The 130,785-nt window shown below is 40.6% G+C and overlaps 1 protein-coding gene and 1 long non-coding RNA gene across 9 annotated transcripts; one reads left to right on the top strand and one right to left on the bottom strand.

Annotated features, from left to right (window-relative positions):
• Positions 1 to 38,354: 38,354 nt before the first annotated feature.
• LOC140524853 (golgin subfamily A member 3-like) lies at positions 38,355 to 103,605 on the bottom strand. 8 transcript variants are annotated; one of them, XM_072639694.1, is made up of 13 exons: positions 103,309 to 103,605; positions 86,158 to 86,284; positions 80,200 to 80,398; positions 79,628 to 79,824; positions 76,531 to 76,649; positions 75,143 to 75,236; positions 48,745 to 48,945; positions 48,212 to 48,409; positions 45,076 to 45,192; positions 44,647 to 44,786; positions 43,664 to 43,757; positions 42,670 to 42,830; positions 38,355 to 38,717 (listed from the first exon to the last, which is right to left on the bottom strand). In XM_072639694.1, the coding sequence occupies exons 5-13, from the start codon at positions 76,551 to 76,553 to the stop codon at positions 38,621 to 38,623; spliced, it is 1,125 nt and encodes a 374-aa protein (XP_072495795.1). In that variant the 5' UTR covers positions 76,554 to 76,649; positions 79,628 to 79,824; positions 80,200 to 80,398; positions 86,158 to 86,284; positions 103,309 to 103,605; the 3' UTR covers positions 38,355 to 38,620. The 8 variants fall into 8 exon arrangements, with proteins under 8 accessions (XP_072495795.1, XP_072495794.1, XP_072495792.1 ...); XM_072639693.1 differs by lacking the exon at positions 86,158 to 86,284 and adding an exon at positions 84,852 to 85,095; XM_072639691.1 differs by lacking the exon at positions 86,158 to 86,284.
• A 152-nt stretch (positions 103,606 to 103,757) lies between these two features.
• On the top strand, positions 103,758 to 106,146 carry LOC140524863 (uncharacterized). Its single transcript, XR_011973858.1, has 2 exons — positions 103,758 to 103,970; positions 104,834 to 106,146. It is a non-coding gene; the product is annotated as an uncharacterized lncRNA (long non-coding RNA).
• Positions 106,147 to 130,785: the final 24,639 nt, after the last annotated feature.

The following is a 130,785-nucleotide window of genomic DNA, read 5'->3' as shown; positions in this document are numbered from 1 at the left end:
ACACTGACTTTGTGCCACTTTGACAAAGAAGACCCTCCATCTGTCGTCTCTGAGCACTCACTCTGGCTGAACCCCATGCCTGAAAAGCTCTTGCTCCTCTACCCTGACAAGTGACCTCCCTGGCTAAAATCTCACCCTCCACAGGAATCTTTCCACAGCCACTAGACTGTAGTACCTCCCCTCTCTCAACTGTCTTGTATATATCTTGCTTTGCAAATATTATTTTATATTTTCTTCTTCACTATAATAATTCACTTAATAAAGATTTCTTAAGTGTGTCTACATGCTGGTGACTGTGCAGTCAATCTCGCAGTAAAAGAGATCTTTCATTCTTTTCTGTTAAAACTACTTTTCTATTAACTGGGGGCAACTATGTGGCAGGTGGTCTGGAGTCAAGACTATGTAAGTTCAAACCGGCACTTTTCTGCTGTGTGCTGATCAAGACAGAGTAAAATGAAAGTAATAATACCAATCTCCTACAATTGTTGTGAGGATCAAAGGAAATATTAGTTAAGAGATTAGCACAGTGTCTAGCACATAGTGGTGCTTAACTCAAAGTGTGGGGAAATAAAATTGATGATTTTTCAGACACATACACACACACAAACATCTGTATTAGAAATAATTAGAAGTAGATAAATTCGTTGCCAAGTACTGAACCAATGAATTCCATATGTGTGTATGTATGCATACATATATTTAAATACTTTCTTATTTTTTTGTTCTAGTCAGAAAAACCTTGTATTAGAATAAGGTATACATATATATATACATATATATATATACATAAATATATATATATATGAATACATACAAATATATGTCACTCATTATTTGGGTATTTATTATTTGGGTCCTCAAAGTTATGAGGTTGCATTTTGTTTGAATCTGGATTTGTTTCATGGTAGCTGATTAGGGGACTCCCAGTGAGAAAACTTTTACCAGTCCACAGATCAGCAGTTATCTTGCAATTTGTGGTCATAGAATATTGCGGAGAGAATTGAAAGGTGAAGGTAACAATCTAGTGCATTTTACTGGCAGACTCTGAGCACAAATTTTCTTGCTACAGAGATCTGTTATACTGCCTCCTCTGGAAGTTACTGGGGCAAACCAAAATTGTAACATGAATATATTTTCACGAATTGACCACTTATACAATTAGATGCCACCATTCATACTTAAGACTGATGTATTTCCAAGACCATCCTATTTTGTCTTTGTCTGGTCCTTTTCTTCCTGATTGTCAGTAGATAGTTCAGAAAAGAATGATATGAATATAAGAGGATCTTGGGCAAATTGATGAAACCCTTATTTTTTGGTAACATTTGATCTTTGCTCATTCTAAGAATTACTTCAGGGTTGCAGTCATCACCAGTATTGTGTTAAACATAAAACAAAATAAATTTCTTTTCATAGTATTTAGATTCAGTTTTTAGGATTGTAAGTGTAGAATTGGAAGAGACCTTAAAAAATCACTTAGTGTCCTCTGAATTTTAGTTATTTAGTCCTCATTTTAAGATGAGGAAATGGAGGGTAAAAGTTAATTAATGCTGAAAGTCACCTAAGTAGCAAATGTCGGAGGTCTGATTTGGAGTGAAATGATGTGACTCCAGAGCCAGTGTCCTAATATAATAAAATGTATAGTATAGGGTCCCAAACGAAAATTTTCCCACTATTTCAATGAAACATACTGGTCTCTATTGTCCGTTGATTTGCTTGAAGTGGCCTTTTCCAGGTACCAATCATGTTCACCCAGGGATGACTGCCTGCATATAACTACCCTAACCCTAAATATATATGTATATACAGATATATAGATATAGATATAGATAGATAGATAGATATAGATATAGATAGATATGCATATACACATATATTTGTATATAGTTATATAGTGATTGTTATAGTTACATAGATCTATTTCTTTATACAGTCATTTTTATTAAATTAATTGGTAGTTTATAAATTACCAACTTTGAATTTCTAAGATTGATTTAGTCTCAGATGAGTTCAAAGTTAAAGTGCTGATCTGAAGAATCCTCATTTACCCTAATCAGAAGCAAGTTAGGCAAGGAAACCTAAGAGCAGGACAATGAGAATTTTTGTTTTGAAAACTATATGAGAGGAAAGAGGATCAGTGGAGGTAGGTATAAAGACAGGTCTTCCAGATGGATGAGACAATGACTGGCAAGAGGTCTGTGTCTGAAGTGTTTCTGTAATGTTTATTTTGTTTCTGTTTTCTCTGGCGAGGAATATGACTTGGATTAGAAAAAGCAGAACAAAAATTGCTACTAGGAATATGAAGTCTAAGATAATAAGGTCACTATTTTATCTTCAATCAATCCAAATATTGATTCACATACATCCTCAGATACTAGAGGAAATTGATTGCTTGATCACTCTCAGGGATCATTGAAAAATTATGAAGACTGGAATCACAAGAGTGCAGAGTAGAAAACATTCCCAATTTTTTGAAGGGAAAAGCAAGGAGTCTTCCATTTCATATATTCCAACACAAACCAGTTACATTGATTGCAGTGAGTAGAAAACGTACAAAACATTATTTAAAGAGATAGCTGTGAACCCCTAAAATGGAAGAGATGATCACAAAGACAAAGCATAGCTTCATCAACATTTTTCAGGCTTCTACTCTATGCCACAATACTAGGCACAATCCTAGCTTTTGGAGATACAGAGTATGCTTCCTACCTTCAAAACTCTACTCCAGGAGTTTATATGAGGGGAGACACTAAGTACACATATGAGTATATAAAAATTTTTCAAAAGAAATAGAAGGTAGGTGGAATGGTGCTAGCAGTTGGAATTGTAAAATGCTTTGTTTTGAAAATATTTGCCTTGCATCTTTAAGGAAGAGGAATTTTCTGAAGTAAAAGTTAAGAGAGAGTGGAATAGCAGCTAAAATAAAGGTTGGAGATGCAATTCTGTGTGGGGATTTAGCTAGACTATCATGTGATGGAAGAAAGCTGCAGTGAAGCAAATAGTCAGGCTGTAAAGGACTTTAAAGTCAAAGAGATGAGTTTGTATTTTATCCTAGAAGCAATAGGGAGTCACTGGAATTGATTGAGTAATGGGATAGACTGTGATGGAGCATTCAACAACCTTTTGTTAAGTGCCTATTATGTACTCAATATAGTAGTTAGTATATGAAATACTAGGCATCCAAAGGCAAAACAAAACAAAGTACTCCCTGCTCTCAAGGAGATCACAATCTAATGGAGGACACATGAACAAAATACACAGAGTGCAGGACAAATTGGAGATAATTGATGGAAAGTACTCACATTGAGAAAGATGGAAAGTACTCACATTAAAAGAGATCTGGAAAATTTTCTTATACAGGGTGGGATTTTAGCAGAGACCTTAGGGGGTCCAGGAGACAGAGGAGAAGGGAATAATTCTAGGAATGGGAGCCCGCCAGTGAAAATGTCTGGAGAGCAGAGCAACGAGTACAGACCAGCGCTGAGCAGCAGGGTCAGGACCCAGAACAGGATTAAGGTGCCACTGGAAGCAGCTCCCACATTGCTCAACCCACTAATACCACAGACAGCTTCAAAGGTCAGTGGGAAAGCTCCTTCACCCAGAAGAGGGGAGTGCCATCTGGACCTTCAGCAGCAGGCATGGCAGCTGCCACTTTCTGAGCCCTTCACCCAGAGCCCTTGGGGAATTAAAGGGTTGATCTAATCTCAGCCCTGAGTGGCTGCCCTGGGAGACCTCTGCCTAAAGCCCATGAGGGATTTGAGCCTCTGATTTGATTCTTAGACCTGAGCTCCACCCAGGGGTGAGGAGGAGCAGTGGTGTGGAGCTAGTGAAGGATACGGAGAGGGATTTCAATTGCATATGCTGGGCAGAAAAGTTTTTGGTTGCTCCCAGACCAGAAAACAGCTCAGGAAAGAAGTAAATACCTCCTCCTTGTTTGTATACCACCTTGGAGGATGTGAGAAAATACAAGTCACCAGAATAGACCCTCCTCTCAACAAAGGAATCAAAAGTCAAGTAACTGCCTGGGAAAATGCCCAAAAAGGAGAAAAAATAAGACTTTAGAAGGTTATTTTCTTGGTGAACAGGTATTTTGTTCCATCCTTCCAGATGAGTAAGAACAAAGCGTAATCTCAGAGGAAGTCAAGACTTCTTCATCCAAAACTATCAACATAAATATGCCATGGGCTCAGGCCATGGAAGAATTCAAAAAGGATTCTGAAAATCAAGCAAGAGAGTTGGAGGAAAATTTGGGAAGATAAGTGAGAGCAATGGAAGGAAATCATGAAAAGGAAGTCAACAGCTTACTAAAGGAGACCTAAAGAAGTACTGAAGGAAATAACCCTTTTAAAAATTGACTAACCCAAATGGCAAAGAGGTCCAAAAAGGCAATGAGGAGAAGAATGCTTTAGAGAACAGAATTAGTCAAATGGAAAAGGAGGTTCAAAAGCTCACTGAAGAAAATAGTTCTTTAAAAATGAGAATGGAACAGATGGAAGCTAATGACTTTATGAGAAACCAAGAAATTACAAAGCAAAACCAAAGGAAAGAAAACAATAGAAGATAATGTGAACTATCTCATTGTAAAAACAATTGACCTGGAACGTAAATCCAGGAGAGACAATTTAGAAATAATAGGACTACAAGAAAACCATGATCAAAGAAAGAGCCTAGACATCATCTTTCATGAAATTATCAAGGAAAACTGCCCTGATATTCTAGAATCGGGGGGGGGGGATAAATATTTAAAGAATCCACAGATCACCTCCTGAAAGGATGTGAAAAGAGATACTCCTAGCAATATTGTAGACAAATTACTGAGTTCCCAGGTCAAAGAGAAAATATTGAAAGCAGTTTGAATATGGTGGAAATCAAATCAGGATAAAACAGGGCCTGGCAGCTTCTAAATTAAGGCATCCAAGGTCTTGGAATATGATATTTCAGAAGTCAAAGAAACCGGGATTAAAACCAAGAATCACCTACCCAGCAAAACTGTGTACAATACTTCAGGGAAATAAAATGGTCATTGAATGATATAGAGGGCTTTCAAGCGTTCTTGATGAAAAGACCAGAACTGAGTAGAAAATGTGACTTTCAAACACAGGAATCATGAGAAGCATGGAACGGTAAACAGGAAAGAGTGAACATAAAGGACTTTGTAAAGTGGAACTGTTTACATTCCTACATGAAAAGGTAATATTTGTAACTCCTGTGACTTTGGGTAGTGGGTACTTGGAGGGATTGCACACACACAACACACACAGACGCAAACATACACGCATATGTGCGTGTGTGTGTGTGTGGACAGAAAACACAGGGGGAGTTAAATAAGAAGGGATGATAGTTAAAAAAATTAAATAAATTTGGGGTGTGAGTGAGGAATATATTGGGAGGAGAAAGGGAGAAATGGAATGAGGTCAATTTATTACGCATCAATGAGGCAGGAAAAATCTTCAGTGGAGGAAAAAAGGGAAGCCTACTCTCTTCACATTTGGCTTGAGGAAATGACATGCTCACTCAGTTTGATATGAAAGTATATCTTGCACTACAGAGGGCAGGGGAGAAGAGGATAAATGGGGTGAGGGGGATGATAGAAGGGAGGAGAAATGGGAGCAGGGAGAATTAGAAGTAAATACTTTTGGGGAGGGACAAGGTCAAAAGAGAGAATACAATACTTTGGGGGGCAGGATAGGATGGGGAGAAATATAGCTCGTCTCCAACAACATGACTATTAGGGAAGTCTTTTGCAAAACTACACTTATACAGCCTATATTGAATTGCCTGCCTTCTCGGTGGGGATGGTTGGGAAGGGAGGAAGGGAGAGAAATTGGAATTCAAAGTATTAAGAACCAATGCTGAGAACTGTTTTTGCATACAACTGGGAAATAAGAAATACAAGTAACGGAATATAGAAATTTATCATGCCATACAAGAAAACAGAGAAAAAGGGGATAAGGGAAGGAATGGATGTGATAGAATGGAGAACTTATTGAGGGAAGGGATAATCAGAATGCAAGATTTTATTGGGTGCGTGTAGGGGAGAGATGGGGAGAAAGTTTGAAAGTTAAATTTTTTTGGAAATGAATTTTGAAAACTAAAAATAAATGAACAATAAAAAAGAAAAAAAATGTTGGAGTTTCGAGATGTACTATGTAAGCAACAGCAAAGAGACTGATGTCACTGGATCATGGAACATAAGGTGGGAAGTAAGGTGTAAAGACTGGAAAGGGAGTATGAAGGAAGGTTATGAAGATATTCGCATGTCAAAAAATTTATATTTGTTCAGGAGGTGATGTGTCAGAAGATTTTGACCAAGGGTTGACATGGTCAGACTTGTACTTTAGGAAAACCATTTGACAGTTGAGTGGGAAGAGACTAGAAAAAAGGAGACCTATGAGGAGGTCATTGAAGTAGTGTAGACTAAGTGATGAAGGCTTAATATGATGACTAGGTAACTAGAGACAAGTGTTCAAATATGAGATATGTTGCACAGATGAAAAGGGTAACATTTGGCACTTGATTTGTTATGTGAGATGAACAGAGTTGGGGGGGGGCATAATTATAGTTTTATGAGCCTGTAAGAGTGGAACAACAAGCGTGAATTAATGGTGATGCTTATAATAGGGAAGTTGGATAAGTGGGATTTGGAGGAAAGATGATAATTCTGTCTTGGCCATGTTGGTTTTGAAATGCCTTTAAGACATCCTGTTTGAAATGTCTACTAGGCAATTGGTGATGTCAGAGTAAAACTCATGAGAGCAAGGGAGGAAGGGAAGGGGAGAGAGAGAGAGAGGACAGACTGGGTCTGAGTATATAGATTTGGGATTAATATTAAAAGAAATGATAATTAAGTCAGCTCCTATTGCAGTTGAATGTTTACCACAAGAGAAAATGTAGGGAAAGAATTCCCAGGACAGCATCTTATGAAAGACCCACAGTTAGAAGGCATGATATCGATAATTAAAAAGAGACCTAAAAGGATTGGTCAAACAGGAAAACCAAAAGAAAGAGAATTGACGAGGAAAGGATGGTGAAGATTATAAAATGCAGCAGAGAGGTCAAAATGTATGAGGACTTAAAAATAAAAAGACTATCAAATTTGTCAATTAAGAGACCATTGGTCATTTTGGAGAGAGCAGTTTCATTTTGTAATAAATTCAGAAGCCAGATTGAAACACTTGAGGAATGAGAGGAAATTAATGTAATTAGCTTTAATTAATAACATTTTTGGCAGTTATTAAACTAGTACAACACAGAAATAGTATTTTTGTTGTAACCTTTGGTGCAAAAGAGCTCATTGATTGGGTTGCTCAGTGTCAGAAGTTGGGCAGAGTTGGTGAAAGTGAGAGAGAAGAGAAATTCGTAATCTTTAAACTTCCAGTTTTGAGAGAGAATGTGACATTCTAAACATTTTTCAGGTTGATGAAGGGAGGAAAAAGACTGGGAAGAAGCTGATATTGTGAAGCAGTTGTCAATCTCTTTCATGTCCTTATCCCCAGTTTGACACATTAGAGACTTCAGGAATTTTTCTTTAGGTGAGATCTGAGACTCTCTCTCTTGGTTGAGCTGAGTTATTTTAATCCCAATGGGAGGAATCATCTATTCTCTATATGGCTTGCCATATATTCTACATATTTTTCCCTGATTTGCAATTTGTTAACTTGGATAAATGGATTTATTTGCTATGCTATATCTGTCCATTGTGAAATATGCATTTGGTCAGAATGGGATAAGTCTTGGAGATATGTATATGTGTGTATGCACACATAGATGTACATGTGTGCATATACACATATGAACGTGTATGTATGTGGAGATATATCTAAGTGTATCTTCATATACATGCATTTGTGAATGCACACATCTGCACGTTGTGTGTGTGTGTATGCGTGTGTGTGTGTGAGAGAGAGAGACAGACAGACAGACAGACAGACAGACACACACACACACACAGAGTGCTTAGGACCCTCCTTCCCATTAAGGGATAGTTATCAAAAGTGGAGCTGGGACGGGGGAACCAAGATGATGGAGTAAAAGGAGCATTCCTGCTGAAAACTTTCTTAACATTCCACACCAAAAAACTTCAAAATAATCCCTCAAATTAAATTTTGGAGTAGCATAGCTAACAAAAACTCAGGGTGAGATATTTTTTCCAGAACAGGACAGCTTACTTAAGAGGTATGAAAAAAGGTCTATGACACTGGTGTGGGTGGCATGCAGGAGTGTAGTGGTGTTGCCACTGAAGGCTGTAGCATTGACTGCATCTTTCTGCATTCCACCATCTTGGAAACCTTAAATATAGAGACTCAAAGAATCATCTATGAAAACAGCAGATTGAAAAAAAATGAGCTAGGGACAGCTCTACTACTTCCCAACTTTAATATAAAGCATTCAAAGTCAAGAAAAAAAGCTGGTAAAATGAGCAAAGAGCAAATGAAGACCCTGACCTTAAGAAGCTGCTATGGCAATGGTTAAGATCAAGAAAAAACTCAGAAGCCATTGACATAAAAAGATTTGGAAGCAAAGCCTCAAAGAAAAAATGCAAATTAGACACAAGCTCATAAATAATTTCTGAGCGAACTAAAGAAAGAGAAAAAGAAAAATTATGTTAAAAATCAAGTAAGAAGTGTAGAAGAAAAATAGGGAAAGAAATGAGAGCGATGCAAGAAAATTATGAAAAGATGAGCAGAAAATATGAAGTTGGGGGGGGTGATATACCTTAAAAAACTTAACTGACCAAATAGTAAAAGAGGTACAAAACTAGGTTGATGAAAAAAATTTAAGAAGCAGAATTGCCCAAATGGAAAAAGAGCCTTAAAACCTCACTGAAGAAAATCATTCATTAAAAATTATTATTAAGGAGCAGCTAGATGGTAAGGTGGATAGAATATTTACTTGCCTTGGAGTCTGGAGGACCTGAATTCAAATTCAGACTGAGACTCTTACTACTTCCGTGCCCCAGGATTATTCACTTAACTCTAATTGTCTCAAAAAAAAAATAGAATTGGGCAAATAGAAGCTAATGGCTCCATGACACATCAAGAAACAGAATAAAGCCAAATGATTGAAAATGTATGAAAAAGTGAATATTTCACTGGATAAACAACTGAACTGAAAAGTAGATCAATGGGAGGTAATTTTAAAAGCCACAAAAAGAGCCTAGACACATTTCAAGAAATTTTAAGGAAAATCTATCCTGATATACTGGAAACAAAAGGACAAATAGAAAATGAAAAAAATACACAAATCATCTCCCGAAAGAAATATGAAGATGGAAACTCCCAGGAATATTACAGTCAAATTCCAGAACTCCCAATTCAAGGAAAAAATAACGCCAAGGAAACTACAGCAATATATCACAAAGATCATAACACTGTAATCAGGTGGAATTTATACCAGGAATGCAGAACTGGTTCTATATTACTAGAACTGTAAGTGTAGTTGACTTCTCAATAACAAAAACAACCAAAACCATATGGTTATATCAATGAATGCAGAAAAAGCTTTTAACAAAATACATCCATTCCTATTAAAGATATCAGAAAGCATAGGAATAAATGAAGCGTTTCTTAAAATGGTAAGTAATATCTGTCTAAAACCAAGAGCATACATTTGTAATGGAGATAAAGTAGAAGCCTTTCCAAGAAGATCAAGTGTGAAGTAAAGATGCCCATTATCACCACCACTATTCATTATTATACTGGACACTGTAGCTATAATAACAAAAGAAAAAGAAATTGCAGGAATAAAACTGGGCAGTGGGGAAACAAAACTAGCATTCTTTGTGGATAATGAAGAACTAGACAATCAATTAAAAAACTAATTGAAACAATTAAAACTTCCAGCAAATTTTCAGGAAATAATATTAACCCCAAATAAATCATCACCATTTCTAAATATTACCAACAAAATCGAGGAGAAAGAGGAAGGAGAAATTCCATTAAAAAGAACTACAGACAGTATAAAATACTTGGAGTCTACCTGAAAAGACACACTTACAAAATTATATGAATACAATTTTAGAACACTTTTCACATAAAAAGATCTAAATAACCTGGGAACTATTCATTCCTTAAAGGCAGGCTAAATCAATATAATTCAAATGATAATTCTACTGAAATCAATTTATTTATTCAGTGCCATACCAATCAAATTACCATGTTATTTTATAGAGTTGGATGAAATAGTAACAAAAGTTATGTAGAACAACAAAAGGTGAAGAATATCAAGGAAATCAATAGAAAATACATGCAGAAGGTAGCATAGCCATACCTTATTTAAACTATATTACAAAGTGACAATCATCAAAACAATCTGGCATTGGGTAAGTCAGTAGTAGAACAGCATTAAAGATTAGATACACAATATAGGGAGGCAAATGCCCATTGTCATCTAGAATTTGATAAACTCAAAATTTCAAACCTTGGGGACAAAAAGTCATTATTTGACCAAAAAACAATTCTGAGAAAACTGGAAAGCAATTTGGCAGAAATCAGTCATAGACCAATATCTCACACCGTGTACTAAGAAAAGCTTGAAAGAGAAGAGTGATATCATATGCAAATTAGGGGAACATGGGAAAAAGTTGCCTGGCAGATAAGGAAAATTTTATGACCAAACAAGCAATAGGTAGCATGGGAAGTAAAATGGCTAATTTTGATTGCATATAATAAAATTTTAAATGAACAAAACTAATGTAGCCCAAATTAGAGTGAAAGCAGGAAACTGGGGAAAATATTTGACAGCAAGTTGCTTCAGATAAAAGTTTTATTTCTCAAATATTTGGGGAACTGATCCAAATCTATAGAAATAGAAACCATTATGCAGTTGATATGGACAAGTTTTCAGAAGAATAAATCAAACCTATCAAGGTCATATAAAATGCTCTAAATCACCAATAATCTGAGAAATGCAAGTCAGAACAAGTCTGAGATGCTTACCAGATTGGCTAATATGAGAGAAAGCAAAAATAATAGACGTTAGAGGGGATGTGGAAGAAGAGTTACACTAAGGCACTGCTGGTGGAGTTATGAAATTATCCAACCTTTCTGGAAAGCAATTTGGAATTATGACCAAAGAGCTATCATCCTGTACATATTCTTTGACCCAGAAGTACAAGTACTTGCTCTATAACCCCAAGAGATCAAAGGAAAGGGAAAATGATTTATATATACAAAAATATTTGTAGGTGCTCTAAAGGTGGCAAAAAATTGAAAATTGAGAAGCTGCTCATCAACTGGGGAATGACTGAACAAGTTGTAGTATATGACTGTGATAGAATATTATTGTGCTATTAGAAATGATGAGCTACATGGTTTTAGAAAAATCTTGGAGCTGATGAAAATGAAGTGAGAAGAACTACACAGTACTGCATACAGAAATAGCATTATCATAACATTAATTAACTGTGAAAGACTTGGCTACTCTAAGTAATATAGTGATCCATGGTAATTCCAAAAGTCCCATGGTGAGAAATGGTACTTACCTCTAGAATGAGAACTGATTAATTCTGAATGAAAATTGAAGCATATATCTTTTCACTTCATTTTTCTTGCTTTTTTGCAACATAGCGCATGTGAAAACATTTTATGTGATTTCACATGTAAAATGGGTATCATATTATCTTCTCAGTTAATGGGGGAGGGGATTGAAGAGAGGGAGAAAACTTCGAAATTGAAAATAAATTTTTTAATTTATTTAATTAATTTTACAACATTGATTTCCACAAAATTTTGGGTTCCAAATTTTCTCCCCATTTGTCCCCTCCCCCCACCCCAAAACACCGAGCATTCTGATTGCCCCTATCACCAGTCTCCCCTCTCTTCTATCATCCCTCCCTTCTCTTATCCCCATCTTCTCTTTTGTCCTCTAGGGCAAGATAACTTTCTATACCCCTTTACCTGTATTTCTTATTTCTTAGCTGCAAGAATAATACTCAACAGTTGTTCCTAAAACTTTGAGTTCCAACTTCTCTTCATCCCTCTCTCCTCACCCATTCCCTTTGGGAAGGCAAGCAATTCAATATAGGCCATATCTGTGCAATTTTGCAAATGACTTCCATAATAGCCGTGTTGTGTAAGACTAACTATATTTCCCTCCATCTTATCCTGCCCCCCATTGCTTCTATTCTCTCTTTTGATTCTGTTTCTCCCCAAGAGTGTTGACATCAATTTGCTCCCTCCTCGCACTGCCCTCCCTTCCATCATCCCCCCCGCCCTGCTTATCCCGTTCTCCCCCACTTTCCTGTATTGTAAGACAGGTTTTCATACTAAAATGAGTGTTCATTTTATTCCTTCCTTGAGTCGAACGCGATGAGAGTAAGCTTCATGTTTTTTCTCTCACCTCCCATCTTTTTCCCTCCACTGAAAAGTCTTTTACTTGCCTGTTTCGTAAGAGATAGTTTTCCCCATTCCATTTCTCTCTTTTTCCTCCCAATATATTTCGCTCTCACCACTTAATTTCATTTTTTAACATATGATCCCATCCTATTCAATTCACCCTGTGGTCTTTGTCTCTGCGTGTATTTGTGTGTGTGCGTGCGTGTAATTCCACCAACTACACAGATACTGAAAAAAGTTCCAAGAATTACAAATATTGTCTTTCCATGTTAGGAATGTAACTCGTTCAACTTTAGTAAGTCCCTTATGATTTCTCTTTGCTGTTTATCTCTCCATGCTTCTCTTGATTCTTGTGTTGGAAGGTCAAATTTTCTTTTCAGCTCTAGTCTTTTCATCAAGAATGCTTGAAAGTCCTCTATTTCATTGAAAGACCATTTTTCCCCTGAAGTATTATACTCAGTTTTGTTGGGTAGGTGATTCTTGGCTTTAGTCCTAGTTCCTTTGATTTCTGGAATATGATATTCCACGCCCTTCCATCCCTTAATGTAGAAGCTGCTAGATCTTGTGTTTTCGTGATTGTATTTCCACAATACTTGAATTGTTTCTTTCTAATTGCTTGCAATATTTTCTCCTTGACCAGGGAACTCTGGAATTTGGCCACATTGTTCCTAGGACTTTCTCTTTTTGGTTCTCTTTCAGGAGGTGCTTGGTGGATTCTTTCAATATTTGTTTTGTTCCCTGGTCCTAGAATCTCAGGGCAGTTTTCCTTGATAATTTCATGAAAGATGATGTCTAGCCTCTTTTTCTGATCATGGCTTTCAGGTAGTACCATAATTTTTACATTCTCTCTCCTGGATCAATTTTCCAGGTCAGTTGTTTTTCCAATGAGATATTTCACATTATCTCCCATTTTTTCATCCTTTTGGTTTTCTTTTGTAATTTCTTGGTTTCTCATAAAGTTCTTAGCCTCCATCTGTTCCATTCTCTTTTTTAAGGAGTTATTTTCTTTAGAGAGCTTTTGAACCTCCTTTGCCATTTCACTAATTCTGCTTTTTAAAGCATTCTTCTCCTCATTGGCTTTTTCAACCACTTTTACCAATTTAGTTAGACTATTTTTCAAGGTGTTATTTTCTTCAGCATTTTTGGGGTCTCCTTTAGCAAGGTGTGGACCTGCTTTTCATGGTTTTTTTGCATCTCTCTCATTTCTCTTCCCAGTTTTTCCTCCATGTCTCTTACTTGATTTTCAAAATCCTTTTTGAGCTCTTCCAAGGACTGAGACCATAGAGTATTTATTTTGGATATTTGGGATGCAGAAGCCTAGACTTTTAAGTCTTTCCCTGATGGTAATCGTTGTTCTTCCTCATCCAAAGAATGAGAGAAGACTATGGCCTTATTTTTCTCCCTTTTTTGCACATTTTTGCTACCAGTTACTTGACTTTTGGGTCCTTTGTCAGGAGTACGTTATACTCTGGGAATCCTTAAAATCTCAGTTCCTCCAAGGTGGCACAATCAAGCGTGTACTGGTCTGGGCGCAGAAAGGGATTTTTGTGCCCAGAATCTTCACAGAGTTTCTTCTCCCCAGCCACCTGGCCTCCAGTTCAGCCAAGCCAGCACTGGGAGGGGCGGGGGGGGTGGGATTCAGTCAAGCTGTGGGGGCAGAGCCACCATTCAGTGCGAGACAAAGACCAGTTCCCCCAGGGCCTCTATACAGGGCTGAGGTAAGACTCAGCTCCTCAGTGTCCCCAGGGGTTTTGCAATCCAACAATGGTCGCAGACTGCTGTAGGGGCTGCTGGGCGTCTGCAGTTGCTGCCTGAGGCTGGAGCTATGGGAAGGCCCTTCTCCCTTCTTGACCAGCTGAAAAAACGCCATCACTGACCTTTGTCGCCTGTGGGTTGAGGGATCTGAAAACCTGCTGCTACTGGGACTGGGGATTCTGGGACTGGAGATTCTGCCCCCGAGTGCTGTTCACAACCGGGCAGCCAAGACTAGGCTCCACTCCGTGTCCAGTGTAACAGACAATAGACGGTTCCCGTGGGCCTTTCAGGTCACTCTTGGCTGGAAATCTCCTCCACTCTGTTGTTCTCCACTTCTGCTGCTCCAAAATTTGTTGAGAGTCCCTCTCTATAGGTATTGTGTGGGCTGTTTGGGGAGAGCCTGCATTTTTGTGTCATTCTACTCCACCATGTTGGCTACACCCCCTAAATTTTTTTTAAATCAGTAGCTTAAACTTAAAAACTATTTCCCCAGATTTACTGTTTTTAAGGGAGAAGCTATAAATCTTAACCCTTTCCAAGAAGGGCAGAGTGGCCAGCTACTACCTCCAATCTCCTGCTTTCCTTCCTGGCAAGAATCAGACTCCTTGGAGAAGGGTGGGAGGAAGAGATTCTAGAAATATCTGCTTTTGCCTCCGTGAAAGTCACATCTAGACAGACCCATATAGGCACTCATAACGTACATGGGTCAACAAAAAAGAACCCATACCCTCTTACACTAGATTTTGGTGAAGAGTTTGATAAACTATCTCATGCTGTTCTTATGGAGACGATCGAGTGCATAGTACAATCAGATGGCATAGATAAGTTTAGAAGTGACATTGGATGACTTTGGAACTGGTTGAATGGCATCCCTCAAAGAATATTTATTAACGAGCTGATGTCAACCAGGAAAGAATTCTCTATTAGCATATCCCATACATCTTTGCTCAGTTTGTTTAATACTTTTGTCAATGACTCCAAGACATACATGGATATGACTACTTTTTAGGTTATTCAAACTGTGCGGTATAGCTAACATACTGTAAGATAAAATATTCATCCAAAATAGACCTTAACACAATGGAATATAGGGATTGAATGTTTTTTTAGACAAAATTGGATACAAATTTAATAAATTGGTAACCATTTATACTTTGCATCAAAAAACAACTCTACAAGTACAAGTTAAGTAGGCCTGGGTAGTAATTATTTGGGGGAAAAAAGGTTTTAACAGAGTTTAAGTTCAAACTGAGTCAACTCTGATGTGGCAATCAAAAAAGGGAATGTGATTGAGCTTCATTAAGGGAATTGTAACTTTTAGTAATGAGATGTCCCAATGCACTCTGCCCTTCTTAGATGACATCTGGAGCATTGGGTTCCATTCTGAGTCCTACTTTTTTGAAAGGCCATAAATAACTTAGACAGCACCTAAAGAAGGGCAAACCAGATTGTAAATGATAGTGATTCCATCATATGAACGAATGGCAGTTTAACTGGAGATATTTAACTTGTAGAAGACAAAACTGGAACGCAGTGTCTTTAAGCATTTAAAACCGTGTCACATGGGAAAGGATTTAGATTTTTCCATATGGCTCCAGAGGGCAGAATCAAAAGAAGTGGGTAGAAATCTCAACGGCAAATTTGGACTTGAAGTCCGAAAAAAAGTAATTGTTAGAACTCTTCAAAAGTGAAATGATCTGCCTTGAGTAAAGTAGTGGTTTTCCAAAGGCCACCTGATGTCCCATGGACTGTATCATAGTGGGGACTCTTTCAGGCATAGGTCTGACTAGATAAAAACTGGGTTCCTTCTGAACATGTGGCCTCCCCAATTAGAATCCGAAGTCCTTGAGAATGAGATCTATTTCTTGCCTTTTTTTGTATCATAAGAACTTAGCATATATAAAATGTGCTTGTTCAGTTAACTTTTCTAAAATCTCTACCCAATGAAAGAGCACCAGAATGGGGGTTAGAAGAAACACTTGCTAACTTCAGACAGTTTCTTCTCTGGGCCCCAGTTTCCCCATCTCTAAAAGAGGCAAATTGAAATGTTTCTCTACAGATCAATTTCTAGTTTTTAAGCTATGATTTTCCCCACCCCTGAAGCAGGAGCCTTCCCTCTCCCTTTTCTTCCCCTTACTCTCCCTCATCCTTTCTCTTCTCTCCCCACTCAAACCATCAATTTCTAAATTATGTCATACTCATCTGAAGGTAAGTGACGAGCAACAGGCAAAGAACTATGAGCAAACAAAATATAATCAAGTTAAGTATTAGATAAGGAACGAAGGAAGTCACTAACATGTAGCAATATTGAGGATGGCTTCTTGTAGAACATGGGATTTAGTTGGGACTCAGAGAAAGACGGGGAGGCCTGGCAATAGAATGGAAGAATGTGCATTGGAGCTTGCACAGAATAACCAAGGTGTTTGTTCCAAAATACCTAAGTGTAGCTTCCAAAAAAGTATTTATTTAAAGGACTGATATTGCATCACCTAAATCTAGGGAATATTGAATTCCGAATGACTTACCTCCAGCTGGAAATGTGTTTAAGCAGGACACAGTTTTGGTAAAATTAGGCAACAAATGAAGTGGATTGTATGAAAATTGCACCTTATTCTGGTCCACTCCTTCTAATCAATATAGTCAGTAAATTTATAGGTAACTGCTATAAAGGGACAATAGCAGGAAATGAGATTGCAAAGAGGAGCCTGAAAGTCATGTACAAACTGTCTTAAAGGTCAAAGGAGCATGATTTGCAAATTGTATCATATATTAATGGCAACTCATATCTAGGTAACATGTGCTAGATCAGGGGAAACCATCTAGGTGGTGATGTCAAGGTTTTGATCCTGGGAAATGTGAATTCCAGACAAAATCCAGCCTCTGCAGTTTCAGATCAGCAGAATATCCAAGGGTGCTGATGATTTGAGATGATGTGGATATGCCAACGAACTATCTCCAAACTGTCATAGATAATTGGTCTGTCTCCACAAAAAATAAACTCTTGCTTCTTCCTCACCCCCAGTACCCTTCCGTCTGAGTCAGGTCCATGCTGGCCAACTCTAGCCCATAGTTACATGCAGGATATTCTCTGCCTCTCCTCTTCCCTATCCTTTACTCCACACCACCTGCCTTTCTTCCACTCCATCCGTTTCCATGAGATCTGCCTCTGTTTCACTCTTCATCATTTGTCTCTTCTTTTACAGGATTTTTTACCCCCATACTCAATTTAATTAAAGTGTTATTGCCACCTCTTTTCTCACTGTCAACTTATGGTGTTTTCTGGCAAGTACCCGAAACACTGGATATGTTTGCCCCAATTTCCTAATTTCATAAATTATCAATTCATAGATATTCAGCCCCCCAAGCCTCCACTGTTCTTTCCAGCATTGGTCCTCCTCTGATCACTTTCAGATGCCTAAAAAGCTCATGCTGTATACACATTCCTTCCATATCTTTCAAAACCTATTCTCTGGAAAGAATATGTTTCCATTAAATATGCAGGACCAATATTTAAAAGTCTTTATCTTTTAGGAGGTAATGGGGGTGAGGAGTTTTTCTAACTTAACAGACTGACAAAGCATTTATATAAAGAAATGGAATTCTAGATAGAACGTGAATCCTGCACTTCTGGAGGTGGGGGAGGTATTTTGGGGGCTTCCAAATGACAGCAGAGTAAAATGATAGTGTTGAGAATGGAAGAAAAATGGTTTCCTTAGAGTGCCTTGTGCTGGAAGTTATTTAATGTTACACTTCATGGCATGCCTTGGCTCAGAATGCAAAATTAATGGGATCGCTGAAGGTGAAGGTGCAGGTTTTGCTCAAGATAAGACTTTCCCAACACAGGGTCCAAAAAGATTGCCTTAAGAAGTAACAAGGACTCCATCATGAAGAATGTTGGACCAGATTTTGGATGAACACCAAATATATAAAAACTCGTGAATAAAATAAGGGTGGCACCGACCACATGAACTCTGAAGTTCCTTCTAATTCTAATCATTGTATTTTCAGATTGTATATGTTTTTTCCCACTCCAAGGTATAAGAATGTAAGAGCTTTAAAATTTTCCTAGCTAAAGTTTGTAGGCTTTAAGTTGTAAAACAGAAGCATAGAGTTCATAATTACACAAAACCTCTGAAAGCCTGCATCCTCTCAAAAACAAGCCTAGTCAGATATACTGCAATATCTTTTCATAGTGTTGAGAACGTACTTTATTGTTAAAGAAGTATCTTTTTTTTCACTGACTAAACTGTGCTCCTCAAAGACAACCCCATAAAAGAAAGCTCTTGATGCAGGTGGTGAATCTTACTCAAATTGAGTAGAATTGTACTCGTATGTTGTTAGAGCTAGTAAAGCGTCCAATTTCCTCAATGGAGGAACAGGGAGGGAAAGCAATTTGCTCAGTGACTGCACCATGAGGTATGTCTTCTGTCTCCCAGCTCGGTTCTTCTCAGTGCACCACATTACATTTCTACCTCTAGGACTGGGAAATGACTAGTTACTCAGTCACGTGTGTACTTCTATATAAGTGGGGGTTTTTGTTGTTCAATTGTTTTTCAGGTGTGTCTGATTCTTCGTGACCCTGTTTAGAGTTTTCTTGGCAAAGATGTGGGAATGATGTGCCATTTCCTTCTCCAGTTCATTTTACCCATGAGGAAGGAAACTGAGGCAAACAGGGTTAAGTGGCTTACCCAGGGTCACACAATAAGTATCTAAGGCCAGATTTGAACTCAGAAAGATGATTTCCTGACTTCAGACCCAGCACTGTATCCACTGTGCTACCTAGTTGCCTGAAAGTAAGTGGTATGACTTAAGTAAAACTTCCTTTACGTAAACGGCTAACTTCAGGTTTATCATTGGTTCAACTTTGCCAGGAATAGCATTCAAAGACTAAGTGTTCTGGTAGTGATCTTCTCAGTCCCTCTCCCATATATGCCCCCAAGAGCACTTGTGCATCGTCATCTAAAGTGAAGTTCTAAAAACACAATTAATTTGAATTTTTCTTTATTTCCCATGATACAATACATGCAGTACAAATCACACAAAGTGGTACATCCAGAGCCCTCTTCTCTTGCATTCTAAGAAGTCTGGCAATAATAATGTTTCACGTGTATGTGTGTAGGACTTCTAACTTTCAGAGCACTTTCTTTATTTTCTCAATCAATCTTTCCAACATGCCTGTGGGGGGAAAATGTAGCAGAGTCATTATTATGATGATTCAGCAGGTGAGGCATCCAAGGCTTCAGAAAGCTTAAATTTGAAATAATATAGATCTAGATGACCTACTTTTGATGTTTTTCACTAAAGAAGGAAACTGAAATACTTGTCCATGGGCTGGCGTGGAACCAGCATTGTCAAATGAGTTTCCCAGAAATCTTTTCTTTCTTCTGAAACCCCCTGTGAGAGAAGCAACGACTCTTCACTGCTGTTTTCATCAAAGCTTAAGCTCCTGGTCACTAAACCAGTGGGAGGCAAAGGCCATTCAGAGTTATTGTCTTCACACATTGCTCCATTCTCCTGGCACCTGGATATACTCCAGTACCTGTGACTTTCATTGAATGTTGCAGCAGCCATACATTTGGCAGCAGTCTGATCACAGGAGCACAGAAGCTTCTCACACAGACTCTGTCCTCTACCTAAAGAAGTAAAAGCAAAACAATGAACAATTCAAAATATTATGTCCTTCTCACCAAGAATAACTCATGGGTGTATAGTGAAACTTTACCTTTTACCAAGGCTTTCCTTGTAACAGCCTTGAGACACAGGTAGTTTGATATTATCACCCCCATTATAAAGATAAGGAAATTAAGACTCAGAGAGTGACATGACTTGCCTGTTCTTACAAAAAAACTGACAGTATCTGGATTCAGACTCAGATCTTCTCAAATTTGAAGTTGAGCACTCTTTCTACCTCATTACCTTTTACAGAGAAATTTGTTAACTACAATGCCTCTTCAAGTACAATTTCGTATTATATAATGTGGTGAAATGGAATCCCCTGCTAGATTATAAAGTACCTGAGGAGTTGGGAGGGACTTTGGAGATAGTCTTGTCTAGCGTCTACCTAAAGCAAAGCTACCACCTATAGCAACTATGGTGACCAGATAGCCTCTGCTTGAACATTCCCAACCTATTTAAGCATGACCCTCATATTTAGGAAATTTTTATGTTTTTTCAACCTATTCTTCCCTATAAATTGTACTCATTAGTCCTAGTTTTGCCTTCTAGAGTCAAGTAAAACAAACCTTTGATTTCTCTTCTGAATGATAGCCCTTGATAGATTTGAAGATCCCTGTATCTTCCTCTAATCTGGTCTTCTTTAGTGCAGTCTAAACATCTCCAATTCCTTTAGCCAGTCATATAGTAGGGATTTCAGTTCCCTTACCATCCTAGTCACATTTCACTGGACATACCCCAACTCAACTGAGCTCTTTGTGTTATGTGATGCAGAGAACTAGACACAGTACACCAGCTGTATTATGACTGGTGTGGAGGAAGAGAGAATGATCACCTCCCTTACTCAGCATATTTGTATTTCAGAATTCATATCTGCCCTAGAATCAGGTATAGTAATCGTTACGCAACAGGCACTGAATAAATTGTTAATTTATTGAATTTATTGAATTTCAAGGTCTCATAGGAATGACAATTGCTCTATTCGAACATAGTCATTTCTCAAGGCATATATATATGTGTGTGTGTGTGTGTGTGTGTGTGTGTGTGTGTGTATGTATGTATGTATATGTATATCACACGGAGATTCACAGAGTTGTTACTAGGCTCAGATGAGAAAAGCAAGTGCGAAGGCACCTTGTAATTATAAAGTCTCTCCCCTACACCAGGATGTACATCCCCCTCCTCCACTTCCCAGCACTGCGTTTATGTGTTGTCTTCACACATTAGAATGTAAGCCTCTTGAAGGCAGAGGCCTTCTCTTTTATTGTATTTGTATCACTACAACTTGGCACAGTACCTGGCACATACTGAGTGATTGGTAAATGCTTTCTCTCTCTTATCGATCCACCTATCTATCATTTATGTATGTATGCATGTATGTATGTATGTATGTATCATTTATTTCTGTCTATCTGATTGTCCTCTCTTTAAAGAGTTACCAGAATGAAAACTATTATTATTAATCATATTATTATTATTTCACCTGGCAGCCTAACCTGCCCTTGATCTCCCAGTTCTTTGACCTGATCCTGATTTTCAGTATTTCTAAATCACCCATTCCAGGCTATTTTCTCTCTTACATATAGCCCTTAATTTAGCCATGTTTATTCACTGATCGTCCCCTTGTACTTTCTCAACTCTGCATCTTCTTCGCTTGCAAATCATGCTATTGCAGTGCCTCAAAATCTTTCCATTTGTAAATCCTGTCCATTTTTCAAAAGTCAACTCAGATCCCATCTCATGCATGAAGATTTTCCCCTACGAAACTTTTTAAGTCTGATCCTTACTTTTCACCTTTTGCTACCTGGCTTCTAGCCTTGTCATTTAATTGAAACTAAGATAATTTTTTTAATACCAGGTTCAACTCCAATTTTACTTCTTCCATGAAGACTTCCCAGATGATGTCAGCTGCTCTCTCCTTTCTTTGATCACGTGAATACAGTTCTACAAGGCTTCAGTAAGTGCCTACTCTGCTGGAAACCCTGTTTTGGCCACTCGTTTGACCCTTATTATATGATGCTTTGTATTGTTAATTCTTCTTCTTTGTGTATGTATGCTCCTTGATGAAAGGACTCATTCTATTTTTACCTTTTTGTGCTCAGAGTTGAGCACTGTGTAAAGTGCATGACAGGTACTGAACGAATGTTTATTGGTTGACTATCTCTTCTGCTAGATAACCAATGACTTAGGCACAGTGGCTCTGCCTTCTTGGAAGAATAGACTCTTACAGTTGGAAGACATCACAGAGGTAGCCTACACCCTTGTATCCCTGAACAGTCTATCCTATTGCCTCTATAGATTCCTCAGTAAGTGGTCATCCAATTTTGACTTAAATGCTTCCATTGATAGGGACTTTATTATATCGCAAGAAGTTGACTCATTCCACCTAAAGTACTAGTAAATTTTCCCTCATATTATTCCTCAATTTGCCTCTTTGCAATTTTTTAATTGTTTTTAGTTCTATCTTCTTAGGTGAAGCAATATATAGCATAGAAGTATTACCCTTCAATATTACAATCCTTGGTGTAATTGATAATAGCTCCACTGAAGCCTCCTCTGCTCCACTTTAGACTTTCCTCCCTCCCTTCAATTGTCTTCATCTAATATCACCTCCTTCCATTGTATACTTGTTGATAGGCCTCAGAGTGCCTAAAAGACAAAATAGATGTTCAGTGAATATTCTTTGGTTGATACACTGAGAAATGGTGCTTCCAGTAGGAGCTAATGCCATTGAAAATAACAATTGCATGGAATTAGGGAAGTTTAGAGTCATCTTCTCTGGTGTCTAAGTGAAGCATAAATATCATCACCATAAGATGATGGTGAGCATCCAGCCTCCATTTGAAGATCAAAATTCAGAGCCAAATAAATAGAATGGGGGGGGAATAACATATGCAATGATTACCATAACCTAGATAAGGTAGTCAGGCTCAGATCAGTCACAGTCATCAGTCTTCGGAGAGTACATAATGAAACACATCTGACAAAAAACTAAGAGACTATGGAGGCAGAATATACGTATATTATTGGACCACTGTTTTGTCCATGGAAATGAATTAATTTCGTTATTTGTATGGAGGATTGGGGTGGGTGGGGAAAAATTGTGCAAAAAACAAAGGCATCGGTAAAAAACTTTTAAAAATTCAGCATAGTTACATTTGAATTATTTAGAGTTTTGTTAGGGCTCTTGTATTTACTTTTCCCATATTAATTTTTCTTAAGTTTCTCTTATTGCATAATTACTTTATAAAATACTTGATATTTATTTCCTCTGTATTTACACATACATTTATACATACGAACACAAATATATTTACACATTTTTGTGTACTTATTTTTTCTTTTCTTTATTTCCTGTCTCTAACCAGATTATTCAACCATTTGGAGGGAAGGGCCATGAGAACATGCAGCTTGTACTCAATGATTCCCTGCTAGCCTGACCTGAGCAACAGCCTCCGTGGTATCACTTACATTGTATTTTGTGATTCTCACATGTCACTTTGAATTTTGGACTCCTCTATAACTCACGGTGAAATTTCTTCCCTCGTTCCAATCACCAATGATGTGAAAAGCAACACCTGCAACAAAGCAAAAGGTTTCTTGTTCAAAGGTATCAAGTGCCCAGGCACAACTTTGTTTTCTCTTTAAAAACAAACTCCTATGGCTCCTTCTTTATGGAAAAAGCAGTATATTAACAGTGCTCTCTTGGAAACCAGGCATATCAAAATAGCATCCCTAAAACTATATTCTATGAATCCCTGGGGTAGGGGAAACAGCCAAGGAATTCTTTGTGGAAACAAAGTTAGAATGGTCGCCAAAAAAAACAAAACAAAACAAAGCACAAAAACTGTCATCATTTTCTTCTGTACTGCTCTCTGGGCCAGGAGTGCACAACTTGTGTAATAAGCTGATGCAGATATTGATTGAAAATTTATTGGTGTCCCCACAATTGTTGAATACTTTTAAACAGAATGTGATGCAACCAACAACCTGATTGTTCGGTTAGTTCAGGAGAGTTCAAGTAGGATAATGTGTCCATCTGTACTCACACCGGCAACATTTCTGACAATTAGTATTGCCAAGCTCTATGCTAAGTTACAAGGGTGCAAAGTAAGGTAAAAAACAGCCCCTTCTATAAAGAAACTTAAATTCTAATGAGAGCAATGTCAGAAAACAGGTGCACACAGGTTACATATGGAACAAAAAACACTTAATCTCAATGGAGAAAGCACTAACAGCTGGAGTGCCCAGGAAAGGTGTCTTGCAGAAGCATGCATTGGATATGAGACATGAAAGAAGTCATGGAAACTCAAAGCTGGAGGTGAGGAGGGGGAGCATTCTAATCATGGAAAGTAGTACATGCCAAGGTAGGTGGAATGCCAAATGTGGGAAGCAGCCAGTAGATGAGTGTGGCTGGATTTAGAGCATGTCAAAGGGAGAAAACTGTATTAATGTTGGGAAGGTAGGTTGAGGCCAGGTAGTGAAGACTTTCAGTTTCAGATGGCCGTGGAATGACTTTCATTACCTGTGTGATTTTGAACCAATTTGTTCAGTTAACCCTGAAGATACTTAACCCTGTTTGCTTCAGTTTCTTCATCTTATAGTGATCTAGGAAAGGAAATGACCAACTGTTTCAGTATCTTTGTCAAGAAAACCCTAAATATGATCAAGAAGCATCAGACATGACTGAAAATGACTGAACAACAACTTTGTATTCTCAATAAGTTCAAAATAAGCTTGTTTTGTTCTCTTTGTTGGGCCTTTTTTATCCAGTAGAAACAGGAGTAGTCTGACATCGACAAGGAAGCAACACAGGAACAGTAAAGACTTGTGATAAAAGGAAAGGCAAAAACATAGTCATTACTATCCAGGTACTCACATTCAAATGGGAGACATAAGCAGTGAATTATTATGTACGTACAAGTCACATGTAGTCTAAATGGAAGATAATCTTGAAAACAAAGAAGCAGGACAGAGGAGGGGCAGACATAATTTGGGGAAGGGACAAAAGGACTTGGACATGATGGATTTGGTCACTTCTCACATTATTTTCTTCACAAACTTTGCAACTATCTAGTTCTATATAAACGGAGATCGTTTAGAACATGAATATTCCTTTGCCCACATTTGTAAAGAAGTCTAGCAGGTATCCTAGTACTTCATGATGGGCTTTGCTGATAAGAGAAGCTTAGGATCACTCATAGCAGAGGATTTTAACAAAGATTATATAAATCCCCAAGACAGCTATGAATAGATTTCAGGGGGTCTGTGGACTTGGATAGGAAATATATATATATATATATATATATATATATATATATATATATATATATATATATATATATATATATATATATATATATATATATATATATATAATTCAATATAATTTGCTTTCCTTGTAGCACTTTGTAATTTATTTCATGTATTCAAAACCATTATTCTGAGAAGGGGTGCATAGGTGTCACCAGACTTCCACAGAACCCATCTCTCTCTCTCTCTCTCTCTCTCTCTCTCTCTCTCTCTGTCTCTCTCTCTCTCTCTCTCTCTCTCTTACACACACACACACACACACACACGCACACACACACACACACACACACAAACAACGTGCAGATGTGTGCATTCACAAATGCATGTATATGAAGATACACTTAGATATATCTCCACATACATACACGTTCATATGTGTATATGCACACATGTACATCTATGTGTGCATACACATATACATATCTCCAAGACTTACCCCATTCTGACCAAATGCATATTTCACAATGGACAGATATAGCATAGCAAATAAATCCATTTATCCAAGTTAACAAATTGCAAATCAGGGAAAAATATGTAGAATATATGGCAAGCCATATAGAGAATAGATGATTCCTCCCATTGGGATTAAAATAACTCAGCTCAACCAAGAGAGAGAGTCTCAGATCTCACCTAAAGAAAAATTCCTGAAGTCTCTAATGTGTCAAACTGGGGATAAGGACATGAAAGAGATTGACAACTCCTTCACAATATCAGCTTCTTCCCAGTCTTTTTCCTCCCTTCATCAACCTGAAAAATGTTTAGAATGTCACATTCTCTCTCAAAACTGGAAGTTTAAAGATTACGAATTTCTCTTCTCTCTCACTTTCACCAACTCTGCCCAACTTCTGACACTGAGCAACCCAATCAATGAGCTCTTTTGCACCAAAGGTTACAACAAAAATACTATTTCTGTGTTGTACTAGTTTAATAACTGCCAAAAATGTTATTAATTAAAGCTCATTACATTAATTTCCTCTCATTCCTCAAGTGTTTCAATCTGGCTTCTGAATTTATTACAAAATGAAACTGCTCTCTCCAAAATGACCAATGGTCTCTTAATTGACAAATTTGATAGTCTTTTTATTTTTAAGTCCTCATACATTTTGACCTCTCTGCTGCATTTTATAATCTTCACCATCCTTTCCTCGTCAATTCTCTTTCTTTTGGTTTTCCTGTTTGACCAATCCTTTTAGGTCTCTTTTTAATTATCGATATCATGCCTTCTAACTGTGGGTCTTTCATAAGATGCTGTCCTGGGAATTCTTTCCCTACATTTTCTCTTGTGGTAAACATTCAACTGCAATAGGAGCTGACTTAATTATCATTTCTTTTAATATTAATCCCAAATCTATATACTCAGACCCAGTCTGTCCTCTCTCTCTCTCTCCCCTTCCCTTCCTCCCTTGCTCTCATGAGTTTTACTCTGACATCACCAATTGCCTAGTAGACATTTCAAACAGGATGTCTTAAAGGCATTTCAAAACCAACATGGCCAAGACAGAATTATCATCTTTCCTCCAAATCCCACTTATCCAACTTCCCTATTATAAGCATCACCATTAATTCACGCTTGTTGTTCCACTCTTACAGGCTCATAAAACTATAATTGTGCCCCCCCCCAACTCTGTTCATCTCACATAACAAATCAAGTGCCAAATGTTACCCTTTTCATCTGTGCAACATATCTCATATTTGAACACTTGTCTCTAGTTACCTAGTCACCATATTAAGCCTTCATCACTTAGTCTACACTACTTCAATGACCTCCTCATAGGTCTCCTTTTTTCTAGTCTCTTCCCACTCAACTGTCAAATGGTTTTCCTAAAGTACAAGTCTGACCATGTCAACCCTTGGTCAAAATCTTCTGACTCATCACCTCCTGAACAAATATAAATTTTTTGACATGCAAATATCTTCATAACCTTCCTTCATACTCCCTTTCCAGTCTTTACACCTTACTTCCCACCTTATGTTCCATGATCCAGTGACATCAGTCTCTTTGCTGTTGCTTACATAGTACATCTCGAAACTCCAACATTTTTTTTCTTTTTTATTGTTCATTTATTTTTAGTTTTCAAAATTCATTTCCAAAAAAATTTAACTTTCAAACTTTCTCCCCATCTCTCCCCTACACGCACCCAATAAAATCTTGCATTCTGATTATCCCTTCCCTCAATAAGTTCTCCATTCTATCACACCCATTCCTTCCCTTATCCCCTTTTTCTCTGTTTTCTTGTAGGGCATGATAAGTTTCTATACTCCGTTACTTGTATTTCTTATTTCCCAGTTGTATGCAAAAACAGTTCTCAGCATTGGTTCTTAATACTTTGAATTCCAATTTCTCTCCCTTCCTCCCTTCCCAACCATCCCCACCGAGAAGGCAGGCAATTCAATATAGGCTGTATAAGTGTAGTTTTGCAAAAGACTTCCCTAATAGTCATGTTGTTGGAGACGAGCTATATTTCTCTCCATCCTATCCTGCCCCCCAAAGTATTGTATTCTCTCTTTTGACCTTGTTCCTCCCCAAAAGTATTTACTTCTAATTCTCCCTGCTCCCATTTCTCCTCCCTTCTATCATCCCCCTCACCCCATTTATCCTCTTCTCCCCTGCCCTCTGTAGTGCAAGATATACTTTCATATCAAACTGAGTGAGCATGTCATTTCCTCAAGCCAAATGTGAAGAGAGTAGGCTTCCCTTTTTTCCTCCACTGAAGATTTTTCCTGCCTCATTGATGCGTAATAAATTGACCTCATTCCATTTCTCCCTTTCTCCTCCCAATATATTCCTCACTCACACCCCAAATTTATTTAATTTTTTTAACTATCATCCCTTCTTATTTAACTCCCCCTGTGTTTTCTGTCCACACACACACACACGCACATATGCGTGTATGTTTGCGTCTGTGTGTGTTGTGTGTGTGCCATCCCTCCAAGTACCCACTACCCAAAGTCACAGGAGTTACAAATATTACCTTTTCATGTAGGAATGTAAACAGTTCCACTTTACAAAGTCCTTTATGTTCACTCTTTCCTGTTTACCGTTCCATGCTTCTCATGATTCCTGTGTTTGAAAGTCACATTTTCTACTCAGTTCTGGTCTTTTCATCAAGAACGCTTGAAAGTCCTCTATATCATTCAATGACCATTTTATTTCCCTGAAGTATTGTACACAGTTTTGCTGGGTAGGTGATTCTTGGTTTTAATCCCGGTTTCTTTGACTTCTGAAATATCATATTCCAAGCCCTTGGATGCCTTAATTTAGAAGCTGCCAGGTCCTGTTTTATCCTGATTTGATTTCCACCATATTCAAACTGCTTTCAATATTTTCTCTTTGACCTGGGAACTCAGTAATTTGTCTACAATATTGCTAGGAGTTTCTCTTTTCAGATCCTTTCAGGAGGTGATCTGTGGATTCTTTAAATATTTATCCCCCCCCCCCCCCGATTCTAGAATATCAGGGCAGTTTTCCTTGATAATTTCATGAAAGATGATGTCTAGGCTCTTTCTTTGATCATGGTTTTCTTGTAGTCCTATTATTTCTAAATTGTCTCTCCTGGATTTACGTTCCAGGTCAATTGTTTTTACAATGAGATAGTTCACATTATCTTCTATTGTTTTCTTTCCTTTGGTTTTGCTTTGTAATTTCTTGGTTTCTCATAAAGTCATTAGCTTCCATCTGTTCCATTCTCATTTTTAAAGAACTATTTTCTTCAGTGAGCTTTTGAACCTCCTTTTTCATTTGACTAATTCTGTTCTCTAAAGCATTCTTCTCCTCATTGCCTTTTTGGACCTCTTTGCCATTTGGGTTAGTCAATTTTTAAAAGGGTTATTTCCTTCAGTACTTCTTTAGGTCTCCTTTAGTAAGCTGTTGACTTCCTTTTCATGATTTCCTTCCATTGCTCTCACTTATCTTCCCAAATTTTCCTCCAACTCTCTTGCTTGATTTTCAGAATCCTTTTTGAATTCTTCCATGGCCTGAGCCCATGGCATATTTATGTTGATAGTTTTGGATGAAGAAGTCTTGACTTCCTCTGAGAGTACGCTTTGTTCTTACTCATCTGGAAGGATGGAACAAAATACCTGTTCACCAAGAAAATAACCTTCTAAAGTCTTATTTTTTCTCCTTTTTGGGCATTTTCCCAGGCAGTTACTTGACTTTTGATTCCTTTGTTGAGAGGAGGGTCTATTCTGGTGACTTGTATTTTCTCACATCCTCCAAGGTGGTATACAAACAAGGAGGAGGTATTTACTTCTTTCCTGAGCTGTTTTCTGGTCTGGGAGCAACCAAAAACTTTTCTGCCCAGCATATGCAATTGAAATCCCTCTCCGTATCCTTCACTAGCTCCACACCACTGCTCCTCCTCACCCCTGGGTGGAGCTCAGGTCTAAGAATCAAATCAGAGGCTCAAATCCCTCATGGGCTTTAGGCAGAGGTCTCCCAGGGCAGCCACTCAGGGCTGAGATTAGATCAACCCTTTAATTCCCCAAGGGCTCTGGGTGAAGGGCTCAGAAAGTGGCAGCTGCCATGCCTGCTGCTGAAGGTCCAGATGGCACTCCCCTCTTCTGGGTGAAGGAGCTTTCCCACTGACCTTTGAAGCTGTCTGTGGTATTAGTGGGTTGAGCAATGTGGGAGCTGCTTCCAGTGGCACCTTAATCCTGTTCTGGGTCCTGACCCTGCTGCTCAGCGCTGGTCTGTACTCGTTGCTCTGCTCTCCAGACATTTTCACTGGCGGGCTCCCATTCCTAGAATTATTCCCTTCTCCTCTGTCTCCTGGACCCCCTAAGGTCTCTGCTAAAATCCCACCCTGTATAAGAAAATTTTCCAGATCTCTTTTAATGTGAGTACTTTCCATCTTTCTCAATGTGAGTACTTTCCATCAATTATCTCCAATTTGTCCTGCACTCTGTGTATTTTGTTCATGTGTCCTCCATTAGATTGTGATCTCCTTGAGAGCAGGGAGTACTTTGTTTTGTTTTGCCTTTGGATGCCTAGTATTTCATATACTAACTACTATATTGAGTACATAATAGGCACTTAACAAAAGGTTGTTGAATGCTCCATCACAGTCTATCCCATTACTCAATCAATTCCAGTGACTCCCTATTGCTTCTAGGATAAAATACAAACTCATCTCTTTGACTTTAAAGTCCTTTACAGCCTGACTATTTGCTTCACTGCAGCTTTCTTCCATCACATGATAGTCTAGCTAAATCCCCACACAGAATTGCATCTCCAACCTTTATTTTAGCTGCTATTCCACTCTCTCTTAACTTTTACTTCAGAAAATTCCTCTTCCTTAAAGATGCAAGGCAAATATTTTCAAAACAAAGCATTTTACAATTCCAACTGCTAGCACCATTCCACCTACCTTCTATTTCTTTTGAAAAATTTTTATATACTCATATGTGTACTTAGTGTCTCCCCTCATATAAACTCCTGGAGTAGAGTTTTGAAGGTAGGAAGCATACTCTGTATCTCCAAAAGCTAGGATTGTGCCTAGTATTGTGGCATAGAGTAGAAGCCTGAAAAATGTTGATGAAGCTATGCTTTGTCTTTGTGATCATCTCTTCCATTTTAGGGGTTCACAGCTATCTCTTTAAATAATGTTTTGTACGTTTTCTACTCACTGCAATCAATGTAACTGGTTTGTGTTGGAATATATGAAATGGAAGACTCCTTGCTTTTCCCTTCAAAAAATTGGGAATGTTTTCTACTCTGCACTCTTGTGATTCCAGTCTTCATAATTTTTCAATGATCCCTGAGAGTGATCAAGCAATCAATTTCCTCTAGTATCTGAGGATGTATGTGAATCAAGATTTGGATTGATTAAAGATAAAATAGTGACCTTATTATCTTAGACTTCATGTTCCTAGTAGCAATTTTTGTTCTGCTTTTTCTAATCCAAGTCATATTCCTCGCCAGAGAAAACAGAAACAAAATAAACATTACAGAAACACTTCAGACACAGACCTCTTGCCAGTCATTGTCTCATCCATCTGGAAGACCTGTCTTTATACCTACCTCCACTGATCCTCTTTCCTCTCATATAGTTTTCAAAACAAAAATTCTCATTGTCCTGCTCTTAGCTTTCCTTGCCTAACTTGCTTCTGATTAGGGTAAATGAGGATTCTTCAGATGAGCACTTTAACTTTGAACTCATCTGAGACTAAATCAATCTTAGAAATTCAAAGTTGGTAATTTATAAACTACCAATTAATTTAATAAAAATGACTGTATAAAGAAATAGATCTATGTAACTATAACAATCACTATATAACTATATACAAATATATGTGTATATGCATATCTATCTATATCTATATCTATCTATCTATCTATATCTATATCTATATATCTGTATATACATATATATTTAGGGTTAGGGTAGTTATATGCAGGCAGTCATCCCTGGGTGAACATGATTGGTACCTGGAAAAGGCCACTTCAAGCAAATCAACGGACAATAGAGACCAGTATGTTTCATTGAAATAGTGGGAAAATTTTCGTTTGGGACCCTATACTATACATTTTATTATATTAGGACACTGGCTCTGGAGTCACATCATTTCACTCCAAATCAGACCTCCGACATTTGCTACTTAGGTGACTTTCAGCATTAATTAACTTTTACCCTCCATTTCCTCATCTTAAAATGAGGACTAAATAACTAAAATTCAGAGGACACTAAGTGATTTTTTAAGGTCTCTTCCAATTCTACACTTACAATCCTAAAAACTGAATCTAAATATTATGAAAAGAAATTTATTTTGTTTTATGTTTAACACAATACTGGTGATGACTGCAACCCTGAAGTAATTCTTAGAATGAGCAAAGATCAAATGTTACCAAAAAATAAGGGTTTCATCAATTTCCCCAAGATCCTCTTATATTCATATCATTCTTTTCTGAACTATCCACTGACAATCAGGAAGAAAAGGACCAGACAAAGACAAAATAGGATGGTCTTAGAAATACATCAGTCTTAAGTATGAATGGTGGCATCTAATTGTATAAGTGGTCAATTCGTGAAAATATATTCATGTTACAATTTTGGTTTGCCCCAGTAACTTCCAGAGGAGGCAGTATAACAGATCTCTGTAGCAAGAAAATTTGTGCTCAGAGTCTGCCAGTAAAATGCACTAGATTGTTACCTTCACCTTTCAATTCTCTCCGCAATATTCTATGACCACAAATTGCAAGATAACTGCTGATCTGTGGACTGGTAAAAGTTTTCTCACTGGAAGTCCCCTAATCAGCTACCATGAAACAAATCCAGATTCAAACAAAATGCAACCTCATAACTTTGAGGACCCAAATAATAAATACCCAAATAATGAGTGACATATATTTGTATGTATTCATATATATATATATATATATATGTATGTATGTATATATATATTTATGTATATATATATGTATATATATATGTATACCTTATTCTAATACAAGGTTTTTCTGACTAGAACAAAAAAATAAGAAAGTATTTAAATATATGTATGCATACATACACACATATGGAATTCATTGGTTCAGTACTTGGCAACGAATTTATCTACTTCTAATTATTTCTAATACAGATGTTTGTGTGTGTGTATGTGTCTGAAAAATCATCAATTTTATTTCCCCACACTTTGAGTTAAGCACCACTATGTGCTAGACACTGTGCTAATCTCTTAACTAATATTTCCTTTGATCCTCACAACAATTGTAGGAGATTGGTATTATTACTTTCATTTTACTCTGTCTTGATCAGCACACAGCAGAAAAGTGCCGGTTTGAACTTACATAGTCTTGACTCCAGACCACCTGCCACATAGTTGCCCCCAGTTAATAGAAAAGTAGTTTTAACAGAAAAGAATGAAAGATCTCTTTTACTGCGAGATTGACTGCACAGTCACCAGCATGTAGACACACTTAAGAAATCTTTATTAAGTGAATTATTATAGTGAAGAAGAAAATATAAAATAATATTTGCAAAGCAAGATATATACAAGACAGTTGAGAGAGGGGAGGTACTACAGTCTAGTGGCTGTGGAAAGATTCCTGTGGAGGGTGAGATTTTAGCCAGGGAGGTCACTTGTCAGGGTAGAGGAGCAAGAGCTTTTCAGGCATGGGGTTCAGCCAGAGTGAGTGCTCAGAGACGACAGATGGAGGGTCTTCTTTGTCAAAGTGGCACAAAGTCAGTGTCACCCGTTGGAAGAATACTTGCTGGGGAGTAAGGTGGGAGAAACCTGGAAAAGGTGAAGGGATCCAGGTTATGAAGGGCTTTGAATGCCTAATGAGGCATTTTGTATTGGATTCTGGCAGCAATAGGAAACTCCTGGGCTTTATTGAGTATTGACAGGGGTGATATGATCAGACTTAAGCTTTAGAAAATCACTTTCGTGGCTGAACAGAGCATGGATTGAGGCAGATAGGAATGTCCTCCTCTCCCCTTCTCCCCTCCCCCCCCCCCCCCGCAGAAGGTTATTTTTATAGTCCTGGGTGTGAAAGTCTGTAACAGGGGGTGTCAGTGTCACAGGAGAGAAGTGCAGACATGGGAGAGATGATGTGAGGGTGTAATTGACAGGCCTTGCCAATAGCTTGTTGCCAAGGGGGTGAGACATAGTGAGGAATCCAGGCTGACTCCTAGGTCATGATCCTGAGGGATTTGGAGGGTGGAATTGCTCTCTGCACTCTTGGGGGAGGTATGTGATGGGAAGGGTCTAGGGGGAAAGATAATGAGTTCATCTCTCTGCATTTTTAGTTCCATATGTTTAGTGGACATCCAGTCTGAGATGTCTGAAAGGCCCTTAGAGATAAAAGACTGGAGATTGGCAGAAATATTGGGACAGCAAAGGGCCATTTGGGAATCAGCATAGAGAAAATCGTTAAATCTATGGGAGCTGATGAGATCACCAAATGACGTGGTGTGGAGGGAGAAGAGAAGGGCCCAGGACAGAACCCTGAGGGAGACCTATGTTTAGAATAGTATCCAACAAAGGAAGGGGAGTAGGAGAAGTCAGAGAGGTGGGAGGAGAACCTCAAAAATCTAGAGAAGAGGGTATCAAGGAAGAGAGAATGATTATTGGTGGCAGAAGCTGCAAAGACCTCAAGGAGACTGAGGTTTGTAAAAAGGCCATTGGGAGTCTGGCAGAGTTGGGAGAGAGAGAAGCACAGGGCCTGAGTAAGCAGCAGCAGATGCAGCAGCAACAGCTACTTCTGGGCCTGTCAGCTCACAGACTGAATATTTGAAAGTTCCCTACTTGAACTTCCAGAATCCAGGAGGGTAGAGTACATTGTAAATACTGTCACCATGCTTTGTTGATCTTGAAAAATCCACAGAATATTTTCCCAGGATATACCCAGGAGAAGTGGAACCAGCAGAAGTGATACAACGGTCTTTTAGAGATTGACAGGAAGGACCCTTCTTGCTGTGTCTGAAGGGGACCAGTGTAGGACATGAGACAATCCCGGAAACTTCACTTCATCATATCTTATAGCACAATAGAATTCCATTATGTTCATATACTGCAACTTGTTCAGCCATTCCTCATTTGATGGGTGTCCCCTCGATTTCCGGTTCTGGGCCACCACAAAGAGAGACGCTATAAATAATGTTTTATATGTGGGACCTTTTCCTATTTGTATGGTCTCTTTAGGATAGAGTCCTAGAAAAGATATTGCTGGGTCATAGAATAAGATCATTTTTGAAGCCCTTTGGTGATAGTACCAAATTGCCCTCCAGAATGCTTGGATCAGCTCACAGCTCCACCCACAATGAATTAGTGTTCCAACTCTCCATATCGTCTTCAAAATTTATCAACTTCCTGTTGTGTCATGGTACCAATCTGGATACCTCAGAGTTGTTTCCATTTGAATATCTCTAAGCAATAGGGATTTAGAACACTTTTTGTTATGAATACAGACAGCTTTCATTTCTTCCTCTGAAAACTGTCTGTTTGACCATTTGTCAATTGGAGAATGACTTGTACTCTTGGATATTTGATTCCGTTCTCTATATATTTTAGAAATCAGGCCTTTATCACAGACAGTAGTTACAAAAATTCTTTCCCATTTTTCTGCTTCCCTCTTACTTTTGGTTTGTATGTGTAAAAGCTTTTCAATTTAATGTAATCAAAATTTTCCATTTTGCCTTTTAAAACTCAGGACCAATAGATGGAAATAGAACTTCCATTGAAATTATACAATATTTGGGTGCTTACCTGCCAAAATAAACCTAAGGGCTATGGGAACACAATCAGAGAACCCATTTCCCACAAGTATAATGAGATCTACATCAATGGAAAAACATCAGATGCTCGAGGATAGCCTGAGCTAATGCAATCAAAATGATAATTCAACCTAAATTAATTTGCTTGCTCAGTGCCATCAACAACCAGTATTGTTTTGAAGAGATAGAAAAAAATATCAAAATTCATCTGGAAATTTAAAAGGTCCAGAACATCAAGCTATGAAACGAAAAGAAATATTCCCAAGCTGGTGTACCATACCAGACCTTACATTGTATTATAAAGCAACAATCATCAAAATGACTTGGTCCTGTTCTATGAAATAAAACAGTAAATCAGTGGAGTAGGTTAGCTTCACAAGACACAGTAGTCAATGGGTACAGTCATCAACTGTTTGATAAACCCAAAGACGACATCTTCTGTGATAAGAACTCACTGTTTCACAAAAGCTGCTAGAAAAACTGGAAAATAACAAGGAAAATTTGGACATAGGACAATGTGTGACACCATATACCAAAAAAAAAAAAAAGTCCAAGTGGTTATCTGATTTATGTATAAAGACTGATTGAGAGTATAAACAAATGAGGGGAACAAGAAGTAGTTTATCTGTCAGATTTATGGAGAATGCAGGACTTTATGACCAGACAAGAGATAGAGAACATTACAAAATGAAAGATGCATGATTTCGTTTCCATTAACTTGCAAAGTTTATGTGCAAACCTAAGTCATCAATGATGAGGAGGAAGTAGAAACCTGGAAATAATTTTGACAAGTAGTGTCTGTAATAAAGGACTCATTTCTAAGATAAATACAGAGCTGAGTCAAATTAAGGAGAATCCAACTCATTCCCCAGTTGATAACTGGTCAAAGATATGAATAGGCAATTTTCAGAGGAAGAAATTAAAGCTATCTATATTCCTAAGAAAAATGCTCTAAATCTCTTTTGTATAAAATGAGGCAAATAAAAACAACTGTGAGGTATTCCATCATGCCTATGAGATTGGCTAACATGAAAAGAGGAAAATGATCAGTATTGGAATAGATGTGAGGAATTTGGAAGACTGATTCGTTGTTGGTGGAAGTATGAGCTGATCTTACCATGCTGGAAAGCAATTTGGAACTTTGACCAAAGATCTACAAAAATGTGCATAACCATTGACCCAGCAATAATACTCCTAGGGCTGTATGCCAAAGAAATTATAAAATGGGAAAAGAACCACACATATAAAAACATTTTTCACACCTCTTTTTCTGATGTCCAAGAACTGGAAATTCATGGGATGGCCATCAGTTGGGTTGTTGCTGAACAACTTGTGGCATATAAATATAATCAAATGCTATTTAGATATAAGAAATGACAAACAGGCAGAATTTTTAAAATCCTTCAAAGATTTCAATGAACTGATGCTGATTGAAGTGAATAGAAACAGGAGATCATTGTTCACAGAAACAGCCTCAGTGTATGATGACTGATTTTCATAGACTTAGCCCTTGTCAGCAACGCAAGGAGGTTAAATATTTCAAAGGACTTATGATGGTAAATGCTATCCACATTCAGAGAAAACAACTAAAGAGTCATAATGGAGAGCAAAGAAGACCATTTTCTTTTTTATTTTGTTTTGTTTTGTTTTCTTTCTCATGATTTCTGCCATTCGTTATAATTCTGACATGCAATCTGACTGATATGAACATGTTTTGCATAGGAATGTATGTGTAAAGCCTATATCAGATTGCATGCAGCCTTGGGAAGGGAGGGGGAGAAAATTTAAAACGTATAGAAGTGAACTTTGAAAATTAAAAATAAAAAAGAGAACACCATGAATGGCTTAAAAATACAGTACTGTTTACTCCATGAGAGCAATTATGCTTCTGTCACATACAGAGTACACATGAACATGTCTGGAATGATCAGGACCCCTGCATTACATCATTTGCAGGCCAGTTATTATGCAGAATAGTCATCTGAAGTCCCCATTCAGGGATTACTCCCTCTCATCCCTAAAGATTACAAACACAGAAATCTCCAACTCTTTACTGCAACTGTATTTCTACGGTTTTTTAAAAAATAAAACTCAACCAAATCCAAATTTCGCAAACTGCTAGCCTTCTGACGTAGCCATCTGATGATATTTAGTTTTGGTGGAGTAGTGGGAGGAGCTGAAGTGTGGCCTATCCAGGGATGCTTATTTGTAAATGAATGAATGTATTCTATGTTTCCAGAGCACCATGCAAAGACAGAGCAAGCAGAAGTCTAAACTGATGTGGTGTCTTAATTTTTTCCATTCCTGTGCATCAGAAACAATGACTCCTGAGCAGGAAAGTGACAGAAATGGAAGTTTTCCCTTTTTTTTTTTTTTTTTGTAAAACTGCCTACCATGCTCATAAAGTCCAGTCTCCTGGGATTGTACTTTTCTCCATGGTTTCACTGGTTTCATTTGGCTGGGGCGACTCTCACCTGCTGTCAGTTTCAGGTATAAACCTCAGGTTTTCACAACTGATGGAGAGAAGAGAGATCCTTGTTGTTATCCTGTCTTTGACCACTCTGCCAAGGTAAGATGGATCCAGGAATACAAGCCAAGAGCTAGCCAAACTATAGTGCCCTCCACTAACTATTGCCAATCTTTGTCCATATCCCCCTTTCCTTTCCCTCCCTCCCTCTTATGCACTCCCTCATCCTCCCACTTACCATCTTTTTTCTCTGCTTGTGTGGGACAAAAGGTCCTTCATGGACCTTCTGGTGACAGGTACCCCAACTGCTACTTAGGAACTTTGGTGCGTCAGCTAGAGAGAGGAAGGTTTGTCCCACTGAAAGAGAAGCAATGTTCCTTTGCAAATAGTTGAGAAAGAAAGGTGATGGAAACAAAATAAAACCCTGTCATGCAGGCACTTTTGTGTTGGAAAGGTATACTAAAAAAAACCAATCATTTTTCTAAAAACCTTACCAGTACATGTCAACTTCCCTAAATCTCTTTATACCAGATATTCTAGCAGCAAACTTAAACATGACAATGAGCCAAAAGAAAAAGAAAGACAATCCAAGAATTCTGAAATTGCAAAAGGGGATTTTGCAACAATTAAATCGTTATAATTTTACTGTTTTTACACAACCAACTATATACAATGTATGTATTTGAACAATAAAGTAAAATGTCCCAAAGAAATGTTCTCTTCTCTGGAGGAAAATAAAGCTTATTCAGATATAGGGTCGTTGCTTCACTGCTGGCTGGGTGTTGACAGGGTGGTTCAGGCAAAGATGAAATTTACGAGTTTCCTAGAAGCAGCAGATGGGAAGGTAATGGAGAGGTCCATTAAGTGACAGTCCATCGATGAGTCCATGAAGGCATCGATTCATGTATTTTGATCGTTTGATCTTCCATGTGGTGTTGAAGACTATCCATTTGTTGCCTTTTAAGAAAAGGAAACAGGTCGAAGGAATAAATACTGTGTAAAATGAACCCCGGGAACAACAGAAAGAGCTATAATAATTTTCTATCGCAATTATTTGAAATATTAGTTTCCAAAGCAAACAGAAAGTCCTCGTTAACAACTGGATGTGGCTGAATATAAACTTGGGTTCTCAACCTTATACTATATATTAACATCAATTGCAGCAAGATCGTACAGTTAAGCCCTTAAGGAAACCCAAAGTTCGATGAAAATGAAATCATACTTCAAGAATTTTTATCTGTTGAGAAGAGGAACATATGATAGAATTAGATAAAAAAAGAGCAAAACACCCTTATCTCTTCACCAATAACCAAGAGAATCAAAATCAGCAGAGACTAAATAGCTCCATTAAACGTAATCTGTCAAATTAGGATGTCTTGCAATCGTAGAAATATTCAAAGGAATCACTCATCCCCTAATGGATCAAAGGTGATCTATCCACAGACAATCAACAACACATACATCAAAAATCATCTCTTGAAACCCCCCCAGAAATTATGAGTTCTGAGGACGTAGGCATCCACACATGCCAACCCAAACTTCGACAAAGAACCCCCAAAAGCAAATATCCTTAGGGCCTGTTAGATATCTTCTCCAAAAAGACTTGCTGGGATAGAGAACTGATCACCTCTTGAGAAAACCTATTCCCCTTTGTGTCACCTGGAATTCTGGTGATTTGCTAATTCCACTGTTTGGCATTCTGACACATGGGACTCAGCTTTCTTCCATGTGACTGCCTTTCAAATACTTGAAAACTGCCACAATTCCTGCAGATATCCTCTTTCCCCAGCTAATCATGCCCTCGTCCTCCCTAGATAAGCTGGCAGGGCCTGAAGACCACCAATCATTATGACTACACTTTCTACTTTACCAATGAGCTTCACGCTGCCTTTTGGATGTGTACTTACTGAGGCAAGGTACAGAGAGATGATTGCCTTCCTAGGTCTGGGTATGTTCGTTTCTTATTTCAGGAAAGATCGCTCTAGCTCTCTTGTCTGCCATATTACACTACTGACTCAACTGGAGTTTGGAGTGCACTAAAAGGCCAGATTCTTTCAGGAAAATCTCTGCCTAATTATGCCTGCCCCTACTTTGTTAGTGAAGTAGATTTTTTGATCCTTAATTATTTTATTCTAGCAAATAATTTTATACTCCAAAGAGACCAAAGAAGAAGGGAAGAATAGATACGTGCAAAATATTTGTGGTAGCATTTGTTGCTACAGCAAAGAACTGAAGACTGAGGGTGTGTTCATCCATTAGAGAATGACTGAAAACATGGTATATGAAAGGAAGAGAGTGTTGCTGCACAGTACGGAGTTATAAAAGGAAGTGAAATCTAGGAAGGCATATGAGCTGACAGATTAAAGCACAATTACATACACTGACAGCAATGTGGTAAAGAGAAATTCCTCCAAAAGACTTGAGACTCTGGTCAATGCAATGATGAATCAATGAGTCCAGAAGACTAGTAATGAAGCAGGCCTCCATCCTCTTGGTACAGACTATAATTGCAGAATCATACTGTCTTTAGTGATAACAGATGTGTGATTCCCCCCTCTCTTCTATTACCTTAGTCTGTTAGAATGGGGGCGGATTACGTTTTCTTCAGGGTGGATTAGAAGGAAGGATATGAATATTTGGGGGGCAAGTGTAACAAGAAGATACTGATTCCAAAAATAAAAAAAAAATGAGCTACAAAACATTTAATTTAAATTTAAATTTAAGAACATCCAGCAAAGAAGAGAATCAAGTTCAGAAAAGGGACATAGACATATGTAAGCCACACAAAATAAATACATACTTTGAAATTACCCAAACTACATATAATAGAGATTCATGTTTCATACACAATTCTCTTTTTCCTCTTTATTCTATCGTTGATAGAAATAGTCATATTGGTTGATGTTTGTCAAATTCTTAGTTAAAGAGACCAAAAATAATTTCATCTTACTAGATTTGACCTAATAACTTTACCATGTGAGATCTTTTGGCATCTGACTGTTAGAAGTGTTAACTGTCTTGGAAAAACATGCCATCTATGCCTAAGTCACTGAGGTATGACTACGACTTCAGTCTTGTCTTTCATCTCCTTGTAAATCCATCTGAACGTATTACTTTCTAGCCACTTTCTTCACTCATTTTGGAAAGGACCGCATGGGAAACTTGGTCAAATGATTGGCTACAATCTAGAGAAAGGATAGCTCCAGCATTCCCCTTCCTGAGCAGTCTAATGACCCTGAGAAGAAGGGAGATGAAATGCACTGTGTGTGACTTTGGGAAAGCTAACACCAGGCGCTGACACTTCCTGCTTTTCTAGCAGTTTTCTAGCCACTCCCTAAATAACATGCTCTATAATTTCTCAGCAACAGAGGTCACCCTCCTTATTCTCCATGTGCAGACTTCGCTCTCTTCCCTTTTGAGAAGATCAGGACACTCGCCCTCCTTTGGTCCTCTCCTGTGCTCCATGATTTTCCCCAAATCCTAGTTTGTGGCCTCACCAGTGACATCTGCCTTATTTTTCCCATCTTGAGAGCTCAACTGTGCCTCGTGCCCTGAAGTCGCCAAGGACAATCAGGTACCTCTCTTAACTGAAGCATCTTCCTTTTGAGCAGCTATTTCAGTATAAAATGGATTCTCCTTAGTAAAGAAAACAAAAGTGCAGTAGGAGGGACTGCCTCTCTGCTCTCAGGTAGATTATACAGCTGGAGCCCTAGTCCCGATCCTTGTTTCTTCATCCTCTATTTCCACATTGAGATAAAATCTTTTAAGAAGTTTAAATTTAAGTTAAAATTTAAATTTAAGAATTTAAGTTAAAATTTAAAAGTGAGAGCCTTTTCTTCTGTTCATCCTCCCTCACAATCAAAGATATTCCAATGAAAAGAATGTAAAGGTATCCTCTAAACTGGTCAAAACAAGGAATATTGACCAGATGATGTGGGGTTGTGACGTTCTGTAGTGTCCTACTCTTCTTGACCCCATCAGGCATTTCACATGGCTTAAAATGGTCCTGCACTACAGAGGAAGAAAGCAGTCTCAGAGAGAAGGCAAGCAGGTGAGGGAGAGGGTGAACTAGCTGTCTCTATGTCTAGCTACTGATTAACATAGCCTCTCCCCTGGCATCAGAGGCCAGCTGGTCTTCTCTAGAGTCTTAAGTCTGCTTAGTGTTGCCTTCTTTCATGCCGTTCCCCTTGCCTTGGAAGCCCTTGTCTGCAGTCTCTGCAGAGTAGAATCCAAAACGCCTCTGAGAATGGTCCAATTCAGTCTCCCTTCCTTTGAATCGATCTAAAACTTAAATGTGCCTGTCTTTCTGTATTATGTGTGTCTATATACTAGAGTTGTTTGTAAGACTCTGCTAAGTTCTATCTCCTATACTCAATCCTAGGTGCACACACAGTATGTATCAATAAAGGATAGATGAGTGGAAAAAACAAAATCACTTAGAGATATCCCACTCTGGCCAGGGCTGCCCACAAGGGGAGGTCTCCTGGTAGAGTTTGGAGCAGGTCTGTGCAACCTGTGGCCCTCGGGCTCTGGAGCTGGATGCAATGAGTCCAAGGACTTCCTCTCCACATTTTCCTCTAAATTTGTCAGTGGCCAAACCTGAAATACTCTGGTAGGTAGCACAGGGCCCATGAACCACAGGTGGGGAAGGCCTGGGTTAGAGGCTCACGCTATGTTGGGGATCTGTTCAAGGGGAATTTTCTTCAGGTGTGAGTTGGCAGACGGAGTCCATAGGTGATCCTGTTCAAATCTGAACCTTTTGTTATCTTGTGAGAGGAAGCAACATGGCACAGTCACAGGGCAGGAAGAGATTTTTAGGTTGGCAGATCCACTTGTTGTGCATTTGGCATAAGTAACATGAAAGGATGTTCCAAACATACCATAATAAATGATAAACAAAAGGTCCTACCTGAGTTGGTGGAGAGAGATGTGCAGGCTGTGGAGCTTCTCCTTGCTCACAGTGGGCTGGGTATTGAGCAGCTCCTCTAGAAGGGAAGCAGGGACAGGGCAGGATGGAAGTTGAATGGGAGTCACAGGGAAGGATTTGATCTCTCCCTTCAGTTCCTTCCTCTGAAAAACAAAGGTGTTATTTGTGTTATTAGTGCCTACCGTTTAGAGACACAGAGAAAAACTGCAGGGGTGAAGGAGGGAGAGAGATAAAATAATGGTACATGTGTGCAAACCCAAGCTTTCTAAATGTGCACAATGTTACCCAGTTATTGACAGGAGGGCCCCCAAACTCAGCAAGTACAATGTTGGTGTTTTGATGGCCCCCAAGTTGTAGCTAATATTTGGATTGCATTTTCATGTTTGTAAAGCACTTGACATGTGGGAACTGATGGAGATTATATGAATTTGCCAAACTCATGATCATCAATATCATCTCCCTTAGATACGAACCAGTAGATGAGGATTTTCCATGAAGCACTTCTGGCATCATAAGCAACTGTTACTTGTATAATGGGTCATCAGGCTTCACCTTTATTTTACTGGGACATTTATTTCAGATGGATGAATTACAGCAATCATCCTCAAACGTATGGAAGTCCTCCAAAGACATAGCAGGAAGACCCCATACAGAGTGAGCCTTGGGCGTGCCATGGCCCAAAGCAAAGGATGCCTGGGACCTCTGGCCTCTGAACAGAAACATTCAGGAGCAGTTTTCTGGATTGGGTTTCATTCCAGATCTCCTGAGCAGGATAAATTCCAGAACCTGCCACTTGTTGGGGGCCTAAAGATCTTTCCATCACAACACCTCTTCCTCTTGGGACATTAACTAACTACAAACTGGCAGCTACAGAGGGAACATGATTCTGCTGGCTAAGGCTCTGCAGCATGACCACGTGACCTGTCCTGGGGAGGGTATTCTGCCCCATGAGGGAGCTCAGGTCAGGGGGCATTACCTTGCTCATCTTGCCTTGCTGCAGCTCAGCCTGAGCTTCTGCCAACTCCAGCTTCAACTGGGACACTTCCCGGTGGTGTTTTTCCTCCTGTGTCCTAAGGATGGACAGAAGAATATCAAGTAAAAATGGCATTTCTATGCTGATCTGCAACTGGTTTTGGCTATAAAGCAATCTATGTCCAGTCTAGAAGTGATGGCACCTGGTATTGTATTTTGCATCTTTCTTAATGTCATGTATACAAGACGTACAGTGATGTTCCAGAGCACTAGGGATTTATGAGCACACAGACTCCAAAAAAGCACTTAAGCACAGATGTTTGATAACTACATGTTTTTGATAAATCTGCCTGATGATCCTCACCTGGTGCTGTCTGCACTAGTCACAGACACCATATGTGTTTCAAGGGTGATTTACTGTACCCTTTCTAGTTACCCTCAAGTGTGCCACCAAGGCATTTTTATGCTGGCATAAACACTGCCTATCCCTTACATCAGCTAAAAGCTTCTTTTCGAAGTTGACCTAGAAAGGGAGCCAAACTGAACCTGAGCCCCTCCTGTTCCTACCCATGCTCCCGGTGCTGATTAGAGATCAAGTCCAAGGGAAAACATGGTCTAACCAGGAAAGACTGCATTGGTAATGACCCAGACTGCATTGGCAATGACCCAGACATGAAAAGACATTGTGCCTGTGTCTCTGGCTTCTGGACCTCAGGAGATACTGGAATGTAATAATAATAATACCACGAATGGCTACATTTCTTCAACACCTACTATGGGCCAGGAACTGTGCAGAAGACTTTACAATGATCATCTCATATGATCGTCACAACAACCTTGTTGGAACAGATGCTATCAACATCCCCATCTTAAGAGTCGAGACAGCTGAGACAGACAGAGGGTGAAGGTTTAGAGCACTAAGTGCCTGAAGCCAGATTTGAATTCTGGAGTCGGAGCCCAGACAAGTCCCAGTGGGGCAATACTTACAGCAGCCTATGTGTGTCTGCCTGGAGATTCTTAGCCAGCTGCTCCTTGGCCTGCAGTTCTTTCTTCAGTTCAATGAGTTCCAAGGTGGCAGCTTTGTAATGCAGCTTGTTGTGAACGGCTTTGATCTTACTTGCTGCCACCTGTGGCAAGGGGAAGCAAGAGTCAGGCCAAGAAGCCTATTAAGTTGCATTTTCTGTGAAATGAACAGGCAAATAAGCAGACCTTTTTACTTCTGGTGTAGACAAAAAGGCCTTTCAATAGTACTCCTTGAAAGATGCTGAGAAAGCCTTTGACACTACCATCTCTGTGATATGTCTTTCCAGATCTGGCAACGACCAAAACCACATAGCCCCTGGTGAGAGCTGTTCTGAGATTCAGAGGCAGCAGGAGTAGCCACATCCACCCACATCCACCTGAGCAACCACATACCTGCTCCTTGAGGCTGTGAACATTGGCCTTCTCAGTCTTTAACGCCCTCATGAATGCCTGAATCCGCTGGTTGATTTGCTGGTCTTCCTCTACTTTTTTCTGGAGAACCACCTTGACCTAGACAACAGGAAGGCAGAGGGGTGGCACATTGTCCTGTCAAGTGTCTGGGAAACCACAGTTAGTGTAAAAAGTAGAACTAGTGTTGGGTGACAGCATTGCCACAAGAGCAGACCTTAGAGTGGGGGCTGTATGCTCTTCTAGGCACTAGCTCCAAGCAGGACCATGCACATTCCAACGTGCCACTTAAAAGCAAGCCACAGAGTTTTGAGTTTCTGTGAAGAGACTAAAATACTTTTCCAGAGAAACTAGGTAAAAATGGACTACAGAGATTGCAGAATGTGGAGTATTTAGTGGTGTTTCTTAGCCTTCTCAAGCAAGCATGGTCTCTAGTGGGCTCCCTGGCCAAGTCCCTGATAAAGGCAGCCTGAGTGATAGGGGGCAGAGTCAAAATGACAGAGTAGAAAGAAGAAGCTGTGGAAGCGCCCCACATAGCCCATAAAATACTTGCAAGTATGACTAAACAAATTCTGGAGCAGCAGAAACCATAAAAGGACAGAGAATTGCAGCCCAAGACAGCCGGGAAAGCCACCAGGAAAGTGTTATCACAGAAGATGCAGAGTAGCACACAGCCCAGGGTGGACGGCATGATGGGGCAGGGACGAGATATGGAAGAGGTTTCAGGGAGCCACCAGCTGCAGCATTTTCCAAATTGCTCAATCCACAAATGACAAAGACAGTTTCAAAGGTCATGAAAAAGCTCCTTTGCCAAGGAGAAAGGAATGTGGAATGCTTTACAAAGCAGAATTAGCCTAATGGAAAAGGAGGTTCAGAAGCTCACTGAAGAAAATAGTTGCATAATCATTAGAATGGAGCAGATGGAAGTGAATGAGTGTATGGGAAACCAAGAAATTACAAAACAAATCCAAAAGAATGAAAAAATAGTAGATAATTTGAAATATCTCACTGGAAAAACAACTGACCTGGAAAACAGATCCAGAAGAGACAATTTAAAACGTATGGACTACCGGAAATGCATGAACAAAAGAAGAGCCTAGACAGCATTTTTCATGAAATTATCGAGGAAAACTGCCTTGATATTCTAGAACCAGAGGGTAAAATAAAAAATTGAGAGAAACCACCAATCACTTCCTGAAAGAGATCCGAAAAGAGAAACTGCTAGGAATACTTCAGCCAAATTTCAGAGTTCCTAGGTCGAGGAGAAAGTGTTGCAAGCACCTAGAAAGAAACAATTCGAGTATGGTGGAAATACAGTCAGCATAACAGAAGATCTAACACCTTCTACATTAAGGGATCAAAGGGCTTGGAATATAATATTCCAGAATTCAAGAGAATTAGGATTAAAACCAAGAATCACCTAAAGGGCAAAACTGAGGATAATATTTCAGTGGAAAAAAATGGGTATTCAATGAAATAGAGGATTTTCAAGCCTTTTAGATGAAAAGACCAGAAATGAATAGAAAATCTGAATTTTAAACACAGGAATCAAGACAAACATGCAAAGGTAAACAGAAAACAGAAATCACAAGGCACATTCTAAAGTTCAAATCATTACATTCTTACATGGAAAGATAATATTTGTAACTCTTGAGCCTTTTCTCAGTATTTGTGTAGTTGTACAGATTGTGCCACACATACTCACATTTGTCTGGAAAGAGAGAGAGAGACAGTGAGAGAGAGAGAGAAAGAGAGAGAGAGAGAGAGAGAGAGAGAGAGAGAGAGAGAGAGAGAGAGAGAGAGAGAGAGAGAGAGAGAGAACAGGGTGAATTGAATAAGAAGGGATGATATCTATAGAAATAAAATTAAGAGGTGAGATAGGAATATATTGGGAGGAGAAAGGGAGAAATGATATGGGGGAAATTATCTCACATAAAAGAGGTAAAAATATATTTTTTCAATTGAGAAGAAAAGGGAGGAAGTTGAGAGGGAAAAAGTGAAGCTTACTCTCTTTATATTAAGCTTCAGGAGGGAATAACATGCTCCTTCAATTTGGTATGAAAATCTATCTTACACTACAGGAAAGTAGAGGAGAAGGTGATAAGTGGGGTGTGGGGCGATGATAGAATGGGGGACAAATGAGCGCGGGGATATGTGGGGGGATGATAAAAGGAAGGGCAGATGGAAGGAGGGAGTAACTAGAAGTAAACTCTTTTGGGGAGAGACAAGGTCAAAAGAGAGAATAGAATAAATAGGGGGCAGGATGGATGGAGGGAAATATAGTTAGTCTTACACAGCATGACTATTATGGAAGTCTTTTGCAAAACTATACACATATAGCCTATATTGAATTGCTTTCCTTCTCAGTGTGGATGGGTGGGGAGGGAGGAAGGGAGAGAAGATGGAACTCAAAGCTTTAGGAAGGAATGTTGAGAACTGTTTGGCATATAACTGGGAAATAAGAAATATAGTTAATGTTATATAGAAATCTATCTTGCCCTACCAGAAAAGAGAGAAGATGGGGATAAGTGAAGGGAGGGGTGCGATAGAAGGGAGGGCATATTGAGGGAAAGGGCAATCAGAATACCAAGTATTATGGGATGGGGGAGGGGAGAGATGAGGAGAAAATTTGGAACTCAAAACATTGTGGAAATGAATGTTGACAACTAAAATTAATAAAAAAAACTTAAAAAAAATATATGTGTAGTGCAATTTTTCCCAGAAGAAATTTCCAAACTACGGAGCTAAGAAAAGACCTTTAGCAATGGCCAAGACAATAGCACCTTTCTAAGTAAAATAAAAAGAAGAAGAAGAAGAAGCAAAGAAGGAAACAAATTCATGAGTCACTCATCTTGTTGATTTAGTCCCGGAGGTTAAAGTTGTGCCTTAATAAAACCTTGTTGAGTAAAATTACCATATATACTATAACCTTATGAAACAAGGAAAAACGTTCTCGTTTTCACTGTGGAAATTCTATCTCCACAAGGATAGATAGGAAGAAATAGTAATTCTACTCATGCCTCACAGTCAAATTGTTTCCCTCCAAACTATTCTTAAAGAAAAATGTGTTTTGATTTGAAGATCCAGGTGAACCAACCCACTAGCATAAAGCTCCAAATACCTTCAGGTTCAACTCTACTAAATCGGCTTCTCTCTTCATTGAAGTCATTTCCAAGACATTGTTTTTCTCCTGAAGGGCTTCATTGGCCTGTTCCAAAATGTTAACCTTTTCCTGCTCCTGATGTAATTGCAGAGTCAAATTCTTATTGATATCCTTCAGGCGCTGTATTTGCCTTTTGAAGCCTCTTGGCTCTTGGAGCTGGGGAGAAATTACGGTACAGGCTCCCTGTGATCTGAGCTAGTTGGACACTTTAGTGAGTAAAATATTTTGATGAATACTTATCAGGCAGAGTAATGTTCCAGGAAATAGACCACACCAATAAAATATGTGACAGATGTACAGAAGTTGTATCCATAGAGTTGTACTCAACACGACATCCCAAGAAACCAGCTTCAACCATCACAAAACCCAATCACTAGCCTGTACATTATTGCAGTCCCCACAGTCACCAGCCCATCTTTCCTGCCATTTCTCACACTCCGTTTCTGTAGCATCCCTTAACATCTCCCCCAAGAAGCAGCAGAGACAACCACCTCATCTTCCAGGTCCATCACTTTCTCCTGGTACTCTTCCAGCCTGCCCTGCAGCTCCTCATGTTGGGTCTGCAGCTCGCTGAAGGACTGCTCCCGGATGTGCAGAGTGTCCTGGACCAGGGTGATCTGTCTCATGAGATCCAGGTTCTTCTGCTGCAAGGCATCCAATAGCGAGTCTCGCTGAGGCATAGTCACCTTTCCCTGTGAGAAATCAACTCCATAAGTCACCTCCATCCAACACAACAATTCCAGTGTTCACTTGTCCTTTCTTGGGCTGCTGTTTGATTGCTAATCATTTAATATCATGTAAACCTCGAGAAAGGGCAGAGCCTGAACTAATTGACTAGAGGTAGCCCCTTGGTCTCACAGATATCTCTTCTCTACTCTCTACTTCTCTACTCCCAGAATTCCCTTTACTGTGTCAACAAGGCAAGATGAAGTAGACCAGAGCATTCTGCTATTAATGACTACCAAGGACAAAGCTCCTCAAGAGAAGGCACTATCGTAAATATATATTTCATGGACATATGCTATGTTATGTCATTTTCATGGTAAAGAAAACAGATATCCTGGGTCATATTTCAATTAATTGTTTGTCTCCTCTCTTGTCTTACTGTATTTACCACTCATTCAGTTAAGAAAATTCTTTTGCATATTATGGTTAAACATTTATGGAAATCATAAATCTGAGTCCTGCATCAGGATTGTTCTAGCATGTGTTAAAGCCTTCTCATTCTTTTGAGCACACAATCCGAATTTACATTCCTGCTCCTTAGATATGCATGTTCTCTATCTTTGGCCAGCCTGAAGGGAAGAAACAATGTGAATTAAATGCCACCTAGCCTGTTTGCCTCTTTTAACCCAACTTTCAGGCAAACAATGTTTAAAACACAAACCAAAAACAGACAAATATTTGAGTGCTGACTATCATGTCTTAGGAGTACACATCTCATGCCTAATTTTCTGGTTTTCTCACACTAAATCTGGTCTTGTCAGTGTAGAGAATTGCATGTATATGAGCTAGGTCGAGCTCACTGGAAATGTGTATTACAGAATTTTCTGCGGAATACAGCAGTGAAGTGACTTCCTCAAGTTCACACAACCAGGAAGTGTCTGAGGTAAGATTGGAACTTAGGTGTTCCTGGGGCAGCTTGGTTGAACAAAATATAGAACCCTGGACTTCGAGTGATGAAGAAATGATTTCATATCTATCCACACACAGGTCTGCCAGAGTCTGACTCCAACATGAAAAGGGTTTTATTCTCTTTCTCCTGACACCATGAGGACACAGGTGGACCCATTGGATTGTGCCCATGCGAGCTTCACTACATGGCCATAGCAGTTGCCAGTCACACTTCTTTCTGGCTGCTCTGTGGGAAAGCTGCTTCCCACTTTCCTACCCTATTGCTCTCTATGTTTTCAGGCTGTGGACTCTACTGTGCTCCCTGTATTGTAGCCATACATCAACACTGGAAGAATACTGGTATTCACAAAGGGTTCTTTGGATGGAGGAGAAAAGGTCCCCAAAACCAACCAATGATTTCTAAAGGAATAAGAATTAAAGGGTTAGAAAAAGGAATACACTGGGAGAAAGGGAAAGGGAAAGGTACAATGAGGTAAATTATCTCACAACAAAGAATAAAGAATGAACTATAACAGTTGAGGGGAAGATGGAGGAGGTGGGAAACCTTAATCTTGAACCTTCACCGTGAACCTTATTCTCCTCTGTACTGACTCAAGCAAGGAATGGCACCAGAAGGAATAACTCAGTTATGTATAGAAATCCATCTCACACTGTTGGAAAATCGAACGGGGAAGGGCTAGGAGAAGGGGGTGCTTCTCATTGAAGAGAGAGAGGTGGAGGCAGGAATCAGAAGCAGTTCATGTTCAAGGAGGGATAAATGTTACACACACTCCTACAAGCTTGGTTATAAAAAGATGATGGGGGCTTTTAGTCGTTACAGAAAACACTGGACTAGGTGGTGACGGGGGGATGGACACAGTCTATCTAAAAAGCCTGATTTTGGGGGAAGAGAAATTTCATAATTTGTTAGGTTTGGAAAGTTCTCGGGGAAATCCTTATTTGGTGGAGAGATTTTGAAAACCATACAAGATTTGGTGCTTTGAAATTTGGCATTGGAGTACCATGAATGAGGAAATTGAGTCTTAAGAAAATTTTGTTTTGGTGGAAGAACAAGAAAAGCATCCTTTAGAAAGATTCATTTTTCTGTATTTGGGTCACCAAACAGGAGAAATAGCATACACTTCCATAAGAAAAATAAGGGTATGAAGGCTGCATGGTAATTTTAAATTGTGTCAAGATCAAGTTTGTAGCAGAATTGACAAAAGATAGAAGATTTCTACATAAAGACGGCAAGAAGTTCCTTTTTTGAAGATGACTTAGATGAGCATGCAGATCAGAAATCTGCCTCAGACTGTGTCTCCCCCAACCCCTAGACTGCTGTGTGAGATGAGACTTCTAAATGTGCAATTATATTTTATCTTTTTCTTTTGGGTCTCTATATCTGTCCTTACCAAAGGGACTGCCCCTTTGACTTATTAATGCGTTGATCATCATCTTCTCTTTCCCTCTTTCTACATTTGTTGAGAACAATCTATTCTTGCTTAAAAGGGAGATGGATGGAAGGAAGGTTGTGTATGGAAAAGAGAGTGAGATAGCATTCATCAGAATGGAGACAGATGTGGAAAAAAGATTTGAATACATAAAAGAGGATGAATTGGGAGGAATGAGTACAATTTTTCTCTCCACAGAAATTACGTAATATATGAAATGAAACCAAAAGGGATCCATACAGGCCAGAGAGTTTTGACTTGCAAGAAATACAGGAAAATAAACTAACTGTAGGAGACACTATCAACGTGAATTAGTGCTAGATTATTTTCTAGCAGAGGAAGCGGGAAATTTGAGCAATATCATGGAGAAATCATTTCCCTAAGTTCAGAATAGCCATCAGTAGAATGGGAGACATAAGGAAGGAGTTATGTTTCACAGAGAAGGTAACACACAAAGCAAAGGTCCAACTGGTCTGGAACTTGTTTTGAGGTTAGAAGGCAGCTAAGTAGAATAAATGTGAAGTGTAGCTTGGAATTCTCATGAATAAGAAGCTAAGAAATGTTGATTTCTCTTCTAGGAAAGCTAAAGGTTCATTTTCACGGTCATCCCATACCTGTAGGTATGGGAAGGGAGAACATGGTATTGGAAACTATACACCCTGTATTACCTAGTCAATGAGGTCCTAGGGGACAGACTTTGTAGTCAGGTAAAGGTTTTTAAGGCTTACTTTTGTTTCTGGAGGCTGTTCTATTCACCCCTCCAGAGTGTGAATAAGTTATTTCTCATGGTCTTGCCTCAGAAGCTGGTGTTTGGCTGAGGTCATCAATGGGCTGGGCCCGTTATCCCTGGGCCCAAATGTCAGCTACCCTTACAAGCCTAGCCCTCCATTGTCTTACCTCCAGGGAACCTTCAACTACTGCCCATTCTTCATGCTAGCAAAATGCTTTTTTATTGGTTTCTGCTGTCCTGATGCCAACTTATTGGTCACGCCCTTCAAGACCCTCCATAAATCCATTCTCCACTCACCCCAGACTACTGGAGCATGCCTAGATCCCTACCACAGTCTTTCTGAATATAAGACCCAACTTGCCTCCATGATAGTGCTCAGATTCCATCTGGACCTTATCACCAGGGTTCAGTTTCTAACTGGTCCATGTGTAAGTCACAAATGTACATGTCCCTAACCAGTCTACCCCAAATGGAAGACCTATAATCAACTTTTTCTCTGGCTGTCAAAGAAGGCTTGGTTCAGTTTATCTGGGAAGGGCAGGGGTTTGCTATTTCAGGTTCCGACCACCCCCAAACCTCAACACAATGACTTGCCCAAGGTCACATAGCAACGAAGAGTCCAGTGCAGGATTTCAACCTGGCTATTATTGCTTCTATAATGAAAAGTTTCTAACAGCACTTACATGCTGCTTTAAGGTTTACACAGCATTTTCTGGAGCTAATCTCCTTCTTTCCTCCACATATTCCTAGCACTTAGAAGCTATGACTGTTTTTGAACAGATTTTTCTTTGACGTACTAGGAAATGGTGGCTGAGAAATCTCAGGGGCCCGTACCAGGTTGGAAGGGGGAGATGGGTCCTCCCACCCGGGAGGTTGCCTCGCCGCTTCTGGGCCAGCTGAAGAGAACCAGGCAGGCCTGGGCTGAAGCAGGCCCAGGGACCAGGGTGAGGGCCTCTCAAGTGACCCCCGAGGCAAGGAGACAAGAAAGGCAGGAAAGTCCTTGTGATTCTGAGTGTTGAGCCACTGGCAATCTGCTGTACTAAGGGCGCTACACTGGGGAAGGGGGAAGGTAGGTCCCTGGGACCTCCATGGTCTCACCCGATCTGTGTTCCCTGAGTGCCAGGGATGGAGGGCACTGGGCCAGGCAAGGTAGCTGCTGTGTCCAGCGATGCCATGGCAGAACGCTCCGCTACACTGTTTCCAGATGTGCACGGCACAGCCGACCAGCAGCACGACAGCCAAAGCGCACAGCAGCTCCCAGACTAGTGTTGGCCACTCTCCTGGCCCCTTGTCCCACCAATTGGCCCCCCACCACCCCTCCTCCCACCGTAACGCCCCCAAATTTCCCATCCCCCACCACATAACACCCTGGAAGCACACTGCCTCCCACTAAGGCTTGTGCTCCCACTCAGTCTCCGGCCCCCTTGGCAGCTTCAGGGTCACCAGGGTACTTTAAGGACCTCCAATCCACCTCCTCTGTGGATCCTGAAGACAACTGAGGGCTCCCAGTGAACCGTGCACAAACGGGAACCAGGCAACCAACGAACGTTCCAAGTTCCCCAAGACACAGGCTCAACCTAGGCACTGGAATGCCAGAGCCTATATGCCCTTGAGCCCCACCCCCTCAGTTCTAAGGATGGGGCATCTTAACTGATCTAATCACTCCTACCCCTTGAATGGATTGGAGACAGTTCTGCCCCACCCAGTCCAATGGACTTCACTGAACCAGCCCCAGTGTCCCCAGTCAACCACAACTACCAACCCCAGGGACCTGGCCACACAGGAGCCTCCTTCCTCACCCCCAGGGTTCCCTCAGTCAACTGAGCCCCCAGTTGAATTCTCTAGGACCACCGAAGACAGGTCAGATCTGGTCAGATTTTCCCATGTCCTAACCCTCCTAACGCATGATGACAATCTCTGTACACCTCCCTTGAGTCCAACTTGTTGACCCCCTCAGGGGTACCCAAGCAGGGTTCTGCAGCAGCAGTATCCTCATCAGGAACACCACCATCACTAGACAAAGGTGCTAGAGGAGGTTGGAAGAAGCTCACATTTGGAAATGGGGACTCAGGGATGATTCCCTGGTCAGACCTCTCTTAATCAGGGTGCTTCTCTTTTCATTCCTTATTTATCCTCTATATAGTTTGCTTTGCATATCGTTATTTGCATGTAGTCTCCTCTGGTAGAATGTGAGCTACATTCATGGCAGGCAATGTCTTTGGTCTTTTTTTGTTTTCCCAGTGCATCACCCATTACATGCTGGGTCATCTCCAGTCATCCTGATGAACATTTGGTCACTGGACCCAGAAGGCTCAGCAGGAGAAAGGGAGGTTGGTGAGGCGGTACGCCCTAACCTCGCTCAAAACATAGTCAACTGCAAGTCATGTCAACTTTACTCTGATGACATGGTCTTCTTCAAAAACTAAGGACAAACACAGACCTATGAGTAGACGTAGATGCTTGAATAGGGATGCAGCTAGCTGGGTACCTCAGTTCATCTTTTCGATTTTGTAGACCCCTACCTTCTCCTCTCCAAAGGAAGGTAAATTTGAATGGCCAGAGGGCCACCAATAAACGTGGGGTTAATTGGCTATATTTCTTTCTTTCTTTCTCTTTCTTTCTTTTGTTCTGTCTTTCTATCTTTCTTCCTTCCTTCCTTCCATTCTTTCTTTTCCTCTTTCTTCATTTCTCTCTTTTTTATTCCTTCCTTCCTTCCTTTCTGTCTCTCTGTCTGTCTGTCTGTCTTACTTTCTGTCTTTCTTTCACTTTCCTTCTTTTCTTGCTTCCTTCCCTCCTTCCTTAAATTCTTCCTTCTTTTCTTCTTTCTTTCCTTCCTTCCGTCTCTGTCTCTCTGTCTTTCTCTCTCTCTCTCCCCAAACCTTAAAGCAAGTACACTCATACATGGCACACCAATATGTCCCTGACCAAACTCCACTTAATATTTTTCTGAACCTTCTTGGTTTAAATGATTATCAGTAGTCACTGTTGCTCTTTCCCTCCAGTCGTATTTACTCTTATTTTTTTCTTTTGATCATTACAATGGCCATTCCCTGATTATTTCTTAAAGAGTTCTATTCATTAAACATGCATAATCACTCTCTAAGAGAATTCCAGAATAGGACTTAGCAGAAAAAAACAACATCTCCCACTGCATCCCGGCCCATCTCCAGTTATCATGATTAATATCTTGTCACTGGATCCAGAAGGCTTAGGAGGAAAATACGAGGCTGGTGACCTTGCACAGCCCTCCCTCACTCAAAACAATGTCTAGTGCAAATCACGTTATCATTTCTCTGATGTCCTTCAGAGGCCTTGGAGTCCAAGTCCTTCCCAAACAAAGGAAGAATACAACAGGTAGAGTTTCAATAGGAGCCTCAGTTGTGTGGAAGAAGGTGCAGTAAGACTGCCAAAGAGACTTAGGGGGATTCTGTTTTAGATAGCTTGATCCATGGCTGGCCAAGGTGGGAGAGTACCAACTCTTGGGAGCATCTTTAGAGCTAAATAGATTAATGTTTGGTAGTATTCACTTGTCAATGCAAGTGATCCTGGGAGTTGCACTTAAGGACCTCATTTAAAGCTTATTCAATTTTTTTATGAAGATGGGACTAAGTATTTCATTTTCTCTCCTGTTGATCTGATCTATTTACATTTATATATATATTCATGTCTTTCTCTAAAATGGTTTCATACATTGGCACGTTATTAAGCATAATATCTCCTTTAAATTGCTTCAATTTTACATTAATTAGTTATAAAGATATCTTTACATTTTGTTTTTTACATATTTATCTTCAAATATATCCATCTCCCACGAAGAGACTTCCTTTAAAATAAAAGATTTTAGAATGTGTAGCACAACTAGCCAATACATCAAAAAGTTTTTACATTAAATCAATATTCCATACTGATAGACCCTTAATATTTCAAGGGAAGGAGGGAAATAAATTTTGATATCTCTTCTAAATGGATAAAGAGTTCATTAGACTTTCAGAGCATTCAGTTAAATTTCTATAGCAGTTCTTGACATTCATACAGTTCAATGATTGTGGACCTTGTTGAAGTGGTTCTTCATATGTCAATTTCTATTTAATCTTGTGTCTTCCCATGTAAAGGAGGATGATCAGAGAGTTTATGAACGATAAGGTGGGGCATTTAGCCACATTCCTAGCCTAATTCCTCAGGCTTCTCAAAGAGGTTCAAGGCAAAGTCCTGGGTAACTGTGTCCTTCAGTTAGGCTGAGCAGAGAAGAAGTGGAACTTCTATCAGGGTAGTAGCTTACTCATGTAGTTGGAAGTGCATGTGTTCTCTGTGAGTGCTTGCAGAAGTGTCTGTGTTCTCTGGGAGTGTGCTGGATACTGTCTGACTTTCTTTTGGCCCTTCTGTAGACACCAAGAAAGGGCTTGTGTCCCCTCCACCATCTGTTGGGATGGTGCTGGGAGCAGTGAAGGACAAGGCAGCTGAACCTGCCTCTGCTGCTGCCTGAGTATCCCATGCCACTAGTGTGGCCTTTCAAAGCTCTCTAGATCCTTGGCTGACTGTGGACTCTACTGGAGTCAAGAAGCATGGGAGGTTTATGGGAGAAATCAGGATCACTCTGGAGGATCTCTTAGGTGAAACTGAAGTTTTTTGGGGAAAATCCGCTGGTCCACTGGGTGTCTCAGATCTGAGCCCATTTGTGATCATGGCCACAATGAGAAGTGTACACAGAACGGTAGCTGAGCCTACAGAGATTTGAAATAGAATCTCTGACTGTGGAGCTCATCATGGGGATGCTGGTAGACTCTGCTGATTTTCTGGTAACATCAGACTCCCTAAGCCCATGAAATGTGCTCCTGGAAGAGAATGCTACAAGCAGAGGAGTTGGTTAGTTTATGCGGGCAGGTTTGGTGTTATTGTCACAGGGATATCCATTTTCTCTCAGTGGGATAATACCCAATCTCCTGAGCTACACTTTCCTCCCCCATGCACATCATGGGCACTTCCTCCCGTAGAGCACTCTCATCAGCCCTGCTCAGGCCTTGAACCTATGCTCTAGCCATTTCTTTTCAAGCCTCCTTACTTCCTTGATGCCCACACAAAAGACTGGTCTTGAAAGATTCAAGCTTAGTCTCCAGAAATTCAGCCCTGGCCTACCATGGTCCCCATAGGTGCATCACTCTCCTCATATATTTTTTCATCGAATCCAAGCTCATGCTTCATCTCACTCTCTCCTTTACCGTACACGGGTACACTTTCATCCCCCAGATCCTCTCCAGGTCTGGAAATTTGACCCAATCCTCTCTCTCATACTTCTCTAATGTCATGTGTCCATGTACTCCACTTGTTCCCCAGGTACCATTCCTTCATGATGAGGCACTCAGTTGCCTCTCACTGGTTACCACTCCTTTCTAGGCCTTGTCTCCCCCATTAGATGCAAATTCCTTGAAGGCTGGCTGCCTGAGGAGCTCCATTTCACACTGTTTCCCTATCTTTGCTGATATAAGCTGTGACCTTTGACAATGCAGAGATAAAGTTCCCAACAAGGCCAGTGCGGACTGCTAGGGCAGTTTGACCATCCAGGGTAGAAATGCTTTTGACTTTCAAGCCCGTGGGTAGTTTTCTGTGGTGCTGGAACAGTGACTTCAGCAAGCATTTTGAAAAGAAAACTAGCAGCACTGGTGCCTCTTTCAAGCAATTGCTCCCTTGGCCCAGTGGATAGTGCTTGGTCAGAGGGTGTCCACAGGACTAGTGCCATGTGTTATGGGGTTTTCTGAAGGGCAAAACAAGGTGGGATGGGTCCTGCTGGGTTGTGTCCGTGAGATGGCACCTTTGGAATCCTGGTCCTCCTCCAGCCCTGAGATCAGAGTGAAATCTGATAGAGTAACTGTGTTAGTGACCTTGATTGCAGTACAAGACAATGGATGCTTTGTGTCAATCTCCCATGGGGCTTTGGTGATTTTAAATGAACTTTGAATTTCAAAGAGGATGGTCTGGGTCACAGCAGACACACTTGAACCTCATCTCATATGGACAGGAGTCACTGTAGTTCCCCCTCCTACCCACTGCCAAGTGGAAGAAGGGTATATATCTCTGGCAGTCAGAATGGCCTCAGTACTTTTTGGAGTCTCCTCTGCAATTGTAGGAGGAGGTATGGCTGAGCTCAATTCAGCTGCTGTGTTGAGCCCTGGAGGAATTGAGTTGATACTTGTTATTGTCCTGCATGTAATCATGCTCTCTGTAGTCAGAGGAACCTCTGAGCTCCCTTCTGTCTGCTTGTGAAACAATATGAGCATCAGTCACCACAAAAGTTGAGCCTGCCATGGTGATCAATGAACCTCCAGGATTAGTGTTTGAGAACAGTTGATCTTCAGTAGAAGTGGTAGTCTATGGTTCAGTTGTGCTTTTGTCTGACACTCTACTTGGAATCTCGGGGCTGAGAGTGACCACAGGACAGAGAGGGCCAATATCTGGGATTTTGGTGATAAAGGTGATATCCGGCCTTGGGACAGTTGAGCTGATGTTCACCGTGGTGAGATAACTGGCTTCAGCTTCAGTAGATGAGGGGGAAACTGTGCTTTGTCCAGGGAAAACCATGCAAGTGGTGCTGGTAGTAAGAAGCAGTGCTGAGTTCACTTGAGATTCTGTGCTGTGCCCTGTAAGAGTCATAGCGATATCCCCAGCCTTCTTCTTCAATGGAGACTGGAGATTTTTTGTTGCAATCACCAGTGGAAGTAAGCCACGAGTGGTACCTAACCCCCTTGGTACTTCTCCCATAAAAGCAGCTGAGGACATAGGAGATACAGGTAAAGGAGTGATCAGTGAAGCACCTGTGCTACTTTCTCCCACTGTACCCAGAAGCTCTTGGTTGGGAGGGGACTCGAGATAAAAAGACACCATATCTGTGACCCTGCTGCTGAGGATGACACTTAGGCTTTCAGTTCCAGGAATATTTAAGCTCATAGCCTTAGACTTGTAAGTATCCTCAGAGATGGTGACTGTAGACAAAGGAGAGAAGGTCTGGGGCAAAGTAGACATAATATCTACCAATCCTGTTGACATATGTGGCTTCAGTAGAGGTCAAGAACCAGGGAACCTCTGTTTTTATTTCAGGCAGAGCCCCAGCAATGCTGGTGATGGAGATAGCAGGTGCTGGTGAAGTGAATACCAAGGATGAGTCTGATTCTCCTTCAAGCCTGACCCCGGACGTACTTGGAGAGTGGCAAGGAGTACTGTAGCCAGCTAACTCTGCCCTAGACCCTCACAAAGGAGTTGAGATGTAGTGAGCTGTACTCTCAGCCAGAAGAAACATCCCTGGGATGAGTGTGCCAGCCTGTGATGCTGCAGTGCTACATGATCTGATGGTCTCCCACACTGATGTGCTACTAGAGGCCAAACTGCCATGTCAATGTCCACTGTCACCTAGTTCTGAAGTCATTCATTGGTGCAACAGAGGGAGTGCCTCCTTCAGGGGGTGTGAAATCTGTCCTGTTGGACAAGTGCCTGTTAGAAATCTTGAATTTGGTGTCTTGTACACATCTGAAATGCAACACATCCAAAATTCTACTCATTGCCCCTCCCTGTAAACCTTCATTTTATCTCAGTTTCTCAATTTCAGGCTATCACCATCTTCCTAATCACCCAGGCTCACAGTTCAAGATTACTCTCTTTCACTCCCAATCCCATGTCTAATCTGGTGAAAAGGAATACAGATTTTGCTCTCCTGACACCTCTGCTATATGCTCCTTCACTCCTGTGACCCTATCATCATCCTGGTGCAAGCCCACATTACCTCATTCCTGGACTATTGCATTAGCCTTCTGGTGGGTTTTCTTGTCATAAGATACTCTTGTCCATCCTCCACTCAGCCACCAAAATGATTTTCCTAAAGCCCAGGTCTCCCCATGCCATTTTATCATTGAATGAAATACAATGGCTTTCTGTTACCCTCAAGAATCAAATAGAAAGTGCTGGTTGGCATTCAGAGACATTCACAGGCTGCCCCCCCTTTTATTTGCCAATCCTCTTGTAGTGACACTGGCCTTCTTGCTCTTCCTTGCATTGCCTCACCATCTCCCAACTTAGCACATTTTCGCCGACTGTCTTCCATCCCTGGAGTCCTTTCCCTCCTCATTTTACTAACTTCCTTCAAGCCCCTGTTAAGATTCCCCCCTTCCTGTAGAAAGGTATTCCTTTCCTGTCTATAGGAAGGTGTGATCTTAATAGACATGATGCCCTTGATTCTTAAGGGATCACTATTAATTCTAGTGTCCTTCTTTTATTGATAATCTCCGATTTATCAGGTATTTACCTCATCCTCCCACAGGACTTGTCAAGAGGCCAGCTCTCAGCTCATCAGGAAAGACATCCCTGATGCAATTTCACTGGGCTCTGAGAGAGCTGTGTGGCCTGTTGGAGTAGCTCTCACGCTAGGGTCCTGGTGGAGAAGGCAGAATCAGCACTGCATGTAGCCACTGGTGTAACAGAAACAGTATACTTCTCAAAAGCTGTGGGCTATGTAGGTTCAGTCGCAAGTGATACAAGTGGGATTCTCTGAGCTCATCACACTTCTTTCAGAGAGTGAAAAGAAAGTCCTGGAGTAACTGGTCTCTTCACTGAGGCTGGGCAGACAAGAGTTGGAGATCATATAAAGCCATTCAAGTTACTCCTTGACCTGTGGGCTGCTTGTCTTAGAGTATCATGTGGTCTATAGGAAATTGTTGCCCACTCTTTTACACTCCATTGACTTTTCTATAGACACCAAGAAAGTTCGTGTGTCTCTTCCAGGAGATGTTGGCATGATTCTGGGAGCAATGGAGGACAGGGCACTGACCCTGACTGTGTTACTGTCTAGGGCAGGCATCCTACTTTTCTGGGGTGATTCACATCATAGACATATCTGGGTTTGGCCCAACTCCCATGGCACTGATGGATGTAGGATTTGAAGGTAGAGAAAAAAATGGGCCTGATTTCAATTCCTGTTATTCAGACAGAGACATGGGTAGAATCAAATCCAGTGGGCCATGGAGCCTGGGTGGTAGTGGGACTCTTCCTAGGGGATATTTCTGATAGAAGCATGTCCAAAGGGAATGCAGAAAACATTGTCCTGGCTGTACTTATCTTTAAAAGGACTGCTGGAGATTGAGCTGATTATGGCCTCTATTGGAGGCAAGGAAAGTATTGGGCTTTCAGCAAGCCCAAGGCATCTCCAGCCAATGTTTCATGTGATATTGAGGCTTCTGTGAAAGAGTACATGATTATTCTCTGTTTTGTAGGCCTGAAATCAACTGTGATGGTGGCCACAGTGAGAAGGTGGAGCTTCAATGGCTCTTGTACCTGGAGTTGTCTCTATGATGATCATCTCTGTTGCAGTGACAGAAATGGTATCTCTCTCAATAGAGACAATCTTGGGGATGCTGGTGGACCCTGTTTAGTCTCTTCCCAAGTCGGATCCACTGACATTATCCAATGTCACTATTCTTGAGTTGGAGAATTCTGTGCTTATGTAAGTTAGTTGGAGTTGACAGTTGGTTGAAGTGTGCCTAAGTGTTGAAGGACAAATTTTGGCCTCATTTAGACAGATTTTTATTGCCTCTTAACATGGCGCCTTCTATATTCAAGACATCTCCCAAACCACTGCCTCACTTTCCCCTGCATTCATTAGTTCAGCTTCAGTTCCTGGATAAGCCTTACCTATGGTGTAAGGATTCCATCAGAGACTGCTATACACTGCTATGCTAACCTTAGTGTGGCCACGTTTGTCTGTGAGGCCCATGTAAGTGAACCAATCCCATGACAAGATTCATTTTTGACTCATGCAGATCCCAGGACGACTTGCAGAACAGAGATAAGAGGAGAAGGTACTGATCCTTACTTGCAATTTTATTGATATCTGTGGCACAGGAATGAATTAGGATAGACAGTTAGACCCGGGGACAGCTAGATTGTTCAGTGGGATAGAGCACTGGTTCTGAAATCAGGACGACCTGAGTGAAATCCAGCCTCAGATATTTGACACTGGCCATGTGACCCTGGCAAAGACACTTAACCCCAACTCTCTTGCAAAAAGATAACAAATGAAAATTAAGCTCAGATTAACTGACTGATTGATACTTGCCCAAGCCCTTACCCACAATTCTCCAAAGTTGCTATTACCCTACAGGCTTCACTGGAGAAAGCAATTAGACAGGAAAATCTGGGTACCACATTTCAGGAAGTATGTCAAAGGAATATGATTCAATCTACACTGCTAACGCTTATCCTTGTGAGGCTTTGGTCAAAGGTTCACATCTACTTTAGAGTTTTCTCTACTTTAAAATATTTGTACTAGACAACTAAATTCCCTTCAAGTCCTAGTAATATGAGTCCATAAGCGCAAGCAGAATGGTGAATTGTTGGCCAAGTAAAGATGTTTGCCATTCCAGTCATGGCAAGAGATATGACTTCAGATGTAGCAGAAGATGAGGTGCTGTCAGTTCTTTCTCCTATATGAGTCACAGAGCTACTGCTGCTAAAAGTAGCATGACTTGCCACTGTTGATACAGGACACAAGACTGTTTTTGCTCCAAGCCTGAACCCCAGGAAAGGAGGGTGTAGTGTAGAGTGGAATTGCCATCTGGCCTGGTGCTAGACACTCCAGCATGACTTGCCTTGAGGTCAGCTGAGGTCTCAGCAGGAAAAGATGCCCTGGCACCATTCCACCCCACCCCCGACTCATCTCAAATGAAGGGGTGCTTATGGAAGCCATATAACTAGCCAGCTGTCTGTTTGCAAGAGTGATGAAAAATCTAGGATCTCTTCTAACACTAGGAGGAAAAGATGTTTCTCCAGTCACTGGTCCAACTGATCTGGCTGCCCCCTCAGAATGCAAGGTCTCCCTGTGTTCAGAGGTAGGAGGTAGAGTTTGTGTTGTCAGGGCTCTTGTCGTGAGAGAAGAGGGGATAGTTTGAGAAAGGTTGGCTCCTTGTCTTACATCATGGGAGCCAACAGTGGATGTTGTCTCTGGCCTGGTAAAAGCTGGGGATCCCTCTGAATGTGTTTGATATTTGAGAGTTGTGTGGCGTTTGAGTGTATATTCCAGAAAGAAAACAGACAGTGTTATAGGCCCAGATATCCCTTGGTAGGTGCCAAGGAAGAACATGTGTTGGGATGATCCTTATAGCACGATGGTGCTGGGCAGCTGAGCCAGACTCTCTTCAAGTCTAGGAGTCTGACTTCAGTGGGGTAGTGACCTCAGCTTGTACTGGATTCAGTGCTGGGTTTTCTCCTGGTTCTTTGCCATGGAAAGTTGAAAGAGAGAAGGACATGGAGGCAGGAGGACTGGTGCCCATCCCTAAAGCTGAGGCAGTTGTGCAGAGGATATCTGGTCGAATTGTCATAAATATTGATCCCATACTGGTTTTCTCCATGGTAATTGTACGTGCTTTAGACAGGATGATTGGGAGAAGAGAAGGAATTCTCCCAGGGACGTTGGTCTGTAATGGAGTGCTTGACTCAGAGGTAGTTGTTGTTTCATCTGAAGTCAAGGTGAACAACAGACTCCTGGTTGCCATGTTCCCTCCTGCAGATGTCTTGGGTACAGCAGGGGTTCTCGTTGAAGAAGAGGTTGATTGTGTGTGAGGGTGTCTTGATTTACTGGCCAGTTGTCTCAGTGGGAACATGTTGGCTGGTGGACTGAAGTGAAGGAAGTACCTCCATGGCAACTGACTCTGTTGGAGCATTTGACAAAGAGGGTGATCTCAAAGATGGTGTTCAGCCCTGAAAAGTCACAAGTTTGAGGAGATGAGCCTCCTGCCTGGGTTCTTTTTCTAGGGAATTCTGTGATTGAGTAGTTGATTGGCACATGTGAAGGCTGCAGGGAAGCAAAGACAGCAGGCTATTCATCCCCATTTCTCCTCAATAATGCAATTCCATCTTAGGGAGACCACCCCTACCACTTCACTTTCTCCTTCAATGCCTAACATAAACACATTTTCCCTGATATGTGTAAGTTAATCCACCAAAGGGGCTCACTGGGGACCATGACTAATACTACTCTGGGGTACAGCATGCAATATCTAGCTAGCCTAAATCCAGCCCCATTCTGCCCACTACCCAAGCCTCACTAGAGCTCTTACCTAGGAACCCTAACCTCTGGCGCAGGCCCCTCATATCATTCTCTTACTGGTCCCCGTACCTATGGTCCCTCTCCTAAGCTCACCTCGATGCCCCTCTTCTATTCAGTTAAGATGCTCTCTGACTTCCCTCCTTGCCATGTAAACATCACTCTTCGCCACCTAAATTCTGCCACCTTCTTTACTTAACTTAGTTCTAGCCAAGTCATCCCTCTGCTTCCCTCCAGCCTCACCTGTTATGCTGGCCCTGTCCCACCTAAGCATCAGACTTTGCTCCTTTCTCTTCAACTCTGCTTCCAAACCTCCTCCTCTCCTACCCCAATGAGCTCTGATTCCTTTACTCCTCAATTGTCTCCCTCTACTGTTCACTCTCACCTCTTTTTTTCATCCTGACTCCTTATTAAACCAATTCATTTCCACACTGTAGCCCACTCCTGTATCCCTAGCCCCTTCATCATTTCCTCCCTTATTCCCTTTCAAAACTCAGCCTTCGATCAGTCCCCCCCTTTCCCACTATGCATACTACACACATGCTACAAGATGAAGTTGGAGAAAGTCACACAATCGTTCTGACTAGGTCCACGACAAATTGGTAACACCACGTCAACTGGGCCCTCACTGCTCTAGGCAAACCTTCTATACCTCCCTCATCAGCTCACTCTTCTTCTCTCCACAGTGAATCTTACAAACCTATTCATCCCTCCTCAAACGTCCTATGGTTCTCCCTCCCCTTATACTCTCTCTGCTGAGAACTTCACCTCATACTGTACAGAAAATATTGAGAGCTTTCCCCATGAGCTCCTCATTCACGTGTCTTCTGCCCCTCTTTCCTGTCTTCTCACCAAGTCTAACACCTGAAAAGGGGGAATTCTTTCCATCTCATCTCCACCAACAGTTTATCCCACTCTACCATCTGTCTCCACCTCCTATTTTCAGTCTTTCACTCCTGCTCTTTCTCTGCTGCTTACAAATATATCCTCATCTCCCCCTTCCAAGAAAACCCCTCACTTGATCCTACCATCCCTTCTAACTCTCATCTTCTCTCTTTTCTGTCCTCTGTGGCTAAACTCCATGGAAAGGCCACTACAAAAGACCCTTCCACCATTCTCTCTTTTTAAGCCTTCACCATCCTGCTATGACCTCACTACGACACAAAAACTACTTTCTCCAAAGTTATCAGGGATCTCTTCGTTGCCAAATTCAGCAGCCTTTTCTCTGTCCTCATTATTCTTGACCACTCTGAAGCCTCTGAACCCCAGGACCATTCTCTCCTCCTTGATACCCTCTCTTCTACAAGTTTTCAAGGTTCTTTTCTAACCTCTCTGATTGCTCCATCTCAGGTTCCTGGGTTGCTTCCTCCTCCAAACATAGGTGACTCTCAAGGTTCTATCCTGGGCCCTCTTCCCTATACACTTTCACTGAGTGATCTGATCAACTCCCATAAATTCAATTATCATCTGTATGCTGATGGTTCCCAACTCTAACTTTCCTGCCCCAATCTTTCTACTGATCTTGTGTCTCTGAGTTTCAGATATCTCAACCTGAATATCAAGTAGACACATGAAACTCACCATGTCCACAACTGAACTCATTGTCTTTATCCTTAAACCATTTTCCACTACTCCTTTCTGTACCCCTGTAACAAATAAGACCACAGTCTAGTCCACTAATCCTGGATGCTTCACAATCTCTCAATCCCTATAGTCAAAGTGTTACCATAGCCTGACAATCTCACTGTTGCAACATCTCTTCTACAAGTCTTTTCTCCTGTGGTACTTGGTGAAGGGCTAATCATCTCACATGGATTATTGCAATACTTTGCAGGAATATGTGCTGTCTCTGAAGTCTGCTCACGTCTCTCTCCACTCCAATCTAACCTCCACTCAGCCATTCCAGTGTTTTTCCTAAAAAATGGTCCTATATTTTCACATAAACTGCTTCCCACTTGCCCACTTAATAATCTCCAATGGCTCCTTTTCACTTCCAGGATCCAATACAAAATGCTGTATGACCTTAAGCCCCGCATAACCTAGGACCCTCCTAACTTGCTGGTATTCACACACCTTACCTCTCAACTCATACTCTTGTATCTAGTGATGCTGGTCTCCTGGATGTTTCATCACGCAGACCCTCAACTACCCAATTCCAGGCATTTTTTCTGGCTGCCCCCCATACTTGGACCTCTGCCCTCCCTCCCCCCCACCACTCTACCTTACGAACCTCCCTGACTTCCTTTTATGTCCCAACCAACATGTCATCTTTTACTGGAAGCCTTTCTCAGTCTCTTCCCTCTGTTGATTATGTTCTACTTACCCTGTATAGAGATTGTTAGTACATGTTTCTTTGCTTCTTGTCTCCATTACATTGTAATCAGGGTCTGTCATTTGTTTTCACATCCCCAGAGCTTAGCAGGGGACTAGCACATGGGAGGATTTTAATAAATGTCTATTTACTAACAGAGTCAGGGCAGGCACTGGGGTGAGTGATGTGGATACAAACAAGGGAAAGAAAGAGCCTGTGCTCCAAAACTTTCCAGGCCAATGGGGAAGACAACGTACTGTGTAGGGTACAGAGACGCTTAGCAATGAATGAGAGAGTCAGAGATATTAGCAAAGAGAATAGTTCGTTTATTGACTTTCTCAAGAAAGGGTTCCCTCAGAGTGCTGGAACCTAAGAGCTGAGGTGTGTTCAGCTCAGCAGATTATAGCTTCTAACAACAATCCTCTCCTCACTAACCCCCTTCCTCAGGGCTCATGGGTGCAAGCCCTGAGGGTACAATTCACAGCAATCTACGCTAGCTACAGAGAACAAAGACAGTTGCACAAACTTGCCTGGAGACAAGGACAGGAGGGAGGTGGGGGGGTTAGAGGTGTTATTTCTCCTAGCTATGTGCCTATAACATGGTGGGGTGGGGGAAGTCTGGGAAAGTACATAATATATTGAGATATTTCTTTACAAGTCAACAGGACAAGAAAAAATTGACTCTGTGAGGAGGCCTGCTTCACTCCTGAGAAATCTTCAGAGATCATCTCTCACAACACTAACCACTCTTTACAGATGAGCTCTCAGGCAATGAGAAGCCATTGCATGCTGTGGAGAAGGTGAGGGCAATGGTGACTGTGAAGCCCTGGAAAGTAAATGTTTGAAGGATTTGAGGAGGCTGCTGCCTTTACAGCAGCAGCAGCTACTTCTGGGCCTATCAGCACACAGACTGAACATTTGAAAGTTGCCTACCTGAACTTCCAGGATCCAAGATGGCAGAGTACATTGTAAGTGCTGTCACCATGCCTTGTTGATCTTGAAAACTCCAGAGAATATTGGCCCAGGATATATCGAGGAGAAGTGGAACGAGTAGAAGGGATACACCAGTCTTTTAGCTGGGGAGACTGGGGAGATTAACAGGAAGGGTCCTTCTTGCTGTGTCTGAAGGGGACCAGTGTCGGACATGAGACATCTCAGAAAACCTCACTTCATCATATCTTATAGCACAATAGAATTCCATTATGTTCATACACCACAACTTGTTCATCCATTCCCAATCTGATGTGTGTCCCCTCCATCTCCAGTTCTGAGTCAACACAAAGAGAGCTGCTATAAATAATTTGGTACGTGTGGGACCTGTCCCTATTTTTTGTTCTCTTTAAGATAGAGTCCTAGAAAAGATACTGCTAGGTCATAGAGTAAGATCATTTTTGTAGCCCTTTGGTCATAGATCCAAATTGCTCTCCAGAATGGTTGGATCACCTCACAGCTCTGCCAGCATTGAATTAGTGTTCCGGCTCTTCAAATCTTCTCCAATATTTATCATCTTCTTTTTTGTCAAGGTAGTCAATCTGACGCAAGTGATGTGGTACCCCAGAGTTGTTTTCATTTGTGTATCTCTAAACAATAGTGATTTAGAGCACTTTTTCTTATAAATACAGATAGTTTTATTTTCTTCCTCTGAAATCTGCCTGGTTATATCTTTTGACCAATTGTCAACTGGGAAATGACTTGTATTCTTGGACATTTGACTCAGCTCTCCATATATTTTAGAAATCATAATTTTAGAAATTTGGATAGGAGACAACAGTTACAAAAATGTTTTTCCCATTTTTCTGCTTCCCTCCTACTTTTGGTTGCTTTTGGTTTGCCTATGCAAAAGTTTTTCAATTTAATGTAATCAAAATTATTTGTATTGCACGTTACAGCCCAATGGCATGAGATGGAAAGAGAATTCCATTTGAAGGTACTGTATACATTATGAAATATTTGGGAGCCTACCTGCCAAAATAAACCTAGGAGCTGTGGGAACACAATCAGAGAACACTTTTCTCACAAATATACTGAGATCTAAACCACTGGGAAAACATCAGTTACTCCAGGGTAGCCTGAGCTAATGCACTAAAAATGATAATTCAACCTAAATTAATGTACTTTTTCAGTGCCATCCCAATCAACAACCAGATATTACTTTGAAGACCTAGACAACAATATCAAAATTCATCTGGAAATATAAAAGATCCAGAATATCAAGCTATGTAAGGAAAAGAAATATGAGTCAAGCTGACGTACTACAACAGATATTAAATCGCATTACAAAGCAGCAATCATCAAAACGACTTGGTCCTGTCTATGAAATAAAACAGCAGATCAGTGGAGTAGGTTAACTTCACAAGACACAGTAGTCAATGAGTACAGTAATCACCTGTTTGATAAACCCAAAGATGCCATTTTCTGTGATAAGAACTCACTGTTTGACAGAAGCTGCTAGAAAAACTGGAAAATAACAAGGAAAATTTGGACATGTGACACCATATACCAACATAAAGTACAAATGGTTTTCCAATTTAGGTATAAAGGCTGATTGATTGCATAAACAAATTAGGGGTGTAAGAAATAGTTTATCTCTCAGATTATGGAGAATGCACGATTTTATGACCAAACAAGAGATAGAGAACATTATGAAATGCAAGATGGATAATTTTGTTTCCATTAAATTGCAAGGATTTTGTACAAAGGTAAGTCATCCAAGATTAGGAGGGAAATAGAAAACTGGAAATAATTTTGAAAACTAGTGTCTGTGGTCAGGAACTCATTTTTAAAATAAATAGAGAACTTAGCCAAATTAACAAGAATACAATTCATTCCCCAACTGAATACTGGTCAAAGATATGAAGAGTGAATTTTCAGAGACAGAAATTAAAGCTACGTATATTCATAAGGAAAATGCTCTAAATCACTTTTGTGCAAAATGAGGCAAATAAACACAAGCTATGCCTATAAGATTCCCTAACATGACAAAACAGGAAAATGATCAATGTTGGATTAGATGCGAGTAATTTGGAAGACTAATTCGTTGTTGGTGGAACTCTAAGGTGATCTAACCATTCTGGAAAGCAATTTGGAACTATGACCAGAGATCTACCCCATCTTTTTCCTCTCCTTGTGTGGGACCTAAAGTCCTTCAGGACCTGCTGGGACAGGGGACCCAACTACCATTTAGGAAGTTTGGTGTTTCAGCCAGAGAGAGAAAGGCTGGTCCCACTGAAAGAGAAGTAATGTGCTTTTGCAAACAGCTGAGAAAGAAAGGTGATGGAAACAAAATAAAACCCTATCATACAGGCATTTTTTTGTTGGAAAGGTATACTAAAGAAAATAATCATTTTACTAAAAGCCTTACCAGTACGTCAGCTTCCCTAAATACTCCGTATACCAGATTTTCTAGCAGCAGACTTCAACATGGCAATGAGTCAGAAGAACAAGAAAGACATTCCAAGTAATTTTGAAATTGTAAAAGGGGATTTTGCAACAATGAAATCGTTGTAATTTTACTATTTATAGACAACCAACTATATACGATGTATGTACTTGAAAAATAAAGTAAAAGGTCCGAAAGAAATGTTTTCTTCTCTGGAGGAAAAGAAAGCTTATTCAGATCCAAGGTCATTGTTTCATTACTGACTGGGTGTTGAAAGGGTGGTTCTGTTCCTTTCAGTCAAAGCTGGAATTTTCAAGTTCCCTAGAAGCAGCAGATGGGCAGGTAATGGAGAGGTCCATTAAGTAACATTCCATCCATGAGTCCATGAAGGCATCGATTCATGTATTTTGGTCTTGTGTTCTTCCATTTGGTGTTGAAGACTATCTATTTGTTGCTTTTTAACAAAAGGAAACAGGTCAAAGGAATAAATACTATGTAAAACAAAACACAGGAACAACAGAAAGAGCTATAATCATTTTCTACAACAACATTTAAAATATTAGCTTCCAAAGCAAGCAGAAAGCCCTTGTTAACAACTGGATGTGGCTGAATATAGACTTGGGTTCTCAACCTTCTACTGTATCTTAACATCAACTGGAACAAGATCGTACAGTTAACCATTTAAGAAAACCCAAAGTTAGATGAAAATGAAATTATACTGCAAAATTTTTTATCTTTTGAAAAGAGGAACATATGATAGGATTAGACATAAGAAACCCACAACACCCTTATCCCTTCACCAATCACCACGAGAAACAAAATCAGCAGAGTCTAAGTAGCTTCATTAAGCGTAATCCATCAACTTGTGATGTTTCAAAATCTCACAAATATTCAAAGGAAACATGCATCCACTAAGGGATCAAAGGTTCTATCCGGAGACAATAGACAACACATACATCAGAAATGATGACTTGTGAAGACCTAGGCATCCACACTTGCCACCTCAAACTTTGACAAAAACACCCCTAAAGTGAATAAACTTAGGGCCTCTCAGCTAGCTTCTCTCTAAGGATCTGCTGGGATAGAGAACTGACAACGTCTTGAGAAAGCCCATTCCCCTTTGTGTCAGCTGGAATTTTGGTGACACTGCTAATTCTACTGTTTGGCTTTCTGCTGCATGGGACTCTGCTCTCTTGCATGTGACTGCCTATCAAATACTTGAACACTGCCACAATTCCTACAGATATCCTCTTTATCCAGCTACTCATGGCCTGCTCCTCCCTAAATAAGCTGGCAGGGCCTGAAGACCACCAATCATTATGACGACACTTTCTACTTTACCAATGAGCTTCATACTGCCTTTGGGATATGCATTTACTGGGATAAGGTACAGAGAGATGATTGCCTTCCTAGGTCTGGGTATGTTCATTTCTTATTTCAGCAAAGATCACTCTAGCTCTCTTGTCTGCCATATTACACTACTGACTCAATTGGAGCTTGGAGTGCCCTAAAAGGCCAGATTCTTTCAGGACAATCACTGCCTAATAATACCTGTCCCTGTAATTTATTAGTGAAGTAGATTTTTTGATCCTTAATTATTTTATTCTAGTTAATAATTTTATACTCCAAAGAGACCAAAGAAGAAGGAAAGGATTAATACATGCAAAATGTTTATGGTAGCATTTGTTGCTACAGCAAAGAACTGAAGACTGAGGGCATGTTCATCCATTAGAGAATGACTGAAAACATAGCATATCAATGGAAGAGAACATTGCTTCACAGTATAGAGTTATAAAAGGGATAAAGTGCAATCTAGGATGACATATGAGCTGACAGATTGAAGCACTATTACATACACTGACAGCAATGTTGTAAAGAGAAATTCCTCCAAAAGACTTAAGACTCTGGCCAATGCAATGATGAATCAGTGACTCAGAAGACTAGTAATGAAGCAGGCCTCCATCCTCTTGGTACAGATTATAATTGCAGAATCATACTATTTTTAGCGATAACAGATGTGTGATTCCCCCTCCCTCCTATTATCTTAGTCCGTGAGAATGGGGGCGGATTACGTTTGCTTCAGGGAGGATTAGAAGGAAGGATTAAATACTTGGGGGGCAAGTGTAACAAGAAGATACTGATGCCAAAAATAAAACAAAAATGAGGTACAAAACACATTTAAAAACATCCAGCAAAGAAGAGAATCAAGTTCAGAAAGGGGACACAGACATATGTAAGCCACATAAAATAAATACACTTTAAAATTACCCAAACTAAGTATAAAAGGGATTCATGGTTTCATACACAATTCTCTTTTCTCTCTTTTTTCTAACTTTGATAGATGTAGTCATTTTGGTTGATGTTTGTCAAATTCTTAATTAAAGAGACCAAAAATAATTTCATCTTACTAGATTTGACCTAATAATTTTACCATGTGAGATCTTTTGGCATCCTGACTGTTATAGCCGTTAACTGTTTTGGAAAAGCATGCCATCTATGCCTAAGTCACTGAGGTATGACTACGACTTGAGTCTGGTCTTTCATCTTCTTGTAAATCCATCTGAACGTATTACCTTCTAGCCATTTTCTTCACTCGCTTTGGAAAGGACTGCATGGGAAACTTGCCCAAATGACTGGCTACAATCTAGATAAAGGATAACTCCAGCATTCCCCTTCCTGAGCAGTCTAATGACTCTGAGAAGAAGGGAGATGAAATGAACTGGGTGTGACTTTGGGAAAGCTAACACCAGCCGCTGACACTTCCTGCTTTTCTAGCCATTTTCTAGCCACCCTCTGAATAGCATGATCTATAATTTCTCAGCAACAGAGGTGACCCTCCTTATTCTCCATGTGCAGACTTCGTTCTCTTTCCTTTGTAGAAGATCGGGACATTTGCCCTCCTTTGGTCCTCTCCCGTGCTCCATGATTTTCCCCAAATCCTAGTTTGTCGCCTCACCAGTGACATCTGCCTTGTTTTTCCCAGTACCTTAAGAGCTCAACTGTGCCGGGTGCCCTGAAGTTGCCAAAGGCAGTCAGGTACCTTTGTTAACTCAGGCATCTTCTTGTTGAACAACTATTTCAGTATAAAATGGATTCTGCTTAGTCAAGAAAACAAAAGTGCAGTAGGAGGGGCTGCCTCTTGGCTCTCAGGTAGATCATACAGCTGGAGCCCTAGTACCAAACCCTGTTTAATCTTCCTCTATTTCCACAATGAGATAAAATCTTCTAAGCAGTTTAAATTTAAAAATTTAAGTTAAAATTTAAAAGTGAGCCTTTTCTTCTGTTCATCCTCCCTCACAATCAAAGATATGCCAATTAAAAGAAATTAAAGGCATCCTCCAAACTGGTCAAAACAAGGAATATTGATCAACGATGTAGGGTTGTGACGTTCTGTCTTGTCCAACTCTTCTTGACTCCATCTGGCATTTCACATAGATTCAAATAGTCCTGAACTGTAGAGGAAGAAAGCAGTCTCAGTGAGAAGGTTAACAGGTGAGGAAGAGGGTGACCCAGTTGTCTCTATGTCTGTCTACTGATTAAAGAAGCCTCTCTCGTGGTAGTAGAGGTCAGCTGGTCTTCTCTGGTGTCTTAGTTCTGTTTAGTCTTGCTTTCCTTCATGCTATTCCCCTTGCCTTGGAAGCCATTGTCTGCAGTCTCTGCAGAGGAGAACCCCAAACTCCTCTGAGAATGGTCCAATTCATTCTCCCTTCCTTTGAATCCCTCTAAAACATAAATATACCTGTCTTTATCTATTAAATGTGTGTGTATACTAGATTCGTTTGTAAGACTCTCCTAAGTTGTATCTCCTGTTTTCAATCCTGGGTGCACATACAGTATGTATCAATAAAGCACGGATGAGTGGAAAAACCAAAATCACTTAGAGATATCCCACTCTGGCCAGGGCTGCCACACAAGGGGAGGCCTCCTGGTAGGAGTTGGAGCACGCCTGTGCAAACTGTGGCCCTCGGGCCCTGGGGCTAGAAGCAGTGGGCCCCAGGACTTCCTTTTCATACAAAGGATGTTTTCCTCTACATTTTCCAGTGACCAAGCCTGAAATGCTCTGGTGGGCAGCACAGGGCCCATGGGATACAGGTTGGGAAGCCCTGGGCTAGAGGCTCACCCTGTGTTGGGGATTTGGTCAAGAGGAATTTTGTTCAGGTGTGAGTTGTCAGAGGGAGTCCATAGGTGATTCTATTCAAGTCAGAAACTTTTTTCATCTTGTGAGAGGTAGCAACATGGCATGGACACAAGGGAATGAAGAGGTTTTTAGCCTGGCAGACCCACTTGTTGGGCATTTAGCATAAGTGACATGAAAGCATGTTCCAAACATATTTCCTTTTTTATAATGAATGATAAACAAATAGGTCCTACGTCAGTTGCTGGAGAGAGATGTGCAGGCTGTAGAGTTTATCTTTGTTGACAGCGGGTTGAGGATTGAGCAGCCCCTCTCGAAGGGAGGCAGGGACAGGGAGGAGTCACAGGAGTCATTTTTCTCTCCCTTCAGTTCCTTACTCTGAAAAACAAAGGTGTTATTCATGTTAGTAGTGCCTAACTTTTAGAGACAGACAGACAGAGAGAGACAGGGAAAATAATGGCACACCTGTGGAAACCCAAGCTTTCTAAATGTGCATAATGTTTCCCAGTTACTGACAGGAGGGACTCCAAAATCAGCAAGTGAAATGCCCGTGTTTGATGCCCCCCAAGTCGTAGCTAAGAATTACATTGGATTTTCATGTTTGTAAAGCACTTGACGTGTGGGAACTCCTGGGAATTATATTGATTTGTCAAGCTCATGATCAACAATATAACCCCTCTTACATATGAAGTAGTAGAGTTTTCCATGAAGGACCTTTCGCATCATAAGCAACTCTTTTTTATCCAGTGGATCATCAGGTTTCACCTTTATGTTACTGGTACATTTATTTCAGAGGGATGAAGTACAGCACTTCTCATATTTATGAAAGTCCTCTAAAGATATAGCAGGAAGAGCCCATACAGAGTAAGCCTTGGGTGTGCTAAAGCCCAAAGCAAATGGAGACTGGGACCTTCGGCCTCTGACCAAAGATATTCAGGAGCAGCTTTCTGGGTTGGGTTACACTCACACCACTTCTCCTGAGCAGGATAAAGTCCAGAAGCTGCCACCTGTTGGGGCCCTAAAGATCTTTCCATCACAAAGCCTCTTCCTCTAGGGTGATTAACTAACTACAAACTGTCAGCTACAGAGGGAAGATGATTCTGCTGGTCAAGGCTATGCAGCCTAACCACAAGGCCTGTTCTGGAGAGGATCTTCTGTCCCATGATGGAGCTCAGGTCAGGGGGCATTACCTTGTTCATCTTGTCTTGCTGCAGCTCAGCCTGAGTTTCTGCCAACTCCAGCTTCAACTGGGACACTTCCTGTCGGTGTTTTCCCTCCTGCATCCTAGGGATGGACACAAGAATACCAAGCAAAAATATTATTTCTCTGCTGATCTACAACTTCTTTTGGCTATAAAAGTCTATATCCAGTCTAGAAACGACAGCACCTATCAGTATATTCTGCATCATTGTGTAAGTCATGTATAGAAGACATACAATAATGTCAGAGCACTGGGGATTTATGAGCACACAGATTCCAAGAAACAGGTAAGCACAGATGTCTGATGACTACATGTTTTTGATGAGCCTGCCTGATGATCTTCACTTGGTCCTGTCTGCTCTGCTCACAGACACCAGATCTGTTTTAAGGGTGATTTACTACGCCCTTTCTAGTTACCTTCAAGTATTGCCACCACGGCATTTTTATGCTGGCATGAACACTGTCTATCCCTTAAATCAGCTAAAATTTGCTTTTTGGAGTTGCCCCATAAAGGGAGCCAAACTGAAACTGAGCTTCTCCTCCTGATCATACCCATCCTCCCAGTGCTGGATAGAGATCAAGTCCAAGGGCAAGCATGGTCAAACCTGGAAAGTCTGCATTGGTAATGACCCAGACATGAAAAGACATTGTGCCTGTGTCTCTGGCATCTGGACCTCAGGAGATACAGAGATGTGTTAATAATAATACCATGAATGGCTACATTTGTTCAGTGCCTACCATGTACCAGGAACTGTGCAGGGCACTTTACAATGATCATCTCATATGATAACCACAACAATCCCATTGGAGTAAGTGCTATCAACATCCCCATCTTAAGAGTTGAGAAAGCCGAGGCAGACAGAGGTTTAAGGCTTAGTGCTCTAAGTTCCTAAAGACAGATTTGAACTCTGGTGTCAGACTCCAGATAATTCTCAGTGGGGCAATCCTCACAGCAGCCTGTGTGTGTCTGCTTGGAGCTTCATAGCCAGCTGCTCCTTGGCGTGCAGCTCCTTCTTAAATTCACTCACTCCCGAGGTGGTAGCTTTGAAATGATAGAGGTTGTATATGGCTTTGACATTGGGTGCTGTTGCCTGTGGCAGGGGAAGGTAAGAGTCAGGCTAAGAAGCCTATTAAATTTCATTTTTTGTGCAATGAACAGACAAATAAGTAGAGCTTTTTACTTCTGGTGTAGACTGAAGGACCTTTCAACAGTACTCCTTGAAAGGCTTAGAAAGGCTTTGGCACTACCATCTCTGTAATATGTATTTCTAGATCTGGCAATGGTCAAGCCTACATGGCCTCTGGTGAGGGCTGGTCTGAGATTCAGAGGCAGCAGAAGCAGTCACATTCACCCACATCCATCTGAGCACCCACATACCTGCTCCTTGAGGCTTTGAACATTGGCTTTCTCAGTCTTCAGTGTCCTCTGCAAGCCCTGAATAAACAGGCTGATTTTCAGGTCTTCCTCTTCTTTTTTTCGGCAAACCTGCAGTGGACCTAGACCACAGGAAGGAAGTGGTGCGGCACATTGTCCTGTCAAGTGTCTGGGAAATCACAATCAGTGTAAAAACAAGAACTCTGTTGGATGACAGCACTGCCATGGCAGGAGACCTTAGGGTGGGGACTGTATGCTCTCCTAGGCACTGGCTACCTAGACCCTGGACATTTCAATGTGCCACTTAAAAGCAAGCCACAGCATTCTGAGTTTCTGTGCAGAGACTAAGATGCTTTCCCAGAGAAACTAGGTAAAAATGGATGACATAGCCTGGTGGATGGAGAGACTTTAGTACTACTTTTTAGCTTTCTCAAGCAGGAGTGGTCTGTAGTGGATTCCCTGGCCAAGTCCCTGAGAAGTGCAGTATGGAAGATGGGTGTGAAGTCAAAATGGCTGAGGAGAAAGAAGGACCTGTGGAAGCTCCCCCAAATACCCCATAAAATACCTGTAAAAATGAGTAAACAAATTCTAAAGCTGAAGAAACTAAAAAACAACAGAGTTGCAGCCCAAGACAGTCTGGAAAGCCACCAGGAAAGGTCCATCGTACCAGGTTCAGACTGGCACACAGCCCTGCATGGACAGCATGGCGAGGCAGGGACAGGATCCAGAATAGCCTTCAGGGAACCACCAGCAGCAGTATTTCCCAGATAGCTCAATCCACAAACACCAATGACAGTTTCAAAGGTCAGTGAGAGAGCTCCTTCACCAAGGAGAAAGGAACGTGGAGTGCTTTAAAAAGCAGAATTAGCCTAATGGAAAAGGAGGTTCAAAAGCTCACTGAAGAAAATAGTTGTATAATAATTAGAATGGAGCAAACATTAAAAGGAATGATTTTATGGGAAACCAAGAAAGTACAAAACAAAAGAAAAGAATGAAAAAATTGTAGATAACTGTGAAATATCTCACTGGAAAAACAACTGACCTGGACAATAGATCCAGGAGAGATAATTTAAAATTTGTGGGAATACCTGAAAGCTATGAACAAAAAAGGAGCCTAGACATCATCTTTCATGGAATTATCAAGGAAAACTACCCTGATATTCTGGAACCAAAGGGTGAAATAAAAATTGAAAGAAACCACCAATCACCTCCTGGAAGAGATCTGAAAAGAGAAACTCCTAGGAATACTGTAGCCAAATTTCAGAGTTCCCAAGTCAAGGAGAGACTATTGCAAGCAACTAGAAAGAAACAATTTGAATATTTTGGAAATACAATCAAGATAACAGAAGATATTACAGCTTCAACATTAAGGGACCAAAGGCCTTGGAATATGATATTTCAGAATTCAAGGGAACTAGGATTAAAACCAAAGATCACCTAATGAACAAAACTGAGGATAATACTTCAGTGGAAAAAAGTGGTTATTCAACGAAATAGAGGATTTTCAAGCATTTTTGATGAAAACATCAGAGATGAAGAGGAAATTTGACTTTCAAGCACAAGAATCAAGAGAAAGAAGCTAAGGTAAATAGGAAAGAGATATCACAAGGCAGTTTCTAAAATTCAGCTGTTTACATTTCTACATGCAAAAATAATATTTGTAACTCTTGAGACTTTTGCCAGTATTTGTGTAGTTGAACGGATTGTACCAGACATACACACGAAGACATACAGAGACAAACACACACGCACACACACTGAGACATATATACATATTTAGATAGATAGATATATGGAGTGAGAGATTACAGGATGACTTGCATAAGAAGGGATGATATCTAAAAAATAAAACAGCTGAGAGAGGAATATATTGGGAGGATAAAGAGAGAAATAAAATGGGGAAAATTATCTCATCAAAGATGCAAAAAAAGTTTTTTCAATGGATGAGAAAAGGGAGGAAGAGAGAGGGAAAAGGGAAGCTTACTCTCTTTACACTAAGCTTAAGGAAGGAATAATATGCTCACTCAATTTGGTATGAAAATCTATCTTCCACTACAGGAAAGTAGGCGAGAAGTGGGGTGTGGGGCGATGATAGAAAGGAGGGTAAATGAGAGGACGGGGGTATGTGGGGGGATGATAAAAAGTAGGGCAAATGGGAGGAGGGAATAATTAGAAGAAAACACTTTTGGATAAGGACAAGGTCAGAAGAGAGAATAGAATAAACGGGGGCAGGATAGATGGAAGGAAATACAGTTAGTCTTACACAGCACGACTATTGTGGAAGTCTTTTGCAAAGCTACACATATAGCCTATATTGAATTGTTTTCCTCCTCAGTGTGGATGGGTGGAGAGGGAGGAAGAGAAAGTAGTTGGGATTCAAAGTTTTAGGAACGAATGTTGAGAACTGGTTTTGCATATAACTGGGAAATAAGAAATACAGTTAATGGGAGATAGAAATCTATCTTGCCCTACCAGAAAAGACAGAAGATGAGGGTAAGGGAAGGGAGGGGATATAATAGAAGTGAGGGCATATTGAGGGAAGGGGTAATCAGAATGCAAAGCATTATGGGGTGGGAGGAGCTGAGAGATGGGGAGAAAATTTCGAACTCAAAATATTGTGGAAATGAATGTTGACAACTAAAAATAAATAAATAAGCGTTTTTTTTTTTTTTTTAAAGTGCGGTACTATTGTTCCCAGAAGAAACTTTCAAACCAAGGAGCTAAGGAATGACCCTCAGCAATGGTTGAGACAATAGCAACCTCTTCCGTTCTAAGTAACCCTCCCCCCCAAAAAAAAAGAAATATAGAAACAAACCCATGAGTCAGTCCTTTTGTTGATGTACTCCTAGACAATAAAGCTGTACCTTAAGAAAACCTTTTTGAGTAAAATTACCAAATATACTATAACCTTATGAAACCAGGAAAAATGTTCACATTTTCACTGTGGAAATTCTGTTTGCACAAGGAGAGATGGGAAGAAATAGTCATTTTACTTATGCCTCACTGTCAAAGTCTTCCCTTTCTAACTCTTCCTAAAGAAAGATGTGTATTGATTTGAAGATCCAGGAGAAGCAACCCACTAGCATAAGGCTTCACATACCTGCACGTTCAGCTCTGCTAAATCTGCTACCCTCTTGATTGATTCCATTACCAAGATATTGTGGTTTCCTGAAGGGCTGCATTGGCCTCTCCCAAAATGTTCACCTTATCTTGCCCTTGATGTAACTCCAGAGACAACTTCTGAAATACATTCTACAGGCGCTGTATTTGTTTTCTGAAGCCTCTTGGTTCTTGGAGCTGGGAAAAATCACAATTCAAAGGCTCACTGTGACCTGAGCTGGTTTGGGACTTTAGGGAGTAAAATATTTTCATGGACATTTATCACTCAGAATAGTGTTCAAGGAAATAGACCACACCAATAGAACACGTTACAGATGTACAGACGTTGTATCAGTAGAGTTCTGCTCAACACAATACCAGACAATAGTCAGCAGTGCTAAAGCATGAGATGAGTGCACAAGGTCCCATGAAACCAGCTTCACAAAACCCAATTACTGACCAATATATTACTGCAGTCCCCACAGTCACCAGCCCATCTTTCCTGCCATTCCCCACACTCCATCCCTGAAGCATCCCTTAACTTCTCCCCCACGAAAAAACAGAGAGAAGCACCTCATCTTCCAGATTGTTGAATTTCTCCTGGTACTTTTCCAGCCTGGCCTGCAGCTCCTCATGGTCAGTCTGCAGCTCGCTGAGGGTCTGCTCCCGGATATGCAGTTTCCTGGACCAGGATGAGCTGTTTCATGAGTTCCAGGGGCTTCTGCTACTGGGCATCCAACTACAGCTCTCGCTGAGGCATAGTCACCTTTCCCTGTGGGAAATCAACTCCATAAGCCACCTTCATCCAACACAAAAACTCTAGTGTTCACTTGCCCTTTTTTGGGCTGCCATTTGATTGATAATCATTTAATATCATGTGAACCTCAATAAGGGGCAGAGCCTGAACTAATCAACTAGGGGTAGCCACTTGGCCTCACAGATATCTCTTCTCTGCTCTCTGAGTAAACTCCCACAATGCCTCTTACTGTGTCAATAAGGCAAGATGAAGAAGACCAGGGCATTCTTCTATTAATGACTACCAAGGACAAGGCTCCTCACCAAAAGGCACTATCTTAAATACATATTCCTTGGACATATGTTATGTCATGTTCATGGTAAAGAAAACATAGATATCCTAGGTCATATTCCAATTAATTGCTTGTCAACTCTCTTGTCTTACTGTATTTACCACCCACTCAATTAATAAAATTCTTTTGCATATTATGGTTTAACATTTATGGAAATCACAAATTGGAGTCCTGCATCAGGATTATTTTAGCATGTGTTAAAGCCTTGTCATTCTTTAGAGCACAAAATCAGAATTCACATTCCTGGTCCTCATACATGCATGTTCGCTAGCTTTGGCCAGCCTGAAGGGAAGGAACAATGGAAATTAAATGCTACCAAGGCACTTTGCCTCTTTTAACCTAATTTTCAGGAATACCAAGTTTAATACACAAACCAAAAACAGAGAAATGCTTGAGTGCTTACTATCATGTCATATGAGTACACATCTCATACAAAATTGTTTGGTTATCTCACACTAGATCTGTGGTCTTGTTAGTGTAGAGAATTGCATGTATGTGAGCTAGGTCCAGCTCACTGGGAATGTGTATTACAGAATTTTCTGGGGAATATAGCAATGAAGTGACTTCCTCAAGGGCACACAACCAGGAAATGTCTGAGGCAGGATGTGAACTTAGGTATTCCTGGGGCAGCTTGGTTGCAATGTATAGAGTCCTGGACTTGGCGTAATAAATGTTCTGTCCACACACAGGCCTACCAGAAGCTGACACCCACATGTAAAGGGATTTCTTCTCTTTCTCCTGACACCATGAGGACACAGGTGGACCCAAAGGATTGTGCGCATGCCACCTGCACTACGTGAACAAGCCAGCTTCCAGTCATACTTCTTTGGTGCTGATCTGTAGGGCAGCTGCTTTCCACTTTTCTACACTATTGCCCTATATGTTTTCAGGCTATGGAGTCTGTTGTGCTCTCTGCACTGCAGCCATCTATCAACATTGGCAGAATACTGCTATTGACAAAGGGCTCTTTGGTTCAGGGAGAAAAGGTCCCACAAATCAACCAATGACGTCTAAAGGAATTAAAATTAAGTAGTTAGGTAAAGGAATGCACTGGGAGAAAGGGAAAGGGAAAGGCACAATGAAGTAAATTGCCTCACAACAGAGATTCAAGAACGAGGTTTTACAGTCAAAAGGAAGATTGGGGAGGTGGCAAAACCTTTATTTTAAACCTTCACCTTGAACCTTATTCTCCTCTGAACTGGCTCAGGCAAGGAATAGCATAACAAGGAATAACTCAGTTAGGTATAGAAATCCATTTCACACTATTGGAAAATAGGAGGGGAAAGGGATAGGAGAAGAAGGAGAGAGAGAGGTGGAGGCAGGAATCAGAAGCATATCGTGTTCAAGGAGGGATAAATGTGATACAGGCTCCTGGAACCTTGGTTATAAAAAGGTGAAGAGATCTTTTGGTGTTACAGAAAACACTGGACTAGGTGGTGATGGGGAGATGGACACAGTCTATCTATAAAGCCTGAGTGCTGGGGAAGAGAAAGTTCATAATTTGTTATATTTGGAAAGTTCTCAGGGAAACCCTTATCTGGTGGAGAGATTTTGAAAATCATACAAGATTTGGTACTTTGACATTTGGCACTGCAGTGCCACAAAAGAGGAAACTGATTTTGAAGAAAAAAAATTTTTGATGGAAGAACAAGAAAAGCATCCTTCAGAAATGTTCATTTAGCTGTATTGGGGTCACCAAACAGGAGAAATAGCGTACACTTCTTTAAGAAAAATGAGGGTATAAATGGTGAATGAAAATTACAATTGTGTCAAGATGAAGTTTGTAGCAGAATTGACCGAAGATAGAGGATTTCTACATAAAGACAGCCAAGAAGTTCCTCAGTTGAAGATGACTTGGATGAACATGCAGATCTGATGATGTCTCCCCCACCCCCTAGACTGCTGTATGAGATGAGACTTCTAAATGTGCAATTTATTGTTTATCTTTTTCTGTTGGGTCTCTGTATCTGTCCTTACCAAAGCGACTGCTCCCTTTGATTTGTGTATGGGTTGATCAACCTCTTCCCTTTCCTCATTTGTATATTTGTTCAAAATAATCTATACTTACTTAAAGAGGAGATGGATGAAAGGAAGAATGTGTATAGTAGAGTGAGGGAGCATTCATCAGAATGGAGATAGATGTGGAAACAAGATTTGAATAAATAAAAGAGGATGGATTGGGAGGAATGAGTACAATTTTTCTTTCCACAGACCTTATGTACTATACGGAATGAAACCAAAGTGATCCAGGCCAGAGAGTGTTTTGACTTGCAAAGAAATGCAGGAAAATAAAGTGATTGTAGAAGATACTATCAACAACAATTAGTACTAGATTATTTTCTAGCAGAGGAAGAGGGAAATTTGAGATATATCACGATGATATTTGTTTCCCTAAGTTCAGAAGAGCCACCAGTAGAATGGGAGACATAAGGAAGGAGTTATGTTTCATAGAGAAGATTACAGGCAAAGCATGGGTCCAACTGGTTTGGAACTTGTTTTGACGTTGGAAGGCAGCTAAGTAGAATAAACATGAAGTATAGCTTGGAATTCTCATGAGTATGAAGCTTACAAATATTGACTTCTCCTCCTCTAGGAAAGGTAAATGTCCATTTTCATGGTCATACATAACTTGTGGCAGAAGGGGGAACATGGTACTGGAAATTGTACATCCTGCACTCCCCAGTCAATGGGGAGATAGGGGAGGATCTTTATAGTCAGGTAAAGGTTTTTAAGGCTTACTTTTGTTTCTGGAGGGTGCTATCTTCACCCCTCCAGAGTGGGAATAAGTTATTTCTCATGTTCCTGCCTCAGAAACAGGTGTTTGGCTGAAGTCAGAAGTCTTTCATTATCCCTGGGCCCAAATTTCAGCTACCCTTACCTAGCCTCTCCCTCCATTGTCTTATTTCCAGGGAACCTTCAGCTACGTCCCATTCTTCATGCTATCAACATGCTTTTCTCTTGGTTTCTGCTGTCTTGACGCTACTCACCGAAATTACTGGTCACTCCCTTCAAGACCTCCCCTAAACCCCTCCTCCACTCACCTGAAACTACTTGACCATGCCTAGATCCCTATCACAGTCTTTCTGAACATAAGATCCAACTTGCGTCCATGATAGTGAAGGAATATTTCATATCCCTTGAATAAAGTAAGTTCACTCTGTCCTTTTGGTGACCTCTCAAGGAATATAACATAGGTGAGTCAGCCATGTATTAATGTTTTGGGAACTAGCCACTCCTGGAACACATAGATAATACTTGGAAGATTTGGCTAATCCTCCCAGTATATGACTAATTAACTTATATCTTGTGACCCCTGTATGATATCTCCCTGATGGACAAACATCTGTATTCCCATGGCCATGTTCCCGACCAGCTTGGAACAGTGTGCGGAGCCGTTGGCAAAAAGCCGTCTTTGTCTAGGTCCCTATAAAATCTCCTTGCTTAGTGTAAGTTCTTGGAATCTCACCCACGGAGAGGACGCTCTGCCTGGGACTACTTGCTCCCAATTCAGACCCTGAAAGCTGTATCCCGGGACTCCCCAGGTGAGAAAATTCAGGTGTCGGTACTTTCCTGAATTGGTGATGTTTTTCTATTTCCTCTTATATCTATGTTAATATTGCTATAATTATATTGGTATTAGGCTATATTAATTATTTCTGCTATAGCTCTAAACTGTTCATGCATTTGCCTTTTCTGTAAATCAATAAATTATCCAGCTTCTTCTTCTCAAATGGGTCTTATTGTAGGTGCGAATCTGAACCATAAATTTCCTTAATCACACAGATAGTGCCCGAATTGCATCTGGGCCTTATCCGCAGGGCTCAGGTTCTAACTGCCCCACGTGTAAGTCACAAAGACACAGATTCCCAAGAAGTCTACTGCAAATGGGAGACCTATAATCATCTTTGTCTTTGACTGACAAAGAAGGTTTGGTTCAATTTCTCCGGGAAGGACAGGGGTTGCTCTTTCAAGTTCCAAGCACCCCCAAACCTCAACACAATGACTTGCCCAAGGTCATATAGCAAGGAAGAGCCCAGTGCAGGATTTCAACCTGGCTATTGTTGCTTTTACAATGAAAAGTTTCTAACAGCATTTACATCCTGCCTTAAGATTTCCACAGCACTTTCTGGAGCTCACCTCCTGCTTTCCTCCCCATATTCCTGGCACTTAGATGCTGTGAAAGTTTTTGAACATATTTTTCACTGACGTATTAGGAAATGGTGGCTCAGAGAGCTCAGGGGGTCCTGCCAGGCTGAAAGGGGGCGACAGACCCTCCCACATGGGAGGCTGCCTCGCTGCTTCTGGGCCATCTGAAGAGTAGCTGGCAGCCCTGGGCTGAAGTGGATCTCAGGGATGAAGGCAAGGGCCTCTGACGTGACCCCTGAGGCAAGGAGACAAGAAAAGCAGGAGTGTTCTTGTGATTCTGAGCACTCAGCTGTAGGCACGCTATTGTACTAAGGATGCTAGGCTGGGGCAGAAGGAAGGCAGATCACTGGGGCCTCCATGGTCTCACCTTATCTGTGTCCCCTGAGTGCCAAGGATGGAGGGCACTGGGCTAGGCGAGGTAGCTACTGTGTCCACCAATGCCATGGCACAATGCCCTAGTCCACTGTTCCCGGAAGTGAACGAGACAGCAGACCAGCAGAACGACAGACAAAGCACCCAGCAGCTCCCAGACCAGTGCTGGCCACTTTCCTGACCCCTTGTCCCACAAATTAGCCCCCCCCCCCTCGCCTCCCACCGCAACGCCCCCAAATTTCCCTTCTCCCACCACATCGTCACCCGGAAGCACACTGCCTTCCACTGAAGCTTACACTTCTACTCAGTCTCCGGCCCCCTTGGCAGCTTCAGGGTCACCAGCGTCCTTCAAGAGCCTCCATTCTGCCTCGTCGATGGATCGTGAAGACAAGTGAGATCTCCCAGTGAGGAACAGGTAAGCAGCGAATGTTCCAAGTTCCCCAAGACACAGGCTCAACCTAGGCACTGGAATGCCAGTGCCTACAAGCCCTCAAGCCCCATCCCCTCAGTCCTGGTGAGATGGGACACAATTACTGACCTAATCAATCCTACCCCATGAATGGATTGCAGACAGTTCTGCCCAACCTAGTTCAATGGATTCCACTGAACCCACCCCAGTGTTCCCAGTCCACCATAACTACTAACCCCAGGGGCCTGGTCACACAGGAGCCTCCTTTCCCACCTCAGGGATCCCTCAGTCAACTGAGCCCCCAGTTGAATTCTCTAGGACCATCTAAGACAGGTCAGATCTGATCAGATTTTCCCATGTCCTAACCCTCCTAAGGCATGATGATGATCTCTATACACCCCACTTGAGTCCAACTTATTGAACCCATCAGGGGAACCAAGGGGTTCTGCAACAGCAGTATCCTCATCAGGAACACCACTATCATTAGACAAAGGTGCTGGAGGAGGAGAAGCTCACCTTTGGAAATGGGGACTCAGAGATGGTTCGCTGGCCAGATCTCTCAACCAGGGCTCTTCTTCTCTTTTCATTCCTTATGTATCCTGTACATAGCTTGCTTTGTATAGCGTTATTTGCATGGAGTCTCCTGTGTTAGAATGTGAGCTCCTTTCAGAGCTGGCAATGTCTTTGGCCTCTTTCTGTATTCCCAGTGCCTCACCCATTGCATGCTGGGCATCCTGATGCATATTTGGTCACTGGACCCAGAAAGTTCAGCAGGAGAAAGTGAGGTTGGTGAGGCTGTACAGCCTTCCCTCACTCAAAACAAAGTCAGCTGCAAGTCATGTCATCATTTCTCTGACGACATGGTCTTCTAAAACTAAGGACAAACACAGACCTGTGAGTAGATCTAGATGTCTTAATGGGGGTTCAACTAGCTGGGTACCTCAGCTCATCTTCTAGCTTTTGTTGACTCCTTCCGTCTCCTCTCCAAAGGAAGGTAAATTTGGATGGCCAGTGGGTCACTAGTTAACGTGATGTTAACAGAGCATATTTCTTTCTCTCTTCTTTCTTTCTTATTCTTTCTTTTTTCTTTTTCTTCCTTCTTTCTTTCCTTTCTTTCTTCATTTCTCTTTCTTTTTTCTTTCTTTCTGTCTCTCTTTCTGTCTGTCTTACTTTCTTTTTTTCTCTCCCTTCCTTCCTTCCTGCCTTCCTTCCTTCCTTCCTTCCTTCCTTCCTTCCTTCCTTCCTTCCTTCCTTCCTTCCTTCCTTCCTTCTCTCTGTCTCTGTCTGTCTGTCTCTGTCTCTCTCTCTCTCCAAACTTTAAACCAAGTGCCCTCATACATGGCACACCAATAAGTCCCTGCCCAAACTCCACTTAATATTTTTCTGAACTTTTCTGACAGAAGAGTGATTATCAGTAGTCACTTTTGCTGATTCCTTCCAGTGAGATTTACTCATTTTTTTTTCTTTTGCTCATTAAAGGGGCCATTCCTAGATTATTTCTTAAGGGGACCTATTCATTAAATGTGCATAACCACTCTCTGAGAGAGTCCCTGAATAGGACTTAGCAGAAAAGACCAAAATCTCCCATTGCATCCTGGCCAATCTCCAGTCATCATCATTAATGTCTGGCCACAGGATCCAGAAGACTTAGGAGGAAAAGGTGAGGCTGGTGACTTTGCACAGCCCTCCCTCATTCAAAACAGTGTCTAGTGCAAGTCATGTTATCATTTCTCTGTTGTCCTTCAGAGGCCTTGGAGTCCAAGTCTTTCAAAAACAAAGGACGACCACAACAGGTAGAGTTTCAATAAAAGCCCTGGTTGTGTGGAAGAAGGTGCAGTAGGACTGCCAAAGAGAGTGAGGGGAATTCTGTTTTAAAGGGCTTGATCCATGACTGGGCAAGTTGGGAGAGTACCAACCCTTGGTAGCATCTTTCGAGTTAGGTAGATTAATGTTTGAGAGAATTCACTTGTGAATCCAGGTGATTCTGGGAGTTTCTCTTAAGGACCTCATTAAAAGCTTTTTCAATTTCTTTATTAAGATGGGACTAAGTATTTTATTTTCTCTCCTGTTGGTCCGGACAAATTACATTTTCGTAAATATTCACGTCTTTCTCTAAAATTATTTCATATATTGATATATAACATCTCCTTTAAATTGTTTTAACTTTACATTAATTAGTGATAAAGTGATGTTTGCATTTTGTTTTTTAGGTAATATTTATCTTGAAATATATCCATCTCCCTCCTAGAGACTTCCTTTAATATAAAAGATTCAAAAACGTATAGCACAACTAGCCAATACATCAAAAAGTTTTTACATTAAATGCATTATTTCACACTAAATTTAATACTAATATTTCATACTAATAATTATTTCATACACTTCAACATTCCAATGAAGGGAGGGAAATAAATTTCAATATCTATTCTAAATGAACAAGAAGGTCATTAGTATTTCACAGCATTCAGCTCAATTTGTATAGTAGTTCTTGACATTCACATTGTTAAATGATTGTGCACATGGTTTAAATGGTTCTTCATATGTCAGTTTCTATTGGAACCTATGTCTTCTCATATAAAGAAGGATGATCAAGGAGCATATGGACGCTGAGTTGGGGCATTTAGCTACATTCCTAGCCTAATTCCTCAGGCTTCCCAAAGAGGTTGAAGGCAAAGTCCTGGGTAGCTGAGTCCTTCAGTTAGGCTGAGCAGAGAAGAAGTGGAGATTGTGTCAGGGCAGTGGCTTACTCACGTGCTTAGAAAGTGCATGTCCTCCCTGTGAGTGCTTGCAGAATGTTTGTGTCTTCTAGGAAGGGGCTGGACACTGTCTGACGTTCTGTTGGCCCTTCTGTAGACACCAAGAAAGGGCTTGTGTCCCCTCCACCATCTGTTGGCATGGTGCTGGGAGCAGTGAAAGACAAGGCAGCTGAATTTGCCTCTGCTCCTGCCCGAGTATCCCATAATAGTATGGCCTTCCAAGGCTCACTAGATCCTTGGCTGACTGTGGGCTCTGCTGGATTCAAGGAACGTGGGAGGTTTACGGGACAAACAAGAGGATTTCTCAGGTGAAGCTGATATTTCTATGACAAAATCTACTGATCCTCTGGGTGTCTCAGATCTGAGCCCATTTGTGATCATGGCCGCAATGAGAAGTGTACCCCATATGGGAGCTGAGCCTGGAGGGATTTCTATGCTAACTGTCTTTCTTACAGTCTCAGAAACAGAATCTCTCACTATGGAGCTAGGCATGAGGATGCTGGTAGACTGTTTTCATTTGCTTGTCACATTAGACTCACTAATCCATGAACTGTGCTCCTGGAGAATACTACAAGCAGAGGAGTTGGTTAGTATGTGGACAGGTTTGGTGTTATTCTCATAGGGATATACATTTCCTCTCAGTGGGATTCTTTCATTCCTTGGGATAACATCCAATCACCTGAATCTCGCTTTCCTCTCCAAAGCACATCACAGGCACTTCTTCCTATAGAGTACTCTCATCAGCTCTGCTGTGGCCCTGAAGCTAAGCTCTGGCCATTTCTCCTCGAACGTCATTACTGTCCTGATGCCCACACTAAAGACTAGTCTTGCAGGATTCAAGCTTAGTCCCTAGAACGTCTGCCCTGGACTTCCGCGATCCCCATTGGTGTGTCACCCTACTCATCTATTTTTTTTTTTTTATCAAATTCAAGGTCATGCTCTCTTGTACACGGGTACACTTTCATCCCCCGGATCCTCTCCAGATCTGAAAATGTTACCCAATCCTGTCTCTCATTCTTCTCTAATGTCATGTGTCCATGTACTCCACTTGTTCCCCAGGTAACACTCCTTCATGATGTATAACTCAGTTGCATCTCACTGGCTACCACTCCTTTCTATGCCTTGTCTCCCCCATTAGATGCAAATTCCTTGAAGGCTTACTGCCAGAGGAGCTCAATTTCACAGTTTCCCTATCTTTGCTGATATAAGCTGTGACCTTTGACAATGCAGAGATAAGGTTCCCAATAAGGCCAGTGTCCACTGCAAGGGCAGTGTGACCATCTAGGGCAGAAATGCATTTGACTTTCAAGCTCCTGGGTAGTTTTCTGTGGTGCTGGAACAGTGACTTCAGCAAGCATTTTGAAAAGAAAAGTAGCAGCACTGGTGCCTCTTTCAAGCAAGTGCTCACTTGGCCCAGTGGATAATGCTTAGTCAGCGTGTGTCCACAGGACTAGTGCCATGTGTTATGGGGTTTTCTGAAGGGCAATCCAAGGTGAGATAGGTCCTGCTGGGTTCTGTCCATGAGATGGCACCATTGGAATCCTGGCCTTCCTCCAGCCCTGAGATCAGAGTGGAATCTGATAGAGTAACTGTGTTAGTGACCTCGACTGCAGTACAAGACAATGGATCTCCTAAGGGGCTTTGGTGATGATAAATGAACTTTGAATTTCAGAGAGGATGGTCTGGGACACAGCAGACACACTTGAACCTCATCTCATATGGACAGGAGACCCTGCAGTCCCCCCTCCTACCCATTGCCAAGTAGAGGAAGGGCTTATATCCCTGGCAGTCAGAATGACCTCAGGACTTATTGGAGTCTCTTGGGCAATTGTTGGAGGAGGTATGGCTGAGCTCAATTCAGCTGCTGTGTTGAGCCCTGGAGGAGTTGACGTGATACTTATTATCATCCTGCATGGAATCATGCGCTCTGTAGTCAGCGGAACCTCTCAGCTCCCTTCTGCCTGCATGTGGAACAATATGAGCACCAGTCCCAACAAAATTGAGCCAGTCGTGTTCACCAATGAACCTCCAGGATTAGTGTTTGAGAAGAGTTGATCTTCAGTAGAAGTGGTGGTCGATGGTTCAGTTGTGCTTTTCTCTGACACTCTACTTGGCAGATCAGTGTTGAGAGTGGCCACAGTCTGAGAGGGTCAATATCTGGGATTTTGGTGATAAAGGTGAGACTTATGGTATCAGGTCTTGGGGCAGGTGAGCTAATGTTCACTGTAAAGGGAATCGTTTCAGTTGAATTTAGGGAAGTTGAAGAAGAGAGTGTCCATGGCCATGCAGGGGTGGCATCTGTCTCAGTGATGGTGAGATCACTGGCGTCACCTTTAGTAGGTGAGGGAGAAATTGTGCTTTGTCCAGGAAAAACCATGCAACTGCTGCTGGTGGTAAGAAGCAGGGTTGAGTTCACTTGAGCTCCTGTGCTGTCACTCTGGAGCCACAGAGATATCTCCAGTCATCTTGACTGTGACAGTATGGACTTTGCTCCATTGTGGCCAAAGGGAGAACTCAGGTCCTCTCTGAGTGTCCAATTGGGACTGCAGATGGTTAGCCGCAATCACCGGTGGAAGGGAGCAAAGAGTGATACCTAACCTCCTTGGTTCTTCTCCCAAAAGGGAAGCTGAGGACATAGGAGATCCAGGTAAAGGAATGATCAGTGAAGCACCTTTGTTACTTTCTCCCACTGTACCCAGAAGCCCTTGGTTCTAGTGGTCTCAAAATAAAGAAAGCCCACATCTGTGACCTTGCTGCTGAGGATGACACTTGGGCTTTCAGTTCCAGGATTATTCAAGCTTATGGCCTTGGACTTGTAAGTATCCCTAAGAGAAAATGACTGGAGACAAAGGGGCAAAGTAGACATAATATCTAACAATCCTGGTCAGATCTGTAGCTTCAGCAGAGGTCAAGGACTAGAGGACCTTTGTTTTCATTCCAGGCAGAGCCCCATCAATGCGGGTGATGGAGTCAGCAGGTGCTGGTGAAGTCAAAACCAAGGATGATTCTGTTTCTCCTTGACGCCTGACCCTGGAAGTAGTTGGAGTGTGTGATGGAGTTATGTAGGCAGCTGACTCTGGCCTAGACCCTCACAAAGGACTTGACATGGAGTTAGCTGTGCTCTCAGCCAGAAGAAACATCCCTGGGATGGTCTGATGGTCTTCCACACTGATGTGCTGCGAGAGGCCAAACTACCATGTCAATTTGCACTGTCATCTAGTTCCCTACTAACCTATCTGCAAAAAATGAATTCCCACAAAAAAAAGCACCTTCAGTTTTTCATTCTTTCCCTGATAATATTCTTCCTTATTTCTTCCCTTTTTCTCTTCAAGTTCATTGAGATAGCTATTTACAAAAGGTGTTTCCATTTCCATTTCTCCCACTCCCTTTTTATCTCTACAGTCTGGTTGCTAAGTTTCATAAGCAAAATGAAATTGTCCTCGCTAATGTTACTATAAAACTCGTCATTGCAAAAAGAAATGACCTTTTCTCAATCCTCATTCTTCTTCATCTCATTGCAGCCTTTCCTTCCATTCTCCTACTTTCATTGATATTCTCTTCCCTTTAGATTTTTATGACAATACTCTCCTGGTTCTTTGGCTGAATCCTGTCTCAGTCTTTTTTGCTACATTCTCACCCAAGTCATCAATGCGAATTTTGGGTATTGTATATTAGGGCTCTGAGTTGGGCCCTTGTTTTTTCTTTTTCTAGGAGATTTTGTAAGCTCCTGGAAATCCGTCCTGAGAACGGATGATTCTCAGATATACTCATCTACCTTTAGCCTCTCTAGTGATCTGCAAACTCATTACTCCTTTTGGACAACTGCCTGTTAGAAATCTTGAACTGGTTGTCTTGTCCGTATCTGAATCGGAACACATCCAAAACTCTACTCATTTCCTTTCCCCCCCAAAATTCATTTCGTCTCAATTTCCCAGTTTCATGCTCTCCCCATCTTCCAATCACCCAGGCTCACAGCCCGGAACTACTTACTTTCACGCCCAAACCCATATCCAATCTTTTGTTAAGGAATATAGGTCTTGCTCTCTTAACACCTCTCCTATATGCTCCTTTACTCATATGACCCTATCATCCTCCTGGTGCAAGCCCTCATCACCTCATTCCTGGACTATTGCAGTACCCTTCTTGTGGATTTTCTTGTCATAAGACACTCTTGTCCATCCTCTACTCAGCCACCAAAATGATTTTCCTAAAGCTCTTGTCTGACCATGTCATTTTACCATTCAATGAAATATAATGGCTTCCTGTTCCCTCAAGAATCAAATAGAAAGTGCTAGTTCACATTCAGAGCCTGTCCCTCCTTTTATTTGTCAATCTAATTGTACTTTACTCCTGCATTCTGCCAGTGACACTGGCCTTCTTGCTCTTCCTTGCATTGACTCACCATCTCACAACTCAATATATTTTTACTGACTGTCTTCCATCCCTGGAGTCCTTTCCCTCTGTATTTTTCTGGCTTCCTTCAAGCCCTTGTTAATCTTCCCCCCTTACTGTAGAAAGGCATCCTCTTCCTGTCTGTAGGAAGATGCGATCTTAATAGACATGATGCCCTTAAAAGCTAAGTGCATGCAGTTCTTTAATTCTTACGACCTCACAGAAGTGGGAAGAGATGAAATGGGAGAGCTCTCCCGATCACCATTAAAACAGTATAGTTTCCTTTTCAGAGACAAATGAAACAGTATAGTATAGATAGAGAGGAGGTAAATGTTGCAATATATATAGCATGTGGGGAAAGTACCAAAACAAAGTATCCTTATATAGAAAATGATCCTATTTGTATTTAGTCTCGAGAAAAGAAAATTCTCAAATTTGTAATAGTAAATTCACAAAAGAGAACACAGAAAAGATCAGAGCATCTATAAATATTAGCTTAAACATAGTTTAGTAAACCAAAACAAATATGGAGAGATTTGAAAATGATTCATCTTACGTAAAACAACAAAGCTTTACTGGGACTTCACTACAAAGCATTTCTTTTTTTTTTTTTTTTTGAAACGTATGTCAATGAAAGTTCTCATTTGATTTCAATAAAGGTATTACTTATACAAATAATATGATAAATATAAAATAATGAAAACTTCATCACTTAATCAGGGAAATTCGAAAACTTTAAGAAGAGCCCTCCCAAAATCCCTTACAAGGTTATTGCAGTTGCCATAGTACTATTTATGATTGGCACCTTTCACAATGTCATAGGCGCTCTGCTATTAGCTGGATATATCAGCAAAGGTGGGGCAGAATGAGTCATTTCTGTTCTGGTAATTGAAATTCTGGTATTCCTGCCAGGATTCTACCTTTTGTGCATTGCCTACTATGTTTCCAAATGCTACACGGGCTACTCTTACAATGACATTCCAGATTTTGATGACTGGAGTCTACTTTGGTCCAGAAAAAAAAAAATTGCTTTTGGGAATAAGCTTATCACTGAAAAGCTGAACCCATGGAAATTTAAATACCAGTGGGTCAGAGAATTCTCTAGTTCTCTAGCAGTTACTTTACCAAGGTCATTGCTAAGCTCTATGGGGTTATCCCAAAGATGTGAACTGAGCTTGCAATTAGAGAAATAAGTTTCCTTACCTCCTGTTCTGAGATAAGGTTTTTGAGGAGGCAGCTTTCCCATACACATATACAGATACATATTTTCCAAAGCAGTTGTGGAAAGGAGAATAGAATCATTCAAAAATTTTTTTTGGTAAGACATGTCCTTTTTAGTCTGAGGTTCATCATCAGGTGGGCTTGATGATGACGAATTTTTCTGTTGCAGATTCTTTTGGAGACCGTCAACAGAGTTATAGAGAAGTAGCTGGATTTCCCTATTTGAATACATGTGTGTGTATATGAATAGATGAATACATACATATATGTGTATATTCACATGTACATATACACACAAACTTATATAGTAACAGGAATTTGGTGAGGAAATGGCCAAATAATGGTTTGGTTGAAAAGAGACTGAATCTCTCAACTGTAAGTTGAAAATGTTGACATTTTAGCTTTTATTTTTGGAAATAGTTTGTCATTAACAACATGATTTGTGTCAAATAGAATATGTAATGTGTTTAATTTTATTTTGTTAAATAATTATTTGAAAAACTCCAAATGACTCATTTAACCCATGAAGCTATTTTTTCCATTGTCCTCCAGTAGAACACATCTCAGTAAAACTAGGCATAATCGAATGACAATCCACGATCATTCCAACTTGCTTTTTGAAGTGTCACACAAATTAGGAATTTTGAATGTCTAAGAAGATATTTTGCAGTTTTTCATCTTCCTGATATTCTTGCTAGGCCTTATATGTTTCATGAAGGCTTGATGTCTATACCATGGGGCATTTTGTCCTCTGATGATAAGGATGTGCCATGCTTTTATCATTATTTTAATTTTTTTTACCAGTTGTTAGTATTGCTAATTTTTTTAATGAAAAAATAAGGTTGGGGTAATCATAATTTAGTTGTTTTATAAATTGCTTTATTAGTACCTTTTGCTGTTTTCTTATTGTTAAGAGATACAGGCTCAGTCACTTGAAGTCTACTCTTGGCCAAAGTAGGCTGATTATTTCATTGTTGCAGGGAGTGAGTACATTTAAGAGAAGTTAAAATGTCAAAGTCAGAGCTCTAGATTTAATACTTGTAAAACCTGTGCCTTATATTGGACATTTAATAGACTTGATTATCATGTTGCATTTCAGTCTATGAATCACATATAGAATGTATCCTCTACTATCTTCAATTCAGGACACCAGCGACCAGATTCCCACTGGGACAATTGGCCAGAAATCAAGACACCCTCTCTCACACACAGTCAACCTATTTTTCAAGAAGAGCCACTGCTGTACCTAAGACATCTGCAGGAGTGAACGTGGCAACCAGGAGCCTGTTGCTCGCCTTGACTTCAGATGAAACAACAGCTACCTCTGACTCAAGTACTCCTTTACAAACCAGCCTGACTGGGAGACTTTCCTCTCTTCTCCCAATCATCCCATCTAGAGCACCAACAACTACCAGGGAGAACTCCAGTATGGGATCAATATCTATAGCAATTCCACCAGATGTCCTCTGTACAACTGCCTCAGCTTCAGGGATGGGCACCAGTCCTCCTGCCTCCATGTCCTTCTCTCCTTCAACTTTCAGGAGAAAACCCTGCACCAACTCCAGGACAACCTGAGGTCACTACCCCAGAGAGGTCAGACTCTCAGATGTGAAGAGAATCTGGCTCAGCTGCCCAGCACCATCCTGGTATAAGGATCATCCCAATACATGTTTGTCCTTGGCACCCACAAAAGGGATATCTGGGCCCATAACATTGTCTGTTACCTTTGTGGAGAATATACTCAAACCCCACACAACTCTCAAATATCAAACACATTCCTTGAGACCTCCAACTTTTACAAGGCCAGAGACAACATTCATTGTTGCCCTCCATGATGTAAGACAGGGAGCCAACCATTCTACAACTATCCCCTCACCCAACACGACAAGAGCCCAGACAAGCCAAACTCTACCTCCTACCAATGAACACAGGGAGACTTTGCATTCTGAGGAGCCAGCCAGATAACTTGGACCAGTGACTGGAGATACATCGTTTCCTCCTAGTGTTAGAAGAGATCCATGGAAATTCCAAAGATCAGGCACTATTTTCCTATAAAATTTAGAACAGGAATCCTATTTTTAAAAGTATCATTATGCTTTAAGCATTAATTATTTTTATGTGATACTAACTCTATTTTTTAAAAATTGTTTTTGTTTCCCTACTAATTTTTTATTTATCTCAGTATTTATTTTTTACCCTTTAATAACAATTCTTGCTCTGTGTCCAAATTTGCAGTTTGTGTAATCACTGGCTTTTATTTGTGGAAGATGAATAGCTTCGTACAGTCTAATAGCAGTTCCCATTATCTATGATTTTTCACATATGCAATGGGTGCCATTTCGTTTCCGCTCCCGCTGCTGCCTCCCAAGGGGGCCTGAGCTATGGAGACTCCCTACTCCCCTCCTGGCAAGCCAAAAAGTCTCCCTCACTCACCCTGGCGCCTGTGGGTGGAGGGATCTGCGAGGCTGCTGGAGACTCCCTCCCTGAAGCCTGCCTGTATCTGCTCCTCTCAGTGGCTCAAGGCCAAGGCAGGACTGGGCTGGGCTCCAGGTCCAGGGCGTGACAGACCTTTCGTAGGTTTTTCAGGGCTTTCTGAAACAGAAATCTCCTCCACTCCATTGTTCTGTGGCTTCTGCTGCTCCAGAATTTGTTGGGAGTTCTTCTTTACAGATATTTTATGGGCTGTGGGTTCAAAGCTACCATACGTGTATCTTTCTACTATGCCATCTACACTAATTCTTCTGAATCCAGATGTATCCCATCCCTATCAGGTATGATTAGGGTAGGATTTCATTTTACTCATAAAAGGCACAAAGGGAAAAGGGAAGCAGGGTAAAAGAGCCTGGGTAGATAGAGATATTCCTAGGAGGGCACTGATAAGAGAGGGGAAGAAATTTAAAAATGTGTTGATATACATCTGAGAAATAACAAACTTAGTTATGAGTGGTAAAAGAAATGAGAACGGAAGGAAGCAAAACAGCCTCAAATGTTTATTGTTAGGGGAAAGATGAAGAAAGTGAAAGATAAGTGGGTCAGCCATCATACTACCTGAGTGGCACTATGTGGGGAGGGCACCTTGGTTGCTGTGTATTTTAGGGAAGAATATAACCACAAAGACAGGGGCGACAAAAGTCTGTGACAACTTTCAACCTCACTTCACCTGTAGTTGCTGTTAGCAATTACAACATTCATCATTCTGGGAATGTCTCTATCCATGGTAATTACAGTTAATCTTCCAACTAGGCAATAATTATCTAGTTGCCATACCATGCAGGATCAACGGGCTAGGGTTCACTTCTTTCAGCACGACTGAACACAGTGAAAAGTATCTCAACCTTGAAAAGGGACTAGCATTTTTCAAACTGTACAGTGACCGGTTGTATGTTTTTGTATTTCTTCAGTTTTAGACTACATTTGTATATTAAACAAATAGGTTACTACACTCATTTCCGTTATCATTACTCTGCTGAAATGCTTTTTAATAACCATCTCAACAAAACAATATATATTTATGGGAAGGGCAAAAGTTATTATATTAGTCTGCAAATCACAGCTTATGTATCAGAACAAGGTCAATGAGGATAGCCAGACAATCATGAAAGCCTTTGACTTCAGCCATTTCAATGAGCCAGTACCTCAGCTGCTTTAACCTATGAGGCTGTTCTCTCTCATCCATTCCTACTTTGGGCCTGTAATTGTGAAGGCAGCGGTTCACAGGGATCATGCCAATACTGGCATTTCTTGGCTTTTAGGATAAGCGAAAATATTAATCGAAACTCAATATATAGTTATCACTTCTACTTTTGAAAGGTAATGAATGACTAATGTTGGAAATTACATTCAACATAGGGGTATGGTAACAACAGGACAGCATTTCGTTGTTTCTAAGAACACATCTAATAATTTGTGTATATTTTCAACAATTATGAAAATGTACAAACATAGATTGGGGCAAATGAATAATGCGCTGGGAACCATCAAATGCCCATCCTGGATTCCACAGACTTCCAATGTTTCACAGACAAAATAAAACATATATTTCTTTTATAAATACACTTGGAACTTAATTTTCCTATGGATAATTTCTGTGACTCATGTTTAAAGATCCCCTTGCTTGCGTCGTCAATTACACTCCAGAAAGGCAGTACAGCACAGGGGAGAGAAAGCAAGCCTTGGAGCTGGCAAGAACTACCTCTGACTCCCACTGGCAGTGTGACCTAGTCAAGTCACTTAACCTCTCAGGGATCTAAGTAACTATCTAAGATTCTAATTTGCTGAAAGATACTGGCCTGCAGTGCAAAGGGAGTTCCCTATACCATGACACCATATATCCAGTCCATACCCCATGAGAAACTCAAACATACACATTTAATCGGATAGCTATATTAGGTATGCTGAGAGAGTAAGGAAGCTGATTCTATAAACTACACCTGAAAAACCGGTCACCTTACACTTACCACAGCTGCTCTTCCAAACCTTTTCATCCCTCCTCAAAGCTCCCATATTTCACTCTGCACCTCCTCAGCTAAAAATCTTGTCTCATATTTGGCTGAAAACAATTGAGGCTATTACTTGAGACCACCCTGTCCCCACTTCTTCTCATCTAACATCATCCAAATGCCTTCTGTCAGTATCTCCTCCTTCATTCATCCCACATGAAAATGCTTCTTCAGGGGGCGGAGCCAAGATAGCGAAGTAGAAAGACGCACATACACATAGCTCCGAACCCACAAACCACAGAACGGCTAGAGGGGACCAACCCAGGGCGAATTCTGCACCCAGAGACCACGGAATATTGGAGCAAGGGAGATTTCTGTTCCGGAGAGACCTGCAAACCTCTCGCGGGGGGTCCTTCGCGCCGTGGACTGGGCGCCGGGACTGGGAGCAGAGGGCAGCCCTGTCGTGGCCGAGACACCGTGAGGAAAAGATCCGAGCAGGCTACGGGACGGGATCTCCAGCGGCGGCACAAGCCCCCCCACCAACAGGTGACTGACGGGGGTAGGTGAGAGAGTCTCTTTGGCGGGTCGAGAGGGGAGTGGGGTTCCCCCATGGCCGGGCCCCCCCAGGAGATAGAAGCTGAGAGGCGGCTACAGACAGGAGCTCCCCAAACGGGCCGGAGCCTGGATCCATAGTGGAAGGTCTGTGCATAAACCCCCTGAGGGAACTGAGCCAGAGAGGCGGCCCTGCCCCTGACCACCTGAACTTAATTCTCACACTGAATAGCAGCCCTGCCCCCGCCAAAAACCCTAAGGCGGGAAGCAGCATTTGAATCTCAGTCCCCAAACGCTGGCTGGGAGGACCAGGATGCGAGGTGGGTGTGAGGAGAACATTCAGAGGTCAGGTCACTGGTTGGGGAGAATGCCCAGAAAAGGGAAAAGAAATAAAACTATTGAAGGGTACTTATTCGGAGAAAAGACACTTCCTCCCTTCCTTTCTGATGGGGAGGAACAATGCTTGCCATCAGGCAAAGACACAGAAATCGAGGATTCTGTGTCCCAGCCCACCCAATGGGCTCAGGCCATGGAAGAGCTCAAGAGGAATTTTGAAAATCAAGTTAGAGAGGTGGGGGAAAGACTGGGAGGAGAAATGAGAGGGATGAGGGAGAAGCATGAAAAGCAGATCAGCTCCCTGCTAAAGGAGAACCAAAAAAATCTTGAAGAAATTGGCACCTTGAGAACTAGCCTAACTCAGTTGGCAAGGGAGGTGCAAGGGGCCAATGAGGAGAAGAATGCTTTCAAAAGCAGAATTAACCAAATGGAAAAGGAGATTCAAAAGCTCACTGAAGAAAATAGATCTTTCAAAACTGGAATGGTACAGATGGACGCTAAAGACTTTATGAGAAAGACCGATATCTCAGAACATAGCGTGCAGATTCGAAAAATGGAAGATAATGTGAAATATCTTATCGGAAAAACAACTGACCTGGAAAATAGAATCAGGAGAGACAATGTAAAAATTCTGGGACTACCTGAAAACCATGATCAAAAGAAGAGCCTAGACATCATCTTCCATGAAATTATCAAGGAAAACTGCCCTGAGATTCTAGAACCAGAGGGCAAAATAAATATTCAAGGAATCCGCAGAACACCGCATGAAAGAGACCCAAAAAGAGAAACTCCTAGGAGCATTGTGGCCAAATTCCAGAATTCCCAGGTGAAAGAGAAAATATTGCAAGCAGCTAGAAAGAAACAATTCAAGTATTGGGGAAATACAATCAGGATAACACAAGATCTAGCACCCTCTACATTAAGGGATCGAAGGGAATGGAATAGGATATTCCAGAAGTCAAAGGAACTAGGACTAAAACCAAGAATCACCTACCCAGCAACACTGAGTATAATGCTTCAGGAGAAAAAATGGTCTTTCAATGAAATAGAGGATTTTCAAATTTTCCTGATGAAAAGACCAGAGCTTGAAAGAAAGTTTGACTTTGTAACACAAGAATGAAGAGAACCATGAAAAGGTGAACAGCAAAGAGAAGTCATAAGGGACTTACTAAAGTTGAACTGTTTACATTCCTACATGGAAAGACAATATTTGTAACTCTTGAAACATTTCAGTAACTGGGCACTGGGTGGGAGTACACACACACACATGCACACACGCACACATACATAGAGAAAGAGTGCACAGAATGAATTGAAGAGGATGGGATCATATCTTTAAAAAAAATTAAATCAAGCAGTGAGAGAGAAATATTGGGAGGAGAAAGGGAGAAGTTATATGGGGCAAATTATCTCTCATAAAAAAGGCAAGCAAAAGACTTATTAGTGGTGGGATAAAGAGGGGAGGCAAGAGAAAAACATGAGGTCTACTCTCATCACATTCCACTAAAGGAAAGAATATAATGCACACTTATTTTGATAGGAAAACCTATCTCATAATACAGGAGTGTGGGGGACAGGGGTACAAGCAGGGAGGGGGGGAAGATGGAGGGGAGGGCAGGGGGAGGAGAATGCAATACGAGGTCGACACTCATGGGGAGGGAAAGGACCATAAGAAAATAGAAGTAATGGGGGACAGAATAGGATGGAGGGAAATATAGTTAGTCCTATACAACACAACTAGTATGGAAATCATTTGCAAAACTGCTGGAGATGGAAGCTCAATTCCATGTGGACAGCCTCGGGCGGGTAAAGGTGGGAACTTCTAAATCTTAGAGTTCTCACGAGGCCCCCCCAGGAAACGACTGGGAATCGAGGTGAACCGAGCTATCTCGTGTATTTCCGCCTCTTCCCGTGAGAAACGTGATGGGAGAGAGCTCTCCCCGCCTTCGAGATTGTCCCGGACCTGGGCACACCTAACAGCACGATATTCAGATGCAAACTATGCGGCTGGAGAGCTTAAGTAGGATCAGGAAAGCCAGAAAGTTCTCTTGGGCGGAGGGGCCACGTGTGAGGACAACAAGGCTCCGCTTTTCCTCTCTCCCCTCCCCCTCTCTCCCCACTTACACTTCTACTTCCAATCTCTTATTATAAGATCTTTGCCTCCTTGGGAGATTCTTCGCTCCCTCCTAAGGAAGAATTCCCCTGCACTTGTAACTAGACCCTGAAATAAAGCTCAACCCTTGTTCGACTCTGGAACGTCCTTTCTCTCATACGAGCATCCGGTTTGGCCAACCGAAGACCTCCGATAGAGGTAAGGTAAGACTCGGGTAGCCCACAGGCCTCTAGGCCTGGCACAAAACTAAACAGATTTGGCCTATATTGAATTACCTGTCTTCCAAGGGGAAGGGGTGGAGAGGGAGGGAGCTAAAGAAGTTGGAACTCAAAGTGTTAGGACCAAATGTAATGTTCTTACCACTGGGTAACAAGAAATACAGGTTAAGGGGTCAAGAAAGCTATCTGGCCCTACAGGACAAAAGAGAAGACGGAGACAAGGGCAGGGAGGGAGGATAGAGGAGAGAGCAGATAGGTCACAGGGGCAATTAGAATGCCTGGGTTTGGGGGGGAGGGGATAAAAGGTGAGAAAATTTGTAACCCAAAATTTTGTGAAAATAAATGTTAAAAGTTAAATAAAAAAAAAAAGCTATTAGACAAGTCAAGGAAAGAGGAAAAAAAAAAAAAAGAAAATGCTTCTATAGGTCCAACTCATCGCATTCTATCTTATCTCCTCCAGCGTATCGCCCCTCTCTCATTCCTATTCTTGCTTTCTTCAATCTTTCCCTGCCTAATGGCTACTTCCCTCCTTCCCCATTCCCAAAAACCTCTTTACTTCGTCAACCTGTCCTCACTCTCATCTCACATTTCTCTTGGCATTTTTGCCTAATTTGTGCTCTAAGAGGATTCCTGAAAACACGTGTCTCCACTTCCTTTCTGGACTCTTTCTTTTAACATTAGTCTGGCTTGTAAAATCTCCAAAGATACCAATGCTGCCTTAACTGCCAAATCTAATGGTCTTTTCTCATTTCTCATCCGACTTGATCTCTTTGAAGCCTTGTCAAACTAGAACACTTATCTGCTTGATATTCCCTACAGTCTTCGTTTTGTAACACTAGTTTTCCCCGGATCTCCTCCTAAGTATCTGATCCTCTCCTTCCTAGCCTCCCTTGTAGATTACCATCTCCATTCGACTGACCTCCTAGCAAGCAGAGACAGCCTCCAGATTTCTTTCTATCGGTTGTGATTAGCTGGGTGACTGACACATAGAACGCGATTAATAAAAGCAGAAATTTCTTTTCTGCCTTGTTGCTTTTACATTCCACATACAGTGACCATATTTCTCCAGATGGGGCAGCTAGGTGGCCCAGGGGATAGGAGTGCTGGCTTTGGATCAGGGAGACTCATATTCCTGGCTTCAAATCTAGCCTTAGGCAAATATTCGTTGTGTGGCCCCGGGCAAGTCACTTAACCTTATTTGCCTCAATTTGCTCATCTGTAAAAGGACCAGGAGAAGGAAATGGAAAACCACTCCAGTATCTGTGCCAGGGAAATCTTCCAAAGTCTTCCCAGAGAGTCAGGCACAACTGAAAGGCTGAAAACAACATTTCACTAGAACAGGGTAGCATTTGCTCCCACCTCACCACTGAGGAGGCGGAAGTCAGCTGGAGGCTGGCTAAAGGAAAAAGTGAAGGAGTTTCCCTTCATTCAAAATGGGTAGGCAGGAGGGGGAGGGGACGCCAGTGGTCACGATTGGGATCCACTCTCCAGCAGGCAGAGCCTGACCCTGCTCTGTCCCAGATGCTGAGGGGAAGAGCTTGGCCAAGGGGTAGCCGAGGCACAGGCGCCCCCGTGGAGGGGGGGGTGTCTGAGGCTGTTCCTGGGGGCCTTCCCTTCACTCTCCCCCACCGCCCTCTCACCTGCCCTTTTTATCCAGATCGTCGACTCCGGCCTTTTCGTGGAGCAGCAGTTCCTGCACCTTCTTCACATCCCCAAGCTCGGCAGCTTTGTGTATCTTATCGAGGTCCTTGACTCTGATGATGTAAGAATCCGGGCCGAAGGGTGGGACCCCGCTGTCCCTGCGCGGGGGGAGGAGGAGGAGGAGGAAGATGGGGACACAACGCTCCTCCTAAAGATGTTAGAAATGTTCTTCATGTTGGCAGGGGGTCACAGAGAGGGTGGGGGAAGTCACGAGGAGTTCTCCCTTGATGTATTGGCCTCCTCTGGGCCCTCGCCTATTCTCCAAAAAGAACGTCAACCGCTCCAAGTGAAGTGACTCCTAAGCCAGTAACAGCAAGGAATCGATCCTAGAGACGGCTGTAGCCCTAGCAACGCCTCGAGGGGGACCGAAATGAGCACGCGTTCTCCAGATGCAGGAGTCACGCGCATGGGCCCAACGGTAAAGCTAAGCCTGGGCGAGTGCACACGTGCCAGGTCAGTTAGGTCTCCGCGGGAGGGGTCCACAGCTCAAGATCGCGAGGGTGGCTGAGCCCTGGGCTGGCTGCTTCCTGTGCTGGAGGTTCTTTGGAGCCTGGAGCTGTGACAGGATGCATAGAAGACGGGGGAAGGCGATGGGGGCCAGGTGAAACCTAAGGGGAGGGTGGGGCATGTGGATTGGGAGGAACTGGGTTCGAACGTCGAATCCTGGACCCGCTCTGTTGTTTCCATTTGTGAAGGTGGGCAAAGCACTTCCTCTCTGAGCCCCAGTTCCTTCTTCTGTACAACGCAGACTTCGGTCTTGATAACTTCCCAAGTGTCTGCCAGCCATGAATAATTCTGTGAAGCCCAGACTGAAAGCCAGCACCATGTTGGTGCTCTGATGCCTGATGGACGCCCTGGGACAAACGCAGTCTAGGTTCCTCTCTCCTCTGATTCTCCCTTCAGGAGGACAGGGCAATGATTCCTCTGGGACAGGGAGCCTGGCACAGGGAGGGTGGAGCTGGCCTTAACCAGGCAGCCCTGGGTTCGAGCCCAGCCTGTGCAGAACTGCAATTTCCCTATTGATGCTTTTATTAGAGTGGGGGCTGAGGGAGTTACAGCAGTTGTTTGGGAAAAGATATGTCAGGTTCAGCTGATTATAAGTAAGGCTAGAGTACAGAATGAGACTATTTTTTTTTTAACATGGCCAATGCAGAAATTTATTTTGCTTGACTTGACAAGCACATAATAGGAGTTTTGATTTGGTTTCTTTCTCAATGAGGAGTAGGGCAATTGGACGAGAAAAGGTAGATTTCTTTCTGAAAAAAGCAATAAAATAAATTCTTCAAAATGTACCTAATACATACCTACATGAAAGTGCTAGATTATTTGCACAGAAAAAAATGATGAGACACAGGAGGCCACAGTAGATAGAAGGCTAACCTTGAGTTCAGGAAAATGAGAGTTCAGGTTCTACCCTGCCATATTCAAACTGTATAACCATTGGATTGTCATTTAACCTTTCAGGGTTCTGAGGCAGCTCTCCTAGAAGCCCCTAAGATTGCGGATGAGTTATTGAATCTACGCAAGTGGAAGGAGTTAACACACCTAGAATTGCTAGTAAAATCCCAGGTCTGAAAAAAAATGGAAAAGAAAACAAAAGGGGAATAGTGCATGACAGGTATTCAGAGAAAGATGGGAAAAAGTATGTGGACTAATTGAATTAAGTGAACATAATCAGGAGGACAGCACAAAAAAGGAAAATCACAGTGGAAATGAAACGCCCAAAGACAGTAGCATTGTAATTCTGATGACTAAGCTTCGAGATTAGTCCAAGAGATTTAGGAAATGAAGCTTGCCTTCCCACTCTGTGGAGATGAGGAACTGTGGGAGCAGAATGCCACACAGGTCGTAAATGTCTGAGGCCATGTGACCTAAGAGCTTCCTGACTCCTAAAGGCCCAGTACTCTACACCATGAGCCACCTAGTTGGCTCTTAGACAAATTGGGTTCAGTGACTTGCTCAAGGGCACACAGTAAATGTTTGAGGCCATTTGAACTCAGGTCTTCCTGACTCAAAACCCAGCACTCTATTCACTTAATCATCTAGCTGCTTCCCCCTGCTGAAGGTAGTAAATGGCTATTCCTGTCTTCACATGGGAATCCTGTGATGACAGGAAAGATCTATCCATGATCAAGAGCTTGGTTGTCAGATCAGACTTTCCACATGCTACCATTTCCACAAAGGACAAGACTGCTACCATGAAGGTGGAACAATTTTGGTTTTCAGCCTCAATGTCAATGCAGCCATGGCACCTACTAGGACCAGATCAATCTAAACAGTGGAGGGATGTGTGTGTGTGTGTGTGTGTGTGTGTGTGTGTGTGTGTGTGTGTATTATATATATATAATGAGACGCAGAGACCATGGACCTACCTGCCATGAGTGACCAGCATGACTGATCTTCCTTCCAACCCCTCCTAAAGGCATCCTCCAAAGCCTTCTCATAGCTCCCCATCTTTTCCCTCCTTCCTTCCTGGAAATTGGCTCCTCACTGTTCAGCCTCAAATACTTTGGCCTCAGCCAGGGAGCCTTGCTTAAAAGCGAAACTGCAACTCCAGCACCAGAGTGAAACCTCTGAACTTTTTATTGCTAAGAAATACTCACCTGTGGTCCTTTGTATGCTGCAACCTGAGGTCAATGAAGCTCTTTCCATCTGACTCACAATTGGAATGTCCTCTATTTTTTGTCTTCAAATATAAACTCCTTGAGGACAGACTTACTTTTCTAAATGTATTCCCAGTTCATTTCATAAACGTCTAATAAAAGCTTTCCCATTCATTCTTTGTTCCTCATTCATACAAAGTAAACAGAACCAGGAGAATCCACAGACTATGACTGCAATGGTGTCAAGAAAAAGAAGACACCATCTTAGAGAACAGAGGAAAAAAGGAAGCAGTTTGAATTGTAGTGACTAATGTTTGTCCAGGAAAACAGATCATCAAAAAGTCTGCCATGCCCTCTACATGTAATCATTAGAACATGTGTTGGAATTCTCTCAGGTCCTGTTGAAGAAAGAGAGATGGGAGAACTGCTTCAGAATGTGAATGAATTCACTTAGATCTTCTCTGTAGCCATTGCGAGGTTTATTGATGCAGAAGCTGAGATTTAGTAAGGAGCTAAACAAAGGCCTTGCTTTAGAAAAAGGACCAGTTTTATGTAGGATGACTTTAGGGTTTCCTTGTGGGTGTAGGAGATCTAGGGTCTTGCAAGATAAAGACACAGGGTGAGGACTATGATGGACACATGGTAAGGAAATCCCATTCCCCAGGATCAGGGGTAGGAACAGGAATTTTTTGTTTCCCCAGGATGAGGGGTGAGAACGGGGAATCATACGGTCCAGGATAAGGGGAGGTTGTGGTAAGGGGAGATGTTTAGGGCACCAAGGGCTTCACAAAGTCAATCAATATTACTTTACCTCTCAGGGCACTGTTTCTACCCACATCAGTCCTACCTGCAGGAAGAACCAGACCCTAAATATTCCAGAGACTTCATGCTGTGGTTGAGGAGCTAACCACAAATTCCCCTGAGAGAGCAGGAATAACGCAGTGAGGACTCACAACTGGTGGATGACTATGATGGGGTGCTTGGGTGCATGTGCTTGGACCCTAATTCTAAAATCACATTTCTCTTAAAAATCACATTTCTCTTAAAAATCACATTTCTCTCTAACCTCAAAACACTCTCTCAGTCAGTCTCCCTCCAGTTCAAGGACAGCCTGCCCCAGCAGGAACCGTTATCTCCCTTCCTACCATAGTAGCCAGCTGCACCTATAGAATTTATCACTTAGAGCCAGCTGCGTGCTGACTAAACTAGCTGTGCACTGGTTCATGGCGACATTAATTCCTCGCTGACCAGTGATACGCATCTTCAACTTAGATTTATGTGAGCTCCTTTACATAAATCTTGTCTAAGAAGACATTGGTAACAGAAGTATGATTTTTTATGATCAATCCTGACTATCGTTTGACTTAGTGACGTTTCAGACTTAAAACCACACCTCCATGTAGCTCCCCTTTGGGCTATTTCCCGATAAATATTGAGTAAAATACCTACACAGTACATACCTAAAGTACATGTTCTTTTAAGAACTGACTACTCCCTAATCACACCACAGAATACCTAGTTAGCGTATTTGGCACCCATCTTACTATACAATAATCTGTATAAACTTTATCTATAATTCCTTTAAATGGCAGGTTCCCTAAGTATTCTTGCCCGCTAAAAAGTGTAATAATAATAAACTGTTTTGCCTACTTGACTTAAGATTGTTTGAGTCCAGTGAATCCTTTCCAGACTAGGTTGACAGGGATCGCTAGCGCTTCCTGCACCTTTCTTGACCCTCATCATATTTTTGGCGACTCCTCCAGAGCATAATCTGACATCTCAAGTCCTCTCCAAGTCAAGGTGAGCTTTCTTTTCCCTTAAGCTTGCTGAGCTTTCCCCTCTCCTTGCCCTATAGCTGAGGTTCAACTCGTGCACAAGGAACGCTTACTGGGGTTCGGGCAGAGCCTTTAATGGGCTCTGCCACTCTCCATTGAAACAAGGGACGCTTTTTGGAATTCAGTGCACTTTCTAGCACACAGTGGTGCTTCATTCAAAATTTGGGGAAATAAAATTGATCATTTTTTATACACACACCCCCACAAACCTATTTATTAGAAGTAATTATAAGTAGATAAATTCATGGCCAAGTAATGAACCAATGAATTCCATATTTGTGTATGTATGCATACATCTATTTAAATACTTTATTATTTATTTTATTTTAGTCAGAAAAAGCTATGTATTCATATACATACAAATACATGTTAGTCATCATTTGGGTATTTATTATTTGAGTCCTCCAAGTTATGAGGCTACATTTTGTTTGAGTCTGGATTTGTTTCACGGTAGCTGCTTAGGGGACTCCCAGTGAGAAAACTTTTACCAGTCCGCAGATGAGAAATTATCTTGCTATTTATGATCACAGAATATTGCCCAGATAATTGAAAGGTGATGGTAATAGTCTAGTGCGTTTTACTGGCACAATCTGAACACAAAATTTCATGCTACAGAGATCCCTTAACGCTGCCTCCCCTGGAAGTTGCTGAGGCAAACCAAAATTGTAACGTGAATATATATTCAGGGATTGACCACTTATACAATTAGATGCCACCATTCATACTTAAGACTGACATATTTCCAAGACCATCCTATTTTGTCTTTGTCTGGTCCTTTTCTTCCTGATTGTCAGTAGATATTTCAGAAGCGAATGATATGAATGTAAGAAGATCTAAGGGACATTGATGAAACCCTTTTTTTCTCTGGTAACATTTGATCTTTGTTCATTCTAAGAATTACCTCTGGGTTGCAGTCATCACCAACGTTGTGTTAAACATAAAATAAAATAAATTTCTTTTCGTAGATTTTAGATTCATTTTTCAGGATTGTAAGTGTAGAATTGAAAGAGACCTTAAAAATCGTTTAGTGTCCTCCAGATTTTAGTTATTGAGTCCTCATTTTATGATGAGGAAATGAAGGGCGAAGGAGGTTAATTAAAGCTGAAAGTCACCTAAGTAGCAAATGACAGAGGTGTGATTTGGAGTGAAATGATGTGACTCCAGAGCCAGTGTCCTAGTATAATAAAATGTATAATAAAGGGTCAGAAACAAAATTTTTCCCACTGTTTCAATGAAACATACTGGTCTATATTGTCCGTTGATTTGCTTGAAGTGGCATTTTCCAGGTACCAATCATGTTCACACAGGGAAGACCTCCTGCATATAACTGCATACATATATACAGTTGTATATATGTGTGTATGTGTGTGTGTATCTACACATACACACACATATATACATCTATATATATAGATATATATACACATATCTTTCTACCTATCTATATATATTGACATATACATATCTATATATCTATATACATGTATGCAGACATATATGAATATACATATTTATATATAGTTATATAGTGATGGTTATAGTTCCATAGTTCTATTTCTTTATAAGGTCATTTTTATTAAATTAATTGGTAATTTATAAATTACTAGCTTTGAATTTCTAAGACTGATTTAGTCTCAGATGAGCTCAAAGTTAAAGTGCTGATCTGAAGAATCCTCTTTTACCTTAATCAGAAGCAAGTTAGCCCACGAAAGCTAAATGCAGGAAAATGAGAATTTTTGTTTCTAAAGCCATGTGAGAGGAAAGAGGATGAGTGGAGGTAGGTATAAAGACAGCTCTTCCAGATGGATGAGACAATTACTGGCAAGAGGTCTATGGTCTGAAGTGTTTCTCCAATGTTTATTTTGCTTCTGTTTTCTCTGCCAAGGAACATGACTTGGATTAGAAAAAAAACAGAACAAAAATGGCTACTAGGAACGTGAGGTCTAAGATAATAAGGTCACTTTGTTGTCTTTAATCAGTCCAAGTATTGATTCACACACATCCTCAGATACTGGAGGAAAAAATGATTGCTTGATCACTATCAGGGATCTTCGAAAAATTATGAAGACTGGAATCACAAGAGTGCAGAATAGGAGATATCTGAGACTCTCTCACTTGGTTGAGCTGAATTATTTTAATCCCAATGGGAGGACTCATCTACTGTATATATTGATTGTCATATATTCTACATATTTTTTCTCTAATTTCCAATTTGTTAACCTGAACAAATGGATTTATCTGCTATGCTATATTTTTCCATTGTGAAATATACATTTCGTCAGAATGGGGTCAAACTTGGAGATATGTATATGTGTGTATGCACACATGTACGTTCATATGTGCATACATATATGCCTGTGTGTATGTGTAGATATAACTAAATGTATCGTCATATACATGCACTAGTGAATGCACACATCTACACATCGTGTGTGTGTGTGTGTGTGTGTGTGTGTGTGTGTGAGAGAGAGAGAGAGAGAGAGAGAGAGAGAGAGAGAGAGAGAGAGAGAGAGAGAGAGAGACACGCACACACACACACAGGGCTTGGGACCCTCTTTCCCATTAAGGAATAGTTATCCAAAGTGAAGCTGGGAGGGTGCAACCAAGATAAGCATTCCTGCTGAACTCTCTTAACATTCCACACCAAAAACTTCAAAATAATCCCTCAAATTAAATTTTGGAGTCGTATAGCTAACAAAAGCTCAGGGTGAGATATTTTTTCCAGAACAGGACAGCTTACTTAAGAGGTATGAAAAAAGGTCTTTGACATTGGTGGGGGTGGCATGCAGGAGTGCAGTGGTGTTGTCAGATCTTTGGTTTGAAGGTTGTAGCATTGACTGCGTCTTTCTGCATTCCAACACCTTGGAAACCCAAAATTTTCACAAAGAATTATTTGTGAAAACAGCAGATTGAGAAAAAACGAGCTAGGGACAGCTCTCCTACTTCCCAACTTTAATATAAAGCCTTCAAAGTCGATAAAAAAAAAGCTGGAAAAATGAGCAAAGAACAAATAAAGACCCTGACCATAAAAAGCTGCTTTGGCAATGGCAAATCAATAACAAACTCAGAAGCCATTGGCAGAAAAAGATTTGGAAGCAAAGCCGCAAAGAAAAAATGCAGACTAGACACAAGCTCAAAAATTATCTCTGAGTGAGATAAAGAAAGAGCAAAAGAAAAATTATGTTAAAAATCAAGTAAGAATGGGAGAGCGATGCAAGACAATTATGAAAAGAGAAAATTTTGGTAAAAGTTGAGCAGAAAATAACGGGTTGAGGGAGGGTGAAATACCTTACAAAACTTAATTGAGCAAATTGTAAAAGAGATACAAAACTAGGCTGATGAAAAAAACCTTTAAAGAAGTAGAATTGTCCAAATGGAAAAAGAGCCTTAGAACCTCAGTGAAGAAAATAATTAATTAAAGGTTAGAATTAAGGAGCAGCTAGATGGTACAGTGGATAGAATACTTTCTTGCCTTCAAGACTGGAGGACCTGAATTCCAATTCAGCCTGAGAAGCTTGCTAATTCTGTGCCCCTAGGTTATTCACTTAACCGTAATTGCCTCAAAAAAAATAGAATTGGGCAAATAGAAGATAATGGCTCCATGAGACATCAGGGAACAGAATAAAGACAAATGAATGAAAATGTATGAAAAAATGAGTATTTCATTGGAAAAACAACTGAATTGAAAAGTAGATCAATGGGAGGAAATTTTAAAAGCCATAAAAAAGAACCTAGACACATTTCAAGAAATTTTAAGGAAAATCTATCCTGATTTCCTAGAATCAAAAGGCAAAATAGAAAATCAAAAATAAATTCAGGAATCATCTCCTGAAAGAAATATGAAGATAGAAACTCCTAGGAATATTACTGTCAAATTCCAGAACTCCTAATTCAAAGAAAAAAAAAACGCCAAGGAAACTACAGCAATATATCACAAAGATCATAACACTGTGATCAGGTGGAATTTATACCAGGAATGCAGAACTGGTTTTACATCACTAGAACTATAAGTGTAGTTGACCTCTAAGTAACAAAAACAACCAAAATCATATGGTTATACTAATGAATACAGAAAAAGGTTTTAACAAAATACATCCATTCCTATTAAAGACATCAGAAAGCATAGGAATAAATGGAGCCTTTCTTAAAATGGTAAGTAGTATCACTCTAAAACCAAGAGCATACATTTGTTATGGACATAAGTTAGAAGGCTTTCCAAGAAGATCAAGTGTGAAGCAAAGATGTCCATTATCACCACCACTATTCATTATTACATTGGAAATTGTAGCTATAATAATAAAAGAAAAAGAAATTGCAGGAATAAAAATGGACAGTGGGGAAACAAAACTGTCATTCTTTGTGGATAATGAAGAACTAGACAATCAAGCAAAAAAAAACAAATTGAAACAATTAAAATTTCCAGCAAATTTTCAGGAAATATAATAAACCCCAAATAAATCATCACCGTTTCCAATTTTTACCAAGAAAACCCAGTATTAAGAGGAAGGAGAAATTCCATTTAAAAGAACTACAGACAGTATAAAATACTTGGAGTCTACTTGAAGAGACACACTTACAAAAGTATGTGAATACAATTTTAGAACACTTTTCACATAAAAAGATCTAAATAACCTGGGAACTATTGATTGCTTGTGGGCAGGCTAAACCAATATAACTCAAAAGACAATTCTACTGACATTTATTTCTTCAGTGCCATACCAATCAAATCACCCTGTTATTTTATAGTGTTGGATGAAATAGTAACAAAATTTGTGTAGAACAACAAAAGGTGAAGAATATCAAGGAAATCAATAGAAAATACAGGCAGAAGGTAGATTTAATTATATTACAAAGTGACAGTCATCAAAACAATCTAGCATTGGGTAAGACAGTAGTAAAACAGTGTTAAAGATTAAGTGCACAATAGAGGGAGGTAAATGACCACTGTCATCTAGAATTTGATAAACTCAAAAATTCAAACCTTGGGGACAAAAAGTCATTATTTGACCAAAAAGCAATTCTGAGAAAACTGGAAAGCAATTTGGCAGAAACCAGTCATAAACCAATATCTCACACCGTGTACTGAGAAAAAGTTGAAAGAGAAAGGTGATATCATAGGCAAATTAGGGGAACGTGGGACAAATTACCTGGCAGATAAGGAAAATTTTATGACCAAAAAATCAATAGATAGCATGGGAAGAAAAATGGCTAATTTTGATTGCATGTAATAAAATTTTAAACAAATAAAACTAATTTAGTCCAAATTAGAGTTAAATCAGGAAACGGGAAAATATTGGACATCAAGTTGCTTCAGATAAAAGTTTCATTTCTCAAATATATGGGGAACTGATCCCAATCTATAGAAATAGGAACCATTATCCAGTTGGTACAGACAAGTTTTCAGGAGAATAAATCAAAACTATCAAGAGTCATAAAATGCTCTAAATCATTAAGAATCTGAGAAATGCAAGTCAGAACAAGTCTGAGATGATTTCCAGACCAGCTAATATGAGAGAAAGCAAAAATAATAGACGTTAGAGGGGATGTGGAAGAATAGTTACACTATGGCACTATTGGTGGAGTTATGAAATGGTCCAACCTTTTTGGAGAGCAATTTGGAATTAAGACCAAAGAGCTATCAAATTCTTTGACCCAGAAGTAGAAGTACTAGTTCTATAACCCCAAGAGATCAAAGGAAAAGTAAAATGATTAATATATACAAAAATATTTGTAGCTGCTCTAAAGGTGGCGAAAAATTGAACATTGAGAAGCTGCTCATAAGTTGGGGAATGACTGAACAGGTTGTAGTATATGACTGTGATGGAATACTACTGTGCTATTAGAAATGATGAGCTAAATGATTTTAGAAAAATCTGGGAGCTGATGAAAATGAAGTGAGAAGAACTACACAGTAGTGTACACAGTAATAGCATTGTTGTAACATTAATCAACGATGAAAGACTTGGCTATTCTAATTAATATAGTGATCCAAGGTAATTCTAAAAGTCCCATGATGAGAAATGGTACTCACCTCTAGAATGAGAACTGATTAATTCTGAATGAAGAATGAAGCATATGTCTTTTCACTTCATTTTTCTTGCTGTTTTGCAACATAAGTCATGTGAAGATATTTTACATCATTTCAATGTGTATCATATTACCTTCTCAGTTAATGGGGGGAGGGGAATGAAGAGAAGGAGAAAACTTTGAACTCAAAATAATTTTTTTTTAAAAGAGTAGCTTAAGCCTAAAAATTATTTCCCCTAGACTTTCAGTATTTAAGGAAGAAACTATAAATCTTAACCGTTTCTAAGAAGAGCAGAGTGACTAGTTACTACTTCCAATCTCCTGCTTTCCTTCCTTGCAAGAATCAAAGACTCCTTGGAGAAGGATGGAAGGAAGAGATTCTAGAAATATCTGCTTTTGCCTCCCTGAAAGTCACATCTAGAGAGACCCACATAAGCTCTCATTATCTACGTGGGTCAACCAAAAAGAACCCATACCCTCTCACACTAGATTTTGGTGAAGAGTTTGATAAACTATCTCATGTTGTTCTGATGGAGAAGATCGAGAGTATAGTATAATCAGATGGCATAGCTAAGTTTAGAAGTGACATTAGATGACTTTGGAACATTAATGACATCCCTCAAAGAGTATTGATTAAGGAGCTGATGTCAAAAAGGAAAGAATTCTCTATTACCATGTCCCATGCATCTTTGCTCAGTTTGTTTAATACTTTTGTCAATGACCCAAAGATATAGACGGATATGACTAATTTTTAGATTATTCGAACTGTGTATAACTAGCATAATGTAAGAAAAAATATTCATCCAAAATAGATCTTAACACAATAGAATATAGGGATTGGATTTTTAAAAAATAAAATTGGATACAAATTTAATAAAATTGTAACCATTTGTACTTTCCATCAATAAACAACTCTACAGGTACAAGTTAAGTAGGCATGGGTAGTAATTATTAGGGGGGAAAAGGTTTTAACAGAATTTAAGGTCGAACTGAGTCAACACTGATGCGGCAATCAAAAAAGGCAATGTGATTGAGCTGCGTTAAGGGAATTGTAGCTTTTAGTAATGAGATGTCCCAATGCACTCTGCCCATGTCAGATGACATCTGGAGCATTGGGTTCCATTCTGAGTTCTCCTTTTTTGAAAGGCCATAAATAAGTTAGACAGCACCTAAAGAAGTGCAAACTGGATTGTAAATGGTAGTGATTCCATCATATGAAAGAATGTCAGTTGAACTGGAGATATTTAACTTGTAGAAGACAAAACTGGAACACAATGTCTTTAAACATTTAAAACTGTGTCACATGGGAAAGGATTTACATTGATCCATATGGCTCCAGAGGGTGGAAGCAAAATAAGTGGGTAGAAGTCTCAGCGACAAATTTGGACTTGCAGTCCGAAAAAAAATAATTGTTAGAACTCTTCAAATTTGAAATGGTCTGCCTTGTGTAAAGCAGTGATTTTCCAAAGGCCACCTGACCTCCCATAGACTGTATCACAGTGGAGACTCTTTTAGGCATAGGTTTGACTACATAAAAACTGGGTTCTTTCTGAACATGTTGCTTCCCCAATTACAATTCGAAGTCCTTGAGAATAAGATCTATTTTTTGCCTTTCTTTGAATCACGAGAACTTAGCATATATAAAATGTGCTTGTTCAATTAACTTTTCTAAAATCTCTAACCAATGAAACGGCACCAGACTTGGGGGTAGAAGAAACATTTGCTAACTTCAGACAGTTTCTTCTCTGGGCCCCAGTTTCCTCATCTCTAAAAGTGGCAAATTGAAATATTTCTCTACAGATCAATTTCTAGTTTTTAAGCTATGATTTCCCCCACCCCTGGAGCAGGAGCCTTCCCTCTCCCTTTTGTTCCCCTTACCCTCCTTCCTCCTTTCTCTTCTTTTCCCACCCAAACCATCACTTTCTAAATTATGTCGTACTCATCTGAAGGTAAGTGGCCTTCTATGACCTTTTAACTTTCAGATAACCAAGCAACAGGCAAAGAACTATGAGCAAACAAAATATAATCTAGTGAAATATTAGATAAGGAACGAAGGAAGTCACTTACATGTAGCAGTAATGAGAAAGGCTTCTTGCAGAACATCGGATTTTAGCTGGGTCTCAGAGAAAGACTGGGAAGCCTGGAAATAGAATGGAAGAGAGAGAATTACAATTGCATTGGAGCTTTCACAAAGTAACCAAGCTGTTTGTTCCAAAATACCTAAGTATAGCTTCCAAAAAAGTACTTGTTTAAAGGACTGATATTGAGCCACCTAAACCTAGGGAATATTAAATTCCTAATGACTTAGCTCCACATGGAAATGTGTTTAAGCAGGACACAGTTTTGGTAAAATTAGGCAACAAACGAAGTGGATTGTGTGAAAATTGTACCTTATTGTGGTCCTCTCCTTCTAATCAATATAGTCAGTAAATTTATAGGTAACCGCTATAAAGGGACAATACCAGGAAATGAGGTTGCAAAGAGGAGCCTGAAAGTTATGTACAAACTGTCTTAAAGGTCAAAGGAGCATGATTTGCAAATTATATCATACATTAATGAAAATTTATATCTCGGTAACGTGCTAGATCAGAGGAAACCATCTAGGTTGTGATGTCAAGATTTTGATGCTGGGAAATGTGAATTCCAGACAAAATCCAGACTCTGCAGTTTCACATCAGCAGAATATCCAAGAGGTGCTGATGACTTTGAGATGATGTGGATATGTCCATGAACTATCTCCAAACTGTCATAGATAGTTGGTCTGTTTCCACAAAAAATAAACTCTTGCTTCTTCCTCACCCCCAGTACTGTTCCATCTGAATCAGGCCTCTGCTGGCCAACTCTAGCCCATAGTTACATGAGTGACATTCTCTGCCTCTCCCCTTCCCTATGCCTTACTCCACACCCCTTGCCATCCATCCACTCCATACGTTTCCATGAGATCTGTCTCTGTATCACTCTTCATCATTTGTCTCTGCTTTTACAGGATTTTTTGCCCCATACTCGGTTTAATTAAAGTGTTATTGCCACTTCTTTTCTCACTGTCAACTTATGGTGTTTTCTGGCAGCTATCCGAAACACTGGATATGCCTGCCCCCATTTCATAATTTCATAAATTATCAGTTCATAGATATTCAGCCCCTCAAGCCTCCACTGTTCTTTCCAGCATTGGTCCTCCTCTGATCACTTTCAGATGCCTCAAAAAGCTCATGTTGTAGACACATTCCTTCCATAGTTTTCAACACCTCTTCTCTAGAAAGGTTATGTTTCCATTACATATAAAGGACTAATATTTAAAAATCTTTATCTGGTAGCTGGGAATAGGGATGAGAAGTTTTTTTAACTTCATAGACTGACAAAGCATTTATCTAAAGAAATGGAATTCTAGATAGAATTTGAGTCCTGCACTTCTGGAGGTGGGCGAGGTATTTTGGTGGTTTCCAAATGACAGCAGAGTAAAGTGATAGTGTTGAGAATGGAAGAAAAATGGTTTCCTTAGAGTGCCTTGTGCTGGAAGTTATTTAATGTTACACTTCATGGCATGCCTTGGCTCAGAATGCAAAATTAATGGGATCGCGGAAGGTGAAGGTGCAGGTTTTGCTCGAGATAAGACTTTCCCAACAAAGGGTCCAAAAAGATTGCCTTAAGAAGTAACAAGGTCTCCATCATGAAGAATGTTGGAGCAGATTTTGGATGAACACCAAATATATAAAAACTCGTGAATAAAATAAGGGTGGCACCGACCACATGAACTCTGAAGTTCCTTGTAATTCTAATCATTGTATTTTCAGATTGTATATGTTTTTCCCACTCCAAGGTGTAAGCGTATAAGAGCTTTAAAATTTTCCTAGCCAAAGTTTGTAGGCTTTAAGTTGTAAAATAGAAGCATATAGTTCATAATTACGCAAAACCTCTGAAAGCCTTCATCCTCTCAAAAAAAGCCTAATCATATATACTGAAATTTCTTTTCATAGTGTTGAGAACGTATTTTATTGTTAAAGAAGTATCTTTTTTTGCACTGACTAAACTGTGCTCCTCATAGACAACCCCATAAAAGAAAGCTCTTGATGCAGGTGGTGAATCTTACTCAAATTGAGTAGAATTGTACTCGTATATTGTTAGAGCTAATAAAGGGTCCAGTTCCCTCAATGGAGGAACAGGGAGGGATAGCAATTTGCTCAGTGACTGCACCATGAGTTATGTCTTCTGCCTCCCAGCTCAGTTCTTCTCAGTGCACCACATTACATTTCTACCTCTAGGACTGAGAAATGACTAGTTACTCAGTCACATGTGTACTTCTATAAGTGGGGGTTTTTGTTGTTCAATTGTTTTTCAGCTGTGTCTGCCTCATCATGACCCTGTTTAGAGTTTTCTTGGCAAAGATGTGGGAATGATGTGCCATTTCCTTCTCCAGTTCATTTTACACATGAGGAAGGAAACTGAGGCAAACAGGGTTAAGTGGCTTACCCAGGGTCACACAATAAGTATCTAAGGCCAGATTTGAACTCAGAAAGATGATTTCCTGACTTCAGATCCAGCACTCTCTCCACTGTGCTACCTAGTTGCCTGAAAGTAAGTGGTATAACTTAAGTAAAACTTCCCTTACCTAAACTGCTAACTTCAGGTTTATCATTGGTTCAACTTTGCCAGGAATAGCATTCAAAGGCTAAGTGTTCTGGTAGTGATCCTCTCACTCACTCTCCCATATATGCCCCCAGGAGCACTTGTGCATCGTCATCTAAAGTGAAGTTCTAAAAACACAATTAATTTGAATTTTTCTTTAATTCCCATGATACAATACATGCAGTACAAATCAGACAAAATGGTACATCCAGAGCCCTCTGGTCTTGCATTCTAAGAAGTCTGGCAATAATAATGTTTCACGTGTATGTGTGTAGGACTTGTAACTTTCACAGCACTTTCTTTATTTTCTCGATCAATCTTTCCATCATGCCTGTGGGAGGAAAATGTAGCAGAGTCATTATTATGATGATTCAGCAGGTGAGGCATCCAAGGCTTCAAAAAGCTTAAATTTGAAATAATATAGATGTAGATGACCTACTTTTGGTGTTTTTCACTGAAGAAGGAAACTCAAATACTTATCTGTGGGCTGGTGTGGAACCAGCATTGTCAAATGAGTTTCCCAGAAATCTTTTCTTTCTTCTGAAACCCCGTGTGAGAGAAGCAACAACTCTTCACTGCTGTTTTCATCAAAGTTTAGCTCCTGGTCACTAAACCAGTGGGAGGCAAAGGCCATTGAGAGTTACTGTCTTCACACAGTGCTCCATTCTCCTGGCACCTGTATATACGCCAGTGCCTGTGACTTTCATTGAATGTTGCAGCAGCCATACATTTGGCAGCAGTCTGATCACAGGAGCACAGAAGCTTCTCACATAGACTCTGTCCTCTACCTAAAGAAGCAAAAGCAAAACAATGAACAATTCAAAATGTTACGTCCTTGTCACCAAGAATAATTCATGGGTGTATAGTGAAACTTTACATTTTACCAAGGCTTTCCTTATAACAGCCTTGAGACACAGGTAGTTTGATATTATCACCCCCATGTTAAAGATAAGGAAATTGAGACTCAGAGAGTTCCATGACTTGCCTGTTCTTACAAATAAACTGACAGTGTCAGGATTCAGACTCAGATCTTCTCAAATTTTAAGTTGAGCACTCTTTCTACTTCGTTACCTCATACAGAGAAATTTGTTAAGTAGAATGCCTCTTCAAGTACAATTTCGTATTACATAATGTGTTGAAATGGAATCCTCTGCTAGATTATATAGTACCTGAGGAGTTGGGAGGGACTTTGGAGATAGTCCTGTCTAGCCTCTACCGAAATCAAAGCTAGCGCCTGTAGCAGCTATGGTGACCAGATAGCCTCTGCTTGAACATTCCCAGCCCATTTAAGCATGACCCTCATATTGAGGAAACCTATGTTTTTCCAACATATTCTTCCTTATAAATTGTACTCATTAGTCCTAGTTTTGCCTTCTAGAGTCAAGTAAAACAAACCTTTGATTTCTATTCTGAATGATTGCCCTTGATAGATTTGAAGATCCCTGTATCTTCCTCTAATCTGGTCTTCTTTACTGCAGTCTAAACATCTCCAATTCCTTTAGCCAGTCATCTAGTAGGGATTTCAGTTCCTTTACCATTCTAGTCACATTTCTCTCGACATACCCCAACTCAACTGAGCTCTTTGTGCTATGTGATGCAGGGAACTAGACACAGTACACTAGCTGTATTATGAGTGGTGTGGGGGAAGACAGTATGATCACCTCCCTTACTCAGCATATTGGTCTTTCATAATTTATATCTGCCCTAGAATCAGGTATAGTAATCTTTACACAACAGGCACTGAATAAATTGTTAATTAATTGAATTTATTGAATTTTAATGTCTGATAGGAACGACAATTTCTCTATTAGAACATAGTCATGTCTGAAGGCATGTATATACATATATATATATATGTATATATATATATCACATACAGATTCACAGAGTTATTACTAGGCTCAGATTAGAAAAGGAAGTGTGAAGGCACTTTGTAATTATAAAGTCTCTCCCCTACTCCAGGATGTACATCCCCCTCCTCCACTTCCCAGCACTGCGTTTATGTGTTGTCTTCACACATTGGAATGTAAGCCCCTTGAAGGCAGAGGCCTTCTCTTTTATTGTATTTGTATCACTACAACTTGGCACAGTACCTGGCACATATTGAGTGATTGGTAAATGCTATCTCTCTCTCATCGATCCACCTATCTATCATTTATGTATGTATATATGTATGTATGTATGTATGTATGTATGTATGTATGTATGTATCATTTATTTCTGTCTATCTGATTGTCCTCTCTTTAAAGAGGTACAAGAATGAAAACTATTATTATTAATCATACTTTTATTATTTCACCTGGCAGCCCAACCTGCCCTTGTTCTCCCAGTTCTTTGACCTGATCCTGATTTTCAGTATTTATAAATCAACCATTTCAAGCTTTTTTCTCTCTTACATATAGCCCTTAATTTAGCCATGTTTCTTCACTGATCGTCCCCTTGTACTTTCTTGACTCTGCATCTTCTTCATTTGCAAATCATGCTATTGCAGTGCCGCAAAATCTTTCCATTTGTAAATCCTGTCCATTTTTCAAAAGTCAACTCAGAGCCCATCTCGTGCACGAAGATTTTCCCCTACGAAACTTTTTAAGTCTGATCCTTACTTTTCACCTTTTCCTACCTGGCTTCTAGCCTTGTCATTTAATTGAAACTAAGACAATTTTTTTTAGACCAGGTTCAACTCCAATTTTACTTCTTCCATGAAGATTTTCCGGATGATCTCAGGTGATCTCTCCTTTCTTTGATCGCGTGAATACAATTCTACAAGGCTTCAGTAAGTGCCTACTCTGCTGGAAACCCTGTTTTTGCCACTCATTTGACCCTTATTATATGATGCCTTGTATTGTTAATTCTTCTTCTTTGTGTATGTATGCTCCTTCATGAAAGGACTCATTCTATTTTTTTTTTTTATGCTCAGAGTTGAGCACTGTGTAAAGTGCATGACAGGTACTGAACGAATGTTTATTGGTTGATTATCTCTTCTGCTAGATAACCAATGACTTAGGCACAATGACTGTGCCTTCTTGGAAGAATAGACTCTTACAGTTGGAAGGCATTACAGAGGTAGCCTACACCCTTCTATCCCTGAACAGTCTATCCTATTGCCTCTATAGATTCCTCAGTAAGTGGTCATCCAATTTTGACACAAATGCTTCCATTGACAGGGAATTTATTATATCCCAAGAAGGTGACTTATTCCACTTAACGTTCTAGTAAATTTTCCCTCATATTTCTACTCCATTTGCCTCTTTGCAATTTTTAAAATTGTTTTTAGCTCTATCTTCTTAGGTGAAGCAATATATAGTATAGAAGTATAACCCTTCAATATTACAATCCTTCATGTATTTGAGCTCTCGTGCTCCACTGAAGCCTCCTCTGCTCCACTTTAGACATTCCTACTCCCTTCAATTGGCTTCATCTAATATCACCTCCTTCCATTGTATACTTGTTGATAGGCCTCAGAGTGCCTAAAAGACAAAATAGATGTTCAGTGAATGTTCTTTGGTTGATATACTGAGAAATGGTGCTCCCAGTAGGAGCTAATGCCATAGAAAATAACAATTGCATGGAATTAGGGAAGTTTAGAGTCATCTTCTCTTGTTTCTAAGTGAAGCATAAATACCAACAGCATAAGATGTTGGTGAGCATTCAGCCTCCATTTGAAGATCAAAATTCAGAGCCAAATAAATAGACTGGGGGGGGGGGGGGAATAACATATGCAATGATTACCATGACCTAGATAAGGTAGTCAGGCTCAGATCAGTCACAGTCATCAGTCCTTGGAAAGTACATAATGAAACACATCTGACAAAAAATTTAAGGGACTATGGAGGCAGAATATACGTATATTATTGGACCACTTTTGTCCATGGAAATGAATTAATTTCGTTATTTGTACGGAGGATTGGGGTGGTGGGGAAAAATTGTGTAAAAAACAAAGGCATCGGTAAAACTTTTAAAAATTCAGTATAGTTCACATTTGAATTATTTAGAGTTTTGTTAGGGCTCTTGTATTTACTTTTCCCATATTAATTTTTCTTATGTTTCTCTTATTTCATAATTACTTTACAAAATACTTGATATTTATTTCATCTGTATTTATACATACATTTATACATACATATGTACACTTAGAAACACAAATGTATTTGCACATTTTTGTGTATTTATTTTTTCTTTTGTTTATTTACTATCTCTAACCAGATTATTCAACCATTTGGAGGGAAGGGCCATGTGAACATGTAACTTGTACTCAATGATTCCCTGCTAGCTTGACCTGAGCAACAGCCTCTGTGGGATCACTTACATTGTATTTTGTGATTTTCACATGTCACTTTGAATTTTGGACTCCTCTATAACTCACGGTGAAATTTCTTCCCTTGTTCCAATCACCAATGATGTGAAAAGCAACACCTGCAACAAAGCAAAAGGTTTCTTTTTCAAAGGTATCAAGTGCTCAGACTCAACTTTGTTTTCTCTTTAAAAATAAACTCCTACCGCTCCTCCTTCACGGAAAAAAGCAATGTATTAACAGTGCTCTCTTGTAAACCAAGCATATCAAAATAGCATCCCTAAAACTATATTCTATGAATCCCTGGGGTAGGGGAAACATCCAAGGAATTCTTTGCAGAAACAAAGTTAGAATGGTCACCAAAAAAAAACCAAACCAAAACAAAACACAAAAACTGTCATCATTTTCTTCTGTACTGCTCACTGTGTCAGGAGTGTGCAACTTGTGTAATAAGCTGATGCAGATATTGAATGAAAATTTATTGGTGTCCCCACAATTGTTGAATACTTTAAAACAGAATGTGATATAACCAACAACATGATTGTTCGGTTAGTTGAGCAGAGTTCAAGTAGGATAATGTGTCCCTTTGTACTCAAACTGACATTTCTGACAATTCGTATAGCCAAGCACTATGTTATGTTACAGGGGTGCAAAGTAAGGTAAAAAAACAGCTCCTTCTACCAAAAAACTTAAATTCTAATGAGAGCAAGTTCAGAAAACAGGTGCACACAAGTTACATATGGAACAAAAAACACTTAATCTCAATGGAGAAAGCACTAACAGCTGGAGTGCCCAGGAAGGTGTCTTGCAGAAGCATGCATTGGATATGAGACATGAAAGAAGTCATGGAAACTCAAAGTTGGGGGTGAGGAGGGGCAACATTCTAATCATGGAAACTAGTACGTGCTAGGTAGGTGGAATGGCAAGTGTGGGAAGCAGTCAGTAGATGAGTGTGGCTAGATTTAGAGCATGTCAAAGGGAGAAAAGTGTATTAATGGGAAGGTAGATTGGCGCCAGATAGTGAAGACTTCCAGTTTCGGATGGCCGTGGAATGACACATTTGAAATGCCCCAAGTAGGCAGCTGGTGATGTAGGACTCCAAGCAAGAGAGAGATTTCTGCGTAGAGGTGATGATTAAAACCCATGGAGGCTGATGATGTTCCCAGTGTGGCACTATACAATGAAAGGGCAGAAAACCCAGGAGAGAACCTTGAGCTATGCAAGCCATGTAGGCATAAGATTTGTGACTGTTATTGTACCGAACACAGCTGAACAAAATGAGCATGATAAAAGATGATAACCCTAGTTCTGATGCAGTTGGAGACATTTGGGCGCCTAATTCAAGAATCAAATGTGAAAGTGACCTAGATGAATTGGTGGCCCTTTCTAGACCCTTAAAATCTCACTAAATAGACAGTCACGTTCATGTCTCTGAACCATGATTTTTTCATCTATAAAAGGAAGAGGTTGGCTTAAAGAACTTCTGGACTAGACAAGCTCCAAGACCCAGGTTAGTGCAGGGCCTGGTACTTAGCAGACAATCAATGTGAAATGAACTCCATTTAATTAAAGATGCTTCCAGCTCTAAGCGTTTATGACTGTGTGCAGAGAGTAGCAGCTCTGAAGTCAGGAGTACCTGATTTCAAATACGGCCTCAGACTTTCACCAGCTGTGTGATTTTCAGCCAATTTGTTCAGTTAACCCTGAAGATACTTAACCCTGTTTGCTTCAGTTTCTTCATCTTAAAATGGTCTAGAAAAGGAAATGACAAACTGTTTCAGTATCTTTGTCAAGAAAGCCCTAAATATGATCAAGAAACATCAGACATGACTGAAAATGACTGAACAACAACTTTGTCTTCCCAATAAGTTCAAAATAAGCTTGTTTTGTTCTCTTTGTTTCTCCTTTTTTATCCAGCAGAGAACAGGAGTAGTCTGACATCGACAAGGAAGCAACATAGAAACACTTGCGATAAAAGGAAAGGCAAAAACATAGTCATTGCTCTCCAGGTGCTCACATTAAAATGGGAGAGATAAGCAGTAAATTAGTATGTACGTACAATTCACATGTAGTCTAAATGGAAGATAATCTTGAAAACAAAGAAGCAGGACAGAGGAGGGGCAGACATAATTTGGGGAAGGGACAGAAGGACTTGGACATGCGGGATTTGGTCACTTCTCACATTATTTTCTTCACAAACTTTGCAACTATCTAGTTCTATATAAACAGAGATCGTTTAGAACATGAATATTCCTTTGCCCACATTTGTAAATAAGTCTAGCAGGTATCCTAGTACTTCACGATGGGCTTTGCTGATAAGACAAGCTTAGGATCATTCATAGCACAGGATTTTAACAAAGAATATATAAATCCCCAAGACAGCTATGAATAGATTTCGGGGGCCTGTGGACTTGGATAGGAAATATATATATATATATAATTCAATATAATTGGCTTTCCTTGTAGCACTTTTAATTTATTTCATGTATTGAGAAACACTACTCTGAGAAGGGGTCCATAGGTGTCACCAGACTGCCACAGAGCCCATCTCTCTCTCTCTCTCTCTCTCTCTCTCTCTCTCTCTCTCTCTCTCTCTCTCTCTCTCTCTCTCACTCTCTGTCTCTCTCTCTCACTCACTCACTCTCTGTCATTCTCTCTCTCGCATGCACACACACACACACACACACACACACACACACACACACAGAGCTATGGAGCTCGACTCTAAAAGTAGTCGTGATCCCGGCTATCTTCATGAGTCAGGGCTTAATTGTAATGAACCTATGTCAATTGACCTTGTGTCACTGCTGTGTGCTTACACTACATCCATATCACACAGCTATAATCCCCCATACCTATTCACAGGATCAATTGGGTCTCCCCTTCCTCCATGACCACAGTAAGAGTCATAAGATTCAGATTCCTCTGGGCACTGAGCAGTCAGAGCGAAGAGCATTTCTCCAATCTGGGGCATCTCCTGCTTGACTTCTCCACTGTCTCCCAGTGGCAGAAAGGTGAATCTGTCACAATTCAATTTACGGAAGAAAGAAAAAAAATCAAATATTCATTTTTTCAGGAAATCACAGGATCTGAGTTTTAACAGAGTGAAATTCATGGCAGTCCATAAAAGAACACTATAGGAATACTTTTGGAAGGCAGTAGGATTAGTAGTCCAAAAACCTGGGTTCTAGCCTTTTTCCTGATATTGTGTGACCTTGGGAAAATAACATTATTTCTCTGTCCATCAGCCTTCTAATCTGTCAGATGGAGACCAGTGGAACATGCTCGCTTTACAGATGAAGAAGTTGATGCCCAAAGGGATTAAATTGCTCAGGTTCAGCACTGCTAGTCAGTTTCTCAGATGAGACTTTAACCCCAGGCTTCTTAACTCCAAGCCCAGTGTTCTATCCATTATACTATTCTGCTTCTCCTATAAATCAAGCAATTATCTGTCAACAAATATTTGTTAAATACCTAGTTTGTGTCAGGCATTGTGCTAAGTACTGGGGATACAAGAGAGCAGAAAGACAACCTCTGCCTTCACGGAGAATATGGGTTTTTGCTAATTTTTTCTTAATTTTTCACATTCTTTTTGTAAAATGTGTTCCAAATTCTTTCCCTCCTTTTCTTTTCCTACCCCACCCATTGAGAAAGCAAGCAATACAATATCAATGACACATATTAAATCATGTAAAGCACATTTCCATATTAGGCATGTTTCAAAAAAAGATAAAAGCCAGAAATGTAAAGGATATTTTGAAAATCCCTTAAATCTGCACTCAGATTTCACCAGATCTCTCTTTGGCGATGAATAGGATTTTTATTATAAGTCCTCTGGAATTTCCTTGGGTTATTGTATTGATCAGAGTAGCTACATCTTTCAGAGTTGATAATACTGCTTTTACTCTGTATGATCTTTGAGGAATTTACAGTCTGATGTAGATAACATTGGCCTTATCTATTCACAAATCTTAAGTATTTCGGAGTTATTTTTTATTTTTCCTGTTGTTGCAATGGTATAAATAGTTCTCCAGGTTCTGCTCACTTCACTCTGCATTCGATCTGGTCAGGTTTCTCTAAAAATATCTCTTTTGTCATTCACGGGGATGAAATTACATAATTCCCATCAAAGTACTTCGAGGAGACATGTACAACCTTTAATAAATAAAAGATACTATCCTTATCATTCTTTACAGTTCATGGAAATTTCTGGGGATGATGAAGGAATTACCCATGAAAAACTCTGATTTCTCCAGCTCACTGATCACATTCTATCTTGCACTAAGGTCATTAAGGACGTGTCTTGTCCCTTTGCTTTAAGAAAGTCTGTGTAATCAAGAACTATCTAATTTTTCACCTTTTCGTGACCATCACCTCGCACATAGTGACAGCTGACTCTCTGTTCAATATACCTACCATAAGTGTGAATGTGAATATCACCAAACAAATTTCCTGGATCTGTCCCTTTACCTATCTTTGTAAATCCCCTGATCCGAACTGCTCACCTTACTACCTTCCCTCCAACACTTGTAAAACTATTTGATGGGGTGACAATTCCTCCATCTAGGGCTGTCTATCTATTTAAGCCAGGATTAAATCATAATGGGTAGTCTGTGTCCACATCAACACTTATATGAAGGCTAAATTGAGTTAAAATGGACAACAAGAGCAGCCTTGAAAGAAAAGTTACATGATGTTAACAGGCTTCTGGAAAGATTTCTATAGAAGTTCTTATTGTAGCTACAATAGTCATAAATTTTCCCTTCATCTAGCATGAGACTAAGGATAGTGTCTTGTCTAAACATGGTATCCCCAAAATTGTTACTGAGAGGGATCAGAGAAGGCTCTCAAATGGGTTACCAACAGAATATATTTCTCCCCTCCTCCCATCTTAACCAAAGCCAGACTACCCTTACTTTCAAACCTTGGAATGATTTCCAGTTTTTAGGGAAATAGGAAATAGCTCTCTTTCCTCAAACTATTATGGAATGCTGGAGGGATATAGGGAAAATCTAACTAATGTAAAAATCAGTCAAATCAATAAGCATATATGAAGCACACTGGCTATGTACCAGAAACTGTACTAATGCCTGAATATACATAGAAAGTCCCAAACATGGTCCCTGTTCTGAAGGAACTTACAGTCTGACACAGAAGATATCAATTAAAAACTATTTTAAAAATACACTAAAAGGCAAAAGGTGATTATTTTGAAAAAACAGTTGTAGATTCACTGAAGTATACATACTCTTAAGGATACTATTGCTAGGTACACATCCCAAAAGAAAGCAAAGGAAAAGCAAATGGACCCTTATATACAAAAGAGTTGTAAAAACTCTTTTCACTGAATCAAAGAACTGGAAAGAAAGGAGACCACCATCAAATGAGGAAAGGCTCAATAAATTATGGTATATGACTGCAGTGGAATATTATTTTACATCTAAAAATGACAAAAGGGATACTTTCAGAGAACCCTGACCAGACACCTATGAGCTAATGCAGAGTCAAATGAGTGGAACCTGAGGAACAATTAATACCACGTCAATTTATTTCATCCCAGCAGGGATCTCCAGACCAAGACTGGAAGTCTTTATGCACAGTGTCTGAATAGGATGATGGTATCTCATGCATAGTTGGCCTTACATGTGGGTGCAATGGGTGAATGGTTCTAGATAAGTCTTGTCCCTACAAAAATGTCTTCCATGTTGACCCAGGGTGTCTGAAATTACCCATAACTTACACCTTAAGGAACTATAGGTGGCTATTAACATGCTGATGTTACAACAGCACTGGGTGTGGCCAAGTTCTATGGAAACTGGCATTGCTTTTTGTAGACAGCAATAAGCAACTTGTATATTAAGGCAAAATCTTTTTGATTGGTACATGTAATTATGAGGAGATGAGGTTAGTAGACATGCATAGGACATCTTATGAACATTAACTGCTACATACTCAAAGTCTATGGCTTTAAAATGGAGTCACTGAGGCTTACTCATCCCAAGTAAATGACATTACACGTATATCTGTATATGCTAACATACATGTATGTATTTATTTCAGTGTGTATGTATTTGTATCTTTATGCATGCCTTTTTCATTTTAGCTTATTTCAATAAACATTAAATATATATCTCCTGTATGCCAGGCACTATGCTCTATGTGGGATTACAAATGAGAAAAAGACAATCCCTGTCATCAAGGAACTTGTAATTCATTAGAGGACTCTTTTTGAACAGGGAGGGAAGGCCAACAAGGAGCATTATAAACACATCATACATACACCAAAAACTGCACCCAATACTGCTGGGTTTTTGGGTAATAAACTCTTTTTATCTTATTTCCTGAATTTGCCTTAGAGACCAGGGTGAGGCCCTACCAAGATACTCTCTGTCTCTGTTTATCTGTCTCTTTCAAACACACACACGTGCATTCACAAACATACATATACACATGTATTATATACAGATATATAGTTACACACATATGCACATGTATAATGTACACACATGTAGACACACACATATATACATGTATTATATAGTCACATGCATTGACATACCTATGCACAGGTATTGTATACGAACATGTAATTGCACACAGGTATATACACATGTATTATGTACACACATGTAGTTAAACCAAACATACACACCATGTATTCCATATTACAATACTGCCATTTTGGAGCTCAAAATCAAAACGTTCCTTCCAGAGATTTAATGGCTCTCTTATATCTATATGGGCAGGAGGCACTCTCTCTAACTGGATCCAAGGACACTGCTGGTATTCCTACTCACCTTTTCCTCTCATCTCCTTGGGGATCAGTTCCAAAGCCTGAAAGTCAGAGTCCTCAGATTTAAGACCACACAAGGCACTTGTTGCTCCTCTCATTATGGAGACAGGCTGCAAGGGACCTAAAAACACATAGATGATAGCACATATAGAAACTGCCAATAGACAGATTAGTCAGTGGTCTCTGTATAAATGCAGAGACATAAGCTGGGTCTATCCAAAAGACCAAGATCCTTTCTTCTGATGTCACAAATGCTGGGCAGACAACTCTAAAGTTCTCATCCTTGACAATTCATTAGAACTTCTTTCTCAAAGGGTCAATGTCTATTCTCTGCCCTCTAAGGTTTTATTGTTTTCCTTCTTGTCCTTATTTGTAGGTTACTCATTTGTATTGCTAATGGCCTTCCTTCAATGAGCATTGTGATTAGAATGATAAGATGGTTTAGAATGACCCCAGTAGGAAGAGCAGCCTGCTTGGAGTCAGGTGCACTGGGTTTGAGTTCTAACCCTTATTCACTGTATTCCCTTTGACAAATCACAGCACCTCACTAAGTTCTCCTTTCCTCATGTATAAAACAGAGATAACAACATTAAATCGGAACTTCAGAAGAGAATATGATTATTCCTCAAACAGGCATTTTTGCTTATTGATCACACAAGTCATTTCATCAACCATCTTTGTACTTTTCAAATGCTATCCTCCACTGTCCCCCAGACCTGGGACACAATGTCTCCTGACCTCCCACTTTGTAGAATCTTTCTTTCCCTCCAAATTGGGCTTAAATGCCACTTTCCACATGAGGCGTCTTCTGATTTTTCTAGCTGCTAGTGCTGTCTTCCGAATGAAATAACATTTATTCTGTACAGAATAGTTACAGATATACATGTGGTGCCATCTTTCCCCTAGAGATTTTAAATTTCTGGAGGGAAGGTAGGATTTCATTTTTGTCTTTGTGTCTCCACATCTAGCACAGTGCCTGTAACATATTAGGTGCTTAATAAGGACTTGCTTACCTGCACACACCTAAACTACTTTGAAATAACACAGAAAAACTATATACGTATACATGTGTATGCAAGAGTGCATGCACACATGCATATGTATGTGGGGGATTACTGCTCTTACTTGGATACATCCATGATTTCATCAACATGGGTAATTCAACTCAATGAATAGGATGTAAGTTATACTGGCAAACCCAACCTCTTCTTCTGTGTTACTCTTCTCCAAGGACCTCCCATAAA

This window comes from Notamacropus eugenii, chromosome 2 (genome assembly GCF_028372415.1).
Source record: "Notamacropus eugenii isolate mMacEug1 chromosome 2, mMacEug1.pri_v2, whole genome shotgun sequence".
Classification (NCBI taxonomy): Eukaryota; Metazoa; Chordata; class Mammalia; order Diprotodontia; family Macropodidae; genus Notamacropus; species Notamacropus eugenii.
The sequence above is the reverse complement of the archived record's forward strand: the minus strand, read 5'-3'. Positions and strand labels throughout refer to the sequence as shown.

What these genes read in the sequence shown, in the direction of transcription:
- LOC140524853 (XM_072639690.1), bottom strand. Translation starts at nt 53,410, where the DNA reads ATGTGGTGGGGGATGGGAAATTTGGGGGCGTTACGGTGGGAGGAGGGG. An exon ending in TGATGGACCTGGAAGATGAG is followed by an intron (nt 48,410 to 48,744) that starts GTGGTTGTCTCT and finishes ATTTCTCCCCAG; the next exon opens with CTCCAAGAGCCAAGAGGCTT. An exon ending in GCAGACACACATAGGCTGCT is followed by an intron (nt 43,758 to 44,646) that starts GTAAGTATTGCC and finishes GTCCATCCTTAG; the next exon opens with GACACAGGAGGAAAAACACC.